This window comes from Staurois parvus, unplaced genomic scaffold, assembly GCF_062004578.1.
Source record: "Staurois parvus isolate SC_StPar_1 unplaced genomic scaffold, SC_StPar_1.0 ptg000049l, whole genome shotgun sequence".
In the NCBI taxonomy this organism is placed as follows: Eukaryota; Metazoa; Chordata; class Amphibia; order Anura; family Ranidae; genus Staurois; species Staurois parvus.
Window position 1 is genome coordinate 1,425,807 of NW_028317845.1, and position 144,179 is coordinate 1,569,985.

The 144,179-nt window shown below is 41.5% G+C and overlaps 3 protein-coding genes and 1 pseudogene across 4 annotated transcripts in view; 2 read left to right on the top strand and 2 right to left on the bottom strand.

Moving 5' to 3' along the window:
• Positions 1–9,970: 9,970 nt before the first annotated feature.
• On the bottom strand, positions 9,971–36,471 carry LOC149470255 (peroxynitrite isomerase THAP4-like; annotated as a pseudogene). The gene is made up of 6 exons (XR_016309332.1): positions 36,189–36,471; positions 24,591–25,543; positions 16,206–16,365; positions 15,109–15,218; positions 11,039–11,142; positions 9,971–10,222 (listed from the first exon to the last, which is right to left on the bottom strand). The product of XR_016309332.1 is annotated as a peroxynitrite isomerase THAP4-like (transcript).
• Positions 36,472–44,340: 7,869 nt separating this feature from the next.
• ATG4B (autophagy related 4B cysteine peptidase) lies at positions 44,341–81,952 on the top strand. Its single transcript, XM_089665695.1, has 13 exons — positions 44,341–44,573; positions 52,231–52,332; positions 56,052–56,123; positions 66,057–66,155; positions 69,584–69,682; positions 71,732–71,804; positions 71,896–71,975; positions 72,514–72,671; positions 72,825–72,903; positions 75,138–75,283; positions 75,358–75,414; positions 75,536–75,629; positions 80,837–81,952. The coding sequence occupies exons 1-13, from the start codon at positions 44,564–44,566 to the stop codon at positions 80,908–80,910; spliced, it is 1,143 nt and encodes a 380-aa protein (XP_089521821.1). The 5' UTR covers positions 44,341–44,563; the 3' UTR covers positions 80,911–81,952.
• Positions 81,953–90,717: 8,765 nt separating this feature from the next.
• Positions 90,718–120,182, bottom strand: DTYMK (deoxythymidylate kinase). Its single transcript, XM_089665714.1, has 5 exons — positions 119,487–120,182; positions 113,829–113,937; positions 111,628–111,718; positions 106,351–106,548; positions 90,718–92,803 (listed from the first exon to the last, which is right to left on the bottom strand). The coding sequence occupies exons 1-5, from the start codon at positions 119,614–119,616 to the stop codon at positions 92,675–92,677; spliced, it is 657 nt and encodes a 218-aa protein (XP_089521840.1). The 5' UTR covers positions 119,617–120,182; the 3' UTR covers positions 90,718–92,674.
• The window catches only part of ING5 (inhibitor of growth family member 5), a 30,635-nt gene continuing 6,374 nt past the window's right edge, over positions 119,919–144,179 (top strand). The window contains exons 1-8 of the mRNA XM_089665707.1: positions 119,919–120,085; positions 133,001–133,072; positions 134,608–134,774; positions 136,612–136,723; positions 136,863–136,950; positions 138,441–138,576; positions 139,490–139,551; positions 140,710–144,179. The exon at positions 140,710–144,179 is cut by the window's right edge and continues 6,374 nt beyond it. Coding sequence (XP_089521833.1) covers positions 120,049–120,085; positions 133,001–133,072; positions 134,608–134,774; positions 136,612–136,723; positions 136,863–136,950; positions 138,441–138,576; positions 139,490–139,551; positions 140,710–140,746 — 711 coding nt within the window. The 5' untranslated portion in view covers positions 119,919–120,048 and the 3' untranslated portion in view covers positions 140,747–144,179. The remainder of the gene's footprint in view (positions 120,086–133,000; positions 133,073–134,607; positions 134,775–136,611; positions 136,724–136,862; positions 136,951–138,440; positions 138,577–139,489; positions 139,552–140,709) is intronic.

Genomic DNA, 144,179 nt, shown 5'->3' on the forward strand with positions numbered 1-144,179 from the left:
TGTGTTACTAATCCCCCAACAGTAAAATCAGCCTGTATAGGCAGTAAAGCATGCTTGTTATACTCACTATGGAACCTAAGGGGTTAATCCTCGGCATTGTGTAAAAAGGCTGTTTGATCCTTTTTACTCTATTTCTCCCCTTTTTCAAGCGACCATCACTTATCTCCAGACTGAACCATAGGCATGCACATGCTCAGTTTGATGTGTATTGCTAGATAGGTTTTTTTTTTTCTTGGGAGAGTGCATGTGATCAGTACAGGGCCAATCAGCACTGGTCAGACAGAGGTCAGGGGTTTTGCATCCTCCTAGAGCAGAAAGAAAACCCCTCCTACAAGCCTTAGCTAGGGCTGGGCTGGACACAGATAGAAGCCACAAGACTACTCTAACTGCTAATGAGAAAAGGTATTTAGCAGTTTATATTTACTAAAATAATTGCACTTCCATGTTCTGTGTACTGTGGGAGAGCAGATATAGTGAGTGCAGGGTCCTGGGTTTAGTAACACTTTAAAGTGGTTGCAAACCTGAAACATGAAATATGAACAAAGAATATCCCTCTATGAAGTGTCTCAATCAAGTTCACGAAGTATAATTTTTCTCTGCTGCCTCATTCCTATCAGCATGAGTCACTTCTGACAAGTTATCCTGACACCAAGAGAAAAATGCTAACAGGGGAGGGCACAGACTGTGACTGGCAGCCTCAGCTCTGTTCCTGTGTGCTGTGTGGAGTGGGGTGTGTGCCTTCCCTCCAATCAGCTTTCCCCACAGTGTAACTTCAGCTCCCCGCCCCATGATTTTCATTGCTGAGAAATCCTGTATAAATTCTGCTCTTTGAATGAATGTAGGGGAAAGACAGCTCAGATAAACAGGTACAACTTAAGTAGGATGATTTGTTCCATCTCTGTGTATCACCTGAGGCCAGTCACTTCACTGGGTATAGGTAAGGGTTTGCAACTACTTTAAGGCAGAGGCCAGTCAGAGACTCCAGTTCACACAAATCTCATCTTCTGCCATGAGTAACAGGAAAGAGACCAGAGATAAAAAGGTTCCAGGAGATTGTGCCCTAGAAATGAGTAGGAATTTGTTTCTGATATGAACCTTAGTTTCACAGGCTAAATTGGGGAATTGGTGTGCCTAAATGCTATTGTTCACCTTAGATCCATTTTTAGAAGTTTTGTAGCAAAGAGGTTGAAATATTATCATACAGGATTTATACAGTGTCAACAGTTTGCTCAGCGCTTTACAATATAACGGGAGACAATACAGCAACAATACAGTTCAATACAAGAGGAATAGGAGGTTACAATCCTTGGAGCTTACAATCTAGGAGGGAGGGGCTGGTGGTACAAAAGGTAATAACTGTAAGGGGATGGACTGGTAGTAGGAATAGAAGATTCCATTATTAGCCGAGGGCAGGATAGGCTTCCTTGCAGAGAGAGGTTTTCAGAGATCGCCTAAAAGTGAGCAGAGTAGGCGATAGTCTGAAAAATTGGGGTAGAGAGTTCCAGAGGATGGGGGAAGCTCTGGAGAAGTTCTGGAGATGATCATGGGAGGAGGGGACAAGGGAGCTAGAGAGCAGGAGGTAATGCGAGGAGTGGAGAGTAGGGTTTGGGTGATATTTGGAGACAAGATTAGTGATGTAATTTGGGCAGAGTTATAAATGGCTTTATATGTTATTGTTAATGTTTTGAATTTTATCCATTGGGTAATGGATATGCAAGATGCAATGAAGCCTTTTAAAGGTTTTAACCTTTCCACACTCTATCCAAAATGCAATAAAATGTTTTGGCTGGTATTAAGCTTTAATTAATATTACTGCAAGGCTCTTTCTACTTGACCTTCCTCAAGTGTAATTCTAATTACCCAAAAAAGAAACAACTTGTATTAGCTGTGGCTCTTCAAATGTAATCAACACTACCCTTCCTGAATCGAAAACAGCAATAAAAAACAACCCGTCAAGCAGATGTGGACAGTTTGTGTTAAAAGTCAGAGTTCCTGTCATGGAAACGAAGGCGCAGCCTGTCAACATCGCAACTGGCTGTAGGGTGCTGTACCACGGAAATAGCTCACTGCTAAATAATAGTACAAGTTACTGTGCAGCACTTTGACATGCAAGAGCCTTGAGCTAGCTATTCAAATAGCAGTGGGGTGTTGACTCTGACACCTTACAGCATAGGTGTCAATCACAAGGCCCACTGGCTCTATACACTGCACAACCCTGAACTCTGCATTGTGTACGAAGCTCACTCTTGAACTCTGCACTTTGTACGTTGCTTACTCCTGAACCCTGCACAAAATCAATGCCAATTTCTGGGGGGCGCTCGTGAGCAGCAACCAGGATGGCTGCTATCTAACCTTGCTCATCGGCCGATTTCTGCTCCTCAGGGGGGGTCCCCCTGCTTCCTCTCTGGCCCCTTGTCACCTGGTGCCCCGATAGGCAAAAAAACGCCGGCCGCCCGTGCCTCCAGCTCCCGGCGGGCGGCGCCAGAGTTTGCGGCCTACCCGCCGGAGGTCGCGGCTGAAGCCGCGGCCTCGATTTTTGCCGAAGACTTCCAGGACCCTGGCCGCGGATTCGCGGCTCCCGCCGGAGACCTCAAATGGAGCCCCAGCCGCGATTTTGGGTCCCATGCCATCACTATCTGCAGGTGGGTCGGATCATGGCAGTGTGGAGGACCCGTCCCAGCAGTCTCCCATGCTATCAGAGCCATCCCAGCAGTCTCCCATGCCATCTCTGCGGGATGCTGAGCTCCTGCGCCGCTTCCAGTTTATGTTGCAATCAGAATTGTCTTCCGCTACCTCCAAGCTGGCCGACCGTCTCTCATGGGAAATTCGGGAGTTGGGCAGCCGGACAAATGACCTCGAAGATAAAATGGATGCTGCGGCTACGGTCCTTGAAAATCACGAGCAGGATTTGTGCGACCTCAAGAAAGAATTGGCGGACGCCCTGCTACGGCTTGAGGATTTTGAAAATCGTTCCCGCCGTGGCAATTTGCGGTTAAGGGGTATCCCGGAAACGGTTACGGATCTTACTTCCACTGCTACTGCTCTGTTCCAGGAGCTGTCGCCCACCATTCCCATTGACCGGCTTGAATTTGATCGCATACATCGTGCATTGGGCCCCAGACGACCGGATGGGCCCCCGAGGGACATTATCATCAAGTTCACTTATTACCGCACTAAGGAAACTATCCTCTTGGCGGCCAGAAATAAACCTGATCTCAGCTTCCAGGGGCATCACTATCAGCTCTTCGCGGACCTCTCCCAGACCACTCTTCAAAAGCGCCGCCAGTTGAAGCCCTTCACTTCGGTCCTGGTGAAACATAGTATTAAATACGCCTGGGGCTTTCCGTTCCGCCTCACCTTCACCTACCAGGGCCGCAGTCACTCTGTGGCTACGCCAGAGGAGGCCCATTCTCTCCTGGAATCCTTACACCTTCTTTCACCGGAGGCTGCGGATCGGAGCCCAGTTCATTCATCTGGATCCCCGACGAGGCCGCTTCCTCCGAGCCGCATCTGGGAGCGGTCATCCAATAGGAAGAGGGCCCTTTCTCAGACCCCTTTGCGATCAAGTCCTTCCTGTTCTTCTCCGGGCTGAAGATGCGTCCTGAATTTTCCATGTATTATCTCACCGATGACCTCTCTGACGGGACTGTGAGTTTGGCCCTTAGGGCTCCCCCAGTTTGTTTGCATTCCGGGTTGGTACTGCTCCGGCTTGCTCCTTTGGGTTCCATCCCTGGTTGGGGGGGGGGGTCTCCACCTGGACTTAAGAATTATGACTTTCTGCTGCCGCAGCCTGTTTTGGGCCCCGGTGCTGGTGTTTGGGTCTCCGTTGGTGGCAAGGGGTGATGGTTCCCTCGGGCTCCGGGGTGGAAGGTTGATCTGTTAGGCTCGGTTGGGTGGGAGGGGGTGGGCCCCCATGGTTCCCCGGGTTTCCATCGGGAAGTCATTACGGAGGTCCTTGCTCCTGGGACTTTTAGTTTAGTTTTATTACTCTGGTATCCCATTCTATTATGTTCATTGCCTTATTGCCCTTTTGCCCCCTGAGGGCTTATGTTTCTGATGTTTCCATTTGCAGCCATGTGTCCGGTGGTAGAGCCACCCCTAACTGGTATCCTTCATTTGTAGGATGCACGTCACCATTGGCGTGACACGATTGCACTGTTGTATATACTTTTTGTGTCTTTTTCCTTTCTTTGTTTTTTTTCTTCCCTGTTTTTTTTTGTTCTTGTTTTATGCAGGGTTCTGGGACGCCACGGTCCGATCGCCATTGGGGGTGGAAATTGCTAGCTGCTTTATGTTTTTTTCTGTTGAGCGTGTTACGCGGATACCGCCATGGCCTCGCCCCTTTTGAAAATACATTCACAAAATGTTCAAGGCTTCAATTTGTCTCAGAAGCGGACTAAAGTTTTTCATCACCTCAAATCGCAACAAATTGACGTGGTATGTTTACAAGAGACCAGGTTTTCGCAGTCCTCCGCTCCGCGTTATCTTTCACCTCACTATCCCACCTTTTACACGGCCTCGGCTCCTGAGAAGCGTCGGGGTGTACTGATAGCTTTTAAACGCAATCTCCCTTTTGTCTGTGTTCGGAATATAGCAGACCCCACGGGTAGATATTTGCTTCTGCAAGGCACCCTCTGGGACCAGGAGGTTACTTTTGTCTCTTATTACGCGCCTCATCGTTTTCAGGATACATTTTTTTCGCATCTTTGCACCATTGTTTCCTGACACTCCAAGGGTCTCCTCCTTGTTTTGGGGGATTCAAATGTTACTTTGGACTCCTCACTGGATAGGCGCTGCGCTTGGGGGGCGGTCCCTTCTCATGACTCGGTGCTGCAGGAACGGATGCACTCTCTCTTGCGGATGGCAGGGCTGGCGGACGTCTGGAGGGAGCTTCACCCAACTGAACGCGACTTTACATTCTACTCCAATCCTCAAGACAGTTTTTGTAGAATTGACCATATATTCATGCAGGTTCAGCAGCTTCCTTTGGTCAGGCGGATAACTATTCCCTCCTCACCCTGGTCGGATCATGATCCCTTGGTACATCTCCTTGCCCTCTCTGGGTCAGAACGGCGCCCTTTTCATTGGCGCATCAATGATTCTTTATTGACTACTCAGACTACCTGCCAACAAATAGAATTTTTTTTACGAACATACTTCACGGAAAATTCGGGATCGGTCTCTTCGGCAGTGCCCTTATGGAAGGCGCATAAGGCCACGGTGCGGGGCCATGTTATACAGCTGGCGGCGGTCCGGGAGCGGGAGCGCCGACTTTTGGAGCTTCATTCTCTCCTGGCCTCTGCGGATGCGCGTTGGAAGTCATCTCCGTCTGCGGCCCATAAACGTGCTCGGGACGCTCTGGCGACAGAATTAGACCTACTTGCCTCTTCAGAGGCGGAGCGGGCCCTGCGTTGGACCAAACACAAATTTTATTCCTGTGCTAATAAACCGGGCCCGATGCTGGCCAGGAAACTCAATTCTGTGGGGAAACCCTATAAACCGATCCGACTGCGGCTTCCCACAGGTGGATGTACTTCTAATCCCCAGCAGATTGTTTCCCGATTTTCAGACTTCCTTTCGCACCTCTACACTAAACCAGATCCCTTCCCCGTGGCTCAAGCAGAGGCATTCTTTCAAGATCTCCATCTTCCGGGATTGTCTGAGGCGGCACAGGTGGCCCTCAATGCCTGTGTTACCGTACCGGAAGTGCTCCAAGCCATCAAATCTTTACGGTCCACCGCGGCTCCAGGTCCTGATGGCTTCTCCGGTCTCTATTATAAGAAATTCTCGGCCCCGTTGGCACCCTTCTTGGCTGCCTATTTCAATGAGTTACGACGAGGCTCCCTGCCCTCTCCAGACGCGCTTAGAGTGCATATCTCCATGATTCCTAAGACGACCGATGATATACAGGAACCGCAAGCCTTCCGGCCCATTTCTCTTCTTAATGAAGACCTGAAGATATTGGGCAAGATTCTTAGTTCTCGTATCAATAAATATTTGCGGAGCCTGGTCCACAGGTACCAAGTGGGGTTCGTCCCTGGGAGGCAGGCAGGTGATAACGTTCATAAGGTGGTCCATCTTATACATTTTCTGCAACAGCGGAAAATCCCAGGATTCTTACTGTCCTTAGACATATATAAAGCTTTTGATTCTCTATCCTGGGAATATCTTCGGATTGCGCTGTCTCGTTGGGGTTTTGGGGATTCTGTTCTTTCTTGGATCCAAGCCTTGTATTCTTCTCCATCGGCCTCTGTTAAATACGCTTGGTATTTCTCGGATCCCTTTCCTATTGGGCGAGGGATGAGACAGGGTTGCTCAATGTCCCCGGCACTCTTTGTCCTGGCACTTGAGCCGCTGGCTTTAGCACTTCGGACCGATTGCAATATATCGGGGGTTTCCTACGCAGGACAGGAGTTTAAGTTGAGCCTTTTTGCGGATGATGCCCTCCTGACTCTTACTAACCCCCTGACGACGCTTCCTAATTTGCAACGGGTTCTCGAGCGCTTCTCTTTGATTTCGTGTCTCTGTATTAACTTGGATAAGACTGTCGTTCTCAATATTACTTTGGCTTCAGATTTGGTTTCGCGCCTACAATCCCACTTCCCTTACAAATGGGCTTCCTCTTCTCTTGAATACTTAGGCATTCGCTTGACCCCCACCTATGACTCCCTCTTTGCTGCAAACTATTATCCATTGCTCAGCTCTCTATCTTCTCTTATGCATTCCTGGCAATTTCCGCAGCTGTCTTGGATAGGGCGGGTCCATTCTGTGAAAATGACCATCCTGCTGAAATTGTTATATTATTTTCGCACTCTCCCAGTGCGGGTTCCCCCTCATTTTCTTCGGTTGCTTCAGGCGAAGTTTATGCGTTTTATCTGGGCCAATAAGCACCCCAGAGTATCCAGAAATACGCTCTTTGCTCATAGACTCCAGGGTGGTCTTGGGGTGCCTAATGTAACTAAGTATTATCAGGCGAGCCAGATTGCCCCACTGTCTATGTTGCACGCTTCCTCTGACGTCCCTCTCTGGGTCTTTCTGGAACTACCTAATTTTGCCCCTATCGCACCGTCAACGCTTCTATGGCTTCCCCTTGCCCTTCGCCCTATGGCGCTGAGCCCGATGTTGCTCCATGGCTTACAAGTCTGGGACTCGGTACGTTACTCCAGTGGCCTGATGTCACCCTTTCTGCCTTTGCTCCCAATTGTTAATAATCCTCTTTTCCCGCCGGGTTTGGATCACCCAAGGGCGTTCTCTTGGTGGGTGACTAATGGTTTTTTCGCAGGTGCGACACTTTTTGGTTTTTCGGTCCTTCCCCACCTGGGATTCTCTTCGGGAGTCCCGGGACGTTCCCCCGGCGGAATTTTTTCGATATCTTCAATTGCGGCATTGGCTGCTATTGCTGCGGGGCACTTCTGCTTTCCCATACCAGAAATCTGCCTTTGAACAGCTTTGCCAGCAGCGTCCGGGCGCCCCAGGCCTTATCTCCCTTCTTTATGCAGCTTTGAACAGACGCTCGTCGCATACTTCTCTTTCATACGTTGTTCAGTGGGATCGCGACCTGGAGTGGCTGTGGATCCGGAGGACTGGAAAAAGGCCTGGTCACTCATTGCTAAATGCTCATTTAATACGACCATGCTGGAGGCAGCCTATAAGGTATTGTTTCGTTGGTATTGGGTTCCGGCTCGTTTGGCCCAGGCTAACCCTGCTTGTAGTGATCAATGTTTTCGGGGTTGTGGCCATCGTGGCGATGTCTTGCATATCTGGTGGTCATGCCCAAGACTGGTTCGTCTTTGGTCTCGTGTGTTTGGCCTCCTTTTCACTTTGTTTCATCTCTCTATACGCCGGGATGCTCGGTATGCCTTGCTTCATTGTCCTATACCGGGCCTCTTGGCTCATCAGCAGAAGTTGGCGTCCTATTTGTTTTTATCGGCCACTAGAACAATTGCTCAGGCCTGGAAGAGTCCGTTTGTCCCTCTTCAGGGGGTGCGGGATCGTATGACCTCTATGATGCTCAACGAACAGATGTCGAGTATATGCAATGACTCCCAACGTAAATTTTCAAAAATATGGGAACCGTGGTTGCAATATGCCTTTCCCACACTCCCTCTGGCTAGTATGGGGCTGTAATGGCGTTTGGCATTGGCGTTCTTGGACCCCTGCCCCCTCCCCCCCCTTTTTTTTTTCTCTTCTCTCCCTTTTTCTGTTAGTTTTTGGGTGACAGTGGACAGCTGTCTTTAGTTGTTATAATCAGAGTTTCGTTAATGTTGTTGTACCTTATGTGCCATTGATAGCCCCTGCGTGGCGTACCTTCTGCCTTGTTGGAGTTAGAGCACGGTTTCTCTATTATGTTTTTTATTATCAGTGCAATTGATAGCCCCTGTGGGGGCGTGTTTTGTTGTCTTTGTTTTATACTGCTTAAAATTAATAAAAACCATTGAAATACAAAATCAATGCCAATTTCTGCCACTATGCATTTCAAGGAGTGAAGCGCCAAAGTGATCTGGTCCAGATACCCTATATAACAACCATATAAACATCCAATACTTGCAGACCATTCAAAGTCAACACCAAGCCCTTCAAGTTCCTTTTCATGCTTTGTCTTCATTCTTTCCTGCCATCCTAAGGAATAAGCACCAAAGCAGATTATCTCTCCCAATCCCTAGGCCTCATAAACTCACTCTTATTATTAATCACTTGCCTTTTACCAGCTGTATGCCACTAACCCAACAGATTCAGGGAATACATATGTGCCATGTTTCAGTGGGCTGGCAGAATCCTAGGCTGAGAGAGAAAAACAGTTAAACAGAGCCATTGTGTAGCACTGCAAATCAGGAAGCAAAAACTGCGTATGAAATGAGCATATATTCTTCCCCGAGTATATACAGTATACATATTAACCAGGTTTTACCCCATTCATGACCAGGCAACTTTTTGCTGATCAGCACTGTGCTACTTTTGTATCAAGTATTCTTTAAGTTTTTCAAAGTTTTTTTTTTAACAGTCAAAAAAACTATAAAGTCCAAGAAACACTGTGCTACTTTAACTGGCAATTACTCCGTTATACAATGCTGTACCTAAATTAAAATTATATAATTATTTTCACATAAATATAGCTTTCTTTTGGTGGTATTTGATCACCATTGGGTTTCTATGTTTGGCTATATAAATGAAAAAGGCTGAAAATGTTGAAAAAAAACCCCAAAACTATATTTTCTACTTTCTACTATAAAACATATCCAATAAAATAAAATTTCTTCATAAATTTAAGCCAAAATCTATTCTGCTACTTGTCTTCGTACAAAAAAAAATCCCAATAAATGTATATTAATTGATCTGTGTGAAAGTTATAGTGTCTACAAACTGTGGTATTTATATTTGAAAACTTCTTGTTTATTTCAATCCTGATGTACTCCTGCCTATCTCTTGAGGCCCTAAATGCCAGGACAGTATAAATACCCCCAAATGACCCCTTTTTAGAAAGTAGACAGCCCAGGGTGTTTAGTAAGAGGCATGGCTAGTTTTTTGAAGTTGTAATTTTGTGACAATTGTTTAGAAAATTAATTTTTTTTTTTTGTTTTTACGATTCTTAAAACTTTTTTTACATACTGTCACCAGTGCAGTAGTTTCATCATATGACTGGTGTGCCAGTGATCAGGGATACTGAAAAAAAAAAAAAATAAATAAAAATATATATAGTGTATTTCAGTTTTTTTTACAATTTACATCCTGTCATCAGAGTAGTTCAGTGGTTCAGTGTCACCATAGTGACTACATAACTGGATTAAATTGTGTTTTTTACACTTTCAATTACTTACACATGAGCATCTATAAAGACTAGTTTGACCTTTCAAGGTTGGATTTCTTGAGATATCAAAGACCATGCTGGCCCTATGTCCCTTCAGATGTGCCAATGACACATAAAAAAAAATAACATAACAACTGATCAATGTGGAAATAGGTCACAATAATATGAGGACTAATAATTATTCTTTAATTAAAGTTTTTAGAAAAATAAATTAGGACATGCTAGAACAATAGGCAGCTTTGACTATTATCAGGTCCTTTGAGCTTTAAGGCTTTTCAAGATCTTGGACACAAGCAATTATGAGGTCACTTTCTTGTATGTAACCCGTAAGTGAGGAGCCATGGCTTGTGTGCTGGTTGCCATGGAGACGGTTTGTTCTAGTTTTCCTTCAGGGGTCAGACGGAAGGTGCGGGAAATCTGCAAAAAGAAAAAGATTGCTAGTGGAATAGTAATGGAAAATATAATCATCTACAAACAAGTATTAAAAAAGGCTACTTTCTGTGATTTCACTTGGTTGAATTTCATAGTGCTGAGACATGACCACTTGTGACCAAGAGATCTGTTAAACAAAATTCTGATAATTCTGATAATCAATTTTGTTTATCTTTGAGAGAGAAAGACATTCACACAAGTGTATTGACACATGGTAAATGCTAAGTAAAATGTACATACCTATTATGTAACAATGTAAACAAAAAACACATATCTATTTGTTATCTCTGCATTATCTAGATTAGCCATTTTCACCCAGGGTTCCATGGAACCCTAGGGTTTCTTCAGAGATTGCAAGGGCTTCCTTGAGCTGTGGCTAACTGACCACCCATTTGATGGTACCTGTATAGTTCCAGGACCAACCAAAGCCAGCATCATGATACAGATAATCTTTTTTTTGCTGTCTGCAAGGGTTGAATTCTTTTTCTACAGACCACCAATGTAAGAGGCATTTTTGCCATTGACACCTAATGAATTGGCTATACTAAGCTCCCCGGGACATAAACATTAATTTAGGGGCTCCTCAGGGGTAAAAAGATTGAGAAAGGCTATTCAAGACTATAACAAAAATGTAAAACATTTTAAAAAAGTTATGTTTTATTTGTGAAGATTATACAGATACAAACCTCATATATATTACCTTTAAAATAATATAATTTTTTGATTAATTAGAAGCTACTTTTTAAAGAAAATGTAAAAGTGCCATAAGTGCACTACAGAATCTGTCACTTTTGTTCTTACCTGCTGCACATAAGGCTCCTTGGCAAAGCTCATTCTGCTGAGTGAGTGTGAGGTCAGAGTGAGCTGTTCCCCCTGCACTTCCCCTTCTTCCACCTCCACAACACCTAAGACAGAAACAAGATTAGAAAGGTGACAAAATGTGTGTTGCCACTACATCCACTGAAGCATTTGCATTTTGCAGAGCACACTAAGGATTTAAAGGATAAGTTCACCTTTTAGACAAAAATAATAAATGCACATTTTTTTGCAGGTAAAAAAAAATGTGCATTTATTATTTTTGTTTGCAGGAGCCTGGAAAGCATTTCACCAGCGATTAGTAGATTGCTGATGTCATGCAGGTCTCCTGCAGGCCTGTCAGAATATCTGCTTGGTGTACACGATGTGCGCTCAAGCAGATATTCTGACAGGAAGCTTCAATGAACTACCATGGCACTCCACAGCATGGTAGTATTTATTGAAAACTACAAGCCCACAGCCGCTAAGGCTGTCAGGACTTGCAGTTCATTCATTCACGGAAGTCTGTGAATGAATGATGCAACCATGTGGGCGGAGCCCCGCACGGCTGCACTGTTTTCAAATTTGACAGCTAGTACAGGGAGAAGTCTCCCTGTACTATCTGTCAGAGGAAGGGGGGGTGGCGGGCAGCGTCTGCGGTTTTGGGAACATATTACATGTTCCTCCCTAAAACTGGGTGGAACATGCAATATATTCCCAAAGGTGAACATATCCTTTACCATGCAATCACTTCTTCTGAGGAAATGAAGCTTTACCGGTTTCAAGTAAACTATAACAATATCCAATAATCGTGATTGGCATGGCCACTCTGTACAATAAGACATCACCATCACCTGCTTTTAAAAAGACTGGAATGCCATTATCTTCCTGAAAGTTCTTCCGCTTTTCCACAACTTCCAGTAAATTTTTAATACTAAGAGGTATTTGCTTAGGATTAGATTTTCAGTTATGCTTATTTTTATAATGAAAACGCCATAGATTGTAAGCTCAAAAGAGCAGGGCCCTTGAATCCCTCGTGTTTTGTTTTGTAACTGTATTGTCTCCTGTTCTGTCCCCCACTATAATGTACAGCGCTGAGCAAACCTTTTAGCCCTATATAAATATTGTATAATAATAATAATAATAATAATAATAATAATATGCACTAAAAGCAATATACAGCAACCACAATCAATACTGCCAGTATATGAAGCCCACAGGAACTCCATTCTAGACTGAGTATGGCATAGTTATAGGCAGCAATGGATATACAGCAGACCTTAGAAAATAGTGGGTGCTTTGACTTTTGATCTACATTACAATGTTCTTTTTATCTTAGCTTTAGTCTATCCTAATGTAAGTATGGGCCTAAATTTATTGTGCATGAATAATCTGCCACAGATGGAAGATCTGGCTCTGTCTGAAGAGGCAGTTAATGACTGGTTCACTAATGAAAGTGTGTATGGGCAGGTGTGAGGCTGATTGCCAGGTGTGTGTTGACCCACAAAAGGGAATCAGGCAACCCAGCCAGGGATCCCCACTTTCCAGGAGAGTCATGCTGTGGACAGACATGCAGGAATCTTGTGTCCAGGCCTGACCAACAGGCACTTTGACCAGGGTGCTGCCTGAACAGAAGGTTCTAGTCTGGGTGGAAGCAGACTGAGGGACAAAGCAGTCCGAACAGCCAAGAGTCTGTATTGTTGAACGTGACTGCATTGACCAGACTATCATCTGATGAGAAGACAGTGAAACACTGTCTATTACAGTCAGCGCTCCAATAGGCAGAGAGCGGACCAAGGTGGGCAACTCAACAGCCAGGAGGCCAAAGTGTTATGTTTTTCTGTGTCCGTGTGATGCTGATAAAACCCTGCAATGGAAAGCTTTGTGTAAAGGAAATTTTCATTTAAATAAAAGTGAACAAAAAATAAAAAAAGGATGTTGATTAGTCCATACAGCTCTATGCCTAAAGCTGAATTTCACAACATTTAGCACCAAGGTCAATCCACCTAAAACAGATACACTATATTGCCAAAAGTATTGGGCCACCTGCCTTTACACACACATGAACTTTAATGGCATCCCAGTCTTAGTCCATAGGGTTCAATATTGAGTTGGCCCACCCTTTGCAGCTATAACAGCTTTAAATCTTCTGGGATGGCTGTCCACAAGGTTTAGGAGTGTGTCTATGGGAATGTTTGACCATTCTTCCAGAATCACATTTGTGAGGTCAGGCACTGATGTCGGATAAGAAGGCCTGGCTCGCAGTCTCTGCTCTAATTTATCCCAAAGGTGTTCTATTGGGTTGAGGTCAGGACTCTGTGCAGGCCATTCATGTTCCTCTACCCCAAACTCACTCATCCATGTCTTTATGGACCTTGCTTTGTGCACTGGTACGCAGTCATGTTGGAACAGGAAGGGGCTATCCCCAAACTGTTCCCACAAAGTTGGAAGCATGAAATTGTCCAAAATGTCTTGGTTTTCTGACACCTTAAGAGTTCCCTTCACTGGAACTAGGGGGCCAAGTCCAACCCCTGAAAAACATCCCCACACCATAATTCCCCCTCCACCAAAAACTTTACACTTGGCATAATGCAGTCAGGCAAGTACCGGTCTCCTGGAAACCGCCAAACCCAGACATGTCCATCGGATTGCCAGACAGAAGCATGATTCCTCACTCTAGAACACAACTCCTCTGCTCTAGAGTCCAGTGGCAGCATGATGTACACCATGGCATCTGACCCTTTGCATTGCACTTGGTGATGTAAGGCTTGGATGCAGCTGCTCAGCCATGGAAACCCATTCCATGAACCTCTCTACGCACTGTTGTTGTGCTAATCTGGAGGCCACACGAAGTTTGGAAATCTTTAGCTATTGACTCTGCAGACAGTTGGCGTCCTCTGTGCACAGTGCACTTCAGCATGCGCTGACCCCGCTCTGCCGTTTTACGTGGCCTACCACTTCATGGTTGAGTTGCTGTTGTTCCCAGTTGCTTCCACTTTGTTATAATACCACTAACTGTTGGAATATTTAGTAGCAAGAAAATTTCACGGATGGACTTATTGCAGAGGTGGCAACCTATCCTGGTACCATGTTTGAATTCACTGAGCTCCTGAGAGCGACCCATTCTTTCACAAATGTTTGTAGAAGCAGTCTGCATGCCTAGGTGCTTGATTTTATATACCGGTGGCCATGGAGGAGATTGGAACACCTGAATCCAATGATTTGGAGGGGTATCCCAATACTTTTGGCAATATAGTGTATTTCAACTTTTGGTAGCAGCTGGAAGTTACTCCTCCTGACAGTTTTGTTTATGTCTTGGGAAATTTATAAGTGATACCTTTGTGCTTGAGTTCCTGGGCTTTCGCCATTAAAAATGCTGCATTTTATCTTTATTTATATCATAGAGAATGCAACAGAAGGTGCTAGAACACCCAAAATTCCAAGATGGACTAAAATATGGTGGACTAACACTTTTGGTTGGACTGACTCCTACATTTTTTTTTTAATCCTTTAGCGTGCTCCAGTGAAACTGCCAAAAGGCCTAACTATGCATTAATGTAACAAAATGCATGTACTCCAACTTCAGAGCATATAACAAAAGCTGAACTTAGTAAACCTAAAAATCCTCCCTTGCAGCGGGGGCGCACCCACCCTTGTAGCATTAACTGCATGTTTCTGTCTGGGGTAAAGCACTTTTACTTTCCAAATCGTCGGCTCCTGCAGGCTCCTCCATGCTGCTAGACCAATCCCTGCAGACTACTAATCCCTATGCTTCAGCGGTCTAAGGTCCTTTGACATCATCAAGACCATAGCCCTGAAATGGGTGTGAGGATGCTAAGGAACAGTCCACCTCTGGATAATTGGGAAGCACTCTCTGCCGGGGAAGCAAACATCAGGTGTGTAAAACTGCTTTAACTCCTCCAGATAATTAAACAAGAAGTTAACATTTTCAGCGCAGGTGTAGCTCCACTGCAAGGGAAAGTTTACAGATTTCCTGGTTTAATCTGTAACTAATAACTACCTGACTAAAATCAGAATAGCAATGTACATTTCTAAGCACTACACTATAACAGTACCTATATTTTGGGCGCATATAAATGCAACCTGGCTGGTTCCCGGTTTCACACGGATGAATCCACACTCTCTGTGCAGTGGCTTCCCAGTTTCAGGGTTGGAGGCACAAAACCTGCATAATAACATTACCCATACATATTATTTCACATCATATGGCGTCTAAATCCTTCATATAATAAATACAACTGTTCCTTTTTTCCAACTTTCATCTGCCATTCTGGATGCAAGTCAAATTCAACACTATTCCTCTATCATGTAATCTATATCCATACAGTGATTTATGTGGAAGAATTGGGAACAGTTATTCAATCTTGAAGAAAGAATGTCATTGCCTAAGGCAAGTAATGAGATTTTTGGTTATATTACAGAAACCTACATTGTGTAAATGGAGTCTGCTCTATGGACAAATATGATGCATACGATGAGGCAAATGCATAATCTGGAATGATGGGAGGTTGAAAACGCCATTTCTCACAGTTGTCCCTTAATGCATATGCCATGGTCGAGCAGCAGCTTTCACCAGCCACAACATGCCAGTGGCTTAGTGTTATGGAGATAAACTTGTATGTCAAACATGCTTAGAATGGTAGCACCAATATGACAGATTTGGGCTGCAGTACTGGAGCAGTGTGGAAACACTGTTGTGAACTGTCACACAACACTATCTACCGGTATGTATGCTGGAATATGCTATCTGCAAAATGAGGTTAAAGTTTTCTCAGTAAGGCTTTCATTTGTTTTGGGCCATGTACCCGTGTAAGTTATATTAAATCAATATAACACCTGCATGTCAACACTAGAACCATGCACTATTAAAGGAAGGATCAATCAACCATTGGTGCCAGCTGTCAGAATACCCGTACAGAAGCTGTAGTATCAGACAAACTTTGTGTTTGGCTACTTCAATCTTTCAATCGAAGAATTTTGGGCAGATGGGTGGCAACAGGGCCACTCTAGGAGTGAATTTCAGCCGGTTCATCAGGAACTAGCTGAAATTTGCATAATCTATGGAAGATAATGACAATGTATAAATCAGCGATAATATTTTTTCACTATTTTAGCAAAAAGCAAATCAATCTTTTGTCTACTGGCTACTCACGTGAAATTCAGCATAGGCTGGCCAACGTGTGAAATGACCGCTTTCTCCATGTAGCAAAATGATGGTATAGTTGGAAACTCCCCCTCCCCAAGGGGATCTGACTCCCAGGTCCCCAACATCCATGCCAAAGGGGCCACGGCAGGGTTCAAAGGCGGTGCATCTGTAATTCACACAAAATATAATGTTCCCAGGCACGGTGGATAGGAAATGAGCCAATAACAGTTTTGTTTACTGGAGGTATATATTCTGAAGTCTTTGTTTAGAGAAAGCAGGCAAGTAAAAAAAATACAAAAATTGTGGTGCACTCAAAATGGTAAAGTAGTCAAAGTTCCACTGAGTACTGTCATGACCAAATTCTTCAAAAGCAATATTGTCACCAGCACATCACAAGGTCAGTTTAGAGATTTAACAAACACAGACATAAAACCAGCGTCTTCCACCTGATGAAGGGGCTGCTTATTTTAGTTTTTTAGGTTTACTCCCCCCCCCCTAAAAGATTTCAGTTTGCTGTTCTGAGTTGTACAGTTTATAGGTTACATTAAAGGTACAAAACGTTCTGGAATGATTTATCTTTGTCTCATTTTTTATATCACAGAAACCTAACATTTTAACAGGGGTGTGTAGACTTTTTATATCCCCTGTATTTCTATGACAGAGGAGACTAAAAAATACACACAGATGTACAGTACCGAAAGATGAGATCTGAGGGAAAAGACTTGTGCAGAAGCACAAACACTGAATTCATGGCATCTACCTTTAACTGAACTATACATTACACTCAGTAATATTTTCCTGGACATTCTGCTTTTAGCATAGTTGCAATGTTTTCTGACTACCTTTAGCAGTTCATTGACTTGTTGATAGGAAAAGCTCTTAAATGACTAGTATGATCCTTGTGAAAGCCTCCATGTAATCCACCTAGTGCTTCTCAAGCTATTAAGGAACAACAAATGCCAGCATGCCCTGCCTACCTGAGGCTGGGGCCCATAATTACCCACCGACACAGCCTATCCTGAAAATTTCAGCATCCTTAAAACTCACAGTAGTGACAAACAGAAATTCAGCTACCTCCTCTTCAACTCAAAGCATACGGTCTTTCAGTACTGTCACTTATAATAAAAAAAAAAAAAACACATTTCATTTTCAGTCTCCAGCTGACATTTTCAAGTACATGTTTGAAACTGAATACATACTCAAATACTTTAAGTGCCTGTTTACATGAATGCATCATGTAACACGTTACTGTATTGCGGTGTCTTTCAGAATGACAACCCAATGCCACTCTAATGCACTAAGGCTTGGGTGTCAAACTGGCGGCCGTCCAGCTGTTGCCAAACTACAAGTCCCATGAGCCATTGCAAGATTGACAGTTACAAGCATGACTCCCAAAGGCAGAGGCATTATGGGACTTGTAGTTTCACAACAGCTGGAGGGCCGCCAGTTTGACACCACTGCACTAAGGCAATGATCCTGCCTTGCAGCACACAGTAGGGCATTGCATTTCACGAAAAAGGGTCTCATCCAGTTTTGGGCATGTTAGAGTGCTTCGGCATCCCATCCATTTTAATGGACTGCCTTAATGCAACACAAGTTAATATACCATAAAAGACGTTAATGGGCCATCAAAGAAGAGATACTAAAGTAGAGCAATGTCAGCTGTCACAAGTACAGAAAAGCTGTGGGTGTGGAACTACAAGACTAAGCATGCCTAGCTTGCTAACATGCACTAGTAAACACTGCAAACAAATCTTTTGCTTGTATCTTGAATTCTCATATAAAATATTTGCCAGTAAAGAGGTTATAAAAAGCTGTACACAACTAAACTATTGTTATACTAAAACTTTTAAGTAGTGGTTTGAATTTGCAGATTAAAAAAAATAAACGAAAAAAAACAAAACAAAACAAAACAAAAACAGTATGCATACAGCCAGCACACATGGAGGCAAATTCCGCAGACAACTCCGCTGTATTGCAGTCTATCCTAGGCACTAATCACAAACTGCAGTGTTTCACCTGTGCTAGGATTCAAGGCCATTTCTCTTCCTTGTTCTTGTTCCAGGATATGACACCACACAGACGCAGTGCACTCTGGGATATGTGGCTTCAGGTTACCGTTCCCCAGAGCTGTCAACAATTATTGTGTAATGTCTTGGCCACTGAGAAAGCGACATTACATGAAATTCTGAAATTATTATTAGCTGAGAAAATATCCAGCTTGGTATAAATAGAACAAGCACAGGTCATAGAACGCCTTCTATACTGGAAATATGCCTATATGGACATTCTTCTGGGCAGCAATATGGCTAGGTTCACATTACTGTGGGTTTGGGGGCCACGTTTTTGTGCAGGCGTGGCAATTCACTCATTTGAATAGGATGCTGTGCCTGCTTTTCACGCAGGAAGAGGTTCCTGCAGCAGTTTCAAAATGCAGCGGCTGGGAAATCGCATGGTGCTTTTGCACCATGCAATCTCCCTGCAGTTCCTGCAAACGCTCTGTGTTTTTTGATGCATGCGTGTGCTATTAAGAATGAATGGTAGTCCTGCGTGTTTTTTAAAGAGCTGTGAGTTTTGGCTGGAGGTGGTTGTGGGAACAGCTGTGATTCCCGCACCAGCAACCACTCGCAATAGTGTGGACCAAGCCTAATGCGGGCCATACATGGTTCGATTTCCAAATGATTTTTCATCCAAAATATGGAAATGTCGTTCGCTCGGTAATCCGATGGTACCATCAATGATTTAAAAAATCGGCCAACCAAGTCATAAAGTTCACCCCATATAACAGGCAAAACTTCTGTTCCTTACAGGTCATGGCTCATGCCCATATTCTTTTTGGAAAAACGATCGTACGATTTGATCATCGAGTCGAAAATTGGTCGTTTTTCACAAATTTTCCAACATGCCCAATCACCGAAAAGGGAAGGAACCATGAAAATCGTCCGGTGCCATTGACCCACTAACAGAGCGAAAATCAGCCGATTATTCTTAGGTCCGATTTTTGGATGAAAAATCAGTCGATTTTCGACCCATGTATGGCCGGCATAAGAGACGGTGCACAGTATTACATGCTGGAGTACACTAGCTGGACTGTCACTTAAAATCTATACATGGATACATTAGTGCAGTGCAGAAGAATTACAAAATGAAAAACACAGGATTTTGAGCTCATTCACATGTGCAGTTAGGGCAGGGCAGCAGATTCCTGCAGTTGGGATAAATATACACGAACAGCAGCAGCCTGTACAATGCAATGACAGGCTGACAGGAGCCACAGCTATTTGCCACTGCTCATGTTTATGTGTACATCCAGTGGTTAGGGACAGATGTTCGGCCCTGGACACAGACAGATTGCTACCAGGATTAGACATTTGCTCATAATCATAAGTAACCACCAGATGTTCCTATACATGCGGCCCCTGCAGCTCCTGTTTGCCTGTCATTGCTTTATACAGGCTTCCTGGCTGCAGAAGTTCACATCCACCTGTGATCCCAGCCACAGGAATTTGCTGATTGTTAATGCAAGAATCTGCTGTCTGACCCTATATATGGGCTAAAACAAAGCAAAACATCACGGGATATACCAATTATAGCCCTATCTGGAACAACCATACCAACCCTGAATTGGCCAAGCTACAGCATACTACTATATGGCAAAGAGTATGAGGTGACACACCTTAAACATATCTTTGCACATGGGCAACTACTCTCCTTTGCACAACTACAGGCTAGATTTGGTATTCCTCAGAACATGTGTTTTTATTATTTGCAACTGCAGCATGGGGTGAAGACCCAGAGGTTTCTGGAGACCCAGATGTCACAAACCCCAGTCTTTGGTCTTATGCAGCAGTCTCGCTCTACAAAGTGCTTTATATCCAATTGTAATGCTATGCTTTTGGGGGAATATTTGGAGAGCTTTCCCAGCTTAGCATGTGAGAAATGGCAGGGAGATTTAGGCGATATTCCGGGAGAACAGTGGGAGGAGGCCCCAGAATCTGTATGCATGTGTTCCCTTAAAGTCCAGTGGGAGGAGTCCCCAGAATCTGTACGCATGTGTTCTCTTAAAGTCCAGTGGGAGGAGTCCCCAGAATCTGTACGCATGTGTTCCCTTAAAGTCCAGTGGGAGGAGTCCCCAGAATCTGTACGCATGTGTTCCCTTAAAGTCCAGTGGGAGGAGGCCCCAGAATCTGTACGCATGTGTTCCCTTAATGTCCAGTGGGAGGAGGCCCCAGAATCTGTACGCATGTGTTCCATTAATGTCCAGTGGGAGGAGTCCCCAGAATCTGTACGCATGTGTTCCCTTAATGTCCAGTGGGAGGAGGCCCCAGAATCTGTACGCATGTGTTCCCTTAATGTCCAGTGGGAGGAGGCCCCAGAATCTGTACGCATGTGTTTCCTTAATGTCCAGTGGGAGGAGGCCCCAGAATCTGTACGCATGTGTTCCCTTAATATCCAGTGGGAGGAGGCCCCAGAATCTGTACGCATGTGTTCCCTTATTGTCCAGTGGGAGGAGGCCCAGAATCTGTACGCATGTGTTCCCTTAATGTCCAGTGGGAGGAGGCCCCAGAATCTGTATGCATATGTTCCCTTAATTTCTCACAGCTATACATTCTACTGAGAATACATCACACTCCACTTAAGTTACACTCCATGGGCATACGCCTAGATTCCCTGTGTACTCAAAGTAACAGAGACATAGGGAACCCAATACATTTATTAAGGTGCTGCCCAAAGCGCCACCACTACTGGGAAAGGTTTGTTGCCACGGTTATTAATGTACTTCAGGTGTCCATACCGTTGTAGCCTAAATTTTGTCTCCTGGATATCCTAGATGCTGTAATACCAGATAAGTACAGTTGAGAGGCAGCCTCCAGAGCCTTGTTTCAGGCCTGTAGGCTCTTACTTTTGAAGTGGACCTCCCAAGCTCCCCCTACGCTGCAGCAGTGGCTTGATGGGTATAACAATATGATATGAAAAATTGATATATAAGCATAGGGGAATTCCCTCAAAATATAATGAATTAAGAATGAATGGCACCACACACTTGCAATTTGGCATGTGTTGTGAACAGAGACTAAGGGCTAATTTACAACAGTAGCATTAGAACACTGCTCCTGGTGTGTGAGGAGAAAGGTACATTACTTATGCACTGGAGACAGCACATCACACAACTTTTTCTTTTTTTCTTAACGTCAATGGAATGTTGCAAAGTGACATTTCATTCAGTTCTATCCGCCAGAGTGCGCTGTACATTCCCTGTTCAACTCTACCATATTTTATATTACATAAGTTGTCTTAGACTCTATTCAACAACACCCCATTAGGCCACACCCAATATTTAGCGTAATGAAAACAATGCCCTGTCTTTGCTACATACATCACTTTTTTTCATTAAGCAATGGGGACCAACTTATGATCTTGCACACAGGCGCACTGATTTAAAAAAAATGCCCCTGCAGGTACATGCAGATCCTGCAATAATATGTTAGGGCTTTGGGAGACTTCTTTTAGCACTAGTCAGCTCTCGGGCTAAATTTGCTAGACATGCCAGCCTAAGTGCAAAGGTTGAAAACCTACGCCACTTGAAAACTTTTTTCCTTTCAGTAGGACAATTCATTTCACACCATTTGGCAATCTTTTTAAATCCTTTTGCAGACCCATGGCCAGGGGCGGACTGACCATTTGGAAATTCGGTCACTGCCCGAGGGCCAAGGGTCAGTTGGGGGCCCCATAAAATGCCAATGGTACCTTTCATAGGCTTTTTTGGGTGTGGTTTGAGTGTGGACAAGGACACAGGGGCCCCATGATCCCCTATTGCCCGGGGGCCCCATGAGTTGTCAGTCCGCCCTGCCCATGGCCATCCAAATCTTCTGAGGACCTTAGAGAGCTCTTTTGATCTTAATATGACACCACACATCAATAACAAAGAGAACAGCAGACCCGGATATCTGAGGGTTAAATAAATTCCCTAGCATACTCCCCAAGGAGGTTCTAATCATTGGCATCTAATCTGGAACCCTTGATTCTAATTTCATAGATTTAGATTGAAAAATGAATACACTGGGAGTTATTTACTAAAACTGGAGAATGCAAAATCTGGTGCAGCTCTGCACAGAAACCAATCAAAGCTTAATTAAACAAGCTGAAGTTAGAAGCTGATTGGCTGCAATGCACAGCTGCACCAGATTCTGAGTGCTCCAGTTTTAATAAATCTCCCCTATTATGTTGATTTTATGTGTCATTTTTTTCAAATATATTACTTTTATCTGTAGGCACTGAATGAAAATCTAATGTTTGCCTGTTAAAATATTAAAAAGGAAACTATTTTCATTGGGTGTACTGGCTTTTTCACATAACTGTAAGTACTGTGTAACATATCTAGATATGCAGCTGTTTTCACCAATGAAAGATCACTGGGAAACATTGGTCTACCAGGTGTGACAAGCACAGCAGACACGGATGAGCTCCTGTGCATATTTTGACTATTGATATCTGTAAATAAGTGTACCAGCAATGTGTGTGAATTACAACTCAATTCACATGGCTGAAAACAGCCTATCACAACATGTATAAAATGGGCTATGAGATGGGTTTGCTATCTGTCCTCCATTCTGTTTCAAGAAGCACACTGTGAGCACTCCCCTTTTATAACACATACAGCATGCTTTACTTGGTGTCTGTATATGAGAATTAACATACAGAACACCATATTTAATAGCATACTGCATTTTTCAATAAGCACACTTTTACAATACATCCCCTATAATACAAACCTGGAATAAACTACATTGGATTCCACTTTTGAGTCTTCCTGGTGTGTTGAGAGTGCCTGTGGATTTTGTTGAGTCAGCAAGTTGCCATGCTGTATTTACAGACTGGTTCACAGGAGGTGTCTTTTGCATAAAGCAATATTTGAGATTGATTTTCTGAAAAATCACATACTATGTGGGAGAAGCATTGGGAAAGCCAGTTCCGTTATCAAAAGGGTGTTTTTTTTCCTGAAAAGCTTGTACAAATCAGTCTTCATTGTGATATTGGAAGAAAAGAAGAGATAAAAGAGAAAAGAAAGGACAGGGAAGGAAAGCAGTAAGACAAAAATGCATGTGCTGGCAGCCTTCTAAGTGAAGAAGCTCATGTATGCTGGAGCTTAACACACAAGGTAAATATAGTCCTTTGAGTAGCTACCTACGCTGTTTAGAAACTATAAACAATCTTTATGTCACTTAAAGCGGAGCGCCACCCAAAAGGGGAAGTTTCGCTTTAAGGACTGCTCCCCCACTCCTCATTAAGGATTGGCACCTTTGGGGGGTGGGGGAGCGGGTACCCGAATTTGACAGGTACCCGCTCCCACTTCTGGTCCAATCGCCTAGGCAATCGAAAGCAGAAGGTAGGATGCAGTTGGCTGTATTTTGAACTGCACTCCAACTGTATAGACAGTCATAATCAATGTAATCCTAAAGGCATAGTTCACACCATTGCAGTGCAGTGCAGTTATAAAAAAGTAGAGCATGCTGCATTTTTCTGCACTGCAAATGCAGGTGAATGCACTGCAAACGTGCTTCAAATGCACTGCACTTCACCAAACTGTTCCCCTTTAAAAGAAAAAAATATTTTACTGAATATTATAACCTGTTCCTGACTCTATGACCTGTCCCTCCCCATTCCATTACCTGGATCTGTGCACGTGGTGTGTGTGTGGAGAGCCACTGTACAGCCATAATGGCATACAGGTCACCCATAAATGCAGAGGACTTCATCACAATGGTCCTGGAGTACCCTGTGCTCTATGACCCCAGATATAAGCATTATAAGGACAACAGAAGAAAAAGGCAGATCTGGGAGAAAATTACAGCAAGAATTTACCCAGATTAGGAAGAAATGGAGATAGACAGAAAGGAGAACACTGGTAACTTGATTACTGCATGTGATTATCAGGAAATCATATCAGGATAGCATTTATCAGGATAACATATCAGTCAAAGTCTTCCAGAACACATTGCAGTGATCACATGGACCCCTCTTCTGCCTTTATGGGACATGCTTTTCTCTACAAACTACGAAAAAATAGGGCCCTCAAAGGAAATAGAAGAAAGCAAAGCCCACATTTTCTCTATATTGTCTCTGTAGTAGCACCACTGATCTGCAGAACTTGTGTCCTGCATTCAATTTCCTTCATTGTGCATGTAGACCCAGAAACATACTGGTGGGTTGATTGGCATTTGCCATAGTTATGGGTGTTTATAGTTGTAGTGAGCACATTGTGTTGTAACCCTCTTTGGAGCTGGGATGGATGTGAATCATTCAGTTTTCACTGTATAGTGTTGTAGATAAAATGTAAACCTACAAAAAAAAAAAAAAAAAAAAAAAAGTAAAATAAATATATGTTCATACCTTGTATACTTGTATTGAATGGATCTCTGCTAGACTGCCCAGAACGCCACCCCATATCACATGTTGTTGTCAGGCATTGCTGTCTCTTCTCAGGCAGAGGATTAGAGGTAGAGCAGTATGAATGCAACAAGTTAACAGTGCTGGGCTCCACGTCATTATCTTCTTGAAGCAGAAACTCGTCTGGTTCACCTGTATAATCACAGGGCTCCTCTACACAAACTTCACAAGACTCTAAGAATCTATTGTTAAGCTCAGTTTCCTCTAATTCAGGGGGATCTTTTGTTATGGAGTTCAACTCAACATTATCACTAACTTCTACATGACATGACAACCCCTGAGAATTGTCTACCTGAGACAAGAAATCTTCACTGTCGTGTACTACTGAGGAAAGGGACTGACTATTTTGTGTAGGAGACAAAAATTCACAAGTCATTTCTGTGTCCTCTGCCTCTGGACAAGATGGAACATTCATGTTTACTACATTTTGTAATAAGGAGGTTGTAGAAGACCGGCTATACGAATGCAGGGAGTAGATAAACCTACAAACTGTGTTAATGGTTGATGCTTTAGAAAGAAAACTGGGGTTCATGTCATCTCTGCCATTAATGTCAAAGTGAAGCTGATACTCCTTCATAACCTCCTCATTTGAGTACATGGGTGGTGTGTCCTCCTCTATAGAAGATGGCGCTCTTCTCTTCTGACCCTGCTTTCTTCTTTCAATGCCAACAACGTGCTTTTCTATTACTTCTTTTCTTTGGTTTTCCCTGCCAGTTTTAAAGAGGGAAGGAACAGCATCTGGTCGAAGAAGCGGGTGCTGGTCAGGCATACGTGGTACAAAGCTATCCAACGTGAAGTGTTCACTGCACAGGAAAGAGTAGGGCCCTGGAGTCCAGTCACTGCGCTGTATGGCAACTGTCCAGAGGTAAAGACGAGCTGCATCCTTAAGAGGGAACCTGCCAGATTAAAGCATAATACTGTGAATGATATAATGTAATACCTTCAATGCTTGTATACAAAAACTATTTACAGGGAAATGAGAACACTTTCTGGCTGTCAATAACAGCAGGTAACAAAAGTAGGGGTAACACTAGCATTGGTTCCAAACTGATCATAAGCAAGGTAAACACTGGTTCTAGGTAGTGTTTTTCTTGATTGGTTTAGTGAGCAGGACTTGAACAAAAAAAGCATTCAAATCAGTCTGGGAAATTAATATACCCAGCAATACCGACACGATTTCCTGGCCCTGAAGAGGCATTAAAATCAAGTTTAAAATGGAAATTTTAAAACAAAGATTAACGTGGTGATCTGACTTTTAATTTCAGAAAGGGTGGGTGCCATTGCTTGTGTCATGTGATTTAATGTATATAAAAGGGCTTGCTCAAAACGGCACAGAACAAAGGACCAACGAAAGTGCAAACATCACTGACATATACTGGCAGTGAACCAAAAATAATTGGGCGTGTGGATTATTCCTATGAATGACTCCCCATTCATCGAATTACCTTTTTCAGTTCATCTTAGCATGATGTGTATGCATGCCAAGAACCCTCCCACTTTCCAGTGCTCCATATATTTGTAAATACATGCAATTAAAACCTGTTTTTAACCTAAGTAGTTGAAACAGATTTAGTTAGGGGGTTTTGTTGGTTAGCTTAAAAGTGTGCAGGGGACCCCCTTTTGCACCATTTTTGTACATGGCCTTGCCCATGTGCACCATTACCTGTTTGATAGTTTCAAACAGATCAGAGTGGCTGAAATCTTTAATTCTTTTGGATTTGGTGCAGAAACACATTAGAAGTCTTCAGCTGACTTGTAAAGGTGATATCTGGGCATCTTATGTTCCTGTACAGTTAAGGGCTGTCTTCAGATGATTCAGGTGTTCCAATCACCTCCATGGCCACAGGTGTATAAAATCAAGCACCTAGGCATGCAGGCTGCTTCTACAAACATTTGTGAAAGAAGTCAGTGAATTCAAGTGTGGTACTGTGATAGGTTGCCACCTGTGCAAGAAGTCCATCTGTAAAATTTTCTTGTACTAAATATTCCACGGTCAACGGTTAGTGGTATTATAACAAAGTGGAAGCAATTGGGAACAAAAGCAACTCAGCCACGTAAAATGACAAAACGGGGTCAAAGCATGCTGAAGTGCATAGTGCGCAGAAGTAGCCAACTGTCTGCAGAGTCAATAGCTAAAGACCTTCAAACCTTGTGTGGCCTTCAGATTAGCACAACAGTGTGTAAATAGCTTCATGGAATGGGTTTCCATGGCCAAGCAGCTGCATCCAAGCCTTACATCACCTCACATCAAGTGCAATGCAAAGCATCAGATGCAGTGGTGTATATCATGCCGCTTCTGGACTCTAGAGCAGTGGAGATGTGTTCTCTGGAGCGACAAATCACGCTTCTCTGTCTGGCAATTCAATGGATGTGTCTGGGTTTGGCGGTTGCCAGGATAACGGTACATGCCAGACTGCACTGTGCCAAGTGTAAGGTTTGGTGGAGGGAGGATTATGCAGTAGAGTTGTTTTTCAGGAGTTGAGCTTGGCCCCTTAGTTTCAGTGAAGGGATCTCTTAAGCCGTCAGCATACCAAGATATTTTGGACAATTTCATGCTCCCAACTTTGTGGGAACAGTTTGGGGATGACCCCTTCCTGTTCCAACATGACTGAGCACCAGTGCACAAAGCAAGGTCCATAAAGACATGGATGAGTGAGTTTGGGGTGGAGGAACTTGACTGGCCTGCACAGATTCCTGACCTCAACACGATAGAACACCTTTGGGATGAATTAGAAGGGAGACTGCGAGCCAGGCCTTCTCCTCCAACATCAGTGCGTGACCTCACAAATGTGCTTCTGGAAGAATAGTCAAACGTTCCCATAGACACACTCCTAAACCTTGTGGACAGCCTTCCCAGAAGAGTTGAAGCTGTTATAGCTGCAAAGGGTGGGCCAACTCAATATTGCACCCTACGGACTAAGACTGGGATGCCATTAAAGTCCATGTGCGTGTAAAGGCAGGCATCCCAATACTTTTGACAATATAGTGTATGTTCCCATAGCTAGGAAACTCAGATAGTTTACAGTTAGGGACCACATTTATCAGAAGTGTCCTGACATGGCAACAGTGGGTAAAATAAGTACTGAACACATCACCATTTTGCTAGGTAAATATATTTCTAAAGGTGCTACTGACATCAAAGTTTCACCATATGTCAGTAACAAGCCATGCAATCCATATATACAAAAGAAACTAGTGGTGCACCGAAATGAAAATTCTGGCGCCGATACCGAAAATTTAGAATTCATGTGGCCAGAAACCAAAATGTCTGCGTATCTGGGGATGGGGATGCTCAAATTTGTTTTTTTATCTTATGATTTTATTGCTATGACATAGGGGATTATTGTTCCCCTATATGATAGCATATGAGTGACAGGTCCTCTTTGTAGGGGGGGGAAGTGTGTGCAAGGAGGGGGCAGGAGAAGAGCAGTGTATACAGTGAGGGAGTAGTGTATACACTCAGGCTTCCTCACTGGCTGTCACTATATATCACTGCCGGTTTTTAAATGTAATTACTGGCTTTTTTCCCCCTTCACTATAGCTACAAGAAGCTGTCATTCTCCTCTCTGCTAAAGGAAACAAAGGGGTGGGGTCACTGGGTAATGTCACTGGTGACCCAATGCCTTTATTTCCTTTAGTGGTGGGGGGAATGACAGCTCCTTCTCGGAGCTATAGTGAAGAAAAAAAATCCAGTAATTGCATTTAAAAACAATGCCATTTTTTAATTCTAATTACCGTTTGTTTCCCCCTTACTATAGCTCAGAGAATGACATTTAAAAACCGGCAGTGACATTTAGTGGTAGCTCACTGTATACACTGCTCCTCTCCTACCTTTCTTCGCTGCTGCCGCCCCCCCCCCCCCACACACACACACACACATCTGCAGTACACATAGCTTCCCTGTATCGGCACCTGTAGTGGCTAAAATTTTCCTATTGGCAAAATGCCGATAGGGCTATTTTCGGCCGATATGTTTCAGTGCATCCCTAAAAGAAACCAAAACAAATAAGTTCAGAATTCAAGTTATGTGTAATAAAATGGAATTGCACAGGGAAAAAGTATTGAACACATGAAGAAAGGGTGGTGCAAAAAGGCATGGAAAGCCAGCTGAAATCTATCAGTAATTATAGAGCAATCCTGCCCCTTGTCAGTGCAAATTAATATTAGCTAGTTCAGTCTCAACTGATGGCCTATAAAAAGGTGTCGTTACCAAGGTGTCACACAAGAAACATCTCATGATGGGTAAAAGCAAAGAGCTCTCTCAAGACCTTTGCAACCTTATAGTTGCAAAACATACTGATGGAATTGGTTACAGAAGAATCTCTAAACTTCTGAATGTTCCAGTGAGCACTGTTAAGGCCATAATCCAGAAGTGGAAAGAAATCATTTCACCATAAACTGTCCATGACCAGGTGCTCCTTGCAAGATTTCTGACAAAAGAGTGAAAATAATTATCAGAAGAGTTTTCCAAGAGCCAAGGAACACTTGTGGAGAGTTTCAGAAAGACCTGGAATTAGCAGGTAGAATTGTTTCAAAGAAAACTATAAGTATTATACTCAACCGACATGGCCTGTATGCACGCTCACCACGCGAAAATTCCACTGATGAAGAAAAAGCATTTTGAAGCGCGTTTAAAGTTTGCTGCACAACATTTAGACAAGCCTGTGAAATACTGAGAATGTAGTCTGGTCAGACAAGACCAAAATAGAACTCTTTGGATGCCATAATACACACCATGTTTGGAGGTCAAATGGCACTGCACATCACCCCAATATAGCATACCAACAGTGAAGCAAGGAGGTGGGAACATCATGGTGTGGAGCGGTTTTTCAGCATACGGTACTGGCAAACGTCATGTCATTGAAAAAAGGATGAATGGAAAAATGTACCAAGACATTCTAGATAAAAATCTTCTGCCATCTACCAGGATGATGAAGATGAAACGAGGATGGACATTTCAGCAAGACAATGATCCCAAACACAAAGCCAAGGAAATTCTCAATTGGTTTCAAAGAAGGAAAAAGCTGCTAGAATGGCTCAGCCAATCACCTGACTTAAATCCAATAGAAAATCTATGAAAAGAACTAAAGATCAGAGTTCATAGAAGAGGTCCACGGAACATTCAAGATTTGAAGACTGTTTGTGTGGAAGAAGGGGACAAAATCACACCGGAGCAATGCATACGACTAGTTTCTCCATATAGGATGCATCTTGAACCTGTCATTACCAAAAAAGGATTTTGTATGAAATATTAAATAAATTTTAGTTAGCGTGTTCAATACTTTTTCCCTCTGTCATTCCATTTTTTTTTATTTTTTTTTTTACACATAACTTAATATCTGAACTTATTTGTTTTGTTGTCCTTGTATACAGTATATGGATTGCATGAGTTGTTACCGACAAGTCATGTCAATAGCACCTTTAGAAATGTATTTACTAAGAAAAATGGTGACGTGTCCAGTACTTATTTTACCTGCTGTACTTGCAAAAGCATGCAACCTAAATCTCTGTTGAATGTTTTCTTGCAGAGCATAGTACCTAGGTACAATATATTTACAAGGCTCCAGAGTATTGTATCAGGTGTAGGTACAGATAATTGTGTCTGCTCTGTAAGCCCTGTGAACTTGTCGTCGGTGTGTTGGGCCCAGCGGTAGACACTATTCTGGAAAGGTTCTTAGCCAGCTATCCCCTTGTGGAAGAGTTCTCCTGTGTCCATTGTAAGGTCTGGTTTTTCTTCGAAAACCATTCATGCCTTAACTGGGAGAGCCCATTTACTTCTTGCACATTAAGGCATCACATTCAAAATACAAAAGAAGTATGGGAATACATATTGTGCATATTCATACAACAAAAGTACTGGAATGCAAAATATGATTTCCTGCAATAATTTTGTATGAGTATAAACTTTTTATGTCTGCTAGGTATGTCTATGGTCTACCTTCCAGTCATGTAATTATTACATGACTGCAAGGTATATCAATAGACATACTGTATATAGAAGGCGCTAGGCAGGCATCACATGTCTATTGCTCATATGGTGCTATATGTGTGTGTCAGAATGGGTCTCCTCCACTCTACCATGCTGCTGCTGACTTCCCTTGGTCTCTGCTGCTTCTGTAAATTGTGCGATTGCATCGCTGCCACAGACGGAAAGGGAACACTTGTGCCTCCCAGCTGTTCAAAATCCAGCTTCCAAGTCACTGCAAGTACACCCCCCCAGTAAAGTACCCCTGTACTCCTTTTCCAACACTGCTCACTCCTGCAACCCCCTTTTAACACCGTTCACATCTGCCACCCTATTCCAACACGACTCACCCCTGCAACCCCCTTATAATACCGTTCACATCTGCCACCCAATTCCAACACGGCTCACCCCTGCACCCCCCTTATAACACCGTTCACATCTGCCACCCAATTCCAACACGGCTCACCCCTGCACCCCCCTTATAACACCGTTCACATCTGCCACCCTATTCCAACACGGCTCACCCCTGCACCCCCCTTATAACACCGTTCACATCTGCCACCCTATTCCAACACGGCTCACCCCTGCACCCCCCTTATAACACCGTTCACATCTGCCACCCTATTCCAACACGGCTCACCCCTGCACCCCCCTTATAACACCGTTCACATCTGCCACCCAATTCCAACACGGCTCACCCCTGCAACCCCCTTATAACACCGTTCACATCTGCCACCCTATTCCAACACGGCTCACCCCTGCAACCCCCTTATAACACCGTTCACATCTGCCACCCTATCCCAACACGGCTCACCCCTGCAACCCCCTTATAACACCGTTCACATCTGCCACCCTATTCCAACACGGCTATTCCCTGCACCCCCCTTATAACACCGTTCACATCTGCCACCCTATTCCAACACGGCTATCCCCTGCACCCCCCTTATAACACCGTTCACATCTGCCACCCTATTCCAACACGGCTCACCCCTGCAATCCCCTGCACCGTGCTTTCAGTGCTGCTCATCTCTGCATTCTCTGCCACCCTTTGCCTCCTCATCCCTTTAAAACTGAACACATATTAATTACACAGGTCCTGTGGCTGATTAAGGTGGTAATTAAACTCACTTAGTGCCTTAAATTAGCCTCAGGACCTGTGTAATTAACATGTGTTATCTACTTTAAATTAGCCTCAGGACCTGTGTTTGGGTTTAAAGGGATGAGGTGGCAACCCTATTTCATCAACTGCTACCTTCTGCTAATGCAGCTATCCTCTACAACCCTTTTCCATCACTACTCACTTCTGTATCCCCTACCACTCTCTTCTAATGCCTCCAATCTCTGCATTCCCTGCCAGCCTCTTCTATTGCTGCTGACTTCTGCAACCTTTTTTCAGCAGTGTTCACTTCTGTGTCCCCCTGCCACCATCTTTCAATGATTCTCACTCTTGCACCCCTCCCACTCTGTTTAAATGTTGCTCACCTCTGCATCCAATGCCACCCTTTTCTAATGCTGCTCACCTCTGTATATCTCTTCAAATACAACCCACATCTGTATCTCCTGCCACCCTCTGCCAATACTGCCCAGCTCTGCCTCCCCTGCTCCCCTCTGCCAATACTGCTTAGCTCTGCATTCCCTGCCACCCTCTGCCAATACTGCTCAGCTCTGCATCCCTTGCAACCCTTCCAGCGCTGCTCACCTCTGCATCTCCTGCCACCCTCTTCTAATACAGCCCACATCTGCATCCCCTGCTACCTTCTGCAAATAGTGCTCAGCTCTGCATCCCCTGTCACACTCTGCCAATACTGCTCATCTGCATTCCCTGCCATTCTTCCAGTGCTACTCATCTCTGCATTCCCTGCCACCCTTCCAGCGCTGCTCACCTCTGCATCCCATGCCACCCTTCCAGTGTTGCTCACCCCTGCATCCCATGCCACCCTTCCAGCCTTGCTCACCCCTGCATCCCCTGCCACCCTTCCAGCGTTGCTCACCCCTGCATCCCCTGCCACCCCTTTCAGCGCTGCTCACCCCTGCCACCCCTTCCAACACTGTTCACCTCTGCATTCCCTGAGAACTAGTAGAAATTTTTCTTGCTGGAGGGTGCAGAAAAAAGCATCTAATAAAGGTAAGTTGCAGTTTGTTTGTTTTTTTAAGTTATAATATGTGAATGGGGACATGTAACAAAAACAGTATACGATAAGTGTTATCCTAGTTTGGCTGCAAAAGTAGAAATACACTTTAAGATGTTATAAAGTTCTGCTTTCCTCCTTAGCCGCCTCCCGCACCTGCCATATAAGGTAATGACGGGTGCAAGGCGGCTCTCTCATTCTGGGAGGACGTCATATGATGTCCTCCCACTCTAACCGCGCATGCGTGGCTCCGGGAGCGCGCAGAGTGGCAATGCGCTATGTCCCTTGGACACAGAGGATCACCGATCAACGGAAAGAGCCAAAGATGTCGGCTCGGTCATGAGATCAACTGTGTCCAATCACAGTTGATCGCATGTAAATAGGGAAATGCTGATTATCGGCATTTCTCTCCTCACAAGCTGTCACACTGACAGCTCGAGAGGAGAGCCGGTAAACGGCATTCCTCGGAGGGGACATGTACACTGATCATCAGGGCACTGATGATCAGTGTGCCCTGATGATCAGTGTAGCCCCAGCAGTGCCACCTGTCAGTGTCCATCAATGCCTGCTGTCAGTGCTCATCAATGCCACCTGCCAGTACCCATCAATGCCACATATCAGTGCCTACCAGTGCACATCAATACCACATATCCGTGCCCATCTGAGCTGCCTTTCAGTGCCACCTATCAGTGCCATCTATCAGTGCTGTCAGTGCTGCCAGTCTGTGCCACCTAACAGTGCCAGTCAGTGCCAAATATGAGTGCTGCCTTTCAGTGCCCATCAGTGCCACCTACTAGAGCCTCCTCCTCAGTGCCCATCAGTGCCACCTATCAGTGGCCATCACTGCAGCCTCATTAGCGCACATCAGTGAAGGAGAAAAATCACTTATTTACAAAATTTTATAACACAAACTAAGAAAAAATGTTTTTGTTTTTTTTTTTTTTAATTTTCAGTTGTTTTTGGTTTGGTTAGCAAAAAATAAAAAACCCAGAGGTGATTAAATACCATCAAAAGAAAGCTCTATCTGTCAAAAAAAAATGATAAAAATTTCATATGTGTACAGTGTTGCATGACCGCGCAATTGTCATTCAAAGTGCAACAGCGCTGAAAACTGGCCTGGGCAGGAAGGGGGCATAAGTGCCCTGTAGGCAAGTGGTTAATCATATGGTCATGTTAAACAGCAGCTCAGGGTTAGGTGTCAATTGGCCATACACTGAGTGAATTTCAGCCAGTTCCTAAGGAACCAGACAAAATACAGTCAGTTTTAAGATTCATATTTTACCAAAATATTGTGTTTGTTCACATTAAGTATATATTTCCCTACAAATATGCGTTTGATAAATAATTTCAACATAAAACACTGCAGCTACCACCATTTCATTGTCCAGTGTTTCTGCTTTCAGAAAATATACTTTTTTTTGGGGGGGGGTTATAGTAATTTCTGGCAAAAAAAGATTTGCAACACAGTGGCTAAATGGTTGGCACTTCTGCCTGGCTATACTAGGGTCGCCGGTTCAAATCCCAACCACGGCACCACCTGCCTGGAGTTTGCATGTTCTCCCTGTGCTTGCGTGGGTTTCCTCGGGGTACTCCGGTTTCCTCCCACACTCCAAAGACATGCAGGTAGGTTAATTGGCTCCTGTCTAAATTGGCCCTAGTATGTGTATGTATGAATGTGAGTTAGGGACCTTAGATTGTACGCCCCTTGAGGGTTAGGGACTGATGTGAATGTACAATATATATATGTAAAGCACTGCGTAAATTGATGGCGCTATATAAGTACCTGAAATAAATAAAAAAATGTATGCAAAAAGTGAAAACATTGTAGACGTGCTTAAAGCGGAGCCCCACCCAAAAGGAGGAAGTTCTGCTTTAAGGACTGTTCCCCCGCTCCCCATTAAGGATTTGCACCTTTGGAAGGTGTCCTCCCTCCCTCCCTGTAGTCTTTTGGGACACGTGACAGGTCCCAGAAGAAACTACAGGACCATGCAGGAAGCGCAGCGCTACTCGCGCATGCGCAGTGGGTACCCAGCTGTGAAGCCACAAGTTATCACAGCCGGGTGCCCACACTGAAGATGCTGGAATCCAGGACGGCCGGTGAAATGAGCTGAAGGGGGGGGTCACACCATGGGACCGAGTGACAGGTAAGTGGCTGTTTTTTAAAAGTCAGCAGCTACAGTTTTTGTAGCTGCTTTTATTTTTTGTTAGGTTGAGTGGAACTCCGCTTTAACCACTTGCCGTCAGCCCTATAGCAGATGATTTCGCACTTCCGCCACTAGGGGGGCACGTGCCTACCTCCACTTCTGCTGTGATCAGACACAGCAGAACTGATCAACAGCTGCCGGCTGATGGATGATCCGCTACCTGTTGACCTCCGAGGAGACTGACAAACAAGGCAGAGCTGTGTTATGTCAATGGCAATCTGCTAGATTTTATTCAAGGAATAAAATCTAGCAGATTGCCTAGTAAAAACAGTACACAGTGCACACAAAAACACTGGCTAGGCACACAATTAACCCTTTGATTGCTCTAGATGTTTAACCCCTTTCCAGCCAGTATCATTAAAACAGTGACAGTGTATATTTTTAGCACGGATCACTGCATTAGTGTCACTGGTTCTCACAAAGTGTCAGCCTGTCCGCCACAATATCGCATTCCCACTATAAGTCGCTGATCGCCGTCATTACTAGTGTATAAAAAAAAATTCCAATATATATACCGCCATTTGTAGACGCTATAACTTTTGCGTAAACCAATCAATATATGTGTATTGGGATTTTTTGTGACAAAAATATGTAGCACAATACATTTTGGCCAAAATTTATGAAGAAATTTTTTTTTTATTGGATATGTTTTATAGCAGAAATTGTTGGTGTTTTTTTTTTCAATTCTAGCACAAAAAACAAAAAAACAAAAAAGCAGAGGTGATTAAATGCCACTATAAGAAAGCTCGATCTGTGGGAAAAAAAATGACATGAATTTTATTAATGTACAGCGTCACAAGACCACGAAACTGTCAGTTAAAGTAACATAGCGCCGTATTGCAAAAAATGGCCTGGTCAGGAAGGGGGGTAAATCTTTCGGAGGTATATAAATATATTTATCCAAATCTGCTGCAAAAAAAAAAGAAACAAAAAACAAAAGCGTGGTTAACAGTAGAACTCACAATGTTGTTTTTTATTACAGTGATGTTTTTAGTAACTGAGAGGGAGATGAGACACCTTCATCCAATCAACCATCAGAGCATCTTGTAGCTCTAAAACTGAATTAAAGGGGAACTCTAGAAGCAGCGGTATCTAATGTTTAGCACACCAACTAAAGAAGGCTGGACAGCATTTAATATTTGTAAAAGTCCCAGCATGCACTGCTGGAGTGCCAAAGATGCCAAAATAGTGACCTTACAGATTCCTATCTCTGTCATAGCAGCTGACAAGGGAGTAGTCGTACCTGTGGAAGGACACGGCCCCCTCGTCCCTTTCCCTTGCCGGTTGGTGCAATTGGGTGCTGCGCAGCATATCACCATGACCAATCCCACAGTCCTTCCGTACAAGATGGCGGCGCCCTCCCTCCAGGAAGCGTTCTCGCTGTACGGAAAACAAGAAGGCCTTTCCTGTATGTCAGTGGACTGTAGTCACCTTTTCACGACATATGGGATTACACGTTATAAGAATCCACAACTAGACGCTTTCCCCACAGTCAACGTGCAGCTTCCGTACAAATCAAACCTGTCCGTCCAAAGCTTTGACTTCCTTGTTTGCACGCGCCTTTCTAATCATGTGACAAGAAAGCTGCAGTTTACTGGAGCATTCCGAGTCAGCTGACACAGCATGTCTAATCAAAACTCAAATAGGTTGTCAATGTTGACAGCGGCGAGCTGTTCGGGCTGAGAATCCCTCTTGCTAATACCATAGTCCTCATTACAGGTTATGGCTGAATATTGGACCATCTCACACACAAACCTCGTATAGTTTATAAAGAGTGAGACCTTCTGGGGCTTAGCTTTGCTAAAGGGAAGGGAGAAGGGGCACTATACATTATCCAGTCTGACTGTATTATCCATTTTAGATTTACCCAAACTATGTAACATGAGAATCTACCCAACTTTCCAGTCAATTTCTATATATTCAGGCAGGCACAGCTGTGAGTAGACCTAAAGACGATTGTACAATCAGATTGTAAGGTGTGTGGTGAGCTGCTTAGATGTGCATATCTAAGAACTTTTGAAGATCAGACTTCCTGAGAATGGAGATGGAGAAGGGGGCTGAGTGGTGGGTAGTGCTGCACGACCAATGGTGGGTGTGGAAAAATCACTAACAGTGGGCAGGATTTAAAACCTGAGCCTATGTACAGATTGTATGAATCAATCATCTGTAACATACATAGTGCAGGTGGTCAGGTGTATATAACATAGTTTAGAAACCCAAAGTATATACAACTCAGCGTACAGTTCCCCCTGTGATTCTTTTCACGCTCACCCTCCTACACATAGTAGAGCAGTATCACCTATGCATATGCCTTCACATGCATACAACATACATACACACTGCATACATATACTGTACATGTGTACAAAATACACATACATTTAATTCACACACATACTGTACATGCAACATACATAATGCATACACATACTGTACATACACATGCATGCAATATACATACACACTACATACGCATACTGTACATACACATGCATGCAATATACATACACACTGCATACGCATACTGTACATACACATGCATGCAATATACATACACACTGCATACGCATACTGTACATACTGCATACACATACATTCAATATACATACACACTGCATACACATACTGTACATACTGCATACACATACATTCAATATACATACACACTACATACGCATACATTCAATATACATACGCACTGCCATTACCATGACCAATCCCAAAGTCCTTCCGTACAAGATGGCGGCACCCTCCCTCCAGGAAGTGTCCCTCCAGGAAGCGTCCTATGACAAGGCTCATATTAACCACCCACTGCATACACATACATTCAATATACATACACACTGCATACATATACTGTACATGTGTACAAAATACACATACATATAATTTACATACATACTGCACATGCAACATACACACTGCATACACATACTGTACATACACATGCATGCAATATACATACACACTGCACACACATACTGTACATACTGCATACACATGCATTCAATATACATACGCACTGCATACACATACTGTACATACTGCATACACATGTATACAACATACATACACTGCATACATATACTGCACATACTGCATACACATGCATTCAATATACATACGCACTGCATACAAATACTGTACATACTGCATACAGCATACATACATACTGCATACATATACTATACATGCGTACAAAATACACACACATCCAACTTATATACATACTGTACATGCAACATACATACACACTGCATACACATACTGTATATACTGCAGACACATGTATTCAATATACAAACACACTGCTTCATATACATGCAACATACTACTTACACATACATGTAACATACATACACATAGTACAAACTGCCTACACATACATGTAACATACATACATGTGCATACAACAAACTGCTTACACATGTAACATGCATACACATACATGCAACATATTACACATTCATGCAACATACTGCTTATACATACACATAAATACATGCAACATATTGCTTACACATACATGTAACATACATGAATGCACATACATGCAACACATTGCTTACACATACATGTAAAACGGCACCCTACATCCCTTTCCCTTGCCGGTTGGTGTAATTGGGTGCTGCGCAGCATATTACCATGACCAATCCCAAAGTCCTTCCGTACAAGATGGCGGCGCCCTCCCTCCAGGAAGTGTCCCTCCAGGAAGCATCTTATGACAAGGCTCATATTAACCCACGCAGCACTGTAAGATTACAGCTGTGAGAGGGATCAGAGAACTGAAAGTGTTACTAAACCTACAACAGTATCATCAATCTGCCCCATCATTGGTGTCAGTGGAAAGAATAGTGCCTCACCATTGGTGTCAGTGGAAGCAATAGTGCCTCATCATTGGTGTCAGTGGAAGGAATAGTGCCCCATCATTGGTGTCAGTGGAAAGAATAGTGCCTCATCATTGGTGTCAGTGGAAGGAATAGTGCCCCATCATTGGTATCAGTGGAAAGAATAGTGCCTCATCATTGGTGTCAGTGGAAGCAATAGTGCCTCATCATTGGTGTCAGTGGAAGGAATCGTGCCTCATCATTGGTGTCAGTGGAAGGAATCGTGCCCCACCATTGATGTCAGTAGAAGGAATAGTGTCCCCCTCATTGGTGTCAGTGGGAGAAATAATGCCCCAACATTGGTGTATGTGGAAGGAATTGTGCCTCATCATTGGCGTCAGTGGAAAAAATAGTGCCTCATCATTGGTATCAATGGAAGGAATAGTACCCCATCATTGGTGTCAGTAAAAGGAATAGTGTTCCATCATTGTTGTCAGTAGGGAGGAATGGTACCTCCTCATTGGTGTCAGTCGGAGGAATAGTGCTCCATCATTGGTGTCAGTGGGGGGAATAGTGCCCCATCATTGGTGTACATGGAAGGTATTGTGCCTCACCATTGGTGTCAGTGGGAGGAATAGTGCTCCATCATTGGTGTCAGTGGAAGGAATAGTGCTCCATCGTTGGTGTCATTGACAAAAATAGTGCCCCATTGTTGGCGTCAGTGGTAGGAATATTGCCCCATTGTTGGTGTCAGTGGCATGGAAAGTGCCTCATCTTTTGTGATAGTAGGAAATAATGGGTAATAGTGTACCATTGTTTATATCAGTGGAAGGAATGATGCCACACTGTTGTCATGGGGAGCAATGGTACCTTGTATCAGTAGGAGGAATAATGCCCCAAGGGCCAGATAATGGCAAGCGAAAGGCCAAATTCAGCCCAATGACTGCCGTAGATGAGAATGAACATTGAGCCCATGCAGTGTCAGGGTAGTCCCACTGCAAGGGAAGACACAGGGAGCAAATTTGGATTTCAGCATTGTCAGTCTGAGGGGGGGGGGAGTGTTAGATGGACTAGCAGATTTCAATGCATTAGCTGTAGCACAGCCTCTATGGATGGAGGAGGGAGGTGTGGTATAGGCAGGCATAGTTGGCACACTTGACAAGTGCCTATGACAAGGCTCATATTAACCCCCGCAGCACTGGAAGATTACAGCTGTGAGAGGGATCAGAGGACTGAAAGTGTTACTCAACCTACAACAGTATCATCAGTCTGTATATGCAGTAAAGCATGCTTTTTATACTCACTGTGGAACCTAAGGGGTTAATGCTCTGCATTGTGTAAAAAGGCTGTTTGAGCCGCCCTACGCGTTTCGTCATCGACGTCCTCACGGAGCGGAGCTATCCGCTCCGTGAGGACGTCGATGACGAAACGCGTAGGGCGGAGCTTGATTGATGTGATGTCATTACGTTTTTGGCTACCAGCTACTGCGCATGTGCTGAGTAGCTAGGCTTGTTTTATGTGATTGCTGTCATGCTGTTGATGCTGGTGTCGGCTGGGACACCTCTTGAGTAAGTGCAATGAGTACCTAATAAAGGAATTGGTTTTTATAATATTGCACCATGAAGTCTTTCTGTTTCTCTCGAGTGCCTGGCATTTCCCCCCATGGATACGATTGAAGGTGGTCTCTTTCTTTTGGAGAAGTGGATTTCCGATTAATTGCAAAGTTTTTTTCATCCTGTTATTTGATCTATGAGGATTGGTGTGTTGCAGAGTTTCGTTTCTGAAAATATCTCTATGGATGATCTGCCATCATATTATCAAGGTTTTTTTTGGTGAAATTTTTCATATTTAGACATTTTTTTGCACAAAAGTTTTTTGCACTTAAAAAGTTTTTTTGCACTTTTTTGTGGTATTGGCATATATTTTTTTTTTTCTGGACTTATGATTTGATGATTTTTTTATATTTTTTTATATATTTATATATATTTACTAGCGCAAATTATTTATTGCATTAATTGGTACACTTTATATATGGTGATTTTTTTGCAGCTGGTACACTATAAGTAAGTTATATCATTTTGACCATAGGCGCTATTATTAATTTTCCTTAAGTAGTAGCTAATGTTTAATTCTTCACTTACTGATATATATGCAGCTGTATGTCATAGTAAATCATACAGAAATAATGGAAACAATACTCAATATATTTCTAGAAATAGATTTACTGATGTTATACAGTACATGTATGTGTAAAGCACTACATGTTGAACTGTTTTATTAGGAACCTGGAAAAAGAGGATTAAAAAAGGAAGATTATTAATCAGGGGCATCCCTAGGGTTGGTGTCACCCGGTGCGGTAACACTTGGTGTCACCCCCTCCGACAATCCCCGCAAAATGGATCGGATCTGCGGATTGGGGAGCATAATCAATCGGACTCAATACAGATCAATACAGATCCGATCCATCCTGTAGGGATCGTCAGCTTTCTTTACAATTTACCTTTTCGTGGAGTGGGTCCGGTTTTACCCCCTACGGTAGTTGTCAACCGGTGCTGCACGCACCCCCCGCACCTGCCTAGGGACGCCCCTGTTATTAATTACAAACACCAAGTAAAAATATACGCATTTCTAATAACAATGTGGTTATTATTGATCTGCATGGGGATTATGGATGGAATATAATGGTTACACATCCCATGTAATACATTTCATCTTTTTAAATAAGAATATGGGGAAAATGACTTTTATATAAGGGCATTATGGGTGGAATATCATAGTTACACTTATCAAGGAACATCTTTCACCTATTTCTGATAATCAAATACATATACATATTTTTCCACATGGGGATTATGGGTGAAATTTCATGATTAAACATGCCAAGGACTATATTTGACCTGTTTTTGATAAGAATATGGGTGTACTTATTTTTCTACATGGGGATTATGGGTAAAATATCATGGTTAAACATACCAAGTAACAAATTTGACATGTTTTTGATAAGAATATGGGAATAGTTATTTTTCTACATGGGGTTATGGGTTGATTAATGGGGATACATATGCCAAGGACGATACTTGATCTGTTTCTGATAGGAATATCATGGTTACACATTCCAAGGAAAATATTTAATCTGTTTCTAAGAAGAACATTGGTATAATTATTTTTCTTCATGGGGATAATGGATGGAATATCATCATTACACATCCCACGTAATGTATTTGACCTGTTTCTGATATGGGTATAGTTCTTTTTCTACATGGGGAATATGGTGAAATATTTTGGATACCCATGCCAAGGAGCATATTTGACCTGCTTCTGATAAGAATATGAGAATAGTTACTTTTATACACGGGGATTATGGGTGGAATATTATGGTTAAACTTGCCTAGGAACACATTTGACCTGTTTCTGATAAGAATATGGGTATAGTTATTTTTCTACATGGGGATTATGGGTGGATTATTTTGGATACACATGCCAAGGACATATTTGACCTGTTTCTGATAAGACCATGAGTATAGCTATTTTTCTACATGGGGATTATTGGTGGAATATCATGGTTGATCATGGCTAGGAATACATTTGACATTTTTATTATAAGAATAGGAGAAGTTATTTTTCTACATGGGGATTATGGGTGGATTATTGTGGCTAAACTTGCCTAGGAACACATTTACCTTGTTCCTGATAAGAATACGAGAATAGTTATTTTTCTATAAAGGGATTGCGGGGGGAATATCATCATTACACATCCTACATAATGTATTTGACCTGTTTTTGATAGGAATATGGGTATATTTATTTTTGTGTATGGGTATTATGGATGGAATGTCATGGTTACACTTAACAAGGAACATAATAACCTATTTCTGAGAAGAACATTGGTATAATTATTTTTCTTCATGGGGATTATGGATGGAATATCATTGTTACACATCCCAGGTAATGCATTCGACCTGTTTCTAATAACAATATAGGTATAGTTGTTTTTCTTCATGGGATTATGGGTGGAATATCATGGTTAAATATGCCTAGGAAAACAATTGACCTGTTTCTGATAAGAATATGAGAATAGTTATTTTTCTACAAGGGGATTATGGGTGGATTATTGTCGATACACATGCCAAAGACCATATTTGACCTGTTTTTGATAAGAATATGGGTATAGTTATTTTTTCACAAGAAGATTATGGGTGGAATATCATCATTACACATCATACATAACGTATTTGACCTGTTTCTGATAGGAATATGGGTATAATTATTTTTCTGCATGGATATTATGGATGGAATATCATTGTTACACATCCAAGGTAATGCATTCGACCTGTTTCTGATAAGAATGTAGGTATAGTTCAGGGGCGGACTGTCAACTCATGGGGCCCCCAGGCAATAGGGGATCATGGGGCCCCTGTGTCTTCGCCCATACCCAAAAAAGCCAATGAAAGGTACCAGGAGCATCTCATGGGGCCCCCTACTGAACCCGGGCCCTCGAGCATGTGCCAGAGTGCTCGAATAGTCAGTCCGCCCCTGGTATAGTTGTTTTTCTTCATGGGATTATGGGTGGAATATCATGGTTAAATATGCCTAGGAAAACAATTGACCTGTTTCTGATAAGAATATGAGAATAGTTATTTTTCTACAAGGGGATTATGGGTGGATTATTGTCGATACACATGCCAAAGACCATATTTGACTTGTTTTTTATAAGAATATGGGTATAGTTATTTTTCCACAAGAAGATTATGGGTGGAATATCATCATTACACATCATATGTAACGTATTTGACCTGTTTCTGATAGGAATATGGGTATAATTATTTTTCTGCATGGGGATTATGGATGGAATGTCATGGTTACACTTAACAAAGAACATATTTAATCTGTTTCTGTTAAGAATATCCATATTCTGTGATTATTGTTTTTTCCAATTTTTGCTCTTTTTTTTGTTTATAGTGCAAAAAATAAAACACGCAGCGGCGATTAAATACCACCAAAAGAAAGCTCTATTTGTGTGAAAAAATTATAAAACGTTCATATAGGTAGTGTTTCATGACCGCGCAGTTGTCATTCAAAGTGCGACAGTGCTGAAAGCTGAAAATTGGCCTAGGCAGGAAGGAGGTATAAGTGCCCGGTAGGCAAGCGGTTAAAAGGACTGTCTCTTGTGCTGTTTTTTTATAGAACGTTACCTAAACTAGGGTTAATGACCTGTTCACGTGTTTGTGGATTTGTAAATACGTTTGTGCTGCTATATGAAAAGTTTCTATTGCATTTTACTAATATGTAAATATATCTTGGATTCCTCGGAGTTCCCCTTTACTGAAGGCCATGTAGCTTCAGGTGGGTGTGAAGGTGGAGAAAGCATGTCTCCCTCTCCCTGAGGAAGAACACGATCTGTGTGGGAAGCCATTAGCTGACGAGCTTGTAGTCAGCATGAACACATAGGAGACGGGAGGAAATACTAAGATGACCAGACGAGTGTGTTCCACGGTTAAATAAAGTTTATTCATGAATACAGACGCCCGGTCTCCAAGCTCTGTGATTGGCTGGGGGCTGTCATGTGATCCCAGTGATCTAAAACCAGGAAGAGGTGCAGTGTGGAGCGGATGGAGCTCCGGGACGGGGGAGAGGTGGATGAGCTGGTGATGAACACGGACAGGGTCCGATGAGTGAAGGCCGGGCTGGTTCTCATTTCATAACACGGGAGGACCTGGAGGTGGCCGGAAGGAGCTGAACACAACTGAGGAGACTGCAGGCTGCCATAGAAGAGCGTGCTGTACACAGAGACATGGACGCAGGTGGGGGCAGTACTGGACTGGAGGTGTATGGGGAGCGCCTCCTTTCAGGTGTTCAGTGTGGACAGTGTTCTGTTCATACTGATTGTGGACATCGATCATTGGGTTGTATGTCTATGGAGGCCTATGACTGGCACATTGTATACATGATGATGAAGTATACATACATTGGCAGCACAGTCCAGGGCCACCTACCGTTCTAGGTAGAAACATATAGTCCTTATATGTAGATGGATACATATGTTGAATATAAAAAGGAGAAAAAAATACAAATGTCCTGATTTAAACCCTGATTCCAGAATAGAATTCCCCCTCCCTTTCTATCTGTTTGCTAGTTTTAGAAAAAAAAATCTCTCAACTTTCATTTTTCACTTACATTAAATCAGAACTAAAGGCTTAAAGTGTTACTAAACCCACGACAGTAAAATCAGTCTGTATATGCAGTAAAGTGTGCTTGTGATACTCACTAAGGGATTAATCCTCCGCATTGTGTAAAAAGGCTGTTTGATCCTTTCTTCTGTGATCCTCCCCTTCTACTGACCCCAGTCAATCTCCTGATAGAACAGAGCCTTGGGGACAAGCTGCACATGCTCAGTTTGGTGTGTAGTGCTAGAGTTTTTTTTTCCTTGGGAGAGTGCATGTGATCAGCACAGGGCCATTCAGCACTGTCTGGACAGAGGGTCAGGGATTATGCAGCCTCATTGGACAATCAGGGGAGAATGAAAACTCCTCCTACAAGCTTAAACCAGTGCTCAGCTGAACACTGATAGACACAAGACTGCTCTAACTGCTGATGAGAAAAGGTATTTAGCAGTTTATATTTACTAAAATAACTGCATTTCCATGTTCTGTGTACTGTGGGAGACCAGATATAGTGAATGCAGGGTCCTGGGTTTGTTAACACTTTAATACTTACCTGACCATCAGTCCTGTGCCGGCATCTTTTTCTGATTGCCTGTCTTAAAGCCTCTTCATTGGCCAGCGGGGCGATGATGTCACTCCTGCACATGCACAGGAGGCTGTCATTCTGACACTAAGCGCCAGCGAAGACCACGAGCAGGCAGGTAGGAACATTTTATTTCAGAAGAGACATTACATGTTTCTTCTTTAACCACTTCAAGTCCAGACACTTTCACCCCCTTCTAGTCCAGGCTAGCTTTCAGCGCTATCACACTTTGACAATTGTGCAGTCATGTGACACTGTACCCATATGACATTTTTAGCATTTTTTGGAGACAGATAAAACTTTCTTTTGGTGGTATTTATTCACCACTGGGATTTTTATTTTTTTTTACTATATAAATGAAAAAGACCCAAACATTTTGAAAAATGTTTTTCTTATAAAATTTAGCAAATACATTTTTCTTCATAAATCTTGGCCAAAATATATTCAGCTATCTTTGTTAAAAAAAAAATAACCCAAATTAGTTTAGAAAGTTTTTTTTTTTATATTTATGTATTTTTTTTACATACTGTCACCCTAGCAGTACAGTGTCACCATGGTGACACTGTACTACTTTTTGGGGGTGAAGATTTTTTTTTTTTTTACACTGATTGCTTTTACACCCATAAAGGCTGTAAAATCAATAATTTCTCCTTCTCTCTGGCTGTATTCTTGCAGCCATTGAGAAATACTGTGGGATCTGTGATTGGTCACAGCTTGTCACATGGTACAAGGCTGTTGTGAATAGCCTTGTGCCATGTGACCTCTGTGATCATTCACAGATTTCAGAAGTAGTAAACTATGATGTCAAAAAGTGACATCTTGTTTACTACTGTTCATGTGATCACTGATTGGCCAGTCAGCGATCACATGAATCGGGACCTCACACAGAGATCCCATACAGCGATCTGCGTTCTGCTGTGTCCAGTGGACACAGCAGGCACAGATCGCGGTGCTGCGTGCCTCCAGGGAGCGCACACAGTCATGGGATGCGGGAGACATTTAGAAACGCCCCCCCCCCCCCCCCCCCGCATCGACAGTGCTCTTGCTCGGCCGTTTATCGACTTATGCCGGATGGGAAGAGGTTAATAAAAGCCTGCCTGCCTGCAGTTTCTTTCAGCGGCTTTAAAGTACAACCAGAGGCAAAATATTTTTTTTTGTTTTGTATAGAGGGGATAGGGATTAGAACCCCTGTCAGTTTTTATTGTTGACTATGTCCCCATTAAGGAGCTTCACCCTCCCTATTTATCCTGTCTACCTTTATCATTGAAAGTAAAGAAAATCCCTAGTTTAGGGTTGTCGCCAGAAAAGAAATAGAGGGGAAGTCTTCCAATGGGGACACTAGTTCTGGTTACCTGGGGGTCCCCATGGGATTCCCCTAATTTGCAGGGATTTCCTCTCATTTTCTGTTTTGACTGTGGGACAGGAAGTGAAGTGAATTTTTCCTAGTGGGACACCGAGGGCAAAAATAAAATGCCAGGGGTTATACCCTCCCTTACTCTATCCAAAATACGAAAAAAAAAGTTTTGCCTGTAGTTCTACTTTAAGCTATGCTGATGTGATCATCTTCTCTTCTCCTCTCTTCACATCTTGGAGGAGTCCTTCCTCCAGATATCCACTTCACTGCCTGCATAAAATGGACAATTCCTATTGGGGTGGAGGGGATCCAGAAGGGGCGTGGCGTCTGACCAAGATAAATGACGGAAACTAGCTGGTGAATGTTAACTCTAGATTAGATGGTCCCTCGCAGGCAGAAACTGTGTCAGCGAGAGACCTGGATGGGGGAACTTGGGTGAGTATAACACTTCACTAGCAAGGATACGCTCAGGTGTGTTCAGATACTAGTCCAAACCCACCTGAGCTATCCCACTAGGAAGATGTCACTGCAGATTGCCAGTCATAATCTCCCACCCAGGAGCTGCACAAATCCACGCCCCTTGCAAACTTACAGCTGCAGGGTAGAGAATGGCCTGGCTGCTTTTGATTGGCTTTGTGCAGTGACATCTTCCTGGTGAGATAACTCAGGCAGGTTTGGACTAGTATCCAGACCTGCCTGAACTCATCCCTGCTCTCTAGGTCAGCAAAGCATAACACCTCGCAAGATGGGTTAAAGAGCAATGGGGGGGATTAGTGTAAAAAAGATTTTGCCCAGAGATTGGCTCTAAGTATTGCTATTATTGGATGTTCACCCATTATTGGTCCGTCTAAAGCTGACCATACATACATTGTGTTATCTGCTTTAGATCTAGCAAGTGTGTGTGTGTCCCTCATGTTACATAGTTTTGGTAAATCTAAAGGAGATTGCACAATCACATTGTATAGTGTGTGGCCAACCCAAGGCTTGCTGTGTTTTACAATCATTGTACGATCTCCTTTAGATCCACAAGCAACCGTGTAGTACAAGGACCTGCCTGATTGGATAGTTTAGGTAGGTTTCCATAATACATTGTTATTGTATGAGATTTTCCAGTCCAATAGTAAGGTGTATGGAGAGCCTAATACATGTCTGCAGAAGTAGCTCAGCAATGCTGGAGCAGGAATAAGTGCTCCTTCTTGTGATTTATGTGCACGATTTTCACATGATTCTGTGCGTTGCGCATAGGGCATCCCATTCACTTGAAATTGTTCATTGTCTCAATGTCTTGTTGATCTCTTGACTTCAATGCTTACTGGAGTCATTGATTTAGAAAAAAAAAAATGTGCAGCCAGTAAAGTCAGAATTTTTGGATTAGCAATTCAGAGTATAAAAGCCACTTGATCACCATGATGGCTTCATAGTATTCTCAGCAGGGGAAGGTTATATTATTTATTATTATACAGTATTTATATAGCGCCAACAGTTTGCTCAGCGCTGTACATTACAATGGGAGACAATACATGAGACCGTACAATAACAATACAATGCGATACACGAGGGGTTCGAGGGCCCTGCTCCTTGGAGCTTACAATCTAGGAGATATTGGCAAAGTACTTATTTCTCCCAGCAGGGATGTGTGTTGTGATGTATAATGGTACATAATGACGCTTTATAGAAACATCACACTCTTATGTCTGTTTGTACTGGCTATTCTATTAATAGATCCTCTTTATAGCAGGGTAAGCCCTAACTGGATCATGATTAGTTTACTACAGCACTGTAGATGTTAAATAACTGCCATCATGACTAAAAGTGTCAAGGTCAAGTTCTAAGCCTAAAGTGAGCTAATGTCATGGCTTTCATAGTTGCATTGATCTGTTTGCTACATTTTGTTATCTAAAATTGTAGGAAATTGGCTGAAGATTGTGTGTATGACCAGACATGGAGTATAAAAATATCTTTCATTTAGGTTGCCTAATAACACATTTATTATTATTATTCAGTATTTATGAAGCGCCAATAGTTTGCTCAGCGCTGTACATTACAAAGGGGGAAGAACATGTGACAGAACAATAACAATACAATGCAAAACATGAGGTGATTGAGGGCCCTGCTCTTTCGAGCTTACAATCTAAGAGGGAGGAGATAGCTGTGGGGGATGGAGTGGTAGGAAGAGTGGAGGAGGTCGGCAAGTTAGCAGGGAGTGGGGTAGGCTTCCCTGAAGAGATGGGTTTTCAGGGTGCGCCTAAAGGAGAGGAGAGTAGGTGATAATCTGATGCGTTGGGGCAGGGAGTTCCAGAGGATGGGTGACACCCTGGAGAAGTCCTGGAGGCGGGCATGGGAGGAGGAGACCAGGGAACTAGACAGAAGGAGGTCTTGTGAGGAGTGGAGAGTGCGTGTAGGGTGGTACTTGGATATTAGGTCAGTGATGTAGTTCGGGGCAGTGTGGTGGACGGCTTTGTACGTCAGCGTTAGGATTTTGAATTTGATCCGCTGCGCAATCGGAAGCCAGTGGAGGGATTGGCAGAGGGGGGTGGCGGAAACGGAGCGGTTGGAAAGGTGAATGAGTCTGGCTGCCGTATTCAGGATCGACTGAAGCGGGGATAGCCAGTGGCGAGGCAGGCCAGTGAGGAGGGAGTTGCAGTAGTTGAGTCGTGATATGATGAGGGAGTGGATGAGCTGTTTAGTGGTTTCTGGGGTTAGGAACGTGCGGATTTTGGCGATGTTGCGGAGGTGGAGTCTGCACGAGTTTGTTAAAGATTGGACTTGGGGCTGGAAGGATAGGTTGGAGTCCAGAATGACACCAAGTACTCTGGTCTGCGGGGCGGGTTTGATGGTGGCGTTGTTGGATGTGATGGAGAAGTCAATGGGGGGTGGTGTCCGGGCTGGGGGGAAGACAAGAAACTCGGTTTTGGAGAGGTTCAGTTTAAGGAAGTGGAGCGACATCCAGTCAGATGTCGCTCAGTAGGTGTGTGATTCGGGCGGAGACCAAGGGGGTGAGGTGGGGGGTTGAGAGATAGATTTGTGTGTCGTCGGCATATAGGTGGTAGTTGAAGCCGTGAGAGTGTATGAGTTGGCCAAGGGAGGAGGTGTAGATGGAGAAGAGAAGGGGCCCGAGGACGGAGCCTTGAGGGACCCCAACAGAGAGGGGGAGTGAGAGGGAGGTGGTAGCATTATAGGTAACGCTGAAGGAGCGTTGTGACAGGTAGGATGAGAGCCAGGAGAGAGCATAATCTCTGAGGCCGAGGGAGTGTAGTTTTTTGAGGAGGAGGAGGTGGTCGACTTTGTCGAAGGCCGCAGAGAGGTCAAGGAGTAGGAGCACTGAATAGTGGCCATTAGCTTTGGCGGTTAGCAGGTCGTTGGAGAGTTTGAGTAAGGCAGTTTCGGTGGAGTGTAGGGGACGGAAGCCAGACTGTAGGGAATCGAGGAGGTTGTTGTCGTTGAGGTGAGAGCTTAGGCTTTTACCTCTTCTTCCTTTTTTTTTTTATTGTGCTATTTATGGAAATAGTGTGCACATTTTGTAACTAAAAACTGCTTGTCCAGGAACTAAATTGGGGTCCCAGTCTACCTATCCCTCATGACAATCTACTTGTCCTGATAAAAGACCTCAACCCTTCATTTTTATTTTTTTATATTATGCAGAGGTACTTTTAGGAATGTCTGGGACTCTTAAAAATGAAAGGGGCTTTATGGCGACTTAAACTTTTAAAGTTTTTAACATTGCTCTGTTTATATCCTACTCACCTCCTTGCCTGTTTCCAGCACCACTCCTGGGGAATAGCAGGGAGGGGAGAGACCTTGCAGTGTGAGGAGCACTGTCTGGGTGCTTGTCAGGAAAGGGGAGTGTTGGGCTCTTTTAACACTCAGCAGAAGCACCTCTGCTAAGCAAGTAAATAAGGCGCCAGCCCCAATGAGAAACTATAAAAACCTTTATTCTTCAGGTTACCCTTGCACAAGGTAGCAGTTGGATGCTCAGTACAAGCACCTGCTGAGCAGCCAAATCAAGCTCCGGTGTCCACTCTGTTAGGCCTCGTTCACACCTGGGCATTTTGGGATTGTGGCAGAATCGCTGCGTTTCTGCCCGCAATTCCAAACCGCACTACAGTCGCAAAACACAGGTTCAGGTGTCATTATTTTCAATGGCACCTAAAATGTGGGAAGCAGTAGCTTCTTTTGGGGAAAAAACTTCACACGATACGATTTGCCACCATTATCGGCTATTCGCCTCGCATGAAGCTTGCAAAATCGCACCATGTTTCTAGGTGCCATTGAAAGTAATGGCAAATTAACCTGCGTTTTGTGATCTCGGGCAGAATTTCAGCAATTTTGATGCTATCCCAAAATGCCAAGGTGCTAATGGAGCCGCCCTGGTTTACACATACGCTATTTTGGATGTGTTTTCAAACTCACATATTCGCATGACCGGCTAGATATTATGTGTTCCTATTGAAGTGGTTCACACAGATGCGATGTGTTTTGAGTGCCATTACGACAAGGGTCCTGTGGGAGTTTGAAGCGGTGCGTTCCAGACTCACAAGTGATAGTGGCATGCGGGGATAATTGTTCACATAGGATTGCCATGGACAGGAATTGTTGCATTGAAGTCAGTGGGCGGCAGTTGGGTAGAGAGAGAGAGAGCCAGCAAAATCGCACCTGTACTCAGTGATTTATTTAGGTTTTGTGCTGCCCTAGGCAACACAAAAACGGACAACCCTCTCCCCCCTCCCCCCCTGCCTTACATTGACCAAAAAAATTGTACTTGCATGTGTGATCAAACACTGATGCAAGGAAGCAATAATACAGCTGTGTATAGCCACTCAGTTGAATAGTACGTGGCACCTGCAGTTCCCTGGGTACTGGAACATGCCTGGAAACTTGTGCTAGGCATAACAAAATGTCCAAACTAAAACTGTTGTTATAACTACTTCAAAACTGTTAGCTGGAGTTCAGCTTAAACTTGTTAGTCCAATCCATCTACATCTGCTAGTCTAACACTACCCTTCCCCCATCCTGACAGTGCTGCTGTCCAAAGGTGTCTTCATTGCTACTCCATGCAGAATGGAAATGGAGACAGTTTATTGGTTGGATCACCAGGTGAAAGTAAAGGGGGGAAAAAGTAGAAAGAAAACTAATGCAGCCATCACAAGGATTAATAGGCTGCAAATATAAAATGTTTGAGTTTAATACTGCTTTATTAAGTGATTTTGTGGAATAGCAAGGAGATCTCCTGACTCTTGGAAAATGAAATTTGGTCTCTAGGGTTTTTTTTACTTGATACTTCACTGCTTTTTACGAATCCACCTAAAGTAAGGAATACTGCATAAATCATATAATTGAGTCATATTTTTTTTTTCTCACAGCAACTCTCACCTATGACACACTCCGTTTTTCTGATGCACCTGACTTTCCAGAAACTGAAGAGCCAGTATGGATACTAGGGAAGAACTACAGTGCATTGACAGGTATTGTAATATAAAGTAAGCACGGGTGATGAAAATGGAACTGATAACCATACATTAACCCAGGGTACACATGTCCAGAGCTATATGTAGCTGTCCTGTAAGGACAACTTTGGCCTCATCCCATTATCTTAATGGCCAGTGGCCACTAGGCCACTCTTCACATTAATGGACCAGTAAGAAAATGGAGAACGCAATCCTTTTTCAACAACATTCAAAATTTTAAATATGTTCAGCTGTGCGTATCTCTACATCTGCTGATTGTATTGACACGTGATTCATCATGTGCTTAGTTTGTGAAAGTTTTACTTTGAACCATACCTCAATGTTCATCTACAATTTATGCTTTTCTATCCTCTTCTAAATATGAATGTTGCCTCTATAACCATATACAAACATATATTGAATTATCTTGATTTAGTCTTTTCCATTTAAAATACATACAACAATGTCCAATGTAGCCGTATGCTGTTTTTTTATCTGAACAGCCATCCTATATATCCTTGTCCACAAAGTCCCATTTCCAGTGACATTACAGGCTGCCTCTAATTTTTGTGAACATGCTTAACACCTTCCTGCCTGCAGTCTGTATATTAAAGCGGAGTTCCACCTGGAAAAAAAAAATAACAGCAGCTACAAAAACTGTACTGTCTTTTAAAATACAGACACTTACCTGTCCCATGATCCTGTGGTGTTCTCACCACCGCTGGTTTCGCCGGTCGTCTTCTCTCCCTGGCACCGGCATCTTCATTGTGGGCACCCGGCTGTGACAGCTTGCAGCTTCACAGCCAGGTGCCAACTGTGCATGTGCGAGAAGTGCTGCGCTTTATGAATGGCCTGTAGTCGTCTGGGACCTGTCATGTGTAAAAGACTACGTGGAGGGAGGGGAGCAGGACGAGTTCCGCTTTCGATCGCCTAGGCAATTGAAGTGGAAGCGGGTATCAGTCAAATTTGTGTACCCGCTCCCCAAAAGCCCAAAAGTGCCAATCCTTAATGGGGAGCGGGGGACAAAGGCTTAAAGTGGAACTTCCTCTTTTGGGTGGAGCTCCACTTTAACATTTCCTGGAACAAAATCCTGAAAGTGCATTCTCCCCTTTGAGAACTAGCAGCCGACACTTCTTGTGGATGTTGTTTCTCAATTCCAGTTGTCAATGACACCTGTGCACTCCACTAACGAATGGGAAGCAGCCAGAGTGTTTCCTGATTTTGTGAACATTGGCAGCTCTGACATAGAGATCACATGAAGGCTGTAGGTCTGTTGACAAAAATGAAAGCCTGCAGATGAACACAGCCACTTTCACTTATCTGCAGTGCTATGTATATAATAGTTAAACTGTCGGGAAAACAAAATAATTTTCATATTACATTTTTGCACATCCACCTATAATAAGATAGCATTTTTTAAATAAAACAATGCATGAAATAAAAACATCTTTTAAAAAAATTCTAAAATTATTCAGGTATGAAGATTAGTTGGGGGGTGGTATTTTTATCAGAATATTGAATGAAAGTTCTGTGAATCTTGTGTGAAAATATTTGTAAATAGACCCAGTAGACTCTAAGCACAGTGCTTACGTCGTATTGTGTACAAGTTTCCATAGTAGCGGCAGCGAACTTCAGCTGCAATAGTAACATGTACACAAAGTGCTAGAAGTGCATGTGTGGTAAGGGTATAGCTCGGCCGTGCCTGCGCAATAAAAACAAAGTGCTTCCAGTCTCTGCCCTTCTTGGGCTGTCTCTGCCCATCTCCAACTCTCCTCTACTCCCCTCTGCACTCCTCTCTGTGGACATCCTACAATAAAAAAAAAAAAAAAGCCCAATGGCTCTTGGGATTAGTGATGATAATATAGTAGGAGTCAATGGGACTAGGGCAGACTACATCATTCGCGTAGGCAAATTGCCTAGATGAAGACCAGACTAGATTTTACTAGATTTACAGTGTTTAGAGGCAGCAAAATATAATGTTTTATTTAATTGACACTGAAGGAGGGGAGAGGCAAGTCCTATAGAATAAACTTTACAAACTGACTGAAGATCTGCTTTAAGTGACACTTGCTCACACTGCTATATTTGGCCCTCTGGTTAGGGTTAGCCTGCAGCTAACAAACATGCAGTGGATTGGTTTTATGCTAATATCCATTCCCTGCGTTAATAACAATAAGCAAAATAATTACTAAAGTTTAACTTTCCTTATCCAGTGCATTCACTCATATGTTCATTGCCGCTCCCTCTCTAGCAAATGATTTTTCATTTTTCCACTAGTAATAATGAAAATGGACTTTTGCTAATTCTGCAGCTAGTAGCGGCCTAAAGGTGGCTATGCTTGTATACATCGGGCTGCACAGGCTGGTTTCATACATAGTGATGGCTAAATCTGGTATCAATTTAAAACAATTGCATTACACAAGAGACAATAGCGGCAGTCATGTGAGATATGCGTACATAGCAATTCAGCACATCTTTTATCCAAGCAATATCTATGAGGAGATACCATACTGCCTTGCAGTTAAGGATGATAAAGATGAAATGATCCAACCAGCCCAGTAATCTGTATTTGGATCTGCACTAAAATGACATTGCTGAATCTTCTGCCACAGTCCATGTTTTCCACTGAGTTGTAATCCTACAACTATTATCCAGTTCATAGAAAGTGCAGAATTGATGTGTATAGGTAGCTGTTTCACATTTAAAGGCTAAGTTGACCTTTTCAAGAAAATTGCACAGCTTTGTAAAATATTCATACATTTTATTGTCATACCTGTAGGCAACTTGGGTCCCCCTAGAACCCTGGCCAAAAAACTCCTACTTAGTAATCCCCACGTCCTGCCGTGTTGCTAGAATGTGAAAACCAATGGTGGGGGCTGCTAACTGGGAGATTTCTGCCAGGCTTTGGGGGAACCTAAATGGCCTACAGGTATGACAATAAAATTGAACATTTTACAATGCTGCAGTTTTTTCTTTTTTTGTTTGTTTGTTTTTTAGTTTTTTTTTTATATTTTTTAAGTGGTCACCTTCTGTTCTCAGCTGCCTAAGAGCTAGGGGAGGAGAAACAGCAGCAGCACACCGATCTTCACAGTGAAAGGAAGCTGAGAACAGGATACCTTTTTCATAAAAGTACATGGTATAGCAGTAGCAGGCACATATCAGGAAATAAAAATGTTGGGTTTATATACTATTTTAAGTTTACTTGTCGGTGACATATACTGTACAAGCAGAACCTTTTTTTTTTTTTTTTTTTTTTTGCAAGCAAGAAAAATCTATTGATTGAGCCTAGTGATACAGATGTCATGTGCTCATGTCCCAGCTGCTCTAAAGATGAGAACATCCCTGTGGATCTGCAACATGGGTGCAAAGCTTTATGCAGCATTCACATAGTTACAGCAAGAGCAATGTTTTGGAGCCTCGCAGGACCCCTTCATCAGGCATGTGATGCAAACCTTTGGACTCACACTGAAGATCCACGGTGTGCTGGTGACATTCTTCTCCTCTGACTGTTCTCGCTTCCATCCGATGTTCGCTTCAGCACCTGCTTACACATACAGCCATCTCTAATACAGGAACGTGTGCATTGGGATTTTGCATTGTATATCTGCTGTAAAGGGATCATAGTAACTGATAGCAGTATTACACTCTTGTATGATATAATTGTTTGCTATATGCAGCGCAGACACTTATTAGTATGTAAGCTTTCATACACACTTGCCTTTTATTTTTCCTTTCAGAAAAAGAGGAGCTTCTGGATGATGTTACATCGAGATTGTGGTTTACATACCGGCGGAACTTTCCACCAATAGGTAACAAGAGCCTTTAGAATTGCATGCGAAAAAGTCAGATGGAAATCTTGGATTTAGTAAAGAAAGTTGCGCCAGTATGTTATTTTGCACCGCGTCAGCATTTGAAACATCACCTGTCTCGGTCTTTAAAATAACATGTTTTTTTCTTTGTAGAGAGAATAGTGGATGTTGCCAATAGTAACGTTGGCTTTAAGGTGGTTGTAAACCCTTACATATACCCACTGAAGTGACTAGCCTCAGGTTATACACAGGGATGCAACAGATCCGCCTACATTTGTTGTACCTGTTTATCTGCAGCCTACTCTTTTCTACAGCCTTCTAAAACACATGGATCAAAGGCTTTTTCTAAGCTGCAGAAGACAGCGGCGGGGATCTGATGTCACACACTGCACAGCATAGAGAGGAGAGCTCAGTGTAACCTGAAACATGAATATAGGGAATGGAAACACACACTCACTGTCAATCGCTGTCAAGGGCTGTCAATCGCTTCCAATGTGCTGGGGGGGTGGGGTAAAGCCATTTCTCTGGATTGCTTGATGTCCGGTTAGGCTGTCAGAAGTAGCAGAGGGAGTAGAGATCAGAGGAAACATAGTAAGTGCTATGGATCAAGGCAAATACACACTATAAAGGGATATACTTTGATCATTTTTCATTTCAGAGGTTGCAGTCACCTTAAGAATGCTAGTTCCCTGGCTGTCAGGCTGATGTTTTGGCGTTAGGACTGTCTGAGTATCTGGCTCATAACTATAAAGCTAAGGAATTTTGACACTTTTCTGACAATCATTGAGTTGATATGCAAAAGTGCAGCACTAAAGGTTGAATATGAAACCACCTAGAAGTGAAAAATTTTTTAGTGCTTATATGTGTGAATATATGATCTATTCCCTATTTTCTTAATGCATACAAATAGTAATGTTTAAATCAGAAACCAAACAACAATTCAGATAAACGTGCGAGTCCCAAAAGTTGATCTTCATAAAGTCAAACAGAAGACAGATGTGAATCCCAAAGGCCTTCAGATCACCACACAGCAACCACACACCACTCCAGTACAATAAGAGGGGGGCTTACCAGAATGGAATGACACCCCAATCAAGAGTGGTCATACAGCGCTCAATATACTGTATTTCACAAGGCAATCTCCTAACTCCAGCAGCATGTCAGCTTGCAGATATCCACACACTGTCACTTTTAGTTCAGCTCACCCATAGACTCAAAATGTAGAGCACCAATATCCTAGGAAAAAAGAGAATCCTAAACCCACAGTTGATCCAGAGGAAGGCAAAAAACCCAGCAAAGTATGAAACTATTTGCTCCTGCAGGGGAAAAAATTATTTCCTGATCCCCCGAGAGGCAATCTGATATTCCCTGGATCAACTTTACCTATAAATGCTAGTATCCAGTTATATTCTGTGTATCTAGGAAAGAATCCAGGCCTTTTTTTAAAGCAATCCACTGAGCAGCCAGAACCAACTCTTGAGGGAGTCTATTCCACATTTTCACAGCTCTCACTGTGAAGAAACTTTCTGTGTTTGGAAGTTAATTTTCTTTTCCTCCAGATGAAAAAAGTGCCCCCTTGTCCTCTGTGATGACCTCAAGGTGAGGAATTCTAGACAGAGTTCACTATATAAACCACTGATGTATTTATACATGTTGATCATATCCCCCCTTAATCTCCTCTTCTCAAGATAGAATAAATTCAGTTCCTCTAATCTTCCCTCATAGCTGATCTCCTCCATGCCTCGTATCCGTTTGATTGCCCTTCTCTGTACTTTCTCCAGTTCCCCAATGTTCTTTTGTGAATTGGTGCCCAAAATTGAACTGCATATTCCAGATGAGGTCTTACTAATGATTTGTACAGGGGTAATATGATATCTCTCTCTCTGGAGTCTATACCTCTTTTAATGTAAGAAGGATTTTGCTCGCTTTAGAAACCGCAGCTTGGCATTGCATGCCATTATTAGGCTTGTGATCTACCAGAACTCCCAGATCCTTCTCCACCATTGATTCCCCCAGTTGTACCCACCTAGTATGTATGATGCATGCATATTCTTAGCCCCCAAGTGCATAACCTTACATTTATCAACATTAAATCTCATTTGCCACATAGTTGCCCAATTAAACAGTGCATTGAGGTCAGCTTGTAAGTTGGAGACATCCTGTAAGGACATTATTCCACTGCACAGCTTGGTGTCATCTGCAAAGACTGAAATTGTATTTTTAATCCCAGACCCTATATTGTTTATAAATATATTAAAAAGTAAGGGTCCCAACACTGAACCTTGGGGTACACCACTGACAACCCTAGACCATTCAGAGTATGAATCATTAACCACTATTCTCTGAATACGATCTTTTAGCCAGTTTTCTATCCATTTACATACAGATTTTTCCAAACCAGTAGACTTTACCTTACACATTCAAAAATGAAGGGAAGGAAACGGGGGGAAAAATTGCAAATGGACTTTAAAGGTACAGAAATTTCAAACGCATATTAGTAAAATCATTTGTACTTTATTATGACAATGAGTCATGAAAAAACATCTTGCAGTTTAAAAGCCGCGGCTTAATGTCTCTCACCCCCCCATAGGATCCTTCTGGTGGTTCTGTATCCCTCATCACTAGTGTGTTCCTTGTAACATGGTGGGTTGTGGGACATTCTCTGCGGGGACAGTATATAATGATCTCTTTTAAACTGCAGTATGTGTTTTCATGACTCATTGGCATAATAAAGTACAAATGATTTTACTAATATGTGTTTGAAATTTCTGTGCCTTTAAAGTCCATTTGCAATTTTTCCCCCGTTTCCTTCCCTTCATTTTTCTATATTCTCTGAAATATTACCTGTGCCATGCGCAACTCAGGAAAGACAGGGGGAGATTAGAAAACTCAATGCATGGCTGAAAACCTGGTGTAAGAGGGAAGGATTTCAGATTTGTTTCACAACTACTGTCTTTCGTGAATCCATGCTGTCTGTTGCTTAAAATATTTTTTTCCAGCAAGAACTTATCTATGTAGTCTTTTATTAAATTCTCCAGTATCTTCCCAACTATAAAAGATAAACGAACAGGTCTATAATTACTTGGTAAAGATTTTGACCCCTTTTTAAATATTGGCACCACATTGGCCTTACGCCAATCCAGTGGTACTATGCCAGTCATTAAAGAGTCCCTAAAAATTAAACACAATGGCTTTGAAATGACAGAGCTCAATTCTTTAACCTCCCTAGCGGTCTGATTATGTCCATATTTCTGTGCTCAAAGCGGTACATTTTTTTGCATGGAAATATATAGTTTTTTTATTGTAGGCCTGTAATTTTTAGGAATAACTCACTGAAATCTGTCCGAACAAGAGTCTAGTAAACATTCCAGGTATGATAAAATTTGAAACACGAAATCATAAATTATAATTTAATAAATAATCATAAAAATTAATATAATAATAAATTTAATTCAATAATATAACCAAACCAAAAACACTGAAATTTGAAATATAGAGCCAAGTTCGCACATCACTGAGCTAAGTCGCAAAATCATTTTCAGTGTCTGAAGACGAATCTCCCCACGAATCATTATCACTCAATTCTGCAAGTAGTTCTTATTTACTATCGCTGTTCTCTAGCTGGTCTAAAACCGATTTTGACCTAAAGGGACGCTTTTTGGATGCCATGGACATTTCTCAGTTTCCAGGCAGAAAGAACGGTACAAATGCAGGTAGGGCACAGGACAAAGCACTAGGGACAAAATGTATGTGAAATGGCTTGATACAGTAAAGTTTTACTATGTGATTTTAGTGTATTGAGTGAATGTCACTTTTGGTCATTTTCAAATTTCCCGCCGTTCCATCCCCGTACGTCCCGACGCTCGCAGGGGACGGAACCTAGATGACAGATGCCGGCATCCGCCGGATTACATTGCCGGGGACACTGCAGGAGGGACATCGCGGGAGCGCAGGACAAGGTAAGTGAAGAACAGATGCCGGAGCAGCGCTGCATGGTAAGCCCGAGTGTAGCTCGGGGTTACCGCTTTTGGTACTGAAACTTTACCCCGAGCTACACTCGGGAATACCTCCAGGGAGGTTAAGGACCTGTGGGTGTATGCCATCCGGTCCAGGTGCTTTATTCACCTTTAGTCTGTCTAAATATTTCTGGATCATATCAATTGTGAGCCAATGTGGATCATCTGGAGCTGTGTCAATACCATGCCCATTATGGACAAGAGCTCCCCCATGTTCCTTTGTATACACAGAGCTGAAGAAGGCATTTAATAAGTTTGCCTTATCTTTGTCCCCAGTCACCCACTCTAGATTATTTTGTAAGGGGGCTACATGCTCAGACCTGACTTTTTTACTATTAATATATTTGAAACATTTTTTGGGGTTTGTCCTGCTATATTTTGCAATCCATCATTCATTTCCTTTTTGCATATTCTGTTATATTCTTAGTAATGTTTAACAGATAGCGTTCCTTCATTTTTATATTTAATAAAAGCTCTTTTCTCTTTATCTATAGCTTTTTTAACATTGGTCATAAGCCACATAGGTTTGATTTTTAGCCTTTTAAACTTGTTGCCCATGGGAATATATTTTACAGTGTGTTCACATACAGCCTTTTTTGAAGAACTCCCATTTCTGTGTTGTGTTCATCGATGCCAATATTCCCTCCCAGTCTAAGTCTTGGAAAGCAGCTCTCAGCCTTGGAAAAATAGCTCTCTTAAAGTTGAGCAGTTTTATTTTCCTGTATTTGCTTGATGTTTACAGCTAACAATAAATGAAACCATGTTATGGTCACTGCTACCCAGATGTTCTTTTATATGGACATTCATAATAAGCTCTGCATGTCCAGCAGAGCATCATTCCTAGTTGGGGCCTCTATGAACTGTACCATAAAATTTTCCTGTAGTAGGTTTATACATTTTTTTAACATTTTAACTGTTCCTGCAGTACCATTACTCCAGTCAATTTTCGGGTAGTTAAAATCCCCCATTATTATCACTATCTTAGTTCTTGCAGCCCCATTCGATCTGTGCAAGGAGCTAAGTCTCCACCTCATTAACACTGGGTGGCCTATAACAAACTCCAATGATTACCTTTGTAGAATGCACCACCATGTGCCGTTCCACCCATAATACTTCAGCATCATCACACTTCTAGATCCTCTTTCACACTCGCTCTGAGATCACTTCTCACATAGAGACAGACACCACCTTTCCTTTTTACCCTGTCTCTCCGAAAGAGAACATAGCCAGGTATATTAATGGCCCAGTCATGTTAAGAATGAAGTCAAGATTCTGCAATACCAATTAAATCATAGTTCTCTTCTTGCACCAAAGCTTCCAACTCACCTATTATGCTTGGCAGACTTCTGGCATTGGTGAACAAACACTTTAATTCATTGACACCTTTTGCATATTTTATATCTTCATACAAATGGTACCAATTCCACTGGTTGTTTGTAACAAACAATCTGCCATATCCCTGCCCCCATATCCCTGCCCCCATCTTTCCCCGTTCCACCCACCAATAAGGACTGACCCCTGTCTAATCCGTCTACCCCATTATAATCTAATTCTCCCTCCCCCATCAATCCTAGTTTAGTTTTACTCCTCCAGCCTCCCCAGAACCCCTCCTAGCAGACACCCTTCCATTTAGGTGCAACCCATCTCTATCCATTTTCTTTTTTTTTTTTAATCATACTTACCTAGGTAGATGCAGCATCAGTCCAATGCTGCATCTATCCCCCACTGGCTCTAAGGCTGAGAGCTGAGTGATCAGACGCAGCCGATTGCTCCGTTCTGCCTGCCGCTCTGAGCAGAGAGCTGTGACTGTAAGTCACCTCACTCTGTTCTGCTCCCACAATTGTGAGCTCACCCATCTGGGGTACCTACGCACAAAAACGTTGCTTGTGATATACATTTTGCATATTGCTGAGCACACTGGAGTGAGTACAATAATTCTGAGCCGCCTGTTCATGATTAACTCTAACTGATGACCTGCAGGGGCCTTTAAAGCGTCTATATACTGTAGGTAGTTATTAAGAGGTTGTTAATTAAGTTATCGTGTCACCCAATGTTTGGTTTCCATTCAGTAGCCAAAAAAGGCATTCAAAAAAGGGGGGTTTGTGAAAAGAGATTCACAGAAAAGCGGCTACATTATGAACAGACCGTGACACTCAGAAAATTTTCCAAAAATTATGCTTTATTACACAGATATAAATATGACATATGGGCATTCGCCCTGGTTTACCATCACCTCAGTATGAGACAATAACACACAGACCTAAAACCATATAAAATGACATCAAGACCGGTCTAAATGTATGTGCAACAGAAAAAGTGACTGCAAGAGTCTAATATCTCTGTAGTACAGACACATAGGTAAACACTTCCCTAAAGAGGTGTATCCAAAAATTATACCATAGGTATACCATAATATTGAATAATGAATTTACACCAATATCATAATGGTGAATCCCGAACAGGGAATCCAAAAATTATACTATGGATATATGTATATCACATGTATGAAATGCAGTAAGCACAATAAGCGTGAAGAGGGGAACAGTAAGCCTCAGGCCTGTTTGGAAAAAGACATAAATGTCAAATATATGATGCAATACATTCCTGTGCCGGCACACGTGGTTGGGGCCCGTTCATCTGTAATGTGAACAGCTGTGTCATAAAGCTCTTGAATGGAAATAAGCCCCATTTATTCCCAGGATGGGAGAAAAGGTGCAGATTGCAGCACTCTGCTTGAAATGGTGTCTTCACCACTGTATGTGGACTACACACCACCCTTTGTAGGAAAAGCAAGACATATCCCAAGGAATCTTCTGCCTGTTGAACTATATGCGGTATGTCCTGTATCCTACACAAAGCACCATAATGTCCCCATCCTGTAGTGAAACAAATAATGTGGGAAGTCACTGACAGAGCTTGCACTCAATAAGATATGTAGGTCATATTGATCACAGAGGACCGTATATCTAATGTCCTGTAACAATCCACTCACCACCTGTGCCGTGGATAAAGGGAATGAAAGAGATGTCCTTCATGGATATTGCCAAACACGGCCACAGAGGCCCAGGAACCACCGCTGACATCCGCCGATATACCGCGGGTTCCAGCCCCCTCTCAGCGCCTGTGCTGCTCACGCTTGCCTCATGGCATGTGAAGATGGCTTCCTCCTTATGGGTCAGCGTGCGTTCCACCTAGTGCGCATGACCGGAAGTGACGTATCTGACGTATGACGTCAACGCGTTTCGCCGATGGGCGTATCTCACTCAGCTTCGTCAGGACCAATGGGACAACTGCATTTCAATATCCTATTTATAGTGGGTAAAAACCCACCCATTTATGCAAAAGAGGTGACCTGCAGTTGTTCCTAATGGAAGAAAACAAGGGGGGGGGCTAAATACTTAGCACAGCTACTGGTCTTAATTAAAATTAAAAAGGCAGGCGGCTGGAGTCCACAGAGAGGGGAGAGGCTTAATATTTTTACCAAAACATATATTAATCAAAGGTCATAAATTACATATACCAGTCTGTTGGGGCTTTTGTCACACTTTAACCAGGAGATGGCGATATAAATCAGAGAATCATCAATTCCATCCACTGAATCGGGTTTTTGGGGAGACAATATCAATTATCAAAAGATACCAACAAATACCACAAGATGGCAATATAATCTGAAAATTCACATGAGGGTCATTATAACAAAAATACCCCAGTTTTTACATCCATCCTATGGTATGGTTATTGTTCAGAGACGAAAGGTATTAAGGGACATATAACCAGACAGTGAGTCCTTTTGCATTATTTAGAGCTATATAAAAAACTCATATCGTAATGTCATCCATATTTACGTTAATATTCCCAATATACACAGGTTTATCGCAATTCCAGCCATTAAGAGAAACTGAGAAATGCCATCAACTAACCGCCACATGGCAGTAAATCAGAGAATCAACAGTTCCATCTACTGAATCGGGTTTTTTGGGGGAGACAATATCAATTATCAGAAAATACCAACAAATACCACAAGATGGCAATATAATCTGAAAATTCGCATGAGGGTCATAATAACAGAAATACCCCAGTTTTTTAACATCCATCCTATGGTATGGTCATTGTTCAGAGACAGAAGGTATTAAGGGACATTTAACCAGATAGTAAGTCCTTTTGCATTGTTTAGAGCTATATAAAAAACTCATATCATAAGATCATCCATATTTTCATTAATATTCCCAACACCGGTACATAGTCCCATAAACCTATTTTTTCAAAAACACTTGGAGATCACATTCCACATTTAACCCCTTAGGGTACAGTGTATCAAGTTTATATATCCAATGTTTCTCCTTTTTAAGCAGTTCTCTATCAAAATCACCTCTCCTCTGTGGGAAGTGCAGTGCATAGAAACCTTTTACTTTAGTGCCATCCAGTTTACCTCCATGATATTTAGCGTAATGTTGGGCAAGGTTACTATCAGGATCATTTGATCTAATATCTCTAAAGTGTTCACCAATTCTTACTTTAAGTTGTCTTTTAGTCTTACCTACATACATCTTTTTACAGGGACAGGTTAAGATATATAATACCCTTACTGTGGAACAGTTTATAAGACTCTGAATCTTATAGTGAGTGTTATTTCCTGAATCATAAAAGGAATCCGTGCGATCCACATATTTGCAGATTTGACATTTTCCACATTTAAACATCCCCTTGGTACGTGATTTTAACCATGTTGTTTGTTTTAATGGTTGATAATCTGAATGAATAAGGAGGTCACCAAGATTTGGTGCTCTTCTTGCTACCATCTGGGGACGTTCACCTACAATCTTACTCAACCTGGGGCATTGAGTAAGAATCTTCCAGTGTTTTTCCAATATTAATTTAACATCTTGCCATTGAGCTCCAAATTGGGTAATCATTCTCACAGGCTGATCATTCAATCTAGCCTTCACTTCCTTTTTGGTAGATAATAAATCCTCACGATCAGTTTGATATGCCCGTCTCCGAGCATTTCTAATTTGGGAGTGGGAATATCCCCTTTCTCTAAATCTTCTATAGAGATCCTGAGCTTCCATTTTAAAATCATTGATGTTTGAGCCTTTAAAGCGTCACCTATGGAAATCTATGGTAACAAAGTTAGTCAGCATTTTGCAGGCGTATGCAAACATAAAGCTTGACATGTTTGGTATCTGTTTTCTTGGAGCAACCTTATCTTTTATATTTTACCAAAAATTGGGTAATGTATTGCAATTATGTGCCAAAAAATTTACTTAATGTATTATTCTATACTGTTGCAGTGTCGTTTGGCATAAAAAAAATTGCAGCTACAGTACCACCATTTTATTCTTCAGAGGGTCTGCTTTCAGAAAATATACATTTGGGGGATTTAGTTAATCTTCAGGCCTAAAATTATTTTTTTTAAACAAGTGCAGAAAACTCAGAAATGACTATGGCAGTGAAAGGGTTAAGGGAAACTGTATTGTGAGGTATACAGTATGTAGGCTGCCATTGGTGGCCTCAGCTTGTAAAAATACTGTATACCCAATGTGCACATCTAAAAGCTTCAGTACTTTCTCAGTTACTGATGACTTGGGACAAGTATGTAGATCATTCGGATGGCCTTGCTAAATGCTTATCCTGGGTCACTGGCTCTGAAAGTACAAGCCAGAGACAGTCGGGCAACCAGTATTTTCAGACACAAGTCAGCAATGACAACTCGCCATTTAGGTTTTAACTGCAAGTAATCAAAACGTTAAGGGACTAGGATCATTTTCATGCATGGCACCGTTTTACTGTAACTCTGCCAAGGACCAGTTTTTGCTCTGTATCCTGGTGGGATCCGTTTGGTTTCATACATGTTTGTCTTGGAGGATTTCGGCATTATACTGGCACTTTTCAAGTAAAGTAATTTTTTCTTTCTCAGGAGGAACTGGACCAAGCTCTGACACTGGCTGGGGCTGTATGTTACGCTGTGGACAGATGATATTTGCTCAGGCTGTGATGTGTAGGCACGTAGGAAGAGGTAATACATTTTGTATATGCTTCTTTTAAAGGGCACCTGTCCTGAGGAAATTATGTAGGCAGCCATTGCTGACCTCTGCCTCTGAAAATACCTGTTCACTAAATGATATCCTGATCAAATAGTTTTAATGCATATCTAAACCCTAGAACAAAATTGTAATACATTGACACTTGCCAGTCCTTAGATGTGGTGGTGCATTAGTTTTAATATTTTCAGACTTCTTTTTCACCTGGTAACTCTGCCAGTAACATACTTTTTTCATAGGATGACAATACCCACTTGTTTGTTATCTGTTTATGGGCAGTGTTGTCAACATGGGACTGGACTATTGAACACCTGCTCATGTCAAAAACACAAAAAGTAAGGGTTTCTCTAGTTCACAGAGAACCATGCTGATTGATAACAGTGCATCAAAATAAAACCATGCAGCTGACAAGATTGTTGGCAGGATTATTATTTTTTTTTTTTTTGCACTTCTCAAATAGATAAAACAAAATGCTTTCCATGACCAAAGGGATCAAAAAAAGAGATATAACGGTAGGATTTACATACACTTTCTTTATCTGAACAACTGACCAGATCAGGAGGACATCATTTAAGCCACTGGAAAACTAGCAAGTTTAGAATGAAGTCATAAATGGTGGCCCTCATAATTATCTCAGTACAGGTGTCCTGCGTTGTATGTCAGCTTCATTTATGGTGTACACCCAATTTATGGTAAATAAATGGTAACACATAATTAATAGAACAATTATTATTTTAAACCATGCAGTCATTTCTGCTCTAATTTTGAGCAATATTATGGATATGGTAAATAACAATCATTTATACCTTAATGGATTGAGCCTGTTGTGTATTATATGAACAGAGTTTTCAGGGAAACATGGTTACATTCCTTTGATTCTAGCTAGAAATTAACATCTAGTTTAACTAGACTTTTCTAGTTATTTTTTACAATAGATCTGCTCTGAAACCTGATGTGAACATATACCGTACTCAACAGATAAAAATTAAATTTTATTAGAAAATTCTCTGGAAAAAAATACTTAAAGTGGAATTTACTTAAAAAATTAAAAACGGCTGGATTTTTATGATGGGAGAGACCATATTGGTCTCTTCTGACATAATTGCTTTTACCTGCCTGTTCGTGTTGTGCTCTTTGTCATGATGATATGACTTCCATCCACATGTGCTGGTGTGACGTCATCATCTCATGGCCAGTCAGGTGGCCGAAATGTTAGACCCTAGAAGGAAGACCAGGAGGAGATGGCAATGCCCTTGACCATTTAGAGCATTGAGACCGCAGCTCTGGAGGGGGTTGCTTGCGAGGTACGTCAGCCATAATGTGTTAATATAAAAAGAAAAAAACCTCAGCGCCCAGGACCTCCTTCCCCACACCCTTAACCACATGAGATGCTGCTGTGCATAAGTATAAAACCAAAAAATATTTTCAACTAAAAACAGCGCAAAACCCACCAGAAAGCAATTTATAACATCCCCACCCTATAAGCAATATTAATGCACATTAATACAATTTATATATAAGTGTCCAAAAAAACAAAATATTTTGTGGCACATACAAAAACAAAAAATAAAGTCCAGTGATAAATCCAAAAAAAGTCCCGTGATAGAAACCAAGCTACAAATTCTTCAGTGCCATTAGTAATCCTTCCACCATCCACCAGTGCAAAACCAACATGAACCGCACTCACCAGATATTAGGTGAGTATAACACCTTTCAGGATTATTAAGGGCTCCTGGACCCCCTTTTTATTAGCCTCCAGATATTGCCTCCTCTAGAACATAGATAACCTCCTCCGATTCCTCCCCTCACCAACTCCACCAAATTTCAGGAAGAAAAAAAGCCAAATAGCGTGATACCGTTATGACTTTCAATCCCAATACCCTTAAACCAGACCACTCACATTTTCAAGGATAATAACCAGCATTTTATTGTTAAGATAACGATTTTCCATAAATCTTCCAATAAGACCCCACAGTCAGGTAACCCAGCAGGATGACAGACCTCAGAATCAGCTTCCTCCACTAGGCAAGATGGCCTCAGCTCTGCTCAGCGTGCGTTCCACTTCACCGGAAATGACGTCGGACGCCGGGACGGCCAGCCGGAAATATGTCAACGCGTTTTGCCCCACCCACAGGGCGTTCTCAAGACCATTTAGTTGAAAATAATGTGTTAATATGCTGTGCATACCTGTGGAGTTTAATTCAACTTAAAAGCAGAACAGAACAAAGAACCAGATATCAGAGAGGGGAAATTCCAGAAGTGTATATTAAAGTTTTACTTCTACTTGCCTCTTCTCCAGCAATGCAGAGTCCATGAGCATGTTGGAAATGTTATAGCAGACTAGCAGGGGAGCGGAGGGAATGCTGACAACGGATGGGCCATAGGAAGACTATGGGTGATGTCACTGCTAAACACTTCAGCAGTTGTTGAACACTCTCTCCTCTACCCTGTAGTCACCACTGGCTGGGGATCACATGACCAGAATGAAGCTGGCTGAAAATAGGAAAGTACATACACATGTTAGTCAGGATATGTGTTCAGAGGGGAACTAGTTAGGTAATAGTTTTTAAATGCATAGATTGAGCACACCACATAGCCAAACTGCTTTAGCAATAAGTTTGGATTATTATATACAGTACAGTTCATACAATCACCTAGCGGGCACATATAACCAAGTATGTTATCTAACATAAAGCACTGTTAGTATAAACAATTGTATATAAGAGACATGCTACAGTGGGAAATTAGGTAGGAGGTTCTTGAGAAGGGGGGGGGGGGGGGGAGGGAGTTGGATCCCTGAAACTGTTTTTTCCTCCTCCCTTTTTTTTTTCTTTTTTCACCGTGATCTGGCTCAGCTTTCCTTTTTACATCTATTCTGGGTACTGTATTCCTGGATGTATTTTGGAACATCAGCTCTTATGTTTTAAGTGTAGCTCATTGCACCTACATGAATGCATGTTCTTTGCTGTTATTCAACAATGGAATGTACATCTTTGTTATATTATGCTTTATTTTAGATGATGTACTTGGTTATCTGTACCTGCTGGGTGATTGTATGTCCTGTATATACCTAATACAAACTTATTGCTAAAGCCATTTGGTTATGTGGTGTGCTTGCTCTATACATTAAACACTGTTGTACTAACAGATAGATACACTGTTGAGAGGATTAAGCACCCTAAATAATAATATATTGCTGGTTGCTGAATAGTGTAGTTAATAGTGGTGTGCAGACCTTTATTGCTAATTATACTAGTTAGGTGGTAGCCTGGAATTTTACTTTAAACTATAAGTTCTAATATATAGGAACATTCAAATTGATTTCCCTTATTTCTATTATTATTATTTATTTTATAAATACAAATAATTAGTAAAGCCTTTATTTGCATTTTTTATTTCTCAGATTGGAGATGGAACAAACAGAAACCACAGGGGGAATACCTCAGTATCCTGACTGCTTTTCTAGACAAGAAAGATAGTTACTATTCTATTCATCAGATTGGTGAGAATACTGTTGGCAGACAGTGACTTGAGAATGATCCCTTTATATATGAAAGTATCTGTACAGAGATCTTGTGTCACTGAATGAACAGGATTGTTTTATTTTTTTTTGTTTTTTATCCTGGCTACAATAATAAGCTAATTTGGTTGCTTTGAGAAAATACAATGCTCCTTTCAGACATGGTCATGAGTATTGACATGGTAAAATTTGTGTAAACACCCAACCCTTGCCAATCTGTCCTGGGGTAAGAGACATCGATCGTAAAGATGCACACTTGGTTACAGTAAGTCAGTCACCAGGAAGGGAGGGATGAGAGCCCTAGATTCTGCACCTTCAAAAAACAAGTTAGCTAGAACAGCCACCATGTTACTAACTTGATAGGTTCCCTTTACAACTCAGATGTGCTTTTATTTTTATGGATGCACAAACCAGTTATTTCTCTGTATATATGTCATCACCTTTCTATAAAGGAGGTAAAGCAAATCTTTCATTTTGCCTTGAACGGGCAGTGACAGGTTCTCTTGATAGGCCACCGATCCACTTGATTTCTTCACATTCTCTTACCACCCTGCTTTCTTGTTGGAGCCCTGAATCTAATCCTTGAGTTGGAAACTTACACTGTAGAGAGAGACAAGTAAGAAACCGCAGCTAAAATGCATTTGTATGTGAGGAAAAAGACCTGTAGAAGTAAAGAGAGAACATGGCTGCCTTGTGTCCATATATCATCAGAAACTACACATAAAAAAGTGTATCTTTATATTATTTTTTTAACATACAATAACAAGATTTTTTTTTTTTTAATATTAAGCTGATCTTGCTCACATGTATTATTAAAAAAAAAAAAAAAACATTGTTTCCTTTTCATAAATGTTTCATAAAGGAGTTCACCTTTCGTAACATGTTACACTCATATTCGGGGTGTAACATGTTAGGATCAAACCGGCCCCCGCTCCCCTCTTCAACAGCTAGTGGGGGATCTTCTCCCCCTCCACTAGCTGTCAAATTTTACAAAATGCGGACGTTCGGGGCTCTGCTCGCCCAGCCGCGTCACTGTCGGCTGTCGGCTTGTAGTCCTCAATGAACTGTGGAGCGCCATGGTAGTTCATTCATTCTTCCTGTCAGTATATCTGCTTGCTCATGCATCCCGTACGGGCAAGCAGATATACTGTCAGATCAGCAGGAGTCCTGCGTGGCACCAGCAATCTGCTGATCTCTGGTGCAATGCTTTACAGGCTCCTGCAGACAAAAAATAAATGCACATTTTTTTTTTTTTTTTTAAGCTGCAAAAAGGTGAACTTATCCTTTTAATCAATTATTTACTTGAAAATGCCTATCCATACACAAAGCTGTTTTTCATTTTATGAAGGGGCGAGATACAAGTGGCCTTAGTGTAACTGCATAGTCAACCTACTTATTAAATAGTCTAAATTAGCTTGTCACGTCAATTTATTAGAATACTTTATCTGTGTAGGGGCAGGACTTCAGAACACCTCTTGCTTTCCTCATATCTATAACATAAAGGGGAGGGATAATGTAGAATACAGCAAAATTTGTATATATTACGGCTTACCAGTCATTAGATGTGGCAGCTGTATTAGTTTTCTTTATTTTCACCTTGTGATATTACCAGTAACACACTTCCTGTCCTAGGTTGACACACTCAGTTGCTGCCCTGTATTTATGATTGAGCCACATTGTTCCCTTTAGGACAGGACTGCAGAACACCTTCCAGTTTTCCCCATAACATAGGGGGAAGTGTTCTGCAGTCCACAGAGCTGTACTAGTCTGTGCTAATAGTGCTTAGGATGATACTCAACAGTACAAAAGACAACACTGGATTTATAGCAGATCAACAGTTGTTCTTTACTGTTATTGAAGAGATATAACCAAACATATTCAATGGTATTTGTAACAGACCACAATGGAGCAAGTAAGAGTTAGTGGTTTGGGTTTACATACGTTCTTAACTGTTGTGAAACAGGTGACATTGAGTCTAAATGTTAGATTATGGCTGTCTGCATATTCGTAAATGTGTGCTTGGTGTTACAGCTCAAATGGGAGTGGGCGAAGGGAAGTACATTGGACAGTGGTACGGTCCAAACACTGTGGCACAAGTGTTAAGGTTTGTTTGACACTTTTCATACTGTTTATTTACATAAATATTTTTATTAATTTTCAGCAGATGTAGTTATGTCTGCTTTTTTTTACTGCAGAAAGCTTACTGCTTTTGATCAGTGGAGCTCAATAGCTGTTCACATCGCCATGGATAATACAGTTGTCACTGAGGAAATAAGTGAGTATGAAAAAAACATTAAAGCCCAACTCCAGCAAAATATTTTTTTCAGTTTTTGGCTTGAGCAGGGGAGAATAGAAACTGCAGGATTTGTATTGACTATATTGGGGAGATTTCTCCTGACTTCCTCTGTGAGCTAGGACTCCGGTGGCTCGTAGCTTATGCTGATCTTTCCCTTTCTTATTAGAGGATGAACAGTGTTGGGGGAGTAAAATGAAGGTAAGTATATTCTGCTGGAAGGGACAAGAAGGGATAATTTTAAGTGAATGTTCTGCTTTGCCGTGCATGGGCAAAGAATGGATTCTGTTTTGAGGACCAATATTAAGAGATGAGCACTCTTAATTATTGTTCTTACTTTACTAATGTCCTTCAATGCTCAAGTCTTATCAGACTATGTATATGTATGTTTGTATAGGTGTATATAATTTTTTTTAATATATACTGTATATATATTTATAATATTTTGAATATATTTTAATATGTCTAATTAAAGGAAGCTTGTGCCATGTTTCAGTAATGCCTTTCTTGGTATACATAGGGCGGTTGTGCAGAACAGGAAGCTGTGAGGCTGGATTGCTGTGTAATGGTCACGCTGGGGCCTCTGAATCAGATATACCATGGAAGCCTCTTGTATTACTCATACCTCTCAGACTGGGTCTAAGTGAGATCAATGAAGCCTATATTGAAACCCTGAAGGTATTTTTCACTTAAAATTTTTGAACATTTCAAATATTTTTCTAAATTATGTTGTTATGGTTCTAAGTCAACTTATTGTAACTATGAATTTTATCTTTAGCAAAGCTTTGTATTAATGTCTTTATTTCTTATATCTCTGTTGTTATGACACAGCACTGCTTCATGCTACCCCAGTCATTAGGTGTTATTGGTGGTCGACCCAATAGTGCTTATTACTTCATAGGATATGTGGGTAGGTATAACGTTTGATAAACTTCACTTAGTCATATGATCACAGTAAGGGCTATAGTAATCTTGGCGATGACAGGTTGAGGTGTAAAAAAAAAAAAGAAAAAATTAGTTGATATGTCACAATTTTTTAATAATGATATATAGTTATGTAGAAGTCTCATGAGTGATATCAGCAGGCCTAAGATCTTTCCAAAGTTTTTTGAGCTAGAAATGAATGGGTAGGGAAGGAGCTAAAATTGATGTGCTGAAAGTGCCATGGTGCTCCACATCTAAATATGGAGCTAACAGTGCTGTAGTTTGATAATGTCCGGTCTTTAGAGGATAACATTATAGTAATAAACAGCATTAAAGTGATTTGTGAAGTGTTTTTTTTTTTTTTTTGTAACGATAACAGACATGTTATACTTACCTGCTCTGTGCAATGGTATTGCATGGAGCAGCCTCAAACCTCCTCTTCTGGTTTCCCCTGCCGGCATTCTCTGATCCTTCTTTTCTGTGTCTGCCCCATAGCAAGCCACATGCTATGTGAGAAAACATGTGGACTCACTCCTTAGCTGGACTATAGACACACACTGAGTGACAAGGCCCAACTCCCCCGCTCCCTCCTCACAGGATTTGACAGACGGCAACAGGAGCCAATGGCTCCCGCTGCTGTCAGCCAAGCCTGCGAGAGGGAAAAAGAAATGCAGACAGGACAGTGCTGGATCGAGACTAGTCTCAGATAATCGTTTAAGGAGGAGCTGCCATTGAAAGGTGTGTTTTTGTTTATTTTTTTTGTTTTGTTTTTCCCCTAATGCAAAACATGCATTAATGCTGCTATTAAAATATTTTTTACCTTATTGCAGAGATGGCATTAAGGTAAAATATCTTTTTACCTTTAGAACCACTTTAACTTGACAAGGCAGAAAAGGCATTCCTGACAATACTTGGACTGTAAATGAGCAATTGTTAGAATATGTTGACAAAATAAAAACCTGTGACCAAACATGAACAACAAACAGGCAATTGTGACCATATATGGGAAATGTGACAATGACATAATATTAACCCCAGCTCAGTGTGCCTTTCTCCCCCACACCCTCCCTTCATCTACCTTTTACTCCAGGCATTGGAGTCAGCATGCAGGGATCTTCATCAAATTATGGTGTGCTTTAGGAGGACAGACTGCCTATCTTTGTCACAGCAGTGTAAAAGGCCACTTGCTGCTGCATCTTAGGTCCTAGCATGTGCACAGAGGGATAGAGATGGAGAGAACACAGCCTCCTCCACCTGCTACTGGCTCTCTATTAATCTGGTTCTTGGCTAACAGGAGTAATGATGCTGCTGTCACGATTCCTGTTAGTGTACTGCTGACTGAGCCAGAAGGAACACTTGGCAGCCCGAAGACCCAGTAGGTAAACTGATTAGCCAGAGTTTCCATGCCAGAGCTGGAGTGTTCCCTGGTATGTTTGAGGCTAAATACAACGCAGTAGTAGCTATAGCTCTGTGCAATATTTTCTTGCACATAGTTGACCTCCTGTACAGTAACCCTAGACTAACTTTTACATTTGCAGCTTTCTTTAACTAAAAATGGCCTCTTATATTATATCCAACGCCACAACAAATTAACAGAAATGATAAATTCGAATATATAATCAATATGAAAGCCTATAATAGCCCTGCAGGTAAACTTTTTAAGCTTTATGGTAAAATTACTGATACTTTAGTAAAAGCACTGTCAGATGTAAAGGTGGTTACACAACAGCAATATTTACACCATAACTGAATCATGTTATGTTATTTGGCATTTCTGGTCTATGCAAAAAATGCTTTTTGCTTAATATCCATGCTGATATTTTGGCTTGAATGCTTTCTTATTAACTAACCCAAAACAGGTATAAAGATAGGGAATTTTGCCACACTTGAGATGCATGTGGTACATGCTTTTGCTGGGTGTGAAGCTCACAAGTATTGAGGCCAGAGAAAGTCAGGTAAGTAGCATTGTGTATGCCACCAATGGCGGCTGATATATTTCTGTATTTTGAAGAAAATTAGCATCTATGTGCACAAGAACCCTTTTATGAGCTGGACTAAGGCTGTTGGGAATGGAGGAACACTTTTTTCCTCTATTTTTAATTTAATTTGCAAAGTGCTTAATATTGTCTGAATGTTTGTTTATTTAACATGATTTTACTTTTTTAAAGAATTCTGATTGATGGGATTGTGTAGTAATTTCAGTTATATATATTTTTACAGGGGATGAACTGATTTACTTGGATCCTCACACTACACAGCTCTCTGTGGAGCCCAGTGACAGTGGGGATATAATAGATGATAGCTTCCATTGTCAGCATCCACCATGTCGAATGCATGTGTCTGAGATTGACCCCTCCATTGCAGTGGTGAGTGATACTCTAGCACAGAACTCCATATGAACCCCTGCATTAACCCTGACCAGTCTTTTACTGCATCTTAGGGATTCTTCTGCAATTCGGAGGAAGATTTTGAAGATTGGTGTCAACACATCAGAAAGGTTTGTACCAGAAGATCTATAAAGCAATATGAAATGATTGCTTGAAATCTCTCTCTCTCTCTATCTATATATAGATCACAAGATTTGAACCATGATGGCATTGATATTTGCTTATTTCTAGTTATACCTTACTACTGGAGCCTTACCTATGTTTGAGGTGGTGGATCAGTTGCCTCTTCATTTATCCAATCCAGATGTACTTAATCTTACACCAGGTGAGACTGATACTTGATTTGTTCTTTAACCATTAGCCGCCCGGCCAATGGCCGTTTGGCGGCTTCAGAAGGGTCTCTCCACTCCGGGTGCACGACATTTGGCGTGCTCCCGCACATGTGCCGTTTGCGCTAATGCAGAGCGGCGCAGCAGTACGATCTGTCACCGGCCGTGCACCTCGGACACGGCCGATGACAGATCCGAGTACCGGCTCCCGTTGCTGGTACCATGTGACCTGCTGTGACCAATCACAGCAGGTCACATGACAGTTGTATACAATGGATGGCTTCATTCATGATGCCATCCATTGTATACTAGTGCCTAGCTGTGAATGGTCACAGCTAATCACATGCACATGTCATGTGATTAGCTGTGACCAAATCACAGCTAAGCACAAAAAAAAAAAAAGCTGAATGAATCGATTTCATTCAGTTAAATGCTTGCTTATAGCAAAGTAATTCTTTGCTATAAGCAAATTGTGTAAAAAAAGAAAAAAAAAAAAAAAATACTGATCACTTCCCCAAAGTATTACAATGTTACTATGGTAACATTGTACTACTTTGGTCATAGTAAAATATGAAAAAAAATTAAAAAAAAATAAAAAATTTAATAAATTAAATATAATAAAAAAATAAGAATATATATATATATATATATATATATATATTTATTTTTTTTTCATACTGTCACCAGTCAGTGTCCCTGTTCACCGCCATGCCAGTTATATGATGACGCTGTACTGCACTGGTGACAGTATGTAAAAAAAAAAAATAGTGAAAATAATTTTTTTAATTTTTTAATTTTACGAAAAAATATGACATAAAAATACAACTTCAAAAAACTCGCCATGCCTCTTATGAAGTACGTCGAACTGTCTACTCTGCAAAAAGGGGTCATTTGGGGATATCTGTACTATTCTGACATTCTTGGACCTCAAGAAATTAGATTGGCTGTCAGTACTTCAGGATTGATCAATATTCAGATCTATACCATAGTTTGTGAACTCTATAACTTTCCTACAAACTAAAAAATACATCCTAATTTGGGTTATTTTCACCAAAGACATGTAGCAGAATACATCTCGGCCTAAATTTATGAAGAACAATTATTTATTTGTAAACTTTTATAACAGAAACAAAGAAAAATGTGTTTTTTTTTCAAAATGTTTGGTCTTTTTTTGTTTAGCAAAAAATAAAAACCCCAGCGGTGATTAAATACCACCAAAAGAAAGCTCTAGTTGTGTGAAGAAAATGATAACATTTTAGTTTGGGTACAGTGTTGTATGACCGCGCAATTGTCATTCAAAGTGTGAGAGCGCTGAAACCTGAAAAATGGCCTGGGCAGGAAGGTGTAAAATTGCTCGGTATTGAAACGGTTAAAGAACCTTAGAACCAGTTCACCTACCCCAGCAGTACTATATGTCCCTGAAATCTAAGCCTGGTGGCATTTCACTTTTCCCAAAAGCAGGCAGGCTGTGAGCTACTGTATATGCAGAGCCTTTCATTCATCAAGTATACTTGGGTATACAATAAAGCTCATACATTAGAGGATTACAGTAATGTGAAATAAAGACAAATAGGGGGTCATTTATTGAAACTTCATGGTGCAAAATCTGGTGCAGGTCTGCATAGAAACCAATCAGCTTCCAGGCTTTATTGTCAAAGCTTACCCCTGGGTCACAAAAATGCGGCTGTGCGGGCCATGGTTTGCATGGGCACGGCAGCCTATTCGTTTGAATAGGCTTCTGTGCCTTGTGAAACGCAAGGAAAAGGTCCCTGCAGTATTTTTTAAGTCAAAGTTGCACGGGAACCGCAAGTTAGGATTAATGGAACTTGGCTGCATCTCCTGCATCTCACTGTGCATGTGGTTGCGGCTGCGAGGATAGGTGCGGGTCCTGCGACAGCAACCATCTGCACAGGTGTAAACCTAGCCTTAATTGAACAAGCTGAATTTAGAAGCTGATTGGCTACCATGCACAGCTGCACCAGATTCTGAGTGACCAGTTTTAGTAAATCTCCCCCAATGTGTACTTAAACTAGATGATTTTTGAAATACAATAAATGAGGTGTTAATGAATACATAACTGGATTAAAATGACTCTAGAACAAAACCTGCTGCAGGTGCATAAAAACTAAACGCTTCAGATACATTTAACCACATTTAACCACTTCAAGTCTGGACACTTTCACCCCCTTCCTGTCCAGGCCAATTTTCAGCTTTCAGTGCTATCACACTTTGAATGGTAATTGAGCGGTCATGCAACACTGTACCCATATGAATTTTTTAGCATTTTTTTGAGACAGATAAAACTTTCTTTTTGTTGGTATTTATTCTCCACTGGGATTTTGCTATATAAAGGAAAAAGTCCATTTTGGAAAAAAGTGTTTTTCTTATAAAATTTTGCAAATAAATAATCTTTCTTAAGAAATCTTGGCCAAAATGTATTCAGCTGTCTTTTTAGTAAAAAATAAAAACCCAAATTAGTTTATAACCAAAAATTATAATTTAAAAAAAATTTTTTTCCTTTTTTTTTTTTTTTTTTTTTTTACGTACTGTTACCCTAGCAGTACAGTGTCACTATAGTGATACTGTACTACTTGTGGGGGTGATGAAGATTTTTTTTTTTTTTTACATCCATTGAGAAATACTGTGATTAATCACAGCTTGTCACATGCTACAAGGCTGTTGTGAACAGCCTTGTACCATGTGACCTCTGTGATCATTCCCAGATTTCACTAGTAAGCAATGATGTCAGCAAGTGACATCTTGTTTACTACTATTCGTGTGATCACTGATTGGCCAATCAGTGATCACATGATCGGGACCTCACACAGAGGTGCCATACAGCGATCCGTGTTCCGGACACAACGGGCAGCGGATCACGGTGCCACGAGCTCCCAGGGAGCGCTTACAGGCAGTGAATGCAGAGGCCGTTTATAAATGGCCACCCGCTCCTGCACTGCTCCTGTCTGGTCGTTTATGTACATGTTATGTACGGCCGGAGGGGAAGTGGTTAAATACATCTGGAGAGTGCCAAAGCTTGCTGCTAGGTCTTCCCCCTTCACATCCGTATTTGCCTTTCACAATGATGGGTTGCCTTACTTTCCTATAAAAATGTGCAGGAGGTAGCAAAGGGCTGGCAAACTTTGGCAATAATGGGAAGTGCTGGAGTGTTGCCTGTCAGAGCAGCCCAATATTGATCAGTATCTGCAGACTATTTGAGGCTTCTGCAGGCATGTGCAAGAGTCCCTCGGTGTCTACACCATATACCTGCAGCAGGTTCTTGTTTAACCACTAGCCTACAGGGCACTTATACCCCCTTCCTGCCCAGGCCAATTTCCAGCTTTCAGCGCTGTCACACTTTGAATGACAATTGCGCGGTCATGCAACACTGTACCCATATGAAATTATCAATTTTTTGAGACAGAGCTTTCTTTTGGTGGTATTTAATCACCTCTGGGATTTTTATTTTTTCTTAAACCAAAAACCACTGAAAATTTTGGAAAAAAAAAAAGTTTTTTCTTAGTTTTTGTTTTACAGTTTTGTAAATAAGTGATTTTTATCCTTCACTGATGTGCGCTAATGAGGCTGCAGTGATGGGCACTGATAGGCTGCACTGATGGACACTGATAGGTGGCACTGATGAGGAGGCACTGGTAGGTTGCACTGATGGGCATTGACAGGCATTACTGATGGGCACTGACAGGCAGCACTGATACATGGCACTGACGGGCGGCACTGACTGGCACTGACGGGCGGCACTGACTGGCACTGACGGGCGGCACTGACTGGCGGCACTGACTGGCACTGACGGGCGGCACTGACTGGCACTGACGGGCGGCACTGACGAGGCGGCACTGGTAGGTTGCACTGATGAGGCGGCACTGGTAGGTTGCACTGATGAGGCGGCACTGGTAGGTTGCACTGATGGGCATAAACAGGCATCACTGAAAGGCAGCATTGATACATGACACTGATATATGGCACTGATAGGAAGCACTGACTGGCACTGATAGGTGGCACTGATTGGCAGCACTGATAGGCATTGTTAGGTGGCACTGATGGGTGACATTGAAAGGCAGCTCAGATGGGCACTGGCACGTGGCACTGATGGGCACTGGCACATGGCACTGATGGGCACTGGCACGTGGCACTGATGAGCACTGACAGGTGGCACTTTTGGGGCCACACTGATCATCAGGGCACACTGATCATCAGTGCCCTGATGATCAGTGTACATGTCCCCTCTGCGGAAAGCCGATTTACCGGCTCTCCTCTCCTCTCGAGCTGTCAGCGTGACAGCTCGAGAAGAGAGAAATGCCGATAACCAGCATTTCCGTGTTTACATGTGATCAGCTGTGATTGGACACAGCTGATCACATGACCGAGCCAACATCTTCGGCTCTTTCCGTGATCCGCTGTGTCCGAGGGACACAGCGCACTGGCAATCGCTGCGCATGTGCGGTGAGGATGGAAGGACGTCATATGTCGTCATATCAGAACGAGAGAACCACCTTGCGCCCGTCATTGTATTATATGGCAGACGGAAGGTGGTTAAAAACAGAATGTCTGTCTGATTTACTAAGTGTCCACTTCAGAAGGTGATTTTTTTTTTGCATGTGAATTGTCCTTACGTTCACTAAGCTAAGTGGAGATTCAGTTTACAAAGTGAACATGCTCCACACTTTTAGTAAATTGGCCATAAAGTTGCATAGTGGTAATATTTTAATATCTGCCTGGTGTAGTTCAGGTTCAAATATTCAGGAACACCTTTAAGACTTTACTTTTTCCCCATGTTCTTGGAAAGGATGCATAGAAATAAAGATTTTTTTCTGTAATTTACTAAACATATTAGAGGTTAGGGTCAAATAGTGTCACAAAGGTGACTTTGCAGCTGAGACACATTGCCAGTGGCAGAGTTATGCAGGAGAGCCTTCCACTTAGCAGGGCAGCATCATATCACTGACCTGGCTAGCTAAGGAGTGATTCCATAGATATGGGTAAGCTGTCTTTTAGTTGTTCATATTTACATTTATATAAGCTGTGTTTTCAAACAAGTGGCCCATTCAAGTTTTGTCTCCACTGGCAGTTAAATAAAAAAAAAAAAAAAAATAATTTCTGACAAAATGATTCATGTGACTTTTTTTGTATACAAAAATGATTAAATTGTAATATTATATATAATGGCAAATAATCATTTTGGTATTAGATTCCTCAGATGCGGATCGCCTTGACAGGTTCTTTGATTCTGAAGATGAAGAATTTGAAATTTTATCCTTTTGAACAAAAAATAAGAAAATGGACGGGTAGGAGAGCTTTTTAGGTTGGTAAAAAGGCTAAATGTTTCTAAATAAATGGACGGGAAAGCTTTCTTGTGGTTTATAAACTGAACTTTGCTGGATATTTATTTTTTTGGGGAATCTGGATTTTTCCACTTGCCAATTACAAAAAGAATATCGGGCACTAAATCCTGAATTGTAATGCAGTGCCTACCATTGGGATGACCGGACCTGTCAAGATTCAGTGCCATGCTTTGGCTCCATTACATTCCATGCAGAAGGAATCAATTTTATGAGTCAGCTAATCGGCCAGCAAGAAAGGAAAGAAGTCTGCAAGTACAAACTGGTGGGCACCATGACTGGCCAACCTTTTTAAGGCGCAATCAAAAATGATATGCTGCTGGAACAATTTTAAGGCTGGAGAATAAATACCATGTAATTGTAAGAATTGTGGCAACTGTAATAAGCATCTTCACTATTCAACCTTAAGCTTTTATATGAACTTTTGGCAGCAAAATGCTGGAATTGTGTAACGATCTGTGGCTTTCAGAAGATGGTGAAGTAGTAGCTAGGTGAGATGTGCTGTTTATGTAAGTGTACCGATCCTCCATACACAGTGGAAGCAGAAGCTTCTGAAGTGTCTCCACTGTGTGAAGATGACACATAAAGCTCATACATATGCCGTTGCTTTAACGGTACTTACAATTAAAATACATGTTTAGAAAATGGCATACGATGGAGAACTGTCAGATGCCTTTTTTTTTTTTTTTTCTCTTTTTAGCAGTTTCCATTGTTTTCACTAGGAGTATGTTCTAATGACCATGGTTTTTTGGAATGTGGTTTAACAGTATGCTGTTACCATTATTACAACTATGACTGTCCAGGTTTGGTGTATTCAGACATATATTGTAGTACAGCAATGCCCATTATTTATAGGTAACATACAAAGGTTACCATACACTTATTTAAACCTGTATTATTTTGCTTTTAATACCTAAAAATCATTTAACTTGTCTCCAACATAAAATAAAATTTATGCCACCTAATGTGTCCAGTTAGTGTTTTTGGATTGTTCACACTGATCAAAATTTATAAGTGGGTCACCTACCATTCTTATCTGGCAGCAGGTATTTTGTTTGAAGCAGACTGAATGTATACAATCAATTTAATACAGAAAAGCTTCTGTTAGAGTGGCAGATTTTTTTGGCTCCATTTTCCTGTCACTGATCTTGTGTAGCCAGGTAATAGCACTGGCAATCATTGTCATATAAATTGCTGTTTAATGCAAAATGTTCTATTCCTAGGACTGTTTAGAACCGTGTTTTTCAGCCAGGGTGCCTTCAGGTTTTCTCAGGGGCGCCTTGGCAAAATGCTTACAGATCGCCAAAAAAGTGTTGTCGTGGTAACGTGACAATAATAGTGTGGTGGATTCTAATGTGAATGATACATTATTAATGTAAAGGGTGGCGCCTGAATTATGAATGAAATTGAAATGCAGTGCCTCCCAGCTGTTATGGCAAATTTAAAGAACTTAATCACTAATATTATTGATTTCAGATACATTAGGGAAAAAATACAAACCACCATATAACTCTCCTGAGTTCTTTTAAGTTAATGTGATATTATACCAAATATATAAATATCTGCAGAACATTAGATAAATAAGGATAATTTATATACAGTGTCCACAAGGTTTAGGAGTGTGTCTATGGGAATGTTTGACCATTCTTCCAGAAGAATATTTGTGAGGTCAGGCACTGATGTTAGACGAGAAGGTCTGGCTCGCAGTCACCACTCTAATTCATCCCATAGGTGTTCTATTGGGTTGAGGCCAGACTCTGTGCAGGCCAGTCATGTTCCTCCACCCCAAACTCGCTCATCCATGTCTTTATGGACCTTGCTTTGTGCACTGGTGCACAGTCATGTTGGAACAGGAAGGGGCCATCCCCAAACTGTTCTCACAAAGTTGGGAGCATGAAATTGTCCAAAATGTCTTGGAATACTGACGCCTTAAGAGTTCCCTTCACTGGACCTAAGGGGCCAAGCCCAACCCCACACCATAATCCCCCCTCCACCAAACTTTACACTTGGCACAGTGCAGTCAGGTAAGTATCATTCTGGCAAATGCCAAACCCAGACATGTTCATTGGATTGCCAAAGAAGCTTGATTCGTCACTTCAGAGAAGACGTCTCCACTGCTCTAGAGTCCAGTGGCGGCGTGCTTTACACCACTGCATCCAATGCTTTGTATTGCACTTGGTGATGTAAGGTTTTGGTGCAGCTGCTCGGCCATGGAAACCCATTCCATGAAGCTTTTTATGCATTTTTGTTGTGCTAATCTGAAGGCCACACGAAGTTTGGAGGTCTTTAGCTGTTGACTCTGCAGACAGTTGGCAACTTCTGCGCACTTCAGCATGTGCTGACCCCGCTCTGTCATTTTACGAGGCCTACCACTTTGTGCCTGAGTTGCTGTTCTCAGTTGCTTCCACTTTGTTATAGTACCACTAACAGTTGACCGTGGAATATTTAGTAGCAAGGAAATTGTGCTGTACTGTCTTTTCCAGGAAGCCGTATTCTATAAAGGAATACAAGTTTCCTCTGGCTGAGACGGAGATTGTGACATCTTTAGCCCATCAGAGGAAATATTGTATTTATTAATTGAATTCAAGGCTCCTTTTTGAAAAGATGAGCACAGTGCCACTTCCTCTCTTAGCGAGGCTAATAGTTTTCTCCTTGGAGCAGCTTGGTCCAAATAAACTAATTAAACTTCTTCAGTTATAAATAAAGGAGGTGGAAGGGGCTGTGTATAGTAAAGATTTAGTCTTCGGAAATGAAAGATGGGGAGTCAGGAGACATGGGGTGGGAAGAAAGCAGGAGGAAGCCCGGGAAAGGTGGGGCAGGGAATGATGAAGAGGAAACGGCACTTGCTCATGTGGACTTGGGCCTATGGTGCTTTGGATTAGGATTCTCCATGAAGAAGGGATTTATTTTGTCCAAGAAGGCGTGTGTGTAAATACATATACATACAGTTGTGTTTAAAATAATATCAGTGTGTTGAAAAAAGCTCAAAATCCTTCTAATAGCTTTTATTTCCATACACACAAATGCATTGGGAACATTACACATTCTATTCCAAATCAAAACATGAAGAAAAATATATCAAATTTGTGTTGTTCCTCTAAAAAAAAAAAGTGAAGAAAAGTGAATATTAGACTGTTCAAAAAATAGCAGTGTTTGTATTCTTCTTTACAAACTCAAACATTCACTATATAAACTGAAAAATGTTTGAAGATTTTGCTTTCCTTTGAATCACTTAATATTTAGTTGTATAAGCACTGTTTCCGAGAACTGCTGTACATCTGTGTTGCATGGAGTCAACCAACTTCTGGCACCTGTGAACAGGTATTCCAGCCCAGGATGATTGGACTACAATCCACAGTTCTATATTTCTTGGTTTTGCCTCAGAAACTGCATTTTTGATGTCACCCCACAAGTTTTCTATTGGATTAAGATCCAGGGATTGGGCTGGCCACTCCATTACGTCAATCTTGTTGGTCTGGAACCAAGATGTTGCACGTTTACTGGTGTGTTTGGGGTCGTTGTCTTGTTGGAACACCCATTTCAAGGGCATTTCCTCTTCAGCATAAGGCAGCATGACCTCTTCAAGTATTCTGATGTATTCAAACTGATCCATGATCCCTGGTATGCGATAAATAGGCCCAACACCGTAGTATGAGAAACATCCCCATATCATGATGCTTGTGCAACCATGCTTCACTGTCTTCACAGTGTACTGTGGCTTGAATTCAGTGTTTGGGGGTCGTCTGACAAACTGTCTCCGGCCACTAGACCCAAAAAGAACAATCTTACTTTCATCAGTCCACAAAATGTTGCGTCATTTCTCTTTAGGCCAGTCAATGTGCTCTTTGGCAAATTGTAACCTCTTCAGCACATGTCTTTTTTTTCAACAGTGGGACTTTGCGGGGGCTTCTTGCAGATAGCTTGGCTTCACATAGGCGTCTTCTAATTGTAACAGTACTCACATGTAACTTTAGACCTTCTTTGATCTTCCTGGAGATGATTGTTGGCTGAGTCCTTGCCATTTTGGCTATTCTAACCATTTGCATGGTAGTTTTTCGCTTTCTTCCACGTCTTTCAGGTTTTGGTTGCCATTTTAAAGCATTTGCGATCATTTTAGCTGAGCAGCCTATCATTTTCTGCATTTTTTTATGTTTTCCCCTCTCCAATCAACTCTTTAATCAAGGTACGCTGTTCTTCTGAACAATGTCTGGAACGACCTATTTTCCTCAGAATTTCAGAGAGAAATGCACTGTAACCAGCATGTACAACATTTGCTGCCTTCCTTCCTTAAATAAGGGCAATAATTGCCACCTGGTTTTCAAAGAATGAATGACCTCACTAATAGAACTCCACACTGCTATTATTTTGAACATGCCCTTTCAATTAGTGATTCAATTACACAGAATCAGCAGCATGCATGTCATGACTGTTGGGTCTGTTGGATTTCTATTACTCTACTACACCTGCTAGTAAATTATTTGCCATGTAGAAATATTATTTCTACCAAAAACAGTGATTGATGAGGTTAGTGATATCTGACTATTTTCAACACAACTCTATATATCTATCTCTACATACAGTTTATAGAGTGCTCCCAGACACTGCATCTCCTAGTGAAGGCAATAGTTAGTTTGTTTGACCAGCTTGATCCAAACAATTTAAACTTCATTAAAAGCTGGAGCTCCGCTTTAACTGGAAAAAAAGAAAATAATCTCAGAACTATGTTGCCCTCTTCTACACCTCATGTGCTCAGGGCACTTCCTACAACGTAAAGTGGTTGTAAAGGCTGAAGGTATTTTACACAAAAAAAAACAAAACTGTGTTCCTTCTTCACAGCTTCCCCAATACTCACCTGAACCCCTTCTCTCTTCTCATTGGCTGTGACAAAGTAGCCACTGAGGAGAGAGCAGGCGGTGAGGCCCAAGCCACGGCTCTGTGTCTTATGCACACAGAGTAGGGCTCGGGACTAAGCATGCACCATTGCCCTCATAGCAAGCAGTTTGCTATTAGGAGAGCTGATCAAGGGGGAGGAGCACCAGTGGGGGACCTGAGAAGAGGTTTGGAGCTGCTCTGTGCATAACCATTGCACAGAGTAGGTACGTATGGCATGTTTATAATTTTTTTTTTTTTCTAACAAAACCTTTTAATATAATTTTAATAAACAAAGGCAGATAAATGAAAGGAGACAAAGTTACATATTATCCCATACTTTGTGCCTTCTATGAGGATGGCTGATTTCAGTTTTATCCCATGTAACTTGATCATTGGTGGCATCATGGGACTGGTATCGTCTCCTTTACACCTTCCCATCTCTCTGTTTTGTTCCCTCCCCCATTGTGCAGGATCACAGAATAGAGGCCAAATGGTTTTTGTTCATTCTGGTTGCATTTGACTAGTCTGTAGTAAGTGGTCATGACATGGCTGGTCAGGGACATTCCCTGATGGATGCGTCTTTGGGAGGACACCTGTCCTAGGGTCTGGCCTACTGCCCTGCCTTCCCATCTCTGTCCTTGATGGCATGGCTATTGACATTTAGTGTTGGGAGACCAGCGTTGTTGGGTTTGATATTCCCTAAAATGTTGAAGGCTTGCAGGCCTACCTCGAAGAGGATATATCCTGGCACCTGGGAGGCTTGTATTGCCAGGTGCGGGGATCTGGGTGGCATGGGTGTTTGCCTTCAATGTGACATTACACATACACTTGACATCAGGGTCTAGGTTTGTTTTTTTTTTTCCTGTCCTCTGGTCACGCACTTCCTGCTTCGCACCTTTTATTTTTGGGTTCATCATCTGGCGCTTCCCAGTACCACCATGGGGCTTGGCACTCTCCTTTTTCCCCCCCAAAGCCTTCCATTGGAATGTATAGATATTCCCCTGCTTACTCTTGCTAAGTGGCTTTGATTGTTCTCACCTCTGCAGGCAGGTCTGTGCTGGTGACCTTGTCATGTCAGTCCCCCTCCTTGGGTCTACTCAAGGATGAGATGACTTTCATCTGCCTGTTCCTTTCCCTCCGAAGGGGATTTTTGTCACTTACCTGTGCACTTTGGCCTGCCTTCCTTGTTTCCACAGCCATTGCATCCTACAGGGGTGGTGTTGCTCTTCTTGGCTGTAATCTGAGTGACTCTTGTGTACCTTCCCGCAGGAGGGAGAGTGTCTCTAGCAAGAGTTTTCCTGGAGTGTGTGTGTAAAAAAAAAAAAAAAAAAAACCTGTTCCAGGAGGTGTGTGTTTTTAAAAAGGGACCAGCCTTGTGGGACTCTACATACACAGCTACATAATTCATTCACAGTTCTCAATGAAATACAAGGCCCTCTGGAGCCGTTCAAATCTATGCAACTCAGACTTGCCTCAACTTAGAAAATGGTGCCTGTACTAGTTTTGGCAATTTTATATGTAACATTATGTTGCCATCTGTGCACGAAGTCATACTGACCTGCAGCTTTGAAATTGTTCTACTGCAGCTGAAGCAGCACAATTTCAAAGCCACATTTATTATAAACCAATTTTTTTTTTTTTTAAGACCAAGTATATCTTACAAAAAAAAAAAATTCAAGGGTATGTTCACACCTGAGAAGCACTCTTTTCAGTTTGCATGTATACAAACTTTTTTTCCAGGCATATTGTAAGTGTTTTACATGTGTATTCAAGCATTTGGAAACCACAAGACTAGTTCTTGCAGGCTATGTATTGCAGGGCTCATCAGTGGAGGAATGGCAGCCAGTGGTAGGTGGTGATAGTGATCATATTGCTCCACCACAGCCCATAGATGATACCCTAGCTTTAGAACTCTTACAGGAACTTTACCTTGAGGGTCCAGACTTATTGTTCCTGAGGCAAATCTATCCTTATTCACACATCTTTTACAATCCCCTCCCATGATACACACTAAACTACAACCTCAATCAAATTTTTATCCCACACAATCCAAGAGGGCTGTGCATAGAAGCTTTCTACTGCGTCGTTGATGCAGATTTTTTTTTTTTTTTTGTTTAAATGTGTAATACTACAAAGAAAAAAAAAGCCACACCTAAGGAACAGAATCTTACCACCCCTGAATGACTAACAGTGCAGACTCTCACCACCAATATAGTCATCAAATATGCTGAAAAAGGGGGTAGTATAATTATCCTCAACAGAACAGACTACATTACAGAAGCTACACGCTTACTATCCGATACACAAACTTACATTAAACTAAGAGGTGACCCATTGGCCACATTCCAAAAAAAGAAAAAAATCTAGGTAGCCAGGCCTGTCTCGACAAAGTCATTTCTCAAACAGAAGTCTCCTTCATTATCAGACTATTATCACACTCCCTACTTCTGTTACCTACCAAAGATACACAAGAATACCACATAGCCACCTGGGAGACCCATAGTGGCAGCAATGAACAGTGGCACTAGTGGGTTTTCACTCTACATAGCCATCTTTCTACAACCCTACGCACAACATCTCCTAGAACAAATCACCCTGTAACCCTGGGAACATACCTATTTATGGGTCTCCCTAGATGTACAATCTTTATATACACCGCTACCACACAATGTTGGTATTAGAGCTCTATAATCCTTTTTGTCTGAAGATTCCAACGTTAATCCCAAGCAAGCCCAGTTTCTAATAGATGCCACCCAATTTTGCCCCCTCATATACTAACCTAACCATGGGGTATGGTGATTCACTACACATTTGGAATAACAACCCACACTCATCTCACATTAAGTATTATGGCTGGTACATTGATGATAGCATCATCTGGGACAGTGTCCAACAGTTTGTGTCCCATTATAACAATAACATGGATCTCGCATTCACTTCCAGGATTGACGAAAACACCTTAGCTTTTTAGACTTATGTGTCATGAAGACCATATTTTTGCCAAAAATTACTCTAAACCAACAGCTGGTAATTCTTTCTTACACTGCAGAAGCTGCCACCACCCAGGGTGGCTGAACAACATTCCAAAAAGTCAGTTCTGCAGGCTTGGACATATAGTGAAGGAAATAAGTATTTGACCCCCCTGCTGATTTTGAACATTTGCCCACTCACAAAGAAATGATCAGTCTATAAATTGAAGGGTAGGTGTATTTTTACACCGAGTGACATAATAGCAAGACAAAATTCAAAAGAAATGCATGTCTAACAAATGACGCACTGATTTGCATGTTCATGAGGGAAATAAGTATTTGATCCCCTTCACAAAACATGACTTAGTACTTGGTGGCAAATCCCTTGTTGGCAATCACAGAGGTCAGACGGTTCCTGTAGTTGGCCACCAGGTTTGCACGCATCTCAGGAGGAATTTTGGCCCACTCCTGTTGGCAGATCCTCATCAAGTTTTTAATGTTTGGTGGCTGACGTTTGGCAACTCGAACTTTCAGCTCTCTCTACAGATTTTCAATCGCATTAAGGTCTGGAGACTGGCTAGGACACTGCAGGACCTTAATGTACTTCTTCTTGAGCCACTCCTTTGTTGCTTTGCCTGTATGTTTTGGGTCATTGTCATGCTGGAACACCCATCCACAACCCATTTTCAATGCTCTGGCTGAGGGAAGAAGGTTCTCACCCAAGATTTGACGATACATTGCCCCGTCCATCATCCCTTTGATGCAGTGCAGTTGTCCTGTCCCCTTAGCAGAAAAAAAATTCCCCAAAGCAGAATGTTTCTACCATCATGTTTGACAGTTGGGATGGTGTTCTTGGGGTCATAGGCAGCATTTCTCCTCCAAACACAGCGAGTTGAGGCCAAAAAGCTAAATTTTGGTCTCTTCTGACCACAACACTTTCAACCAGTCCTCCTCTGCATCATTCAGATGGTCAGTGGCAAACTTCAGTTGGGCCTGGCCATGTGCTTTCTTGAGCAGAGGGACCTTGCAGGCACTGCAGGATTTCAATCCTTGGCAGCGTAGTGTGTTACCAATTGTTATCTTGGTGACTTTGGTCCCAGCTGCCTGGAGATCATTGACCAGATCCTTAGATGTAGTTCTGGGATGATTCCTCACTATTCTCATGATCATTGACACTCCACACAGTGAGATCGTGCATGGTGCACTAGACCTAGGGAGACTGACAATTGTTTTGGGTTTCTTCCATTTGCAAATGATTGCACCAACTGTTGTCACCTTCTCACCAAGCTGCTTGGCAATAGTTTTGTAGCCCAGTCCAGCCTTGTGTAGGTCTACAATCTTGTCCCTGACATCCTTGGACAGCTCTTTCATCTTTGCCATGGTGGAGAGTTTGGAATCTGATTGCTCCTGTTCTTATTAAAGTGAACCTGGATATACTGCACTTAGACGCACCTTCCTGTCTCATCTTCCTTCTCACAGGCTGAAGACACTGGATATAAGCATTCTTATTGAAGTCTATGGGACCAAAACACCCAATTCTGCCTCAATAGCTCATAGCACAGCAGGAGTTAAGCTAGAGGCACCTGAGTGCTCATTTTATTGCATGGATTTTCTTTTGTGACGTTTTGAGTTTTAAGCGCCTAAACTCACAGGTATAGAGAGGCCATTTTTAAATGTTAGTGGGTCAAACACTACCATTCAAGTTAATATAGCCAGCATCACAACTTTCCTGCAACAGTATGCAATGCATACAGTTGTGGTGGAAACTTTTGAGAGTAAAGTAGCCAACGAGGAGGAAACATCACACCCTCTGAAAAAGAATCCACTCTGGATTGCTCTTCAGCAGGTAAAATGTAAACAAGACCTATGTCAGTTCTGAAGGATAGCAATAGTTTAAATGTAATATTTATTTTAAAAGTTGTCTGGATTTAAATTCACAGAAGTAAGAGTTGCCAACAAACTTGATTGCACTTTGGATAGACACTTACCCATGCAAGTATTACACAGGAAAATTATACATATGAACATATAATACATACAGTCAACATCCATAATAAATCTACACTACAATTCAGCACTGGATAGTTCTAGGTCCGTTTTTCATAACGTGGATATTCTAACCTTCACGATCCAAAACTAGAGGAAAACCAAATACTGTCATGTTTTTGCTGGCCTGAGTCCTCAAGTGAAAGACTTTCCTTTACTTTGATGCCATCTTGATAGGAAGCAAAAAACAGTTTTTTTTTTTTTTACTGTGGGTAAGCTATAAAACTTTGTTTTTGCTTGACATGCCCCAGGAAGATTTCCTCACTTACTGTCTCAATGACATGCAAGACCAGGGACTGGAAGGGAGAGGATGCCTCCACAATAAGTGACATAGCAATAAAAAGCAGACCAGTTCCATCTCCTATACCACTATCCAAAATAAAAAATTGTTGGAGTTCTACCCAAAGGAACCCATCTTCACTGCTACAGTATTGTTTTAGCTCCAATCACTACCACTGATCCTTATACATGTAATTTACACAAAACGCAATGTTAAAAAGTACCTGGATGGTATAGATTTAAGCAAAACAACTAACATCATAGCTGACTATAGCTCTGCTAGTACAGGGCTCTCCTCCCCAACGCTCTGCTAGTACAGGGCTCTCCTCCCCAACGCTCTGCTAGTACAGGGCTCTCCTCCCCAACGCTCTGCTAGTACAGGGCTCTCCTCCCCAACGCTCTGCTAGTACAGGGCTCTCCTCCCCAACGCTCTGCTAGTACAGGGCTCTCCTCCCAACAGCATCACTCTACAGGAGCAGACAGACATTCAGTTATCTGGTTTAAAACGCTCCTTTAAGATTTATCCAGTAAAGTGATAGCAGTTGGTGACTGGTTCTAAAGTGTTACTAAACCCAGAGCCCAACATTCACAATATCTGGTCTCCCACAGTACATAGAACTGCAATTATTTTAGTAAATATAAACTGCTAAAATACTTTTTCTCATCAGAAGTTAGAGCAGTCTTGTATCTTTTATCAGTGTCCAGCCCAGCACTAGCTAAAGCTTGTAGGAGGAATTTTCTTTCCAGTCTACGATGCAAAACCCCTGATCTCTGTCTGACCAGTGCTGGTCACATGCACTCTGCCGGGGGGGGGAACCCCTCCCTAGCACTACACACCAAACTGTGCATGTGCAGAATGGCTACAGTTCAGTCTGTTTTATCAGGAGATAAATGATCCCCTTGAAAAAGGGGAGGAATAGAGAAGAGAGGATCAAACGGCCTTTTACACAATGCAGAGGATTAACCTCCTAGGTTCCACAGTGAGTATAACAAGCATGCTTTACTGCCTATACAGGCTGATTTTACTGTTGTGGGTTTTGTTACACTAAGTCTTGGCAAGTAACATGCGTTAGGAAATGCTGTTCTGATACATTTACAGTTTTTACATCAAGCCATGGACAGCCTAAAAGATACATTTTATATACAGCTTGGAAAGTTTATACAATACCTGCATTGCTTGTGTATAGAGGTTTACATAAGACTTGCATATTAGAACATCTGAACTGCTTTTCTCCATAAAATGTATTGTGTAGAGCAAAGCCTGTCAGCAAAGTCAAAGCAACACAAAAGTACACAGTTTGACTTGAGTAACACCCAAATACATGAATCCTTGGACACAATTCTTCACACAAAACAAAAAGGTAAGTGGATAAAAGTTAATAACCGCTGCTGATAAAAATATATATTAAATAAAAATGCATTAAAAACATAAGCTTTTGAAAGGATGGTGCTGGAAGGTTAAAATGACATTTCCCATTAAAAAAAAATAAAAATTAATTCTGGAGCAGGAAATGTGTCAGTCTAGACACATGTATCAGACTCCAGCCAGAGCTTCCCAATTGGCTGATCTTTGGCTTCCTGTATTATGTCTTCACTCAGTTGTCGAATTGCACTGTGGACTTCTTCCATAGTCTGGGCCGCATCAATCACCTGTTTGTAAACAAAACTGAAATCAGCACATCAAAATGAATTAGTTTATCCTGGAATACAATATAAAATCCCGACGGACCAATTTGCACTGTGTTGCCAAACATTGTGTTACTAAATCCAGGAACCTGCATTCACTATATCGAGTTTTCCACAGTACAAGGAAATGCAATTATATTAGTAAACTGCTAAATACCTTTTCTCATCAGCAGTTAGAGCAGACTTCTATCGGTGTCCAGCTGAGCACAGGTTAAAGCTTGTAATAGTAGTTTTTCATTCTGATCTGATTGCCCTATGAGGCATCACGACCCGTGACAATGCCTACTGGCCTTGTGCTGATCACATGAAAACTCCCAAAAGGGAAAAAAAAAACCCTCTGCATATGCTCAGTTTAGTATGTACTGCTAGAGCTCAGTACTATCAGCAGATGGTTTGAGGACACTAGAGGAATGGGAGGATCAGAGAAGACAGGATTAAATAGCCTTCTTGCACAAAGTGCAGGATTAATTGCTTAGGGGCCACAGTGAGTATAACAAGCACACTCTACTGCATATACAGACTGATTTTCCTGTTGTGTGTTTAGTAACACTTTAAAAGGCAATCCATTAATTTGAAGGGCTGCCAATGTAGGCAAAAATGTACATGTGCCACTTGTTTTGACATGTTGCATGCTGTGTGTTGCATTGAGGGTGCTTTGGGGTGGCATTCAAATAAATGCCACAGCAACACACTGATACGTGCATTACCACATACAGTCAGGTCCATAAATATTGGGACATCAACACAATTCTAACATTTTTTGCTTTGTATACCACCACAATGGATTTGAAATGAAACGAACGAGATGTGCTTTAACTGCGGACTGTCAGCTTTAATTTGAGGGTATTTACATCCAAGTCAGGTGAACGGTGTAGGAATGACAAGTTTGCATACGTGCCTCCCACTTGTTAAGGGACCAAAAGTAATGAGACAATTGGCTTCTCAGCTGTTCCATGGCCAGGTGTGTGTTATTCCCTCATTATCCCAATTACAATGAGCAGATAAAAGGTCCAGAGTTCATTTCAAGTGTGCTACTTGCATTTGTAATCTGTTGCTGTCAACTCTTAAGATGAGATCCAAAGAGCTGTCACTATCAGTGAAGCAAGCCATCATTAGGCTGAAAAAACAAAACAAACCCATCAGAGAGATAGCAAAAACATTAGGCGTGGCCAAAACAACTGTTTGGAACATTCTTAAAAAGAAGGAACGCACCGGTGAGCTCAGCAACACCAAAAGAACCGGAAGACCACAGAAAACAACTGTGGTGGATGACCGAAGAATTCTTTCCCTGGTGAAGAAAACACCCTTCACAACAGTTGGCCAGATCAAGAACACTCTCCAGGAGGTAGGTGTATGTGTGTTAAAGTCAACAATCAAGAGAAAACGTCACCAGAGTGAATACAGAGGGTTCACCACAAGATGTAAACCATTAGTGAGCCTCAAAACCAGGAAGGCCAGATTAGAGCTTGCCAAACGACATCTAAAAAAGCCTTCACCGTACTGGAACAACATCCTATGGACAGATGAGACCAAGATCAACTTGTACCAGAGTGATGGGAAGAGAAGAGTATGGAGAAGGAAAGGAACTGCTCATGATCCTAAGCATACCACCTCATCAGTGAAGCATGGTGGTGGTAGTGTCATGGTGTGGGCATGTATGGCTGTCAATGGAACTGGTTCTCTTGTATTTATTGATGATGTGACTGCTGACAAAAGCAGCAGGATGAATTCTGAAGTGTTTCGGTCAATATCTGCTCATATTCAGCCAAATGCTTCACAACTCATTGGACGTCGCTTCACAGTGCAGATGGACAATGACTCAAAGCATACTGCAAAAGCAACCAAAGAGTTTAAGGGAAAGAAGTGGAATGTTATGCAATGGCCAAGTCAATCACCTAACCTGAATCAGACTGAGCATACATTTCACTTGTTGAAGACAAAACTGAAGGGAAAATGCCCCAAGAACAAGCAGGAACCGAAGACAGTTGCAGTAGAGGCCTGGCAGTGCATCAGCAGGGATGAAACCCAGCGTCTGGTGATGGCTATGCGTTGCAGACTTCAGGCTGTAATTGACTGCAAAGGATTTGCAACCAAGTATTAAAAAGTGAAGGTTTGATTTATGATTATTATTCTGTCCCATTACTTTTGGTCCCTTAACAAGTGGGAGACACATATGCAAACTGTTGTAATTCCTACACCGTTCACCCGATTTGGATGCAAATACCCTCAAATTAAAGATGACAGTCTGCAGTTAAAGCACATCTTGTTTGTTTCATTTCAAATCCATTGTGGTGGTGTATAGAGCCAAAAATGTTAGAATTGTGTCGATGTCCCAATATTTATGGACCTGACTGTAGGTCCTAAAAGAAAACCTAGCATTGCTGACCTGAAAATAGTAGTTGCCTGGCTGGGTCTGGCTTTTGTAATTTTCATGTAAAAGATTTGTAACATACAAAAACAGCAACTATACGTTATTGGATATTGATTCATGAAGACATTCAAATGAAATGTCACTCAAAAATTTTAAGTACAGCGCACGCTCTCTCTCTTCCTCAGAGCTGCAGGGTTTATTTTGGGGGGGGGGGGGGGGGGGGGGATTGGAGGGAAAGGCCTGGAATATCCAATGCCAAATATACATGGTCAGAGTATTTCAAGACGGGTACCGGCTTCTGTTTCCCCCCCCAAACAGAGAAAACTATATGCATTATTAAAAAGGATTAACATACTATGTATTGTGCTAATCATGCTACCCAGCTTAACAATTCGGTGACTGGTTGCTAGACATTCCTAGCAACCAATCCCCTCTGCCTTCTATCATGAAAAGAATGCCCCACCCTCTGTCCAGACAAAAATATTCCTGCGCCAATCAAAAACAATAAATCACCCTTCTAAATTGCTGCTGTGCAAAACATGTGTAAAAACACAAACAGTAAATTATATAAATAAACGGCGCAACATAGACCTCAATCCAAACCCCAATAAATCACACAATATGAGTGTCCCTTATTAAATCGTGCGTGTATATATCAAAAAATCTTCAGAAAAAACAAAGTCCCTTGTGAAGATAGCTGAAGATTCCAAAAGATGTGTATAGCCTTCCACCTTTCACCCGTGTACACCAACATCAAATACACTCACCAGATTTTGGTGAGTGAGAATCCTTTAAGAATTTTTAGGGAATCCTAAACCCCCTTTTCATCAGCTCACTGATAGCCTCCCCTCCAAGTTTAGATCTTCTTTCAGGTCCTCACCGTATCCTCCTAGTTGGCTCCACCATACCGCCAAAGAGAAAGCTTATATAGTGTAATATTGCCACAATAATATTGTACCAAAAAAACAAATCCAGGCCACTCTTGAGAACGCCCGGTGGGAGGGCGAAACGCGTTGACGTAATTCCGGTCGTTTTGCCATACGTCTGACGTCACTTCCGGTGAGTGGAGCGCACGCTGAGCGATGCGTTCCAGCTGCCATTTTTTGGGATCTAGGCTGGATTCTGCTCTGGCTGCATTGGTGTGGGAATCCTGAATCATGCTGGCTGGTCATCTTAAGGCTGTCATGGGCTTAATAAACGTGCCTGTTATAAGCTATTGAAATGTGAGTGGCCTGAATTTGTTTTTTTGGTATAATAATATTGTGGCAATATTACACTATATAAGCTTTCTCTTTGGCGGTATGGTGGAGCCAACTAGGAGGATACGGTGAGGACCTGAAAGAAGATCTAAACTTGGAGGGGAGGCTATCAGTGAGCTGATGAAAAGGGGGTTTAGGATTCCCTAAAAATTCTTAAAGGCTTCTCACTCACCAAAATCTGGTGAGTGTATTTGATGTTGGTGTACACGGGTGAAAGGTGGAAGGCTATACACATCTTTTGGAATCTTCAGCTATCTTCACAAGGGACTTTGTTTTTTCTGAAGATTTTTTGATATATACACGCAAGATTTAATAAGGGACACTCATATTGTGTGATTTATTGGGGTTTGGATTGAGGTCTATGTTGCGCTGTTTATTTATATAATATGCCATTCCTTCTACCTGCTGTGTAAGGTAGGATCAAAGGTTAGAGGAGGGTTGTGATTGGCAGGGGGTAATCATTTCATATAAAAAGTGGACTGGGCTGCAAGGAAGTAGGGCTGTGAAGGGGACTGACATTTAACTTGCCTACCAGGCACTTATACCCCCTTCCTGCCCAGGCCAATTTTCAACTTTCAGTGCTGTCGCAATTTGAGTGACAATTGCGCAGTCATGCAACACTGCACCCATATGAAATTTTTCGCATTTTTTTCACACAAATAGAGCTTTCTTTTGGTGGTATGTACTCGCCGCTGGGTGTTTTAATTTTTTGCGCTATTAAAAAAAAAAAAAAAAAAATTCTCTTTGTTTCTATTATAAAATTTTGCAAACGGGTAATTTTTTTCCTTCACTGATGTGCGTTGATGAGGCTGCACTGATGGGCTCCGATAGGCGGCACTAATATGCAACAATGGTGGGCACTGATGGGCGACACCGATCATCAGTGCCCTGATGATCAGTGGCGATCCCTCCTCTGACAATTGCTTGTGACAGTGTGAGGAAAGTGCAGCCGATAACCGGTAACTGCATTTACCGGTAATTTGCTGTGTCATTGGACACGGCTGATCACGTGGTAAAAGGCCACTGTGATTGGCCTTTTACTACCTCACGTGATCAGTTGTGTCCGTAGGACACAGCGATCACGGAGATCACCGGCTGCGCTCCCCCGGGGAGGGCGCGTTCTGGGAGGACATAAAAGGACACCCTCCCAGAACTGGCCAGCCTCAGTGAAGACGTCATTCGGGTATCTGCGGTCGGCAAGTGATTAAGGGGGCTGTATAGGGAACTGGGGAGCTGTGATGTGAAGGGGTGGGGGCTGAGGACACTGAAGTAAAAAGGTGGGGGTCTGATGTAAGAAGGGGGGGCTGTGATATGAACAGGGAACATGGAACTTTAAGAAAGGAGGCACCGATGTAAAATGGGGGGGGACTTAGATGCAAAGGGGGATGTTAAGTAAAGCAGGCACTGTAATGTTAAGTGGCTGTATTGTAAAGAGGGTTTTACAATGTAAAAAGGGGCGCTGTGGTATAAAGGGGGGACTGATGTAAAAAAGGGGAAACTAATGTCAGAGGGAGAGGCTGTGGTATGAAGAAACCAAGTCATAGCACAAACATGAGACTCTGACCTCTACTGGATAAACATTTTTATTAACCGGACATTCATGAATTTGAATTCTCTATCCCTGCTCTACACATTTTAACCGCTTTCCCACCACCCTATAGTAGAAATACTTCTACAGGGTGGCAGGGGTGCGCAAAATCACGTGTGTGTATATATATATATATATATATATACACACACACACACACACACACACACACACACACACACACACACACGGTTTATTTTGCGGCCTCACCTGTTGATCACTGGGTCCTGGCCGGCGATTCCCCGCTGACACCCGACGATCGCCGTGCATGACCAACAGGGGAGAGACCTGTATGTAAACAATACAGATCTCTTCCCTATCAGCTCCTGCACATTGCTTTGTATGGCTCAGAAAGCAGTATGCTTACAGTGAAACACAAACACACAGTAAAACAGCACAGGTAACCTTTTGATCGCCCCACATTAACACCTTCCTGCCCAGTACCATTAGTACAGTCAGTGCTTTTTAGTAGCACTGATCACTGTAATGGTGTCACTGGGGATGTCCGTGACACCAAGTTAGTTCCCCCCCAGTGAAAAAAGACAAATTGCTTGGAAAAAAAAAAAAAATTATTTTCAGATATGACAAATCCAATAATAAAAAAAAAATTCTAAAAATTGCAGTTTCTTTATAATTTTTGGCGAAAATGTATTCTGTATTGTGTCTAAAAAAAAACAAAAAAAAAAACTAAGGTATGTATACAAGAATTGTATGCAATCTGACACCAACTACCACTGACCTCACCATTGACACTTATACAGTGATAATATACAGTCACTTTTAAGAATGTGTATAATCACCTCCCCCCGAAACTCCTCAAAAAGTCACACTTTCTCCCCAGAAAGTAACACAATATTATCACCTTTTTGAAATTACATAAACATACTCATATTCAAATAAATGAATATAATAATAATAAAAACTCAAAAAGTCAAAAAAAGTCCAATACAAAGTGTCCCAATAAAAAATGTCCCAATCCAAACAAAAATAGTGTCCAAAATGTCCCAATGTTCAAACTTTATCATCCAATAGGAAGAAATTCCATTTCGTCCCGTGGTACCTCAAAAAAACAAATTTAAATAATCCTCTGTATCCATATACCAGCATCCAATGAGATCTTCTAATTTGCTCCCAAGAAATTATTCCAAGGTCCTCAAAAGACAAGAAGGGTCTCAAGGCTCATATTCAGGGTATAATTAAGAAATCTTTAATAGCCACTTACATTAAAACTTCATTAATCCAGCTTCCAACATGGTTTTTGTGTGAGCTCTATCAAACAAATGCAAATGCCATGTGTTGACAACCCACAAAATGGCCGCGGCGACACTTCCGGTCTGCGTGCGTGCGTCACGACGTCACACCCTTAACGCGTTTCGTCACTTCCGGACTTCGTCTGAAGGGATACGGACGTCCCACATCGCTCTCCTTATATGTTAATGTCTCTTAATGATGCGAAGCCACCGCCGCCATTTTACAAAAGGGAAACCAGGCCATCGCAATTCCTCTATCACTCTAATGGGTATCCTTAGCCAAAAATCGGACTAAGCAAATACTAATACACAAAGGGTAACAGAGGACTACAGATTCATATTTCATATAATAAAATACAGTATACAAATATACCTTTATACTTTCTTATCCGATTATCAACCGAAAAATAAAATAAAATAAAATTACATCATATACTAAAAAACTAATTATAAATACATATTCCCTATATTCAACCCCATTTAGAAACATTTAAATAAATACTATCAATTTCCAATATAATAAAAATATAGCCCATCAGACATATATATATATATATATATATATATATATCACTTAGTGATTTTTAAACCTTTTGCTCCCTCCAGTGGTCAAACACATGAACTAATTACCATTATACTTAATTAATCTTATTTTTCAATCTAAATACTTTACTCCCTCCAGTGGTCATTCTCATGAACAGGTTCATAGATAAATATATATTTCTTTTCTTATTTAATAGATATGATCTCTTAATTTTTTGATTCAGGAAAAACTTTTTATATATCTCAAAGCCCCACCTATATATTTCTTACTATTAAAACTATACTAGGATCATAAGACAATAGTTTGTTACAAATTCTGGATATCCTCTTTTATATTTTTTTTCCTCATTAAATTATATTATATGTGCACCTATAATTGGGACATCCCTTATTAAAAACCAAAAACCCTTAAATTCTACAATATCACACAAAACTATATCACAGCTCTCAATTGGTAAGCCCAAAGAATCTAAAAATCAGAAATAAAACAATTTAAGTCAAGTTCTATATTAAGACCCCTAGGTTTTAATGTATTCATCCTAAATATCCAAAAAGTTTCATTTTGCGACAACTTTTGGACTCTATTCCCACCCCTCCAATGTCCTTTAACAGTATCAATGCCACAAAATTTTAAAAGTCCTGGATCTGAGTTATGAAATTCTTTAAAATGTCTCGATACATTATGGTCTTTCTTGCCCTTAATAATATTTCTTACATGCTCTTCCAATCTGACAGATAAATTCCTTTTTGTCCTACCAATATATTGAAAATGGCAAGGACATTCCAATAAGTATGTTACATAACGTGTGTTACATGTGATAAACTGCTTTATGGGAAATTCCTCTCCGGTAGAATGGGATTTAAAGGATGAAATCACCCTATCCTTTATCCCAGTGGTTCTACATATTCTACATTTTTTGCATGGATAAAAACCTTTAAAATTAAACATCTCAAAAACTTTCTCTTTTGGTGGGGAAATCACGCCTTTAACTAAAATACTCCTCAAATTATTTGCTTTTCTATAAATAAAGGAAGGTTTTACTGGTAGCTCCGAACTTAAAACATTATCTTTTTTAAGAATTGGCCAATGTCTCATAAATATATTTTCAATTTCTCTATACTGACAATTAAAATCAGAAATAAACGCATATTCAATTTCATTCCTCTTTTCTTTAATCTTTGGTTTTTGCTTAATTTTTCTTCCTCCTAAATAATTCTGACTAATCTTAAATCTAATTTTTTCCAATCTTACTGGATCATATCCCTTAGCAATAAACCTTGATTTATAATCTTTTAATTATTTGGTTAATTTTATACGGACGGTACTGGGAAATTTCACTTAATATGGATGTGTTTAATTTTATTGATAATAGAAAAATCAATTTAGATGAGGTGTTTTCCACTACTGAGTCCACTTTGGATATCAATGTAGAGGTAATGGTGAAGAAAGTAGGTTATGCTATGGAGAAGAAATTACAATTATGGTGGGATATTGTATCCTTTGAGAAATATATATCAGAAGGTATTATACCTCGGAGATTGAGATGGGATCTTATTCCAAATGATGGATTACATGATGAGGATTCTCTGAGTGAATGGAGAAATTTTTTCCATACATGTGAGAGTTCATTGCTAAAAATGTTGGTAGAAAGGAAAAAAACGGAAATTAAGGACAGTGGAGGCTAAAATAGATGAGATGAAAAAGAAAGTAGAGGAATTAAAAGACGAGGGATTTGAATGGATTATTTCAGAAATTACAAGAACAACTCAATAAGAAGGATGGGGAAATTAAGAAAAAGAAACATAAGAAATTTGTTAGAGACATAGGCGATTACCAGGCCAATAAAGTGTATAAATGGCAGGAAGTAATTTTAAAAAATTGTCAGTCTACAGAATCATCTCCAGCAAAATCTATTGATGGAAACCTGGGAGATAAGAAAAATATATCCCAGGAAGAAAATAAGTCGATGGGAGTTATATTGAATGGAGGGAGGGGGGAGAGATCTAAACCTAGTGATAATAAAACAAATTTGAAAACCAAGAATATAACGTTCCAGTTTACAATAGATTCCAACCATTGGAAGGTTGGAATAACCAATATAATCAATATAATCCAAGGAACGTATATTATAGCCCAGGTCGAAATAGAGGAAGGGGAAATTTTTTTCAGAGGGACTTCAGAGGTCGGCCACCAGGTCCACCTTATATGAGACCTTATTTTCAACCCCAATGGGGAAGAGGAGGACAGAGAAATCCCCAATATTACCAACCAGTAGAAGGGGAGGGAGGATATGCCCCGAGAGAAGAAACCGGAAGGTATCATCAAGTAGAGGAGCGACCAGTGGAAGGGGGAAACGAGAACAAAAGGAAGCGAAAAGAAGTTTAGGGGAAGGTATTTATAATTTGAGTTCAGTTCCGTTAACAGATGAGGAAATTTCAGTATTAGATAAAGGTCTTAAGTTTGCTCCTAAATCGAATTTAAATAAATTCGATACATATATTGCCATTAATAAATACATTAGAAAAATTAATATCAAAAAATACTTTGCTTCTCTACCAGGACCAACATCGATGGCAAATTTAGAATCAAGATCGAAATATGTTCATAGTGAATTAAAAAATAAATCTACATTTAATCCCTCAAATTCTAGAAATATGAATGTGGAGGTGTTCAAACAGATGACAATTGATGATTTATATGAATTAGAGGCACGGAAATTTAAGGAAGAAGAATCCATATATAAAGGTTTGCTTACATTGAAAAAGAAAAATAATGTTGTGATTCGACCAGCAGATAAGGGGGGAGGGGTGGTCGTAATGGACAGATTAAAATATGAAGAGGAAATGAATTTAATTTTAGGAGATAGGAGTACATATGAAAAAATTTCAAAAAACCCCACAGTTTTATATAGAAAACAGCTTGTGAAATTGGTAAAAAAAGCGGAAGATGATAAAATTATCCATGAAAAAGAAGCATTATATCTTGTCCCATTGCATTGCAAGGTTCCATATATATATATCCTACCTAAGATCCATAAGAGTTTGACTAACCCACCAGGTAGGCCTATTATTAATGGAATAGGATCAATTCATTCAAGGGTGGGACAATATATAGATTTTTACTTACAGCCAGTGGTTAAAAAAGCGCCTTCGTATCTTAAAGATGGCCAAGATGTTATTAATTTATTGGAAGGTATGGAGATTACACAAGAAATGTATCTGATGACCATAGATGTTAATTCCTTATACACTAGTATAAAACACAGAGAGGGTATAGATGCAATAAAGTGGGCCCTAAAATACCATACAGAATTACATATCAAACAAAGGAAGTTTATTATACAATTATTAGAATTTTCTATGGGGAAGAATTATTTTTGGTATGATGGTGGATATTATGAGCAAAAGAAAGGTGTCGCGATGGGCGCGAAATTTGCTCCCAGTCTGGCCAACATCTTTTTAGCAAAATGGGAGGATAAGGAAATCTTTGGTAGAAATTGGAAAGGGTTAAAAGTATGGAAAAGATATATTGATGATATTCTGGTAGTTTGGGATGGTACAGAGGAAAGTTTACAGCAATTTTTAGAATATATTGGAAAGAATGAACATGAATTAACTTTTACTTATAATATTAGCAAAGAATCGGTCAATTTTTTAGATTTAACCATTTTTAAGATGAATAATAAGTTATATTTTAAAACTTTTTTTAAAGATACAGATAGAAACGGGTACATTCCTACAAATAGCTGTCATCATCCCCGGTGGATACAGGGTATACCTAAAGGACAGTTTGCTAGAATTTTTAGAAATTGTTCTCGACTGGAGGATTATATTTCACAATCAGAAGTTATTTTAAATAGGTTTATTGCTAAGGGATATGATCCAGTAAGATTGGAAAAAATTAGATTTAAGATTAGTCAGAATTATTTAGGAGGAAGAAAAATTAAGCAAAAACCAAAGATTAAAGAAAAGAGGAATGAAATTGAATATGCGTTTATTTCTGATTTTAATTGTCAGTATAGAGAAATTGAAAATATATTTATGAGACATTGGCCAATTCTTAAAAAAGATAATGTTTTAAGTTCGGAGCTACCAGTAAAACCTTCCTTTATTTATAGAAAAGCAAATAATTTGAGGAGTATTTTAGTTAAAGGCGTGATTTCCCCACCAAAAGAGAAAGTTTTTGAGATGTTTAATTTTAAAGGTTTTTATCCATGCAAAAAATGTAGAATATGTAGAACCACTGGGATAAAGGATAGGGTGATTTCATCCTTTAAATCCCATTCTACCGGAGAGGAATTTCCCATAAAGCAGTTTATCACATGTAACACACGTTATGTAACATACTTATTGGAATGTCCTTGCCATTTTCAATATATTGGTAGGACAAAAAGGAATTTATCTGTCAGATTGGAAGAGCATGTAAGAAATATTATTAAGGGCAAGAAAGACCATAATGTATCGAGACATTTTAAAGAATTTCATAACTCAGATCCAGGACTTTTAAAATTTTGTGGCATTGATACTGTTAAAGGACATTGGAGGGGTGGGAATAGAGTCCAAAAGTTGTCGCAAAATGAAACTTTTTGGATATTTAGGATGAATACATTAAAACCTAGGGGTCTTAATATAGAACTTGACTTAAATTGTTTTATTTCTGATTTTTAGATTCTTTGGGCTTACCAATTGAGAGCTGTGATATAGTTTTGTGTGATATTGTAGAATTTAAGGGTTTTTGGTTTTTAATAAGGGATGTCCCAATTATAGGTGCACATATAATATAATTTAATGAGGAAAAAAAATATAAAAGAGGATATCCAGAATTTGTAACAAACTATTGTCTTATGATCCTAGTATAGTTTTAATAGTAAGAAATATATAGGTGGGGCTTTGAGATATATAAAAAGTTTTTCCTGAATCAAAAAATTAAGAGATCATATCTATTAAATAAGAAAAGAAATATATATTTATATATGAACCTGTTCATGAGAATGACCACTGGAGGGAGTAAAGTATTTAGATTGAAAAATAAGATTAATTAAGTATAATGGTAATTAGTTCATGTGTTTGACCACTGGAGGGAGCAAAAGGTTTAAAAATCACTAAGTGATATATATAGATATATATATATATATATATATATATATATGTCTGATGGGCTATATTTTTATTATATTGGAAATTGATAGTATTTATTTAAATGTTTCTAAATGGGGTTGAATATAGGGAATATGTATTTATAATTAGTTTTTTAGTATATGATGTAATTTTATTTTATTTTATTTTTCGGTTGATAATCGGATAAGAAAGTATAAAGGTATATTTGTATACTGTATTTTATTATATGAAATATGAATCTGTAGTCCTCTGTTACCCTTTGTGTATTAGTATTTGCTTAGTCCGATTTTTGGCTAAGGATACCCATTAGAGTGATAGAGGAATTGCGATGGCCTGGTTTCCCTTTTGTAAAATGGCGGCGGTGGCTTCGCATCATTAAGAGACATTAACATATAAGGAGAGCGATGTGGGACGTCCGTATCCCTTCAGACGAAGTCCGGAAGTGACGAAACGCGTTAAGGGTGTGACGTCGTGACGCACGCACGCAGACCGGAAGTGTCGCCGCGGCCATTTTGTGGGTTGTCAACACATGGCATTTGCATTTGTTTGATAGAGCTCACACAAAAACCATGTTGGAAGCTGGATTAATGAAGTTTTAATGTAAGTGGCTATTAAAGATTTCTTAATTATACCCTGAATATGAGCCTTGAGACCCTTCTTGTCTTTTGAGGACCTTGGAATAATTTCTTGGGAGCAAATTAGAAGATCTCATTGGATGCTGGTATATGGATACAGAGGATTATTTAAATTTGTTTTTTTGAGGTACCACGGGACGAAATGGAATTTCTTCCTATTGGATGATAAAGTTTGAACATTGGGACATTTTGGACACTATTTTTGTTTGGATTGGGACATTTTTTATTGGGACACTTTGTATTGGACTTTTTTTGACTTTTTGAGTTTTTATTATTATTATATTCATTTATTTGAATATGAGTATGTTTAAATAATATACAGTCACTGCTGTACTAATGGCACTGGCTGGGAAGAGGTTAACATCTAGAGTAATCAGAGGTGGGGGTGGGGTGTCTGTGTACCAATTGATCTTGGTCTACCAGCCCCGCTTTATAGGGATGGGAAACAGAGATCATTCTCTCTGTATACAGCCCTGTATTGAATGTCAACACAGATCTGGACTGTGTACACAGTCGATCAGCAGATCCTGGCCATGAATCATTGGCTGGGACTTGCTGACAGACTACTGCAACTAAGTGCAATCATGAGGGAGGTAGGGCACGCATCCTAAACCTGGTAGCAGGCAGCGACAAACTAGTCCATAGCTTTGCCTGCAAGGGCCTTCCGTCCACAGTACATGGAGGGTGGGGAGTCTGCAAGAAGTGAGTTTAATATGGCAATCGTTCAAGTGTGTGTATTGATCTCACCTTCCAGTTAAGAGACCTGTCTTCCATAAGTTCAGCATAGCGTTTATGCACCTTCTGCTGAAAAGCACTTGTCTCATAACGCTCATTACCAAAATCTCCACGTTTAGCAGCAGCCTCAGGGCTTATGTCCAAAAAAAGAACAAGATCTGGCTTTGGAAGTCCAACATCAGGCTGCTTGCACCAGTGAAGGGAAAAATTCTGTATGGAAAGAAATCCAAAAATTAACATTCTGCAACAGCTTCTTAGATTAGCACATTGCTTGTTTCCAATTTTAGCAGAGCCAAAAGTCATGAAGGAGCAACTTAATGAATCCAGGGACAACTGGATATATAAACACACTGTTAGGTCCATATATATTTGGACGCAGGCACAATTTTAGTTTTTGTCGTCAGGTATTTACCAAAACATATTCAAGCTATATAGTTCTATAATGGATATGGGCTGAAAGTGCACACTCTCAGGTTTAATTTGAGGGCATGTACATCCAAATTGGAGAAAGTTTAGGAATTACAGCTCTTAAAGAGTAGCCACCCCCCCCTTTTTTTCAAGGGACCATATGTAACTTGACAATTGAACCAAAAGCGGTTTCCTGGCCAGGTTTGGGCTACTCCATGATTTCTTCATCAATTAAAACAGGTAAAAGGTCTGGAGTTGATTCTAAGTGTGGTATTTGCATTTGGAATCTATTGCTGTGAACCTACATCATGCATTCAAAGGAGCTGTCCATGCAAATGAAACCGGTCGTTGTAAGGTTTAAAAAACAAAAACAAATCCATCAGAGAGATAGCAGCAACTTTAGGAGTGGCCAAATCAACAGTTTGGTACATTCTGAGGAAAGAATGCACTGGTAAGCTCAGAAACATAAAAATGGCATAGACGTCCATGGAAGATAACAGCGGTGGATGATCTCAGGATCTTCTCCATGGTAAAAAAAAAAAAAAAAAACCCATTCACAACATCCAGACAAGCGAAGGACACTTTCCAGAAGGTGGGCGTATTATTGTCAAAGTCTACAATCAAGAGAAGACTTCACAAGAGCAAATACAGAGGGTTCACAATAAGGTGCAAACCATTCATAAACCAGATTAGACTTTTCCAGAACTGGTCTGGCTTGTTTAGATGTTTTTTGCTAAAGCATTCTTTGGACGGGTGAAAAGAAGATTAATCTGTACCAGAATGAAAAAAAAAAAAAGAAAAAAAAAAAAAGTGGAGAAGGCTTGGAACAGCTCATGATCCAGAGCATACAACGTCATCTGTAAATCATGGCGTAGGTAGTCTGATGGCATGGGCCATTAATATTTATGTGACAGAAGCAGCTGGATGAATTCTGTTGTGTTTAGAGATATACTGTCAGCTCAGATTCAGCCAAATGCAGCAAAGTTGATTGGACGGCACTTGACAGTACAGATGGACAATGAACCAAAACACACTGCAAAAGCAACCCCGGGGCTTTTGAAGGAAAAGTGGAATATTCTGCAATGGCCGAGTCAATCACCTGATCTCAACCCAATTGAGCATATATTTCACTTGCTGAAGGCAAAACTAAAAAAAAGGCAGAAAGAACAACTGAAGAAAGTTGCAGTTAGAGCCTGGCAAAGCATCAGAAAGGAGGAAACCCAGTCTTTGGTAATGTCCATGGGCTCCAGACTTCAGGCAGTCATTGCCAGTAAAGGATGCTCAACAAAATATTAAAAATGAACATTTTATTTATGATTATATTCATTTGTCCAATTACATTTGAGCCCCTGAAAATGGAGGGACTGTGTATAAAAATGGTTGCAGTTCCTAAAATTTGTACTTGATATTTATGTTCAACCCCTTGAATTAAAGCTGAAAGTCTGTACTTCAAATTAATTTGGATTGTTTCATTTTAATTTATTTTGGTGGCATACAGAGCCAAACGTATGAAAATTGTGCCTGTGTCCAAATATATATGGACCTAACTGTATATTTGAAAATTGATTGTAATTTTTTTCTTATTTTTTTTTTATTTTTTTAAACACACACCCACTTCAGCCTTACCTTAGGGCCAAGACACAGCCTGAAACCTTCTTTACAAATGCCGGGTCTTTGCTGGATAAAATTTCCACTCAGTAATGTTTCCAAATGTCCTCCCATGAGGCAACCAGAATCATCCACTAAATTGAATATGTATCATTAACCCAAACATCCAGGTTGCTTGACACACAGGTGAAAGCCAGGGGAAAACATTTAGCAGTGATGCAGTTATCACATTCACCTGATCTATGATGAGACCCAAGTGCTCAAAAGGATAGGCCCCATTTCTTTACACCTGGGAGAGTGATGTGTGCAACTCTGGACATCTCCTTGACAATAAGGTGCAGCTTCCAAGACCTGTGCATAATGTACCCTCTTTTTGGCATCTTTCGAAAGTCATCTCTCAGCGATTGAGGATTGGGAATCCTCTATTTTTGTGCCTAAGCAGGTACCTATACATTTTAGCCTGTACTGACAGGACTGGAGGGAATACGCAATTTGTCCTGATGTGTACAGTGGATATAAAAAGTCTACACACCCCTGTTAAAAGGCCAGGTTTCTGTGATGTAAAACAAAAATCATTTCAGAACTTTTTCCACCTTTAATGTAACCTATAAACTGTACAACTCAGTTGATAAACTGAAATCTTTTTAGGTGGAGGGAAGTAAAAATAAAAAACTAAAATATGGTTGCATAAGTGTGCACACCCTTAAACGAATACTTTGTTGATGACCTTTTATTTTATTCCAGCACTCAGAGTTTTTGGGTATGAGTCTATCTGCATGGCACATCTTGACGTCCCACTCTTCCTTGCAAAAACACTCCAAATCTGTCAGATTGCGAGGGCATCTCCAGTGCACAGCCCTCTTCAGATCACCCCACAGATTTTCCATCGGATTCAGGTCTGGGCTCTGGCTGGGCCATTCCAAAACTTTAATCTTCTTCTGGTGAAGCCATTCCTTTGTACATTTGGATGTATGCTTTGGGTCGTTGTCATTCTGAAAGATGAAGTTCCTCTTCATGTTCAGCTTTCTAGCAGAAGCCTGAAGGTTTTGTGCAATATTGACTGGTATTTGGAACTGTTCATAATTCCCTCTACCTTGACTAAGGACCCAGTTCCAGCTGAAGAAAAACCGCTTCAAAAGCATGATGATGCCACCACCATGCTTCACTGCGGGTATTGTGTTCTTTTGGTGATGTGCAGTGTTTTGCATATCTCTTGAAATTATGGCCAAAAAGTTCATCAGACCAAAACACATTTTGTCACATGCTTTTGGGAGACTTCAGATGTGTTTTTGCAAAATTTAGCCAGGCTTGGATGTTTATTTTCCTAAGAAAAAAGTCTTCCGTCTTGCCACTCTACCCCATAGCCCACACTTATGAAGAATACAGGAGATTGTTGTCACATGTACCACACAGCCAATACTTGCGGTTTTCTTCTCGCCTTTTCATTAATTTTGGAGGGACGTCCAGGCTTGGTAAGGTCACTGTTGCGCCGTTTTCTCCATTTGATGACTGTCTTCACTGTGTTCCATGGTACATCTAATGCCTTGGAAATTCTTTTGTACCCTTCTCCTGACTGATACCTTTTAACAATGAAATCCCTCTGATGCTTTGGAAGCTCTCTGCAGACCATGGCTTTTGCTGTAGGATGCGACTAAGAAAATGTCAGGAAAGACCTACTAGAACAGCTGAACTTTATTTGGGGTTAATCAGAGGCACTTTAAAGGATGGCAGGTGTGTACTGACTCCTATTTAACATGATTTTGAATGTGATTGCTTAATTCTGAACACCACTACATCCCCAGTTATAAGAGGGTGTGCACACTTATGCAACCACATTATTTTAGTTTTTTTATGTTTACTCCACCCCCCCCGCCCAAAAAGATTTCAGTTTGTTTTTCAATTGAGTTGTACAGTTTATAGGTCACATTAAAAGGTGGAAAAAGTTCTGAAATTATTTATCTTAGTCTAATTTTTTTACATTACAGAAACCTGACATATTAACAGGGGTGTGTAGATTTTTTTATATCCACTGTATATATAGCTTTAAATAGCGCGTCAGTTTCGTCTACCAGGAACAAAAATCTAGCTACAACAATCCTTTGACCGTCTCACCATAACTGGACCCATCAGAAGGGGAGGCAAAATCTTTCAACCAACAATCAGTTTTTAAAGTGGATGGCACTATGTCCTCAAGAACATATCTATATGGATATCATGTCTTCATACATCGTGTTCATGGAGTCTTTCATAAAAGAATCAATTTTGGAGTCTGCTAGTAGTGTATGGTTCCAAAGCCCTGAATGCTTGGTATTACAGTTGTCACATTTCTTTTTGCATTTTACAAAATGGTCAGGAGCCTTACGTGTCGGATTTGAAGAAAAACACATTATGATTCAGATAACAGCAGGAGGAGCACAATAGCTGTATACAGAGTTAACAGATATGTCAATCAGTTCCTTAAACCATGCATACAGATTCTGGCTACCTCCCCCCCCCCATGAAGGTGCAGCAGAGACCTGGGATACCATTTGAATCTGTACTGTAGCAGATCCAAGTGGCACTAAACCTCAGTTTAAGCCTTAGTGTTGCTCAAACAGGCCCGCTCCCTACCTTCAAATCACAAGGATGAGAAAGCCACGCTTCCTGATAACACCAGTGTCAACTGCTATGCGTCGCTCAGAGCACCAAAAGCAACATCCAATGCTGCAACAGCCTACCTTCCCTAGTTATAAACCAAGGGGAGCAATCTTCCCACAAGTCAGGGCTCTCAGCTTCGCAACCCCCAGACAACCACCGACCAGCCGCAAAAATGATCAACCCTTAGGGCAAAACCAACAAACCTTACGGGAAAAGGTCTGGCCAAAAAAGAAGGCTGAATTCCCTTAGGTCAAGAGGGAGCATTTAACAGACTCCCAACTAATCTGAGGGGAGCTGCTGACCACAATATTCTGACCCAAATTTAAACAAAACATGACAGTGTATGTTCATGAATGGTTGGAAAAACAATGAAAACTGGAGACCCAGTGGGAAGAGCTAGGCACCTCCAACATTTTTTGGCTTGCATTTCCTGTTGATAAAGGAACCAATCATTTCTCCAGTAGCTGTACTGATGAAATAATTGGGGAGGCTGTCGAAGTTAAACACATTAGCGGCTCACCTAAATGGGCTTCAAAACGGCATGGTAATAAGGGCTTCTGAATCCACATTGTACAGTACAAGACAGCAACACAACATGATTTTACTTGGTGTTGATATTTCATTTTTAAACATTACCTTTTTGGAGCTTGTGAATGCAACTCCTGAAAAAGCATATCGGTCCACCACAAGTGTCACACCACTTCTTAGCTTCTCTTTTATCAAAGGACTACAAAAAAAATAATAATGCTGACTTGACCCTGATATACAAATCTCGATGTTTATGTATATTGTAACTTTGTACTAGAAGAGACACGCACACACACCTTTTCTGGCACTTTGTTTGCATATAAAAGCATTTTATATATTTTTGGCTAGAAAATTTCTTAGAACCCCCAAACATAATATTTTTTTTAAAGCAGAAATGCTAGAGAATAAAAGCGGTGGGTCTTTTAATAATCACAAGGCATGTGTGCAGCGGCTTTTCTGAAATACATTTTTTAGAATTTTAATGCAAAACACAATACATAAACCAATTTTGTGGTAAAATAGAAAACATGTTACACCGAGTAAATGGATACCAAACATGTCACGCTTTAAAATTGCACATTCCCGTGCAACGGCGACAAACGACGAAAATTATACTAGCTATAGGCGACGCTTTAAAATACTTTACAGGTTAACACTTTAGCTCTGGTACTAGAATTGCTGCCCATGACCTGACATTTGCAGTATACCTTACATGTGCTGGACGATCGCTGCTTGCATGCACATGCGTGAGCACAAGAAAAAAAAAAATGTTTTTTTATTTTTTACACAGTCGTTTTAAATTTATGGATCACTTTTATTGCTGTCACAAAGAATGTAAACATCCCTTGTGACAGCAATAGGCATGTGATAGGTACTCTTTATGGAGAAATCTGAGGTTATTTTTAGTTAAATTTAGTTTTGGGATAATTGAAAGCAGTACAGTACTATTTTATATTTAGAGGTCTTGAATGTGGGAACACATAATACTACTTATCAGCTGCATGCGATCACTTAGAACAGGTGGGCAGCAAAGGAGTATATTTTTGGTTTAATGGTCCTGTAGCTCACAAAATTGTGGATCCCATACTTAAAGTAATATTAAAAAAGGCATTTAAAAAAAAAAAACAACAACAAACATCTTATACTTACCGTACCTGCTCTGTGTAAATAGTTTTGCACATAGCAGCCCTGATCCTCCTCCTGGGATCCCCCACTGGCACTCCTGGGCCCTTCCTCCTTTCGAGTGTCCCCAGAGCAAGCAGCTTACTATGGGTGCACCCAAGCAGGCACCTTCCATAAGCAGCTGCTCTACATGTCCATTTACACACAGCCCCGGCTCCACTCCAATCACCTAATTGGCTCACTGGCTGATTGACAAGGGCTCCCACTGCTGCCTCAGCAAATGAGGGTAAGTCCCTGGAGAGCCAAGGCTCTTGTGCACATTGCTGGATCATGATGGGGCTCAGGTAAGTATTAGGGGAGCTGCTGCACACAGAAGTTTTTTTACCTTCATGTATAGAATGCATGAAGGTAAAAAAACCTTGAGCCTTTACAACCACTTTAAAGCAAATAGTCTGTTCAATTTGCAAGGGAATTTTCACTTCGCTTAATAAACTGAGGAAACTCAGCTAATAATTATCCATTCATGGGCAAGCAATTTTTTTCCCCCCCTAAAAGCGATTGGGTATTCTTTGCAAAGTGGATTTTCATCTCATTCACTAAACTAGGGGAAAATCATTTGCAAAATAAACAACCGTTTGCCTTTAGTAAATCAACATCACTGTTTTACTTAACCGCTTGCCCTCCTGAGAATTTATCCCCCTTCCTAACCAGGCTATTTATTGTGTTACAGAGCTGCGTTACTTCGACAATTCCGCAGTCATGCAACGTTGCACCCAAATTAAATTTACGTCCTTTTTTCCCCACGAATTGAGCTTTCTTTCGCTAGTATTTGAGCGCCTGTGCAGGTTTTAATTTTTTGTGCTATAAAAAAAAAAATTTTTTTACCTTTTGCTATTAAACATGTCCAGTAAAAAAATTTTAAAAATCAAATTTCGTCATAAATTTACACCAAAATGTATTCTGCTATGTCTTTGCTAAAAAAAATCCCAATACGCGTAAATTAACTGGTTTACGTGAAAAGTTTAGCGTTTACAAATGGCGGTATATATACTGGAATTTTTTTATTTTTACTAGTAATGGTGGCGATCAGCGAATTATACTGGGAATGCGGTGGACATTCTGACACTGGGGGGAACTGACGGTGTCACTGACATCCCCAGTGAAACACTTTAGATCTCTGCACTTACACTTGTTCCCAGCGGTTTGCAGAGAAGAGTAGATGAACAGTGTGATCTTCAAGGTTACTTTTCTTCTCAAGATAAGAGCCAATCAGGCGTCCGATTTCAGTTGTTCTCTCTGGAAAACCATGAAACAGACATATGAGTATTTGAAATAAAGAATATTTTAAACATAAGCAATCTAGTCTTAGTGGGGAAAACACAGTCTAACTTAATTATCTTAAATGACACATTAGCACAGGACTTTGCTGGGAAAGGGAAGAATATACCACCTTGCAAGGTCAAGCAATTAAGTTTCACCTTACAAGTGGTCCTGCAATGTGTGAGGCACTCTCAGGCTTTGAGGAGATCTAGACATTTCTGCATATAAATTCAGCGTATGAACTCAAACAAGCAGGTTTGTTATTTAACAAAAAAAAAGGGTAGCCTTTGCAGCCTTTTTAAACTAAAATAAATTAACATGTTATACCTGCTCTGTGCAATGGTATAGCACAGTGCAGCCCTGAACTTTGTTTTCTGGAGTCCCCCGCCAGCACTCTTGGCTGCTCCTTTTCAGTGTCTGCCACCATAACAAGCCCTGTGCTTTGGGGTAAACATGTGGGCTCATGGCCAAGCTGGGCTGTGTGCATCCATGGATGCCACTCAGCCCCATCCCCACACTGTGCTCACAGGATTTGACTGACAGAAGCAGCAGCCAATGGCTCCTATTGCCAATTCTGCGTTCTGTGAATGCAGGGAAAGAGAAGAGAGCTGCTACAGACGGGCACAGCGCTGGATTGAGTGAGGACTTCAATATTTAGAGGGGTGAAAGGGCAATACTGCTTCTGAGACACTTTACCTTAAAGCACTAGTAAGTGTCATCTCCCTGCAAGATAAAGGCATAATGTGCTAGCATGCATTGCATACTAGATTATGCAAGTCTTACCTTGAAACGAAGCCCTCCAGTGGCATGTTCTCACCACTGCAGAGGCTTCCATCTTCACCCGGTGTTCCTTCCAGGTTTGCAAGCTGAGGCTGCTTGAATGGCTGACCCGTGATGACATCACTCTTGTGCATATGGCCATACCCACGGCATGGGTATGCCGTTTCTTCAGAGCGCATGCGCTGATGATGTCATCGACTACTGCTCACTAGAATATCTTCAAAACAGTGGACATTTAGGAGATATTCATTTAACCTACAGGTAAGTTTTATTATAAGCTTACCTGTAGGTAAAGATTAAAATAGAGCATTTACCACCACTTTAATGCAGGGATTGAACGAAGGTAAACATTTTATGCCTCTAACTAGTTGCCGCCCGGCCGCCATCTGGCTATAGGACGGGCGGCAAGTAGTTAAAGGTATCGTCCCTCCGGGTGGACGCCATATGGCATCCTTTCTGGAGTGCGCATTGCGCATGCCTGCGCGATCTGTCACAGGCCGTGTACCTCGGACACAGCCTATTACAGATCTGTGTACCGGCCCCGTTGCCAGTACCATGTGACCTGCTGTGACCAATCACAGCAGGTCACATGAGAGTTGGATGGCATGAAAGGAAGCCATCCATTGCAGACAAGTGTGTCTAGCTGTGGATGGTCACAGCGATCACATGCACAAGCTGGGCCAATCACAGCCCAGCTGTGTCATGTGATTAGCCGTGGCCAAATCACAAAAAAAAAAACCCATGAATGAATTGATTTCATTCAGGTAAATGCTTGCTTATAGCAAAGTAATTCTTTGCTATAATCAAACTGTGTAAAAAAAAAAAAATAATAATACTGATCACTGCCCCAAAGTAGTACAATGTTACCATGGTAACATTATACTTTATTTCATCAGAACACCTGAATCCAATGATTTGGAGGGGTGTCCCAATACTTTTGACAATACAGTAAACATTTTAAAATGGTTTTAACCACTTCCATATAGGGCTCTTTTACCCCCTTCCTGCCCAGGCCAGTTTTCAGCGCTCTCACACTATAAATGACAATTGCGCAGACATACAACACTGTACCCAAACTAAAATGTTATAACTTTTTTTCGCACAACTAGAGCTTTCTTTTGGTGGTATGGTGTACAAAATAAAGTGCCTAGGCATGCAGACTGCTTCTACAAACATTTGTGAAAGAATGGGTTGGTCTCCAGAGCTCAGTGAATTCAAGCATGGTACCATGATAGGTTACCACCTGTGCAATAGGTCCATCAGTGAAATTTCCTTGCTACTAAATATTCCACAGTCAGCTGTTAGTGGTACTAACACAAAATGGAAGTAACTGGGAACAGCAGCGGGGTCAGGTCATGCAGAAGCGCACAGTGCGCAGAAGTCATCAACTGTCTGCAGAGTCAATAGGTAAAGACCTCCAAACCTTGTGTGGCCTTCAGATTAGCACAACAACAGTGCGTAGAGAGCTTCATGGAATGGGTTTCCATGGCCAAGCAGCTGCATTCAAGCCTTGCATGACCAAGTACAATGAAAAGCATCGGATGCAGTGGTGTAAAGCACACCACCACTGGACTCTAGAGTACTGGAGAGGTGTTCTCTATGAATCATGCTTCTCTGACAATCCGATGGACGTGTCTGGGTTTGGCTGTTGCCAGGAGAACGGTACTTGCCGGACTGCATTGTGCCAAGTGTAAAGTTTGGTGGAGGGGGGATTATGGTGTGGGGTTGTTTTTCAGGGGTTGGGCTTGGCCCATTAGTTCCAGTGAAGGGAACTCTTAAGGCATCAGCATACCATGACATTTTGGACAATTTCATGCTTCCAATTTTGTGGGAACAGTTTGGGGAGAGCCCCTTCCTGTTCCAACATGACTGCGCACCAGTGCACAAAGAAAGGTCCATAAAAGGGATGGATGAACAAGTTTGGGGTGGAGGAAGTTGACTGGCTTGCACAGACTCCTGACCTCAACCCGATAGAACACCTTTGGAATGAATTAGAGCGGAGAGTGCGAGCCAGGCCTTCTCGTCCCACATCAGTGCCTGACCTCACAAATGCGCTTCTGGAAGAATGGCTAAACATTCCCATAGACTCACTCCTAAACTTTGTGGACAGCCTTCCCAGAAGAGTTGAAGCTGTTATAGCTGAAAAGGGTGGGCAAACTCCATATTGAACCCTACGGACTAAGACTGGGATGCCATTAAAGTCCATGTGCGTGTAAAGGCAGGCGTCCCAATACTTTTGGCAATATAGTGTATAATGAGCCAAAAAAAAAAGTCTAGTTTTGGATAAAGTGGGGAAAGGATTAGAACATGCTGGGTTTGGCTGCCATCCAGTGCTCCTTTAGCATTTACCCTCACTTCCTGAGCTGAAGCGGCTCTTGCACACAATGCCACAATTTACAGCATTCTGGCTTTTTTTTTTTTTTAAAGGAGAAGTTCACCTTTTAGAACATGTTCCAATTCCTGCCGTCTCTCCTCCAATCCCCCTCAGTGCAAGAGCAGGCAGGAAGATCTTTCTCTTGTGGTCTTAGAGTGCTTCATCTACACGGCCACATCATTCATTCAGTTTCCGGTGAACGAACAAGTACCATCATCCACAGCTTCAGATGGCTTGTAGTTTATTCACAAGCCCTGCAGCTTTCAAACTGACAGCTGTTATGGAGGGACGGCCTGAAAGCTGAAGTGCTTGTGTGCAGAAGACTGACATTGCATCTCTGATCCATTGATCAAGGCTGCAATGCTTTCCAGTCTCCTGCAGGAAAAAGTAAATGTGCATATTTTACCTAAAACAAATATGCACATTTATTATTGTTTCTAAAAAAGGTGAACTTGTCCTTTAAGGACCTAAATGCAGCCTCAAATAGCCTGTACAAACAGCCACAAAAATATTAGTAACCCAGTACTGCATTTAGATCAGGAAAAAAAAAAACCCCAAAAAAAAAAAAAACCACTCACATGTCCCACAATCCCGCCGTCCTGTATTCCAGGCGCCGGCATCTTCAGTGTGGGCACCCAGCTGTGACAGCTTGCGGCTTCACAGCCGGGTACCCACTGCGCATGTGCAAGTAGCGCTGCACTTCCAAAATGGCCCCGTCGTCTTCTGGGACCTGTCACGTGTCCCACAAGACTTCGGAGACGGAGGGTAGGAGGACAACGTCAGTTTCTGATCACCTAGGCGACTGCCGCGGAAGTGGGTACCTGTCAAATTCGGGTACCCCCCCCCCCCCCCAAAGGTGCCAATCCTTAATGGGGAGCAGGGGACCAATCTTTAAAGCGGAACTTCCCCTTTTGGGTGGAACTCCGCTTTAACTAAAGCATCAAAAAAGCATGTTGAAGTGGTAAACACTTTAATGTGTGTTAAAGCTGAAGCATGTGTAAATGAGCCTTTAGGCTCGGTTCACATTGCCACAACTTGGGATCCAACTTGTCAGACCCCAAGTCGCATGACATGTGAAATCCCATGTTAGTCAATGACAGTTGTCTTAATTAGCACTATTGAAGTCTCTCCGACTTTAGAAAAGGTTCCTGTACTACTTCAAGGTGACTTCTGACCGATTTGTGCCCACAGACTTTAATGGAAGTCACCTCCAAGTTGGATCCTCATCTATATTGATGCGATTTGGACCCGACATTACAGGAAGATTACCCAGGCATTCCCCAAAAGTTGAGAACCACTGAAGAGCTTGTGGCGCTGCTCGAGGCTGTATGTAAATCACTGTGTTGGCAGAGAAAGACGGAGAAGCGTCACAAGTTACTCCAGAGATTTGGTGTAGTATATAGTGGTGAACGCCGCTCAAATGATCCCCAGGAGTCAGAAAAAGTGCGTGTGTGTGATAAATGGCCTCGGCCTTCGCTCCGGCCACGTCAACAGATGCGTTTCGCCCTGTCCATAGGGGGCTTGGTCACAGAGGCATCAAAGGGCGTGGCCGGAGCAACGGCTGAGGCCATCTATCACACACATACAGGTTGTTTTCTGACTCCTGGGGATCGGTTTGAGCAGCATTCCCTGAAAGTTGCTTCATAGTAGTACTCAAGTTACCTGGAAGTAGTGTGAACCAAGACTTAGGGCTCGTTCACACTAGAATGCAGTGTGGGAGAGTCGCATTCCCATTTGGCTTCCTGCACCGCATTCTGATCGCAATGCAGGAGCTAATGACACCCTGAATGCAGGTTGCAGACACATTTTCTTTGCTCTTACCAGACCCCATGTGATGGGGATGCTGTGCTTTTAAAAAGTAATGCATGCACATCTGTTAGCACTCCGCGGTGCAATTCCAATGAACGGGCTTGGAATCGCACAGCGTGTTCCTGTGCAATTCAGATCAGGATATAGTGTGAACTGGCCCTTAAGGTCATTTGCCTCTAAACGCCCCTCTATGTAGCCTACCTGGCCATGTGTACATAGGTGTCAACAAGCAGAAAACAACCCCCACTGAGCATGGTTCAGCACTTAGGAATTCATTCATTCCAATAGCCAGAATTAATATTGTGGCCAATGAAACGAATGCCCAAACATCAGAATGCGCCTAAATGCATTTGCATGACGTAGCTTGAGGCACATTTTTACCACTACCAGCAGTAGAGGTCCAGAAGAGTTGGGCCCAACCTACACGAGGCCTAGTACGGCAAGCACGACTCATTTTCAAAGCATCCCTAAAAGGTACCGGCAGGTCGTTTGGTGACTGGAAAAGATAACACATAGAGCAGCAGAAGACATGACAGGCCTCATCTGCCGCCGTTTCTCTTACCAGGAAAGCGCATGCCCTCGGTCGGGTAGCCCCGCTCTTTCAATACCTCCACCAGCCGCTTGGCCTGCGTGCTCTTCCCGGCCCTGTCAGCACCCTCCAGTACAATTAAAGCCCCACGCCGTCCCGCCATCACTAACAGTACGAAGACGTCCTCTCTAGAACACCCGGAAATAAGTCAAACGCGCCGCTCTGACCTGCCAACCAATCACCGACTCGTAAGACTTGCCACACCTTCTAACCTACACCTCAGTGCCGATCCTACCTCCTCTAATGGGATGTTTCACATCCTTGAGAAAACCGCCCACCAACTAGATAAGGATCTGTACCAATAGGATAAGAGCGCCGAGCGGACAATCCTCCAATCAGGGAGACGAATTTAGCAAGCCTGTAGGCGGATCCAAAGCAAACCGGGTTCAGCTTGCAGCAAGTCGCGGAACGGCTCATGAATATTAATCGGAGAGCCGTCCAACCCGCCGCGCCGGAAACGTGCTGCTCATGAATAACCCAGCGAGCGGTTGAGCGGGATTGAGGGCTGGCGGAGGAACAGGCGGACTTTGTGAATATGGCGACTGCGATGTACCTCGAGCACTACTTGGACAGTAAGTGTGGGCTAAGAGGAGGCGAACGGGTAGGGCAGGTGGGGCTGTTATCGCGCGGTGCGGGGACGGTTCTAGTGAGAATCAGCCGAGCGTATAATTAAAACTGCGTCACCAGTCCGTGAGCGCGCTCTCACAGCTTAGAGGGCGACGTGTTGACGTCCATTGCCTACGTAACTCCATTTTGAGTCATGAAAACTTTATTTAAAAATCGTTTTTCACTTACTGAACAGCCGTAACGTTCTGACAGTATTGTCTTTGACATCGGTATGTTGACATTATAAGAGATGCAAATGTAAGGATTTGAGTGACTTTGACAAGGGCCAGGTTGTAATGACTAAACTCCTGGGTCAGAGCAACTCCAAAGCTGCAGCTGTTTATTTCAGGTACTTTTATAGCACTGTTAACTTATGCAGTGCTTTACATATATAGTATACGTTCACATCAGTCCCTGCCCTCAAGGGGCATACAATCTAAGGTCCATAACTCACATTCATACTAGGGCCAATTTAGGATTCAATTAACCTAGCATGTCTTTGGAGTGTTGGAGGAAACCGGAGTACCTGGAGGAAACCCACGCAAGCACAGGGAGGACATGCAAACTCCAGGCAGGTGGTGCCCCAATTGGGATTCAAACCAATGACCCTAATACTGCCAGGTGGAAGTGCTAACCATTTAGCCATTGTGCTTCCCCCTGTTGTAGGGTGTTCATGGTCTGCAGTGGCCTACCAAAGTGGTCCAAGGAAAGAACACGGTGACAGGGTTATGGGTGGCCAAGGCTCAATACACGTGGGAAGGCAGGTCCCTATAGTCTGATCTAATGGTAGAGCTACTGTGGCTCAGATTGCTGAAAAAGTTCAAGCAGAACTTCACCCAAAAGGGGAAGTTCTGCTTGTTTTCATCCCACTGTTAACAATTGACACTTTTTGGGGGTGAGGGGAGGGAGCAGGTACCAGCTTTCTCTTCCAGTTTGATTGCCTCAGTAACTTGAGTGGAGGAACCTCACCTCCCCTTACCCTGCAGCATTCTGGGACATCACAGGTCCCAGAAGACTGCGGGACCATTCTCAAAGCGCAGCATGCATGCACAATGGCAAACCGGCCATGAAGCCACAAGGCTTCGCTGCTGGTTTCCTTTAGTTAAAGTGGTTGTAAAGGCTGAAGGTTTTTTTCCCTTCATGTATTCTATGCATGAAGGTAAAAATTATTCTTCATGCAGTGCCCCCACTCTGATCCAGCCATATTCACAACAGCCTCTGCTGTCCGGGGACTTTTCCTCCTAATTGACTGAGACAGCAGCAGGTGCCCATTGGCTCCAGATGCTGTCGATCACAGCCAGTGAGCTAATGAGCAGAGAGCGGGAGGTGGGGCTGAGCCGCGGCTCTGTGTCTCATGAATGCATAGAGCAGCAGCTCAAGGACAAGCACACAGTGGTGCCCCCAGGGCAAGTGCCTTTCTCTGGGGCCATTGCTCGACGGGAAGGAGCCAGGAGTGCTGGCACGGATCAGGGCATTTGTTCCAAAACCACTGCACAGAGCAGGAAAGTATAGACAAGTTTATTTAAAAAAAAAAAAGCTTTAGTATCGCTTTAAGATGCCAGAACCTGGACTCAAAGCCGATTGAAGAATCACACAGTGCATTGCAGTTTGTTGCATATGGGGCTGAGTAGCTGCAGACTGGTCAAGGTGTCCAAGCTGAACCAGTTTCCCCAGCCAAAAACCTGCTACAGTGGGCATGTGAGCATCAGAACTGCACCACAGAACATTGGAAGAAGGTGGCCTGGTCTGATGGATCATGTTTTCTTTTACATCATGTGGATGGTCTTGATGCATGTATTCCACTTAGCTGGAGAAGAGATGGTACTAGGATGTGCTATAGGAAGGCTGTTCCACGAAGGCCGCACCTCAAAACTTAGAGTACTTAAAGTGGAACTAAACTCCACTATTGTTTTCCACCAAAGAAGCTGTCCTCTTAACTGCCATGGTGCTTCATATGTCATCAGTTATGACACCAGCCATTTGATGGTTTGACAGTTTGGTTGAGAGCACAAGCAAATGTGACAATTGGCATTCTGGGCATGTGCCAGGAATGTAACTTTTTTTTGAAACTGTTAAATTGATGGGTTTACTTCCACTTTAGAGTTCGTTCACACCATGGTCTAGCAATGACCGTTCTGAAAGGGCACAATGAAATCAATTGTTCTCTATGTACCCTGTTCACAACACTGATAGCTTGTTTTTTTTTCTCTGCAGTATAGTTTAAACTAATGCCAGGTAAAAAGAAAAAAAGGCACAAAAGTGAAAAACACACAGTGCAGAGGGTGTTACACTTAGTCCTCCTATGAAGAGAAAGGACCCCAGGGCACCAGATTCCTGATGGGGACTGGAGAACTTGTGGCAATCTTGACTGTGGGAATCCGGCTTTAACTTGCTGCTGTTTCACAGCCGGCTGCGCATACACTAGATATTCTGCGCTCTTAGAATGGTCCCACAGTCTCCTGGGATATGTAACTATTTCCAGAAGGATGGGGGGGGGGGGGGAGAAGAGGGAGCGAATACCTGTTCAAAAAAATCAATGAGCTTTGGAGAGAAAAGTAGTGCAGCTCACTCGGTGCTTCCATCTTTGTCTGGTGTTTCTTCCGGGTTTCTCATCTTCGGCATTGAACGGCCGGGCTGCGGTGCACATGGGAGTTACATTGCCGTAGGTCCTAAATGTGATCAGAACTGTGTATGTGCTGCTCAAATCACATTACCCACTGTCAGGCAGGGGGGAGATTTATGACAGAAGAGACCAGAAAAGAGGTCTCTTCTGTTATAAAAACCCTGCCTGTCAGCGTTTTAGGTATAAGGACTTTACTACCACTTTAAGACTGCAATATACATATATGCTGCGGGTGGGCTGTATGACCAGCAGTCAGATTTACAGTACTCAGCATAAATGAGTACACCCCAACAGATCTGTAAGAAAACCTTTGTTTTCCTTTCAGTATCAACATTTTCTATGGGACACTATGCTAACAAATGCGGGCCATTGGTTGCAAACGAGATTTGCTAATTTGCACACACAGAGTATTTTTCCTAACAAATTAATTCAAGATCATGTGTTAAAAATGAATACATCCCATTGAAAGTCTTATGCAGGCCATGCATGGGTCGAATGCTTAACGAATTTTCTTTAGAAAATCAGAAATTTAGTGCGTTTTATAATCCGATGGTGCCACCGTTGATTTTGAAATTCAACCAACCAAGCCTTCAATTGCACATGTTGCTACAGAAAAGAATTTTCCTGGCCAATAATTTTCTTTTCTTTCCAGGTCACAGCTCATGATGATTTCTTTTTCGATTATATTTCTTGCATGATTCTCCCATCATTGATAAATTTGTTCACTTTTCAAAATATTTCCAACATGCCCAAGCACTCAAATTCGATGGTTACTCGAAAATTGGCCATTGCTGTGGCCCACTAATGGTGCAAAATTCAAACAAAAACTCTTAGAAAAGATTTTCAAAAGAAAATTCTTTTGGAATTTGACTGGTGTAGGGCCGGCTTTAGGAGCAAAGCTAAATTTTAGACCGCAAAGCCCTAATTAACAAGAATTCAGCTACAGTTGAGTCTCATTATTCCTTAAATGAATTTCCAGCAAACAGTTGATTATAGAAGTGTGTTACTTAAGGAAAACCCCTTACCATTTCATGCTGTCAGCAATGGCACCACACAGGGTGGATTTGATTTAAATCACTAGTGAAAAGGCTCGATTAAAATAATTTTTAAAGAGCAATTGTCATCTCTGTCCCGCAGCGGCTCCTCCTCTGACCCGCTGTTGACTCATCGACAGTCCTATTCACTTTAATGGGACAGCTGGTGATGCGGCAATGACACAACAAGGTGAGGGACGTGGCGGCAGCATGCGAGTGGATGTCCGCTAACAGGCGCTGCCATGATGGATCTAAAATGACAGGTGCTCTTTAAATGTAAGGACTCCGACTCATTTTTGCAGGTAGTTAGAATCTTTAATATTTGCAAACCAAATGAAGGTTTCCTTCTTAGAATAATAAGCTGTCTGGTTACTAAAACGGTGATATCAGAACTGATTTCAGGTTAATCACATATAGTTGAATTAATCAAATTTTTATTTCATGTTATTTCTCATGGTTACTGTGAAATTGTGTGAATGCATTAATGCAGTGCATGATATCTCAGCTTGCAGAGCTTGGATTCATTGAATGAGTTTACCAAAAATGTAAATATTGCAGAATATACAGCCTCATGCTACATAACCAAGCTCCATTTCATGCTGAATAAACTAAATTATTAATGTATATTAAATAGAAAACAATCTTTAGCTAGATATTTTCTCCAAAAGCATTTTATTAAAATAAATTTGATTAAAAATCCGATTTTAATTAAAAAAAAAAAAAAAATCAGATTTAAAAAATCGATTTTTATCCACCCTGGCACTATATGGAAGAGACATGTCACAAGGCTTGAGAAAGAGAAAATGTCTTTAATCAAGAATGGTGAAGGCTACAAGAAGATCAGCAAATACTGTAGCAAAGGTAATACAAAAATTTAACATAGATGGAACTGCAACCATCTCACAGAGACATCCAAGCCATCCACAGATGTTAACACCTCGACAGGAGGGTCTTTTGATGAAAAGGGTTGAAGAAAATCCCCATGCAAGTTCACTGCAGTTAGCTAAAGAAGCCAAACTGGGGTGATTGTTTCCCGTGACACAATATGGCATACACTGCAGAGGAATGGCATGCATGGGTGTTGTCCATGAAGGAAGCCTCTCCTAAAGCCCATGCACAAAAAAGCCTGTCTAGAATTTGCAACGGCCCATGCTGAAAAATAAGACTACTGGGACTCTGTACTCTGGAGTGATGAGACCAAGATAAATGTTTTGGAACTGATGGCTTCAAAACTGTATGGCGTTGCAAAGGTGAGGAGTACAAAGAAAAATGCATGGTGCCTACAGTGAAACATGGTGGTGGCAGTGTTCTTCTGTGGGGCTGCATCAGTGCTGCTGGTGTCGGGGAGCTGCAGTTCATTGATAGTATCATGAATTCACAGATGTATGGCTCTATTGAAAGAGAAGATGCTACTATCACTCCATGCCCTTGGTCGTCGTGCACTTTTCCAACATGACAATAATCCAAAACACGCATCTAAGGCCACTGTTGCATTTTTGAAGAACAGAGTGAAAGTGATTCAGTGGCCAAGTATGTTTACTGCTCTGAACCCAATCGAGCACCAATCCGGAATTCTGAAGAGACAAGTTGAGCATCACTCTTCATCCAGCATCAAGGCTTTAAAAGAGGTCTATCTTGAAGAATCGAAAAAGTTAGATTTTGCAATATGTCGCCAACTTGTTCATTCCATGCCTAGAAGATTGGGTGCTGTCCTTACAAATCATAGAGGTCATACAAAATACTAGATGTAATAGTTTTTGTTGTGGGGTGTATTCATTTTTTCATCAACTAATTTGAGTAAAACTGAAGATTTTGTAACCTATAATGTAAGTTATATTATTAACCTTACTTTCATGTAAAGAGCTAAACAAACGTATAAAACTCAGTTTTGTCAAAATTGTGGAAATTGTTGTTGTGTTCACTGAGATATTGATTAAAATCTTCAAAAGGGGTGTATTCATTTATGTTGAGCCCTTGTATATGTGTCACTGTCTTTCTGTGGAATGCACTCAGTTGGCGCCTCCAGCACTGACCACTTGGGGTCAGCTACCTCTAATTGGGAGTCCGTAAGAAGGGCTCCTGATGATGCCAGCACCCTGCAAACACTGCCACATGATGGATAGCTACTCCTACCTGCCTCAGGCTTCACTGCTACTTTAAAGTGATGGCATAAATGGCCACCCTCAGTCCCTGAGATCTCTGCTGGCCGCACACATCTTCAGCCACTTTCATTGGCTGTGCCTAGATGACGTGGCTTCCACGCATGCTGGAGTTAATTTATCTTGGCATTGCCAAACTTTACCCTCAGCTGCACCTGCAGGATGTAAAGGGCAGGCAGGTAAAAACTTTTAATGCAGAAGATACATAGTATGTCTCCTGCAGTAAAAATCCTGCCCATTTCCGTGTGTGTGTGCGGGCCAATTTTCAGCTTTCAGCGCTGTCACACTTTGACAGTTGCATGGTCCTGTAACACTGTACCCAAGTGAGATTTTTTTGAGACTGATAAGTTTCTTTTGGTGGTATTTATTCACCACTGGGATTTTTATTTTTTTGCTATATAAATGAAAAAAAGACCAAAAACGTGGAAAAAAGTGTGCACACAGGCAATCGATGTGGGGAGACGTTTAGAAACGTCCCCCCGCATCGGAAATGCTCCCGTCCGGCTGTTTATTGGCATGGGCCAGACAGGAAGAGGTTAAAGGATAAGCTCAACTTTTGATAAAAAATAAATGCTTTTTGCAGCTAAAAAAATGTGCATTCATTATTTTTTCCTGCAGGAGCCTGTAAAGCATTGCACCAGTGTTCAGCAGATTGCTGGTACCATGTAGGTCTCCTGCAGATCTGTCAATATATCTGCTTGGCTATACGGGATGTATGAGCAAGTAGATATACTGACCGTGCCGTGGTAGTTAATTGAGAACTATAACTTGAGAGCCACTAAGGCTGTCGGGACTTTTAGTTTCTCATACACAGAACACTGAATGAGTGACGCGGGCAAAGCCCCGCACAGCCACTTTTTGTTTTGTTTTTCAATTTGACAGCTAGCAGGGAGAAGATCCCTGCTAGCTGTCAAAGTGGGGAATCGGGGGAGGCCGGTGCTTTCATAACACGTTATTCCCTGAATATGGGAATATTGAAAGGTGAGCTTATCTTTTAATCACTTCAATACCGGGCATTTTTACCCCCTTCCTGCCCAGGCCAATTTTCAGCTTTCAGTGTTGTCGCACTTTGACAATTGTGCGGTCATGCAACACTGTATCCATTAAAACAATTTATATTTTTTTTCACATAAATGGAGCTTTCTTTTGGTGGTATTCAATCACCACTGGGTTTATTTTTTGCTAAATTAAAAAAACCCGGTAAATTTTGAAGAAACAAAACGCATTTTATTTGTTCCGTTATAACATTTTTCAAATAAAATAACATTTCTTCATAAATTTAGGTCAAAATTTAGGTTCATAAATTTGGTGAAAAAAAACCCCAAATGAGTGTATATTATTTAGTCTGTAGGAAAGTTAGTCCACAAACCATGGCGTGTATATTTATTTTATCTCTGACAATCGATCAATCCTGAATATTGACGGCCCATCGCATTTCTTGAGGCCCAAAAACGACAGGATAGTACAAATACCCCCCAAGTTACCAATTTTTGGAAATAGACAGTCCAAGGTATTTAGTAAGAGGCATGGTGAGTGTTTTTTTTTTTTTTTTTTTTTTTTCTTTTTGGCGGTTGGGAAATGTAGAAATTAAAAAAAAAAAATCACAATTTTTTATTTTTCCTTTACATATTGTCACCAGTCCAGTACAGCATTTATTATATAACTAGTGTGGCAGTGATCAGGGACACTGGTGACTGTATGTAAAAAAGAAAAAAAAAAGTTTAATGTAATTTTTTCACTTTTTTTTTTTTTTTTTGTGACCAAAGCAATACAATGTTACCGTAGTAAAATTTAACTACTCTGGGCAAGTGCTCAGGATTTGTGTTTTTTGTGGTGTGTGTGTGTGTGTGTTTTGGTCTTTTTTTTTTTTTTTTTTTTTCTTTACACATTAGGATGCTAATACCAATGTATTTCATTTGATATTTGCAATCATTGTTACTGAATGAAACTGATTTGTTCAGTCTCTTTTGTTGTGATTAGCTGTGACTGGGAAAAGCTCAAGTGATACAGATGGGCTGAAATTGGCCCTGTCTGTATCGTGTGACTGCTTTGACCAGTCACAGCTAATTGTATACAATGAATGGAATGACAGGAAGTCATCCATTGTATACAATTGACATGTGATTGGTCAGAGCAGTCACATGACACTGGCAATGGGCCAGTGTAGTGGTACGTCATCGACTTTGTCACGTGGTGACAGGACATTATATGACGCAGAGTCACAAGGAGTATCCCGCGCTGCAGTCAATCTGCTATAGGTCGGGTGGGAGGGTGTTAATATTCAATCTAGCAAATTGAAGCAGAAATCTGCGCGCTTTTTTTTTTTTTTTTTTTTTTTTTTTTTTTTTTTTTTTTTTTTTTTTTACACAAGTAAAATAAGTTACTTCTAATCATGACTATCCTATAGTCATGGCCAAAAATATTGGCACCCCTGCATTTCTGCCAGATAATGCACCACTTCGCCAGAAAATTGTTGCAATGTGTTTTAGGCATTCTCATGTTTATTTCTGTTTTGTATTGGTATGACAGAAAAAAGTGGAAAAACAAAAAGCCAAATCTAACATATTCCATGCAAAACCCCAAAAATGGGCTGGACAAAGTTATTGGCAGCTTCTGAAAAGAAGAAAGTAAGACACTACATTCCAAGTTTGTGATGCTCCTGTAATTTGTAATTAAACTCACCCATATCAATTACTAGGTGCTGACAATATAGAAATCGCACCGGCAACCAGCTAAAATGGTGAAAAATTGACTCAACCTTTCTATTGTGTGTCTGTGTGCCGCATGGAGAAGGGAAAGAGTAGCAAAGAATAGTCCTGAGGATTTGAGAATAAAAATTGTTGAAAAGCATGGACAATCTCAAGGTTACAAGACCATCTCCAGAGATCTTAGTGTTCCTGTGTCCACTTGACAATGTTGTGCACAGATGTTTACAGCCCATGGCACTGTAGCTAGTCTCCCTGGATGTGGACGAAAGAGAAAAATTGATCAAACGTTGCAACGAAGGATTGTTTGGTGGATAAAGCACTTCAATCAACTTCCAGGCAAATTCAAGCTGGCCTTCAGGCACAGGGTACAACTGTGTCATCTTGCACCATACATCGCCATCTGAATGAAAAGGGACGCTATGGTAGGAAACTAGAGCTGCAACTAACGATTATTTTCATGATTGATTTGGTTGGCTGATAATTGTTTTGATTAATCAGATAAAAAAAACGCAAAAATGCAAAGTTTAAAAAAAAAATACAGATTTTTTTTTTAATTAAATATCTACAGTATATTCAGTGGTGAATATAAGTAACCAGCTATATGGTTGGGGAACAAAATATCTAATCCACTTTCAGAATAACAGACAGGAGATCTCCAGTGTGTATATATACTATTAGAGGTTGAATCTGGTACTTATCCTGCTTTAAGAATGTTCGTTCGATTTTTCTAATTGTTATGAGCGATAAATCGTGATAGAAAAGTTCAAAGGAGCTGAATAGAAAACTTTTCTCGATCTAACAAATATTTAGACAGTATGTGGGTTTTTGATTTTAAAATTGTTTAAAAGCAAGTGTAATTTTTGAACTACATTCATTGAAAATACAAATCATTTTTATACAAATATTTTCTGAAAATCAATTTGTATGGCCAGCATAAGACCTTGTAGTAGCGGCAGCATGCTTATTTTTATCAACGGTCAAAACAATCAGCCCTTTATAGTACAAAAACATCGGACATGTTCACATCTGCGTATTTTTCACCCACTTCCTTTATTTGGAAAGGGTCAGTCAATTGTTGAACGCAAAAAGTAGCGTTTTTGGTTCTACAGACTTCAGTGGAAATACTGCAGAAAAGCATGTAGTGCGTTTTTGCCGCGTTTTTGATGTGTTTTGAGTTTTAAATCTGCCTAACAACAAGAAAAAGAGAGTGCAGGTGCAAAATGCAATGCAGAAACGGCTCAAACGCAACCAGCATAGTTGTGAACCTAGCCTTAGAATCACTTCCTTCTGCCCAGAACTACATGCTCCATGAAGCATTGCTCCTCATACATTCACAAGTTCTCGGGCACTTCCTAACATGTATGGACAGTGTACTTAGCTGCATGTGTGCTGCACTGTGTATTCTGACATGTATGAAAGGCGTATTGAGCCGTATGTGTGCTGCACTGTGTATACTGACATGTATGGACAGTATACTGAGCTGTATGTGTGCTGCACTGTATTTTCTGATATGTAAATAAATAATACATTATGTATGCAGACCAACTAATTGGCTGACCAACTAATCGATTATGTTGATTAGTTGTTTCAGCCCAATAGTCAGAAAAACAAATGAGGCCTTTAAACAATTTTCTGGGCGAAGTGGTGCATTATCTGACAGAAATGCAGGGGTACTGATATTTTGGGCCATGACAGTAGGTCCAGATCACCACTGTTTACTGTACAAATCCTAAATTAATTGATGCTGAAAACTACCCACAGTTCTCTTCTTCCAACGCTGCGGCTGATTAGTTCTGTCTCTCATACAATGAAGGGATCCTTTCATTCACCTTCCCTCATCCTTTCATAAAAATTAGTTGGGGGGAATTTACCTGGAATAGGGGTCTCCAAACTATGGCCCTCCAAGTATTGAGGAACTGAAAGTCCCATGAGGCCTTGCAAGACTCTGATAGCCACAGGCAAGACTCAGAGTCATGATTGAACTTCAACAGCTAGGGGACCAGTTTGGAGACCCCTAATTCTGGAACAAAGAGAATCTGAAGCACCTGTGCCTGGCAACCAATCAGCTTCTTCTACATTCAGCTTCTTCAGTTAAGCTTTGAAAATGAAAGAAGCTGAGTGCTTTCCAAACACAGCTGCTCCAGTTTTTATAAAGTCTCTGCACAGAATACACAGGCTTCTGTGAATAGAAAAGGGAGGAGGCTGCAATAAACACTTTCTATGTATGAGAGCTGCAGTGGGCTGAAAGTACAGCATTCATTCAAATGGATAAATTGTACATTAAAAAGAAGCTATCTGCACATTTAACACACGTGATCAGATGTAACTTTTTTGTTTGTTTATGAAGAGGTCTGTGTCCAGAGTTCTGCTGTAAGGAAATTAACGTTTAATGCTGCCATTTGTCATGTTTCTATAACAATGTGAAAGTTGGCTGTACTATCAATGAAGTGTCATTTAATACACAAATGTGTGTCAAGATATTGTTATCTATTGATCATTTCGCTAAAAATATACTGTAATGTTCTTACTAAGATTGTAGAGCAGCCATTCCCAACCAAGACTTTGGCATCCTAGAATTCCTCTAGAGGTTGCTAGGGGTTCCTTGAGCTGTTTCTGATTGACCTCACATCTGAGGGTGGCTGTATAGTTCCAATTCCAACACCACTTGGCATAGTCAGTGATACAAGACCAATTATCTTGTTTACTGTATGCAAGATTTACAGTCTTCCTATCAGCCACCAATCTTAAGCGGGGTATACACGTAGTGGTGTGTTTTTTATTTTTATTTTATTTTATTTATTTTTTTTAATAAAAATTCACAGATCCAAGTCGTGCAAGCAATGTGGATACCTGCAACACTATTGTATTTTGACAGTGGGGACTCCCCCCAACCACCCCCTTGGAATACACAGTTCAGCACTGCAGCCACTGGCTTACCAGCAGGGCTGTTTGACAGAAGCTGGTCTACCAACTTCTGGAGGAGTACACATGTACTGAAAGTCGGCTTTTTCCTTCTGTACTGGCTGACTTTGGATACATATACTCAGCTTAAAGCGGAGCTCCACCCAAAAGGGGAATTTCCATTTTAAGGGCTTGTCCCCTGCTCCCTGTTAATTGGCACATTTGGGGAGCTCTGCTGTTCCGACTGCCTAGGCCAGGGGTCCTCAAACTTTTTAAACAGGTGGCCAGTTCACTGACCTTCAAACTGTTGGGGGGGCCAGACTATAGTTTGAAAAAAAAAATGAACAATTTCCTATGCACACCGCACAACTCATGTTTGTAGTGCAAGAAAACAGGAAAAAAACAATTACAATATTTAAAATGCACTGGACACTGTAACGCACTGGACATCACAATGCACTGTAATGCAGGGGTCCTCCAACGTTCTAAACGGGGCCAGTTCACTGACCTTCACACTATTGGGGGGGTGTACTATATTTTGAAAAAAAATATGAACAAATTCCTATGCATACCACATATCTTATTTGTAGCTCAAAAAACAATACAGTATTTAAAATTCACTGTATGCTGTAACACACTAGACATCAAAATGCACTGTACACTGTAACGCACGTGACACTGCAATGCACTGGACGCTGTAGCTCACTGGACGCCACAATGTACTTTGCCTGGTGTGATCTCCTCTCCTGTTACTCCTGTGGCTGCAGCAGGTGAAATTCGGGGCTTCCAGGCTGCGCTCACTGGGTCCTCATGGCTGAGGACCCAGCGAGTAGCCTAGCTATGTGCCGGCTGGTGCCGGGTGTCTGGCGGTCCGTAGTTTGAGAACCCCTGGCCTAGGCAATCAAAAGCAGAAGTTCTCCTCCCTGCACAGTCTTCTGGGACAAGTGACTGTCCAAGAACACTGCGGAACCATTCACAATGCACAGTGGGCCTCCAGCTGTGAAGACTCAAGCTGACACAGACGGTTGCCTATAGTTAAGATGCTGGGGACAGAGGATGGCTGATGAACCCGGCTGGGATGAGCACACCGCTGGATCGAGGGACAGGTTAGTGGCTGCTTATTTTTAAGTCATCGGCTACAATTTTTATAGCTGCTCCTTTTCACTTTTTTAATTTTTCAGGAGACTGGAGCTCTGCTTTTAAGAAGCATTATCGTCATTGAGTCCAGATGAATTTGGTTTTAGTAAGCGGTCCCCAAGACCAGAAAGTGTTTTAGGGGTTGCTATTGGGTAAAAAGGATGAGAAAGGCTTGTGTAATTTGTAGTAATATTGTTTGAAAGGAAACTTAGTTTGTCAGTAGGGTTTTTCTTTTAAGCATTGCTGAAATTATTAGTCCCCTGTTTATCATAGAGACAAATGTTATCTTTTGTAAGTGTTTTTTGTTTTGTTTTTTAAGGCATCGAAAATCTACCATGTGAGCTTCAGCGGAATTTCCAACTCATGAGTGACCTGGATCAAAGGACTGAGGGTATGTGGTCTGCAATTGCATTCTTCTTGGTGTCGTAGGCCAAGTACACCCAGGAAATTTCTTAACCTCTTGGTGCCGGCGGTATGCAAATATGCGAGGGGACTTGACACCTAGTGGCCGCATATTTACTTACCAGATGTACCAAAATGTAAGCAAACATGTTGAACACGTGCAGTCCTGGCCCAATTGCCGGCACCCATTGGATAGCTAATCGTGAGCTCTCTGACCATATGACCACTGTGACAGCCAATCATTGCGGTCACATGATCATAAACCCTGATCTCCTGGCAAGCGACATTCTGCAGAATTTCTCAGTGTAAACATAGGTGAGTATTGGCATTACACTTTTAGTGGTCCTGTTGCTAGCCAGTTATGGCCAGCAACAAGTTTGCAAGATTACCATGGGTTGAAGGCACCTTTGTTGAAAAGGGGACAGCCACTTGACCGGTTTTATCCACAAAGAGAACGATGGGCCTTTGTATGAAAACAAACATATGTAGGTAAACATTAACAAAACCTCTTATTTGTCCCTGAAATAAATATTCGGGGGTTGGTTTTCTTGGAATCCCCCCTATTTATCATAACAACATTATGTACTATTTATCGGTTCCTATAATTAATAAATATATAAGCTTTCACAATATTGATGGACGCAATATACTGCAATATTCGCTATAATAACAAACACAAAGCTCAAAGAAGCAAGGTCTTATTTACAAAGGAAGTAAAACACTAACAGAGAAATCTAAACCAATATTACAGAGTATATAGGAAGAAAAGCAAAGATGATATGTTATGTAAGTTCGTCCTCAAAGCTGAGTATCTTAGCTGGATCTACGATAGGAAAAATGGACAAAGACAGGAGCATGGCCAAAACTGTGTTTAAAAGCCCTCTCAAGCACCACACACACACACACCACCCCACCCTTTTACCCGCCTGATGTAGTCCTCTGCCCAATAAGCAAATGTCTCACTCATAAGGAGCTGTCCTCATTCATTAGGAAGTGTAGTATTACCCCAGCCATCCTCCCGGAAGTATGTTGCCCCCACCAGGGGGCATTGCTATATTGTGACCCAGGTCAATATTTCCAGGCTACATCTGGCTTCTTCCTTCTGGCTAGAAGCCATGTAATCTGTCCTTTTTAATGTTTGTTTCACCAGACAATCTGGGCTGAGGCTCTTATCTCCATGCCCCACCGCTGGGGGGTCTGTGTGAACTCCCTGGACAAGGATTTTGGTATGCATCCTTTTGTTACACACACCCTGTTGTAAATACTTTCCAGGATGACATCCAACAGGTCAAATGGTTCTTTGATAATCAGGCAGTACGAATCCATGAATGTCTGATAAAGAAACATGTTGCCTTCCATCAGTCCCCTTCTGGTCTGTTTAAAAAGCCTGAAAAGGGAAAACTATTGTAGGGTTATTCTGGTACCTGATATTGGGCAGCCAGAATACAGGTTTATTGGTATGTTTGTGGTGATATTATGGACTTTACATATTGTATGAAGGTGATTTATTTTCTTTTGGAACAGATAAAAAGAAAGAGATTGATGCCTTGGCCAGTGAATACATAAACAAAGTACGAGACTTTACCCCTGAACAGAGAGTGCAACATTTACAGCGCATTCAAAATGCCTACAGCAAATGCAAGGAGTACAGTGACGATAAAGTGCAGTTAGCCATGCAGACGTACGAGATGGTAAGTACCTAAGCGATCCAGTTAAAGCACTGTGGATGTTAAAATTCAGCTAACCTTCTCTAGTTTAGTTATAACTTATATTTACATTGATATATAAATTCTATTATATATCAGATAAGCAAAAGTTCTTCCCAAAACTTGGCCTTACGCGATGTCTTTATGCCTTACTAGTCAGATTAACTTCTACCATGTCTCTTTAAAGTAGAATTCCAGGATCGATCGAACTACACTTAAAACTGCTATCATCCCCACATCTAATACCTATACTAACTTACCTGTGGAAGAAAGATACATATACTTATTTTTGGGTTGCTTCAGTCTGGTTACGTGATCCAGCTCTTCTGTGTCAGGCAGTGGCTTCAGGGGAGAGGAAGGACAGACAGCAATGGATGGGTCCATATCTTTTTGGGTTCTACATTTTGCTTCCTATGGGGGCACTCAGGTGGGCTTGCACCTGAGACCCGCTGCATGCGACCATAGGCACAGCCCTCGCTCCCTCGTCAGAGTTTGATTGACCGCAATGGGAACAAAGGGCTCCCTCTGGTATGGATCTGCTCTGTAAGGAGGGACAGAGCAGAGAGAGCCGCTGCTCTCATGAACTGCATGATGGGGCTTGAGTAAGTATAAGGGGGAGCATTGGGGGGGAGCTGGATACAGAAGTCTTTTTACCTTCATGTTTAGGCTTCATGCACACCGGTTTATTGTAAATGCTGTTTCTCCTGACAGGAGAAAATCTGCGTTTTAAAGTGATACTAAACCCAGGAGCCTGCATTCACTATATCTGGTCTCCCACAGTACCCAACATGGAAATTAAATTATTTTAGTAATTATAAACTGCTATATAACTTTTCTCATCAGCAGTTAGAGCAGTCATGTGACTTCAGCAGAGCACTGGTTAAAGCTTGTAGGAGGAATTTTCTTTCTGCTTTAGGAGGATGTAAAACCCCCTGACCCTCTGTCTGGACAGTGCTGATCAGCCTTGGCTGCTTACATGCACTCTCCAAAGAAAAAAAAAAAACACCTCTCTAGCAATACACACCAGACTGAGCATGTGTCTACGGATTCAGGCTGTATCAGGTGGTCATTTTAACAAGAGGGGCAGAGAGGAAAGGATAAAACAGCCTTTTACACTATGCAGAGGATTAACCCCTTAGGTTCCACAGTGAGTATAACAAGCATGCTTTACTGCATATACAGACTGATTTTACTGTTGTAGGTTTAGTAACACTTTAAAAACTCACCTAAGCTGCATTTTTTTTCAAACCAGTTTAGAAGAGTTCAGCAGCATTTGGTGTTGGGAGTTTTTCATTGGCCAGAATTTTAATTTTATTCTGGGCATTGAAACTAATAAATACTGAAGCGCTAAACTTGACTAGCGTTTAGCATTTTAAATGCTGGTAAACTCTGAACGCGGTTTTTGTGCTTTCAGAGAAATTCCTATAAACTCGGCTGCCTGTAAACCCCTCTAAACGACTGTGTACATGGACACACGATAACATGGAGGAGAGTTCAGGGGCTTAAAAAAAAAAATGCTCAACTGCTCCCCAACGTCAGTTTAGTAGCTGGCAGTGTACATGAGGTCTAAGAATGCATGAAAGTTTAAAAAAAACAAAAAACTTCAGCCTTTAGAACCAATTTATTAAGAGGAGTTCTACTGTAATGCTCACAGATGGGGTTGCTAATAAAGGCAATGGCAGATGGTGTTTGATATTAGCATTATCTTCACTAGTGTGATGGTGTTGCATGTACTGTAAATTGGGGATGCTTTGGATGTTTATATGATCAATCTTGATTATTCCCCCTCCACCAATTACAATTCTTTCTTACCTTTTTAAAGGTGGATAAACACATCAGACGACTAGATGCAGACCTGGCACGATTTGAAGCTGACCTCAAAGAAAAATTGGAAGGGACAGAGTTTGACAGCCCATCTGGACGTGGAATAAAAAGCAAGTGTTTTATTTCCCCCTTTTTGTGTTTTTTTTTTTTTTTTTTTTTTTTTTGTAAATGTGGCCCTCGTTTTTAAACCAGATCTGTATGATGGGTTATGCTCATTTCAGTGCATAAAATTGTATGTTTGTTTTGCAGAGAATCGATCACAGAAAGACAAGCGAGGTTCCAGAGGCCGTAGGGTATCAGAAGAAGACACTGTAAAGAAGAAGAAGTTAAAAGGAGGGTGAGGAGATGTCAGGAACAGCAAAACAAGCACATAAATGAATTCAAAGTTTTTAGCCATGTGTGAAGTGCACGCAACTAGTGCAAACCTAATACAACTAATACAATCCTACTCTGATTTGTTTCTGAAAATGCTAGGTGCCTGGTTGTTCTGATGAAATGGCTTCAGTACTTTAAACCACTGACCATGCAAACGTATTAATGGGGTGATGTGTGACAAACCATATGATTGCATTGTATGTTACTTCGGCTGATACGAGTAGCCCTAAAATCAATTTTAAAAAAACCCTGTTCGGAGAAACAGGTGGTGGAGGCCTTTTCTGGCCTGAGACTTACAAGCCTGGTCTTTTCTGACTGTCATACTTTTAATTACTGACCTGAAACAAGCACGTAGATTTGTCAGAACTCTAGAGCTGCTTGTTTGTTTTATGTAGTGCTTCAGTATTATGGACGCAATTGGATTAGGACACCAAGGCATGTAGTATTTTCTGAAGAGTTGGCAGCTTTCACATGTTTAGGTAATTTTTGAGCGGTAACATTCTCGCTGGATTTGGGATTCTCTGCTTCTTATAAGCAGACCCAATGACTCTCTTTTTTGTTTTTGTAAGTAAATGGTGTTTATCTTGGCAGTGCATTTTCAGTGCCAGGGTCTAGAAAGACACTATGACCGAGGATTCTAAGCCAGGCAGGTTGAGGGGCTCCAGGGAGCTTGTGTCATGCAGAAGAAACTGGCTTCTCAGTTTTCTTAATGTTTCATAAAGTCTGTTTTGGGACCTGGAGCCCAGAGATTTTGAAGTGATCTGAGAGGGATGAAGTCTCCAATCCTGCGCCCAGATTTTCAAAACCATGTGAACAATTGTCACATCTATTTGGGGCTGTATATATCTGGTGCAATTTAGCACCTGTACTCATGGTGGGTGGAGGTAGTAGAAGTAGAGCTCCATCATTGATAGTGTGGTTACTGGGGGAGAAGAGCTCTTTATCCGCTTGGAGATCAAAAAGCATTTTGTGACCAAATACATACCTGGTGATGGTTCACAGAGAGCTGTTTGTGGAGCACAGAGGTAGAGTTCTGATACTTGTTACAGCTATACATCTTGAAGAATTGATTACAGCCTGCAATTCTATACTATTAGATAGAAATTCCTTCATACACATTATTTGCACATGAATGATCATTAATGTATGGTCAGTGTTCATTTTGATGTTATTTTAGGTAATATTTACATATCACTCACGTCTGCAAATAGAAGATTAGGGATATGGTATTTATAAATTAACCAGGATGGCATTGATTAGTTTTATAATTTTGGTATGTGATTAGTATGAGGGTCACTTAGAGTGCATGGCGGCTGGTATATAGCACTTCATTTATAGTGTGTGTGTGTGTGTGTGTGTGTGTGTGTGTGTGTGTGTATTTGCAGATACCTGGATCATCATCTGTTTTTATTACAAACACCTTTTTGTATGATATATTTTGTTATCTTACAGTCCAGCGTTCTCAGAAGCAGTATTGTCTGTACATCCTTCTGATGTCCTTGATATGCCTGTCGACCCCAACGAACCAACCTACTGCTTGTGTCATCAGGTGTCCTATGGAGAAATGATTGGCTGTGACAATCCAGATGTAAGTGTCCTATTCATATATTACTCTTGCAATAGAAAAAAAATGGTTGTATTATTCATTTGAAAGTTACACCTTTTGGTTGATGACTACAGCTATAATCCTGTAAGATATTTCTATTTAAATTTTAGTTTTAGCTGTAATCCTGCAAAAACACGGAAAAATAACACACTTATTTAGTTTTAACTCTTCTTAACTTACACATTTTTAAAAGCTGAAAACAGTCCCTACAAAGCCTTGCTTATCCTGCTTGTTCATGTTGGTGAACTACACTGCACTGAAGAGTCAATTTTGCTAACTTACCTTCAGCATCCAGCACACTTTTAGATGTATCCTGCAGTGCTCTAGTTTGTTTCCTGCCCCCTTACATTGCTACTTTCTGTAGTGATGAAGCAGCTGGCAAATGAAATCAAAGTGTAGCAGGGGATGTTGATATTCCCTGAAGTGTCAAATTTAGAAAAACCTTCAGCAAGATGACCTCCAATGCAGCAGGAAAGGCAAGTATTTATTTGTTTTGCAGATATTTTCTGTTTTCAGCTTTTTAAAGGATACGTTCATCTTTGGAAATATGTTACATATTCCACCTGTTTTTAGGGTGTAACATGTTTCCAATGCTTCGCCTGCTGCGGGCATCCTATACGGACAAGCAGATATACTGACAGGTCTGCAAAAAACCTGCATGGCAACAGCCAACTGCTGATCGCTGATGCAATGCTGTACAGGTTCCTGCAACTAAAAATAACAAATGCACATTTTTTTTATGTGCAAAAAAAAAGTGCATTTATTATTTATGGTCAAAAGGTGAACTTATCCTTTTTTAAAATACTGGTGAAGTGGCTTTTTTGTGATTTTATAATCTGTTATTACTTGGCTGTACTTCACAAAATAATGACTTCTTTTTTTTTTTTCCTCCTAGTGTCCCATAGAGTGGTTTCATTTTGCATGTGTGGATCTCACCACTAAACCAAAAGGAAAATGGTTTGTACTACATTTTCACTAATATTTGTATAAGAAAGGGAGTTAAAATCCTATTCCACTCACTTGGTCAGGATAGGTATAGGAGTATATTGCTGTAAATTCTATGTGCCTAGGTACCTACAATTTGTATGTAATAACAGCTAATGACCTTCAAATATGAAATCTCACAGAAATGTGTAGTCACCTTGGCTAAGAAAAACAGTCTCTGTTTTAGCTTATTATACATATATTGGAGACAAAGACCTACTGTAAAACAAAGTTATGGGACTCTGACTGCCAAACAAATATGCAAAAACATAGCTGAAAGGGGTGGCAAGAGAACTACCTAGTGCTTGATTTGTTCACTCTTTTTTGTTAGCTACTTATGCTTTGAACCCTTTTAGTTGGTGAAAATGTGAACTGGTGTTTTTACTTTTGTACACCTGTCAACCCCCCAGGCCCACAAACCAGCCAATCCCTGGGCCCCACTGCTGCACTTTTCCACTAGACCAGGTATTGCACATCTGTTCTTATAGCCACCAAAGTGTGCATGTCTGCACCATAGAATTCTGTGGAAAGCATGTCTATCTGAAAACCTAAAAAAATTTACAGAGACACTTGGCCTTGTGGAGACCCAGGGAAAGGCTAATCAGTGGTGAGTGTTAGGCCTTGTTCACATAGTGTGTATGCAACTTTGCCCCATGCAATGGCCGTGTTTACCTGCATGGGGATGCACAGATGTTCCATACATCCCCGTGCAAGTAGTCCCATTCAAGTCATTTGCGACAGCGGCTGCATAGACTAGGCTGCTGCTCCCATTGTGACATTTGTTAGGGTGTGGGTGCACTGCACCCTGGATGCTTTGGGGCCATGCATCTGCACAGATTTCACATTGGGAGCAGTGGCTGTGTCTGTGCATCCACCGCGTCCCCATTCACTTGAATGGGACCACCCGCACAGAGATACTTGGAACACCTGTGTATCCCTGTGTGGGTAAACACAGGTATCACATGGGGTACGTATGCCTATTCCCTGTATGGACGAGACCTTCTTCTTAAGGCTATTCAAAAGGGGGAGGTGAGCAGCTTTGAGTACCTATCATTTGAACAAATATCATAATGTTTTTAATAAAATAATGTATATCTGGAAGGCCTAACAAGATAACTTTTGCATTTCTAGGTTCTGTCCCCGCTGTACCCAGGAACGGAAGAAATGATTACAGCACTTGTGTCCGTTATGAAATTTTGTCTACTTTTGTGTTATATGTTTCATGTATCCCCCTACCATTTGTCTTGCTACTGGGCTGCTTCTTTTAAAAAGCAGAAGATAGCAAGTCAAGTTGTGCTCAGTGTACAGCCATTCTTTTGGGGGGAGAGTATTGTTTGCACTTTGGGATTGGTACTGTTGTTTGTACAAGTTTCATTTTACATACAGTATGTCAGGGTTATCCCATTTTTATTCTTCCCTAACAATTTTTTTACATCAATTGATACTGGATGGACTAAGCTAACTCGCTTTTGTGTACACTTTTCTCATCCCAATTCCTCCTTATGTAAAACATTAGATGGGTGTTACTCATGCAACTGGGTTGATATGGTTAGCTTAGCAGACTGAATCTCAAGACCAGCTCTGGAAAGAGTTTAGTGCTCTTGTCTCTTTTCCAAGATGCACCTCTCTAGTTGTTAAATCACCTGTTTTATTAGGATTCCACAAGTTAGTAAAACAAAGTGGTCCCCATCTCCAGCAGACCCCTTGTAAACAGTCATGGACCCTTATCCTATAATGCAATCACTTTTTTTAATTTACTGATGAAACTCATCTAGTTTGGAAATATGCTTTAGCCAATTTGGAACTGTGGGCAGAAGCGGCACGATTCTGCCCACTATTCCAAATCGCATGGCGATCGCTGCAAAAGGCACTACCTGCATTTGGGTGCCATTATCCTTTTTAGTGGCACCCCAAACGAGATGTGATTCTGCCGCAATTGTCGTGTGACAGGCTTGCTGCCTGAAAAAGAGCACAAGCTTCTTTTCAGTTGACAAACGCTCATGGGCAGCTCGATGCAGCATGTAGAATGGCATGAAAATCAGTTTGTGAAAATTGCATCATGGGAACTTTTGTTCCGCTACGCAATAATGTGAGCCTTACCTGGCCTAAATGTTTGTAATGTAACAAGTCTGAAGTGTTGTAAGTTCTGTCTTCAAGTCTGTCCCCGTGGAGTCCCATAATTCCTAGGCCCAGGCTGTATGATGCCTGAACCTCTGCTCATAAATTAACATTAAGCCATAACTCTTCAATAGCCATTTAATAGTTGAATGAGAATAGGTTCATATTGTAATTCTGCGCTGACAAATGCTTTGGTGCTTTGTGGTGTCATTTATTCCTATGAGCAATTTTGGCAAAAGCCATTTTTTTTTTTTTTTTTCTCATTTTGGGGAGCACAGGAATTTTTTCACTTTTGGGTTATATTGCTGCCTATAGGAGGATTGGACACTAGCGAACAACCTGTAAGGCAGATCAGGATGACCTTTCCTACTATGAGCATGCCCCACTATTTAGCTAGTGTCCTAGGAGGAGGAAGGATGTAATGTAAAAAAACAAACTGGCCTATACTTGTTAGCACTTTTTGTTTTTTGTTTTTTTTGCATAACTGCGAGAGCTGGTTTCTTTGACTGCGGCTATCTGGCATTGCCTAAAAGTGAACTTTGGGCACTGGTTTCCACGTAGGGTGCTTTCCACACCCTGTTCTGGTTACAACTTAGCTGCATAGCGATTTTCTAGTTCTAGAGCAGCCAGCTTTGCCTCAGCTCTTGCCCTTTCTCTAAAGACTGTCCATGAGCAGTTTAGTTTGGCTGAGTACCAGGAGACGTCTCATTTACATTGGTTGCTGAGTGACTATAAAATGGAACTGAATGTTGACATCATCCACTGGGTGAAATGTTGCTCACTCCACACTTTTCCACAATACATCATCAAGAAAGCATATAACCTGCTGTTCCTGCTTGTACAGAACCATGAGGAACTCTGTCTTTCTTCCATTGTTTTCAATATACAGTCACTTTGGTCACTTCATCCATCTGACACTCATTTACTACCAGCAGTTTGGTGTCATGGGATACCTGAGGCCTTGCCTTGTACCTTGACGTATAAGTTGCCTTACCACAATGTCGTTGCAACATGTTTAAATCTAGACACATGGGAACAGTCCTGCTGTAACTGGTGTGCCAAGCCCAGTGGGCTGTTTGCTGTGGCAATTTACAATGCTGACAGCTGAAGCCTAGTATCCTATTGCCCTCGGTTTCTAGAGTCAATTTTGTTATTGAAGTCCTCTTCAACACCGTTGGCCACCTGTTCCTCCCTTTTTTTCCCTTTTACCTTTTTGGGTTTTTACTACAATCATGCCCGTATCTTCCCCGCAGAATCTACATCTAATATACCCATGGCCTTAGTGGCACCTGAGCCAGGTTCATCTTTGATCTCAAAGCTTTCAATGTCTTCAAGCTTAAAATTCCAGATGAAATATACCAGGTTTGATATTACCTCTTTACCAGTTAGATGTATTGGCTTCTAGGAACTTCAAGGTTGTTTACCTGCATGTCATCTTCTCAGGGGCAGCCAAGTTTTGCTATGGGGCTCCTGGACTACCAGCTTATGACCTTTCCATTTGGCCTGTTTTTGGAGTTCATGTTTACACCAAGGTGCTGGTCCCAGTAGTAGCACTGTGGCATGGTCAGGGCATTCCTATTGTTGGATATCTAAATTACCTCCTGTTGATGGAGCAGTCAGCTAAGGTTCTGTCCAGACAGTGTATCTTTGTCTAGACATTACAACTGTTCAGATGGATCCTGAACCCTTAGAAACTGTGAGGGAACTGACTAATCATTTTTAGATTCCGCTCAGGTCAGAGTGTTTCTTCCACAGGGAAAGGTTCAGACTCTCGGTTTTCAGATTTAAAGTCTTCAGTCTAGGAGTCATCCTTTCCCCTTTGGCATGAGAGCACTAGGCCTAATGGTGGCCTCCTTCAAGGCAGTACTATTCGCCCAGTTTCACTCCAGCTCCAGAGCAAAAAGCAATATTCTGTATCCTGGGCCAAGGCAATCAATTCCTTGGACTGAATTATTTGGCACCAAGGACCAGGTTGTCCCTTTTTTTCCAGGTGGTTTAGAAATCTGGCTCTGGAATCAGAAGTTATTCCCATATTTTTTTAAAGCTCTTAATGAGAGATGCCAGCTTGTTGGGCTTGTAAGGGGGGGGGAGGGGGGGCTTGGTGCCTAGAGGAACCCTGTCTACTGATGCACATCCTGGAACTTTGGGTGATTTAGCGGTCTCTGCAGCATTAGACCATCCTTCTGGAAAGTTGTACAATCCTGATTCATTCGGACAATGTCATGGTGGTGTACATAACAGGGAGGTGCCAGCAGTGTCACCATGGCAAAATTAGGTATTTTCCTGGGCAGAACTTCAGGTTCCCACCTCCTTGTCCACCTTGTACATCTTAAGTATAGACTTTCTAAGCCAACAGTGCCTATACCCAAGAGAGTGGTCTTTACACCCAGAGGTGTTTCAGGACCTCCGTCACAGGTTTTTGATGCCAAATGAACCATGCTCAACAGCAAACTGGACAGGTTTGTATTGAGGTAAAATATATC

Excerpts from the sequence above, each read along its gene's own strand:
- ATG4B (XM_089665695.1), top strand. Across the intron at positions 71,805-71,895 it reads ACTGTGGCACAAGTGTTAAG|AAAGCTTACTGCTTTTGATC; the intron begins GTTTGTTTGACA and ends TTTTTACTGCAG. Across the intron at positions 75,415-75,535 it reads GGTGTCAACACATCAGAAAG|TTATACCTTACTACTGGAGC; the intron begins GTTTGTACCAGA and ends GCTTATTTCTAG.
- DTYMK (XM_089665714.1), bottom strand. The coding sequence starts at position 119,616 with ATGGCGGGACGGCGTGGGGCTTTAATTGTACTGGAGGGTGCTGACAGG. Across the intron at positions 111,719-113,828 it reads GCAAACCGCTGGGAACAAGT|TCCTTTGATAAAAGAGAAGC; the intron begins GTAAGTGCAGAG and ends TTTTTTTTGTAG. Across the intron at positions 92,804-106,350 it reads ACAGGTCTCTTAACTGGAAG|GTGATTGATGCGGCCCAGAC; the intron begins GTGAGATCAATA and ends GTTTACAAACAG.